The sequence below is a fragment of the Corvus kubaryi genome, unplaced genomic scaffold (genome assembly GCF_017639235.1).
Source record: "Corvus kubaryi isolate FWS band 111438036 unplaced genomic scaffold, C.kubaryi_AGA036_p1.0 66, whole genome shotgun sequence".
In the NCBI taxonomy this organism is placed as follows: domain Eukaryota; kingdom Metazoa; phylum Chordata; class Aves; order Passeriformes; family Corvidae; genus Corvus; species Corvus kubaryi.
The window spans coordinates 21197183-21326324 of NW_024582054.1; the positions used below are offsets into that span (position 1 = coordinate 21197183).

The following is a 129142-nucleotide window of genomic DNA, read 5'->3' on the forward strand; positions in this document are numbered from 1 at the left end:
AAGCAGCGACTCTCTGCCCTATTGTATCAACTCCCAGTGTTAGTGTAAACCCAAAGCTCTTTTATCTGAATAGTTGTTGGCTGTGGTACTGTAGCTATTAAGCAAATAATACTGTTTCTATAAAGATTTTATTTATAAAAAGCTCAAGAAATAGGCACAAAATGTACTGAATCTGTAGGAAAATAAGACAGTTGCCTAGTGTCTTTTACTGTGTCTTTTAGTCTTTTAAATGTGTCTTGTATAAACATGGTGCTGCATGGAATGGACTAAGATACTTTTCTTTCTGACTGCCATAGCTTGCTAGTGCTTCTAGTTCAAACATGTAAAATCATCCTCTGTGGATTATTTTTCCTTCAGAATTTGTCACATCTCTGGAATTATAGCTGCAGAAGTTTGATAATACTACATAATTTGCTTGGCAATAGACAGCTTATTCTGAGAGCATTTCAATTTGTTTAGCTTTGTTTAACCTTATTTCCTTTAATTTAGGAGAAAATCATTGGATTCTCAGCATTTTCACTGGCAGTTCTTGGACCAGCTGGATGTTTCCTGTGCCACCTTTCAAGCTATAAAAAGAAATAGAAAAAAAATCCCTTTAAAATTAAGATCTGAAGGCTGCAATAAACTATAATACTCCCAACTTGGACTCTCTTGGAAGTCCCAGTTCACACTCTATCACCCATCCCATGGGCCAGGTCCCAGAAAGCTTTTGCAGATACTGTAGAATTGGACCCAGAGATACAATGGTGTAACAATACCAAATGGTGTCAGGCCTTGTCCGCCATCACCTGCTGCATTGGAGCAGCCTGAATCTGTCATCAGGTACTGCAAGAAATGGAAGATTGATGAGGAGGACTGTAAACACGCTCAAGTGACTTGCAGTTTGGCTGTTGAAAAACACATGTATCATACTAATTGTTGTTTGACCTTGTGTTTTAGACAAGTAGAGCATCTGTGTCTAGGAAACATAGGCCCATGGTAGCCTTAGAGGCACCCTATCTAACATGCTTGAGAATTCTGCCCTCCTGTGGGCAAGATTAAAGCACAGTGGTAAATTGTACTTGTGTGAATCCTTGAAATAGGAAAAAATAGCAGGTTTGCTGATCCTCCACCATGGGCCAAGCTTTGCAGTGCCTATGTTCCCACTTGTGTGCCTCTTCTGTCTGCTGCTTTGGTGATCCCTGGTTGTTGAGGTAACAAAAATGAGTTTACTCTTTGTGTTTCATCCATGGTTTTGTCATTGTTCCTGTGTCCTGTCTGCTCCATCTCATACAGGTACCATCAAAACTTTGAAGCAAATAAATGGGAAAAAAATACAGAAAAAAAAAATTCTAGCCATCTCAGACTAAAACTCTGAGAATTTAAGACAATTTTCTTGAGAGTGTCTCTTTAATCTTTACATGTGTTCTTTTGGTGTGTTCCCCCACCCAATTTACTCTTCCAGCAGAATAAATGCTTTTCTGCAGGTCATGATTGTAAGATACTTCAATTTATTTTCAATTTTTAGATTAAGATTTTTGACCTTTGAGAGATTTTTGCATGATTGCTATTTGCAATTAATATGATAAAAACTTTGAAGTCTAGACTAATTTTGAGAAAAGTACTATAAATAATATTTTTATGCCATATAACATGTGATAAAGGAATGTCTTCTAATGATTTCATGTCTGTCTTGCAGAAAAACCCAGAATATGAAGCTTTTGTGATGTTAAAGGATCAGTTGTGATGCTTAAGTATTAGCAGAATATAATTTATAATTCCATTAAGTCATTTGTAATATCTAATATCAAACAGATTCTGAAAGTAGGGCTGTGAATATGTGAAAGTATATAATCTTGCTGTACGTCTCAAGTATGATTTACAAATAAATTGTCATGAGTTCCCTTCAGCCTTGGAACCATGACTGAAGTTTTCAGAGTGAGAGTGGAGACATTCATGCTGAGTGTTCAAAGAAACTCATACTTCTTTATTTTTTTCCAAGAAATGATAGCTTTGTCCCTTAGTTGAAGAGTCTGATGTGAAAGCCCAGTTGTGTATGTGGAAAGTTTCCCACAGATTTGGATGAGTGTTGGATATGTGCCTGCAGTCCTGGTATCCAGAGAAAAAACAATACCAGTAACTGAAAGGCACTTGGACAAGCAATCTGAAGCTTTGCTCCTGCGCACTGTGAGTGCATCCTTTGGAATCATAAGGCTATTTTGCAGAATTTGTTGTAAAAATCAGGTTTGAACATTTCAGTGTATCTGCTTGTCCTGTATCTGATTTCATCATCCTTCTCTCACCTAGTAATGTTTAAATAAATCAGTAAGATATTACATTTCAGTTGTTGTACTTGTCCTCTTAAATTATGGCAATGAGCAATAAGATTGCCTGGTTATAATACATACTCGGGGGATGTGAGTGAAGCACTGAGAATTGCGTTGGATGAAATGTGGTAGAAAAGTCACTTGGTGTCTAATATCTGGGACTACAGATATATAGTGATGTTTATATTGAAGCAGTGATAATTTTTAGAAACTATTTACCTGAAGAGCTACTTAAAATTTAAGTGTTTTTCGCAAATACTTTTTTTTTCAGATTTCCAATCCACTTCAAGCATTTTTTTCCTAGAAGTACTATTGATTACATTTTATGGGCATTTTAAAATGCTCCAGTCTTCATGTAGCCCTCTTTACTGATTGCAAATGGATCTTTAACCCTGAGATTGGAAGCTCTGGAGAATGTGGCACATAGAAAACCAATATGAAAAGGAGAGAAGCCAGGTCATTGCAGGCACCTTTATTGCTGTTAGTGTGGTATTGAGTGAGTTTATACATTTCACTAAGTGCAAGGGTGTTTATTTATTACTCTAAACCAGCCACAGTTCAGCCAGAACTGGGCTGATAAATGCAGCCAGTAGTGCCCAGGGCTCTAGCTCCAACAGCTGTTTTTCCTCAGGCTTCCTACAGCTCCCCAAGGTGTTTGGTCAAAATGGTCATTGTGTGTTTCATTTCAGCAGCAATGACCCTACCTGCAGCCTGACTGGTACCACTCGGGGCTGCCTGAGTGATGCTGAGTTTTTTGTGTGGGCATCAGTGGAGTCCCTTGCAAAGAAAGGCAAGAGACTCCCTCCTGTAATTCTGCAGATGGGGAGCCCCAAACATGAAATGCTTGCCCAAGATAAGGCAGCAGGGTAGCAGGAGGTGGAAACAGAGAGTTGGAGGATGTTTCCCTGCCGTTCTTCTCATGGTATATTTACATCAATGGTTTTCATTTCTTGCTGATGGATCAAAGCTGGCTTTAAGCTGACTGTAGGTAGTAGCACAGGTAACACATATATTGCTAAGGGTAAGTGGCTGAAGCCTGTTCTTTCATGTGAACACAAGTAGCAGCCATTCCAGATAAGACAGAAGATCTTTTATTGAGCTAAACTTTGTAATATTTACATGCTTTGTGATTATAGTTATGTGCTGCAGTGTACAATTAAGCTAAAATACTCATAGTTCTGAGTAAGTAGAAGTGTCTTTCAGCCACTCTGTTGTCTCTTCTTAAGAATGGATGCTCTAGATAAGCTTACACTTAAATTAAGAGGCCCAATAGTATTCAGCTTATAGTCCATAAACACTCTGGGTCTGCAAAAAATAGTTGGGGAATACTATGCAATTGTCAGTCGGCCTGAATTTGCAATAGATAGGACAATTTGTAAGGATCTGCAGAAGAGAAAAATACATTCCCATGTAAAGTGCAGCAGCTTTCCTACAGGCTGTGTTAAGAGTGTCCCAGTTCCATCAATTTTGTTCACTTTCTGTTTCCAAGGTTCCAGTCTCTGGTAGTCCACCCTTCATTTCATCTTATGTAGCTCCTGGATTCCTATGTGGAGCAAACCAGTTTGGAGGAGAGACTACACAGCTCGCTGGCTTCTAAGGAGGCAGCCTTCAAATGCAGGAGCAAGGTCAGCCAGTTTTAATTGTTACTGAGCCAGGTCTTGACCCTGCCATGGGTGGCCAACATGGTACAGGTGTGGTACAACACCAAGGACCTCAGCAGCATTGAGCGTCGCATGCCTTCTCCTCACTTCCTTGTGGAAATTCTCATGCCTTCTTTTGCTCTCTGTTTTTGCCCAGCAGAGATATTTTACAAATGTTTTTACTTGAGTGTAGAAATACTAAAGCAAACTAAATATCTGCTTTTCTTGATTTCTCTGTTCATTTCTTTGCCTTTAGGCCATGATACTGTGATAAGTTTAAGAAGGCAGTATTTTGACACTTGTCATTCTGATTCCTAAAGCATTACTACCACTACAATGTGCTTTTATTTTAGCCATGTAGGTAGGTGGTATAGTCAATTCTGCACAAGTCTGATATTAAAGGTAAGAAAAAACCCAGCCTTTTGCGGGGGAGATATAATTCAGCCAGGGTGGTGCTGATTTTCACAAAATTGGCATGATAGCTGTCACAAAGACTGTGCCTCTTAGAGCAGTATATCCAATCTCTGATTTTATAATAGTCCTAGTATATGCTTATCAAATTTGTGCTAATTCTTTATGCAGGTCACCATGTATTTCTCAAACTCCACTGCTATGGCAACAAATTAAGTATTTTGTTCACTTAGAGGCTAATGACATTACTTTAGAAGAGAAATTGAGGGCATTTATCAGAGATTTTTACAGTGACAGATACTGACAAATGTAATAATAAAGCAAACATCCACAGACTGAGTTGACGTAATTATCAGAATAAGAGGAAAATTACAGTTTTGTAAGTACAATCAAATAACCGCTGTATTTCTTAAAGACATTTTTTTCCCCCTGAAGTCTTAATTATTCTAAATTGGGGAAAGAAAGAACAAATATCAACATCACAAGCTGGGTACCCTGTTGGAAACACAGTACTAGCAATGAGCCACAGAGCCCTTTAGTGCTCCATCTCTCACTTTAAAGCAGCCCAAGCCAGAGATGACTGAAATGAATTTGTCACATGCCAGATGGCATAACTGATATGGGTCGGTGGCTTCAGCCAAGCTTGTGGTCACATCACGATCACTTCTGCCATTACTGCCAACTTGTTCTCTATTCTATTCTAATTCTCTACCCTGTCCAAATTTCTCTCCTACTATACCCCACACTTTCCTTCTCAGAATAGTTACTTTCCTGCCCTCCCACAGGAGAAAGGTCTGGTTGATATTTTTTTTCTGTACACAGTGCTGTGTGATAGTGCCACTAAAGGAAGTTTTCCTTGCATTTTTAAGTCTCAGCACAGAGGCCAAGATTGCATATCTTCACCACAGAAGAAATTATTTCCCTGCACAAGACTATAAAGCTGTCAGTAGTATTGTATTACTTTTGTGCAGACATGATTTTCTGTGGGCAAGAAGAGGTGCTTTCCCTGTTCCCTGTCTCTTGGCTCATGCTGGTTAATCCAGGTGTCAGAGCCCAAAGGAACTGCTCTAGAAATCATCCTGTGTCAACCAGGATACATGCTGTAGACTATCTGAGTTAAGTCTAAGTGTTCAGTTTAATCCCAGATAGACTTTTTCCTCAAGTGATTATATATTTTACATTCATTCATGAGGATTAATGCTTACCTAGAGCAAAGATTTAGAGACTAATTTAATATGGTATAACTATTGCTGTCAAATACACTCATCTGAGCCTGAGGGACTCCATCTGCTGTTTGAATCTGACAGAGAGGAGGTTGGTCCCTATGCAGGAGCTGTTCAGGGGCTCCAGTTCCATACCAAGACCCTTTCATTGGCATTAGTTTAGCCTTGTAAGTATCCAGAAAGCACCATGTGGATTGAAAAATCCTGAGGGCCAGAGAAACTTGCCTTCTCTTGATCGAGTTCACTCTATGTTTGGCTTTTCTTATTGGAATTACCATTGGCTCATCAAGCAGATTCTGCTCTCCCTTGCCTCCTTCCATGAAACAGCCTTCAATTCAGATAGGCTTGTAGTGATTAGAGCAAGAATTTGAGACATTTCAAACATGTTCCGACCTCTACTGCAGTTTTTAATATCCCTATCACAATGCAGTTATTGATAATCTTTTGCCAAAAATGGTGAGGAAGTTTCAAAAAATTGAGGCATTGGCTTAAAAGAAATGAAATCGAAAGTTAGATGGTTTTGGTTTGTGTTTTGATAAAACTTACAGAGCACTTAGGTCCTTGCCTCTCATTTAGGCATTGAAATCCTAATTTGTTTCAATCATTGTTTATATTGCATTGGAGTCTTTGAATATGTTGGGCAAGAACAAACTTTTATTTAAAATTCAAATAAAGACCCCTGTAATTACATGACTCTGGAAGCTGCGCCTTTAAGGAAAACACCATGAGAATGTTTTGAGATTTGGTAACAGTGCACGTCTGGATACCAATGTGCAGATATATATCCCTGTAAACTGATACATTGATTTATTTTTATCCATGTATACATTCACTTCAATTTATAAACAGTTTAATAAATTTTCTGTACATGATTCAAGGTAGGAGGGCTTAGGATTTGTATTTTTCAGAAAGGATTACCTTTCTAAAAGTAGATTTGTTAATGCTTGGAGATTAAAAAAAAGGGGCAATACTAGATTTTGTCTTTTTGGAGCTGAATACTTGAAAATGTAATTCAAAGTGGCAACAATCACATATATAGTGACTTCTGTGCTTGATGACTTCTTTTCTCCTTAGAGGATATTTCATTAATTTATTCTTGAATTATGTTGTAACTACAATGCACATTCTTAGGCAGGCAAAATTTAGTTAAAAACCAGCACAATGCACAGAAACAATATGCTCCACATCCCTTCCAAACCTTATCTATCTTATCCTGCAAAAGCCACATTTCGAAACAACCAGAAATACACAAGTCCATGGGACATGACAGGATGCATACACAAGTGCTGAGGGAGTTGTCCAATGACACTTTAAGACTGATTTTTATTATCTTTAAAAAGGCCAAAGCAACTGGAAGAGTCCTGAGAAGCAGACGAAAGCAAATGTCACTCCTATTTTCAAGGCGGTATCCAGGAAATTATAGGTCATTTATCTTCACCTTGATCCATGGGAAGATGATGGAGCAAATCATCCTCTAAACAACTTTCAAATACATTAAGGACAGGAAGATTATTTGGAGGAGTTACTGTGCATTTATGAAGGGAAAATTATGCCTGACCAACCTGATAGCCTTCTGCAACAAAATTACTGACTCCGTGTATGAGGAGAAAGCAGTGAAAGTTTATCTTTAGCAAGACTTTCATCAGTGCCTCCCATAACACTGGCAAAGACAAACTGATGAAATATGAACTAGGCAAGGTGACAATGATGTGAATTGAAAAGTGGCCAGACAAACTGCCAGGCTCAAAGGGTTGTGATCAGGGGCAAAAAGTCCTGCTGGAAGCCAGTTGCCAGTGCTGCACTGCAGGGGTCAACCGTGGGCCAGTGCTGTTTCATGTCTGTGCCAGTAACCCAGATGATAGGACACCCTCTGCAGATGATACAAAACTTGGGGCAGCAGTTGATACACCAGAAGCTGATGGTTTTGCTGCCTTTCAAACGTGTCTTGAGAGCTTGGAGACATGGGCCAACAGGAGTCTCCTGAAGTTCAACAGGTGAAAATCCAAGTCATGCACATCCGAGGGAATAACTAAGCACCAGTACAGGCTGGGGCTGAGCAGCTGACAAGCAGCTCTGCAAAGAGTGACATGGGGGTCCTGGTAGACACCAAGCTGACCGTGAGCCAGCAATGAGCCTTCATGGCAAGAAGGCCAACAGGATCCTGGGCTGCAGTAGGAAGAGCATGGCCAGCTGGTCAAGGGAGGTGTTTATACTCCTCTATTTGGCACTGGTTAGACCCAACTGGAGTGCTGTGTCTGGTTCTGGACTCACCAGTACAAGAAAGACATGAATATACTAGAGTAAGTCAAGGGAAAGGCTAAGTGATGAGGAGACTGGAGCACCTGTCATATAACAGATGCTGAGAGAACTGGGACTGTTTAGCCCCAAAGTCAAAAGGTTTGGGGTGGGGAGTGGATCTTGTCAATGTGTACAAATACCTTAAGACAGGGACTAAGGAGATGGAACCAGACTTTTCTCAGTGGAGCTCAGTGATAGGACCACAGGCAATTGGCACAAACTGAAATACAAGATTTTCCACTTAAACATAAGAAAAAACTTTCTGCTGTGAGGATGGCCAAACTGTTGAACAGGTTGGTTAGAGAATTCGTGGGGTCTTCATCCTTGCAGATATTTGAAACCTGACTGCACATGGCCCTGAGCAATTTGCTCTAGCTCACCTTGCTTGGAGCAGGGAAGTTAGAGTAGACAAGCTCCAGATATTCTTTCCACCCTTGAAAATCATGGAGATTCCATGATTCTGTGAAATTTCCACTCATAAACTCAGAAAGTAGCATTTATTCTTTTGGTTTGCATCAGTTGGTATGTAAATTTTTCACTCCCTATTCATTTAATGTTAAAAACATGTTCTTTCATTAATGATTTGTGGGCTTTAAGATGCATGCAGCTTTTCTGTGTTCTCTTAACTGAGTGTGTGCAGAGGCAAAAAACATATGGACATAAACCTTAGCTGCTTAAAAAGGTTTCCTATGGAGCATTGTACCCATTTTATTAGGCACATTCATGAGGATCTTGCTGAGAGATTATGCCTTTGATTCAGCCCAGAGACTTGAGAAATTAATTCCCAGAGTACCACATTCCTATATTTGCTCCTTAATGACATTTGTTCACAATTTAAAGTGTGAGTCTTTATACTTGAATTAACAAACTAGGCAACTATTAAATTGTTTGACTGAACAACAGATGACTTGTATGGAATTTATTTAGAGCTTAGACATTGTTTAGACAATGCAGAAGGAGTCATAAGCAATAAATTGTTTACCATGTACCTGAACTACATGCTGATCTGTGCAGGACCTTGTTCAGTGAATGCAGACATAGTTGCAATTTTCAGGCACTTAAACTAAAGAAGAAATTTTACATGAAAAATGGAATTAATATTTTCTCAGTGTACTCCTGCTTTATCAACTTGAGCGTTTTTAATAAGCTCACCAGTCTGGTATGTGAACACTTGGTGTATTTTAAAGATACTTATGGAAGCTCAGTTCCCCTCAGTGCAGAGAGTTCCCTATTGTTCTGAAATGAGCAATAAAGCAGTTCAGATTGATTTGTTGCATCAACAGACAGAAATTCAAAGATGAAACCTGTCTTCAATATCTTATTTCAATGAAGTCTGAAAGCCATTTGTCTGTATTTTCATCACTTATGCTCCATGTTGTGAGACATAGGGTTGGGTGAAGTAGGGTTTGTAGCACCACATGACCTCTCTGGGCACTTTACTAAATAAAGCTTCTAATAAGAGAAAAAACTCAAATGTTTACTCTCAAATATTTGAATGTAAAAGAGAAAACAGTGGTATAAGTTGGCTTCGCTCTCTCTTTGGGGCTCACAAGCAGCAGGGAGTGTGGAAAGAACTATGGCTTCCAGTAAGAGCTCTGTTTTGTACCTAATTAAGTGTTGAAGAAACATTGCCCGTGCAGTATTTTTAGAAAATTGCTTTCAGAAAAAAAGCCAACCAGTTAAATGCCAGTGAACAGCATCTGCCCCTTCACCACAGTTCCTGGCACCAAATATGCTTTGTCCTCAAACCAGGGCAGCAGTAATTTGGAGGCACTGCCTTGTATGATGAATAACAAAACATACCTATTTTCCTCCATCTCCATAGCACAGTTCTCTTTGACTGGTACAGGCCTACTCATCTTACACAGCCCAGAATTTTGAGGAGAGTGTGTTGCAATGGACTTTTTTTGTGTGTAAACATCAAGACTCCCATGCCCTGGCTGATGAAATATTGCTCCTTCCACATAGCTTTTTCAGAGGTGTGAGGATCTAAAAAACTGGTTTGGAAAGTTTTGGAGAAGAAACTCCTAGCTTTCCTCGGGAAAGGCACGGCGGTTCCGAGGTGCTTGGTGCACTATAGAAACAGGTGGGGAAACCCGGGCAGAGGCACCTGACTTGCCCGCCCGCCCGCCTGGGGCACACAGCTGGAGCCCAGGGGTTGAGGGGAGAAGTACTCAAGGGAACAACCGTCCTGTTCCATGCCAAGGATCACACGGAGAACACAGCACAACCCCTGGCAGTGCCACCACCGCTGTCTTCGCTCAGTGCACTCCCGCGGGGCCGGGCGAGGGCACCGCCAGCTCCTCCGCAGCCCCGGCCACCCTAGCGGTCCCGGGAGTACCGCCGAAGCTTATCAAGATTTTCCGGCTCGGCAGCTCTCAACTCGACGCTGTGACAAGCTCGGCGGGGCCACAGCCCCACTGGCGTGGGTGTCTCAGGACCGCCCCGGGGCCAGCCGGCCTCCCCCTCCCCATGCCATCCCATAGCATCCCATGGCGTCCCATGTTCCCCGTCCCACCTCTCACCCCGTCCCTCCCGAGGATGCTGTTTGCCGCGGCCGCCAGGCGCGCTGCTCCTTTAAGCGCGCTCCCGCCCGGTCCCGCCCGCCCGCCGCTCCCCGGCCCGCAGCCCTGCGGCACCGGCAGCGGCAGCGACACCGGCACCGGCAGCGACACCGCGGCCGGGGGCCGGCGCTCCGCGGCGCCGAGGGGCAGAGAGGGGCGGCAGCATGTCCACCAAGGCGGAGCAGTGTGAGTGGGGGCCGGGCGGGCGCCGGGCCGGGGTCTGTCCGAGGGGAGGGGAGGGGAGCGGGGCCGGGGCGCCGTCCCGCCGATGGCGCTGCCCCTCCGCCGCCCGCCCGCCGCCCCGGCGGGGCCGCGCTGCCCGGGCTCCTGCCGCGCTCTGCGGCGGCCGCGAGCAGGCGGTGCAGGGGGAGGGGGCTGCCGGCGTTCTGGCTCTTTCTGTCGGAGCCGCCGCCGGTGCTGGGTGGCCGCAGCCCCCGGACCCCCTCGCTGGCCGGGCGACCCGCTCGGGGCGGCGGCGTGTTTGTGCAAAGGCAGAGCCGGGGACCCGACCGGGGAAACGAGGGATCGGGGATGAGAGTTAATATTGAGACCTCCGGCTTGGCCCCCCGCCCCACGGCGGGAGCGGTCCAGCCTGCCCCGTCTGCCAGCGCTGCGTCCTGTCCCAAAGGATGCAGCCACCTGCGAGAGCAGGGGTGACGCACGCGTTGCCACCTTGCAGGTGGTCTTGCAGTGAGATAGAGCGACAAGAGTCGTGCTGTCGTTCGTGCCCGTGCCGCTCACCTTTAGGGTGAATGTAGGCTGGGTGTTAGTGTCTTGCCCACAGGCTGCTTGCCACAGTGGCCAGTGTCCCAGCAGGATTCCCCCAGGTGCTGGCATCCGCCTGCCCGCGGCCAGCGTGCCTCTGCTTGGTCACGGGTGTTCTAACCACCATGTTGGCTAGATCTGATTAGAGCATGATTAGATGACATGGTGGTTGGGATACCTGCATCTGGGCCATGGAAGTGCTCCCCAGTGTTGTTGCTCATGACACCTTGGTGTGTCTGCAAGAGCCCCGATGGGAGGCTGAAAAGAAAATACTCAGGGTAGTCAAGCTCGTCACCCATGTCAAAGCTACTTTCTAGCTTGATACAGTGTCATGGTTATGAACAGGCAGTCTGTGACCAGGGGGTAGGATTGATGTTTGTCATGATGACGTGATATGATTTGACACTTCACATGCTGAGACTTCCTCTTTTCTTCCTCCGGGTCACTGAGGAGGATCCTTGTGTTTGTAGATGTCTATGCTGAACTGGTCTAACAAAAAGAATACCTGTATTTTTTTACTTTACGGTTTACTGCTTATTTATAATGATGGATGATCTTGCTTTAAAAATATTATGCAGATGTTAATTTATTGCTGTAGAGGTGCAGTTCTAGCCTCATAAATAGAGACACAATGTTCTGACTGTGCAGAAGCCCTGAATTGTGCAGTGTTTGGATCTGTAGTGTTCTGTTGTTGCTACCTTCCTCACCTTCCACTTGGGTTCTGTAACTGTTTCTTCTTTCATGTGATACTTATGCATTAATTACACTTCCTTCACACTGCCATGTGGAAGGATTTGTGCTGCTTTTTTCCCCAGCCCTGGCTATGGCATTATCTTCCTCTTCTATTCTGCTTTCTCTGTTCCTCCATTCCTAATGCTTTTGGTCTGTTGTTTGAGCTTCTCTTTCGTATTTTATCCTTGGCTGCTTTTTCTTTTCATCCATTTGTACTTTTCAAGACACTGCATCTAGGCCTGCCATGTCTCTGTTGCTATTTTAAGATTTACTTGGGGTCCAGATTTCAGATCTTTCTGCCTCCTAATGTTCCTTTTCATGATACTCCAGGAAGAGTATTTGGTTAATGGCCATATCCTTTGCATTCTAACCTGCTGAATGTATTTTGTTTATCAAGGCTATATCCCTGACTAGTTCTTACGGCATTACCAAATGTTTTTACATAACTTCAAGATTCCCTCACCTGCAATTTTTGAGCAATGGACTCTGACAAGGATGTGTTGGTGTGCATACATCACTACCAGTCAAACCCCAGCTGTCGCTGTTGTTGCTTCTGCCCTCACTGAGTGACAGGCAAGAACCAGAATGTCTTGAGAAGGACTCAAGTCATAATGAATCTCAGTTTATCAGTGAAACACTACGACTGAGGAATCACGCTGAACAGAACAGAAGATGTGCTGGTCTAAACATGAATACCACAGCTCTTGGGCAGGTTGTATGAACAACAGGTAAAATGGTGTCAGTCTGGGAAGTCGACTGGAGAAGCTTCCCTTTTTTGTAACCACACACATCTTGTATCCCATGCTAGACGTATCAACAGTGGCTTTCATCATTTGACTCTTTGCAGCATGCCTCACATGTTCTGTTGTATTCAAAGAAAATGAATTCTTTTTCACCTTAAGTAGCAGTAATTGGTATTTAGTTGTGGTAAGTAATGTCCTGGGAATGTCTGATGCCTGCTCTATTCCCCTCCAGAACAGTGGAGCAGCCAAAGCCAAAGCTTTGAGGACTCCTAATGGTTTCACTCTTGGTTCAGTCAATGCTTACACAAGGGCTGAGGAGTTTAGTGAAGTCTGTGTAGATCCTAGAGAGATACCTATTTGTTTTTTAGGATGACCCTGTGACAGTGGCCAAGTACTTCCACAGGGTGACATCACTTTTTGAAGTGTGTCTTCAGGTACTCAGAAACTCAGAAAATTGGGTCATTCACACACTTCCTGTAACTCAAAAGCTGGGAAAGTTTTTGCTCTAGGGCTTTCCTTCAGAATTTTCTTTGTGTTCTGGGAGTCTGTGCTGAAATGGATAGAATTTTGGGAAGCAGAACTGAGAAGTGAGGCTGAAAACTTTAGCCTAGAGCTAGTGTTAATATTTAGGCTTTATAAATAAGTTTTCTCTTTTGATATTTTGCCTGATACAATTGCACAATGGCAATTAATAGAAATAAATGGATTTCCATCTTTAAAATAAAGTGATTATAAGTGATTCTAGATAGCCCTATGCTCTGTATTGAAAGTTAGTAACTGTAGGGAAGCACACAGCTCTCTGAAATACATCTAGGTCTGAATTCTGTAATCGTCTTTGGCATTTTGTTCATCCATTTAATTTACAGATATCTGACAGTAAACCATGGCAGCCACAGTAATCTGTGCACCTTGCTGCGAATTGTTCTTAGTTGGGTACTGTGACACATAGTCTGTGTCCTTTACAAGTATACTTGGTTTCATTTTTTTTTCACCTGACAAGAGAAAGTAACATCACAAAATACGTTTAGGAAGTCATTGCTTTCTTAATCTAGAAATTAAACCAAATTAGCTTTTTTGACAGTTAAAGCAAATGCCTACCTTTTAAATAATCTGATGAGATGGCCTGCAAATCTGGGACTAAAACTGAGATTAGTGGGCAGAAAGAATGAAGTGTGAGATGGGAAGGGGAAAGCAGTCTTGGGCAGTGCAAGTCAACCTCTGTAATGTGGAGTGAAACACATCCTGCCCAGATGTTACTACCCCAGTGGTTTGGGGGCTGTATAGGAAGCTGGTTATGGCTGCTCTCACATGGGATAACCTCCTGAAAAGCATAGTTTATGTGCCACAGGCCTATGTGGTGGCCTGAAAGGCTCTGATCTTGCTCCCAGCTATCCTGAGGCAATCTGAGTCTGAGTGATGAAATTTGTCTTTTCAGTTGTTTGAGGGGGAGGGGAAAAAGTAATGTGATTGATTTTTAATTATTCATTAATGTGACCTTAGAATAAATTTGTGAGGTAAAAGACTTAAAGATGAGGAAAAATAACTAAAGATGCTTATGCATTTTTATTGTATTACTTTTGCATATGCATTATGGCAGTGTCCCTGGTTGCATTTTTGCTTGCTGTTTTCATATAAGCCCCAGCCCTTCAGCCACATGATGGGCTTTCTCCTTGTGATGAAGCCAGGTAATATCACGAGGGAGACTTCTGTCTGTAGAAGCTTCACTTGCTGCAGGAACTGGGGAGTGCAGTCCTTACAGCACGAAATGAGTTAAAGAATGACCTTGATTGGGTGCTGCAAGGCTGGATATCTTGTCATGCATTCAAGAAAACAGTATTCTTCATTTGATGATTTTTTGGGAGTTCCTCATTTTATGGATAATTGACTGATAATTGATGGATAACCTCATTTGTTGTGTGGCTAACTACTCACTGAATCTTTTGTTTCCTGGATATGAAAGTCCAGTGTGTACTGTTACCTATACTGGCAAAATGGCTTTCAGTATCTTAAGCTGAGCCTCCAACAGTATTTGCAGACATTTTGCTCTTGGTGTCTGTCCATCAGTCTTTTTCTCTAATATGGATACAATGTCACCCCATCTCATTCAACTTGCCAGTGGCACAGGAGAAAATCAGAATGTTCATGAACTGTTCAGATATCTCAGCAGTGAGAGGCATAGTGATGTCTCTCAGGCAGTTAGTACCTTTGTTCAGTGGAGGATTTAATGGTATTCATACCTTAATAAATGCCACTTGACTATGAGAATCAAACAAAGTGTTGACTAATTGATTGTTTAGGAAGCATGGTTTATCTTCCACACTGAAGGAGCCCTGTAGGGGAGCAAGGTGTATCTTGGTGTAGTGAAACACTGTTTTAATCCGTATGCTTAAGGGCTGAAAGAATTCAGAAGCATCTCCCCTTTTAACTGCCTGTTACAGTCTTGGTGCACTTTTACCATGATGAAGAGTTCCCAGGCAGCTGTGCTTTCATGAGGCTGTGTCTTCAGTCCAGTGCAGCTGAGCAGCCCTCTGTCACAGCCAATGCACTCTGTCTCTCAGCAGAGTTGATTAATCTGAGTGGAGCACAGAGTGTTGGGTGTGTGTAGGTGTCTCTACATGAGACTGTCTTGTGCTGTATAGGCAATGTAAGGCAATGCAACTAGGGTGGGTGATCACTTTTTTCCCAATACTGAACAGGGATCCCATTAGAAAGTAAACCCACTGTTACTTGTAATACAACAAAAAATGGTTTGAGTGAAGGTGTACACCTGCTACTGCTCTTTGAAATCCCCTCATCTGGTTGATCACACTTCCTAAGACAAATAAACAGCAGACATATTGCTCCTTTCATGTCTTTAGTTCATTGCATAAAGTAAATGTATGGCCTACAGTAAATCAAACCAGGTCTCTCTGTCTTAGCTGATATCTCTGCTTTGGCTGTAGAAACACTTATCTGTCTCACATGAACCTCCTGTGATCCAATGACTCATTCATTATAAATGAATCTTGAGATGCTTGGAGACATGGAAGAAGTACAGAGTGGTAATATATATTTTTTAATTTGCTAGCACTGTTTGCCTAATACAGATGCAGAAATTCACTTCCATGTGTTCTCCCTGGTACTCTTACAATTTATTCAGTCAGAACAGAAAGAACAGAGAGATTTTTCTGTTTGTTGAGTTTAACACTTAAATTAAAAAAAAAAAAAAAGGAAAAGGAAGAAACAGACATGACTCTGTCAAAGTCTGCAAAAAACCTAAATGAAAGTTTCTGTGTTTGTCTTTTTGTCTTTTATGTAGTTGCTTCCAAAATCCGTTACCTTCAAGAGTACCACAACCGGGTTCTCCACAACATATACCCTGTGCCCTCTGGAACTGACATTGCAAATACTCTGAAATACTTTTCTCAGACGTTATTGAGGTAAGTTTTGACTAATGCTCTTGAAGAAAAAAGAGCTAAAGAATTGTAGGAGATATTGATTGGCTTTGTATTGGTTTCCAGATTTAATGGGTCAATGGTCAGCCAAAAAGAGTCAGAGCATAATTTAAGAAAAAGATGGTATGAACAAATCTCTTCAGTGGCTGTTGCCCAATTTGCCCAGTTAAGCCCCTTATTGAGTGGCTGATTCTAGAATAAACTTGGTTGATTATGCATTTGCTTGGCCCTCCTAAGACTTAGCTGAACGCACAGACATGCTGAACTTGTGAAGAAAGGAGTTTCTGACCTGTAGAGTTTTAGATGTGTATAATCATGACCTCCTTGACAGTCCTGGTGCCTCAGAATCCCAGAGTGATGAGCCAGACAAGCAGAACTGGATTCTTACTGTGCCGTAGTTCAGCTGTTTTGGGTTCTGGTTCAGTCCCTTAGAACAATAGGAGTAGACACAAAGTTTGTATACAGATCTGGATTTTCATGGCAACACCACATCAGGATTGTTCTGACTCAAGGTTTTTGACTTAGTCTAATATTAGTAATAATATATAATACTAAATACCACGTGAATGCAAAATACATTATGAACAGGAAATACTACCTCTTGTCTTGCTAAAAAAGATAGGAAAAAATGTGAGACTTTATTAGGAATAATGTACATTCCACAGTGCTGCCTAGTGGATTCATATTTCCAAATTGTTTTTAAAATGGCTTTTGGCCGCGAAGAGGGGATTTCTATCTGCTGGTTTTGGCTGGCACTAGTTTTCACATCCAGAAGAATGCAGTTAAAATTGCATTTTTGTGCATAGCTTCCTGATTTATACCTGGAAAGATTGTCCTTGCTGTCAGAAGGTAGTTTGGAAATAACGCTGTTTGCCTTATTTGAGGAGGAAACATTAACAAAATACAATTTACTCATATATTTGTACATATACTCCTATGATATATACAAGTTGAGAAGCAAGAATTTAAACTTGAGAGAATGAGAACAGTTCATTCTAACAGTCAAAGAGCCTGAGATGCATCAAAATTTTCTTGACCCTGTTTATAAGAAGGAGAGACACATAGACAGAAATAATTTTTAGTGGAACGCCTGTTCACAGCAAACTTGAAAACCTCCTGCTTGCTTTTGAAAATTTCAAGAGCAGATCTGTTTCCCTCCTCATTTACACTGTTGAAGAAAATTACAGCAGCCAGTAGGACTTCTTGTTTGAAGATTAATAAATGAAATTTGGTCTCATTGTATTGAGCAGTGGGAAAATATGTTCAAAGAGTCACTACAGATACCTCTGAAATGTGTCTCTGTTCCCACATCAGGCTGTTATGATGGATTATTTGTGCAACACTTAAATTGCATTTAAGTAAGATTATTTATGACAAGACAGCTTTTGCTTAAGTACTGTGAACCTTTAAGCTGTTAAAGCAAGAAAGTTGGACTTGATCTGAATATTTTCTCTTTCAGCTGTAACTACCAAGTGCTGTAATGAGATATGTTTCTTTTTGATCAGAAGTTCACTTGGTCAGGATAGATTTAGAATGTGCTGTTTAAAGAAAGCATCTTTATAGCACTCCATGGTCTTCATGTTTCTAAACAGTACAGCTGACATGTCCTGTGTGATAAATTCTTCACACTCAGGAGCAGTGATGTTCCTGGGCTTACTGAAAAAGCTTTATACTTAGCAACTATGAGAGCAGATCAGAAATCAGGGCAGCAATTGCACAATCGAGCAACTCCCTTTCTTTTATTTCATGTTCAGAGTGGGACTGAACCAAAATCCTCTTGTTGATAATGCTGAACCTCATGGGGCAGAAGTGATACTCATATCTGATACACAGACCTATACAAATGGCTTTGTCCTTCATGATCTGGGATCTGATCAGCTTCAGAACTAAAAGGGTATGAGAAATTAATGCCTGGACTTGATCTAAATTTAAGTGGAAAGAGTTCTGATACTCATCAAGGTCAAATTCACATTCTAAACCCCTGTAACTGGGGAGTTTAAACTGTGGGTCAAAGACTGAGTGCTATTGTTGAACCAGTATAAGTTTATATGCTTGCTGATACTAAGAAAGAAGATGGATAAAAAAGCAAAACAACACACCCTGTATTTAGTGTGGCAGATGGAAAGAAGGAAACTCCCACCCACTGTGTGCAGATCTCTGCAAGATTTATCCTAAAACTAAACAGACTGGTTAAAAACCTTTCTGAAGAGCGTGTTCAAAAATTTCTTTGAATATTTTGCATGCTGAGTCTCCTTTCTGCCTCCTACACTGAGACTCCATTGTACAAGGTTTAACATCAATCACAGAAGTACATGGTGGAGAATAATCTTTCTAGCTTAACACAGAGCATATGCAATGAATTTGGGCTGCTAAGAGAATGCTGATACAACCGTGACAAAAATGCCCGTTGATTTCTGGAGCTTTTAGGTTGGTTGTCACCATCTACTATTTTAAAATAACTTCAAAAATACTTCCCAGTTTGTCTGCTCTCCTTGCAGCTGAATTTTTTAGGACAAACAATTCTTGATGAACATGTATAGTAGTAGAAATAATGGAGGAATAGTCAAAGAAATTCCACATGATGATTGGGTTTTACAGAAGTAGATTTTACTGTTTATTACACTTTTACCTTTCCATGTTAAGGACACATTGACTGTGTTCTTTTCAGTGGGAAGTGCCCACTGTTTAGAATCACATTCATATGTGGTATCATTTTGCTGACTAAAGATGGATTGCACAAGAGATTAATTTGCTCCTTTGCTCTGTACGCAGCCTCTATAAATTGCAAGCTCAGGGGTGGGGGGAACAGATGTGGAATGGCTGAAAAAAAAAAATTCCTTATTTCTATAACAAACATCACATAAAATCACCATACACAATGCATAGCACATTGACTCATTTAGTTCTTCTTTAATTTTCTCTTTGGGAAAAGCATTTCTTTACATTACAGCATGAATTTGTTTCATGCCCTACTCATTTTCAGTGATTTCTCCCTCATTTGAGGAATGATCTAAGGCTCAATAAACATCTCACAAAAAAGCTTATTCTTTCACATTTTCCTGAAGAAAATTCTCCATATGTATTTCTAAGCAAAATACTTTATGTGAGGCATAGTTTTAAAGGCCTTGGTGGCTAATTAATGGTCAGGCTTCTTTTGCTGCCTTGGTGAGATGTAACTCACTTGTACCCATTTTAGGAAACCTTTCCAGGAAGGCAGTAATTTTGGGATAGATTTGCAGCAAAGATATACACATCTTGAAACAAGCCTTGGTAGCTTTGCCCCTTATTGCAGAGCAAGTTCAGTATGGAGTAAGTTCAGTATGGAGTTATGATTTGCAGATACTCCAAATTCTCAGCACTTGGTTTGAATTGAAACAGAAGCAAATTGCAGTCATTGTATCTTGGTCTTAAGGGACTTCCTAGCTTTTCAGTTTTGCCTCTTCTGTTTATTGCTTTTAAAAAATGTGTCAGGCAAAAGCCTGGACATGAATTTTTTTTTTTTTTGTTTTGTTTTTTAATAAATTTGGTGTGGTTACAGCTGGAATTTAGATCTAGTCTTATTACTGGTAAACAGAAGGATGCCCTGATCAAGATACAATAGGTGTGCTTTGGCATCTAATCCAGAGATGGGCCCATAGCTCAGTGTAAAAAGAAAGGATTAATATCCTTTCTGGAAATAAGCGCACTTGAAGTGATGTTTTGGCAAATAAAGGGATGCATAATTGGTATTATCTGTTGGTAGACAAGAAAGGAGTATAGTCATATCTCTAAAGATAAGCTGAAAAATATGGCAAATGAACATCAAGCAAATTAAAAGGAATCAGCACTCTGATAATTTTTTTTTAAAGTCATACTAGATATTAGGTGATCTTCTGATACAATTTCATAAACACCACTGTGCTAGTGATCACGTTTCTTTTACTGGACATTGGGTAACAGAAACCAAAATAATCTGCCAAATATGTGAGGCACAATAAAAAAAACCAATAACCAAAAAAATAGTTTCTTAAGACAGGCTTTGTCTGTCATCTCTGACTGCAAGGTGATGTGATAGTAGCCATGTAGCCATGTGATAGTAGCCACTTGGCAAAGAACTGTTTTTATAAAAGTGTTTTGTATATATGGCAAATGAATGATACCTTGTCTTATAAGCACCTTAGCAAGAGTTTGGCTTACTTGTGTAAACTGTTGAATTGACTTGGAGGTAAGATTTGCTGAGGTGATTATATGATAGGGATTTCTGTACTGTTAAAGAAAAGAGAGGTTTCCAGAAGTGCTCTCTCTTGACATAATTCTGCTCTTCACGAGTCAGTGGAAGTCTTAGTGCTACTGACTTGTCTTTTATAACCTTTAACACTGACTTTGGGAACAGAGTTAAACCAACAGGAATTGCTTTTGGAAATCCCAATGACTGAGAGGTGCAAAAATGTGCTGTAAAAAGGAAAAAAAAACATTGTGTGTGGGTTAATATATTTAAAAGGTGTATTATATTTTATAGGCACATATGGAGATTATGAACTAACCCTATAATTGCTTGATAACTAAAATATAACACTGCTTAAGTGACAATTTATTTCTATTTAAAATAGTGGGGTTTATTTTTTTTAATAAATTAGATTACCATGTTTACAACCATGTTTACAACCATGTTTGCAACATTCTTAAAACTACATAACAAGCTGGTTGACGTATAGCCTCTATTTTGATTCCCACTAAATTCTTTTTATTTTTTGAAATTATCTCTCCTTTAGTTTATAGTGAGTTTTGTTGAATAATAACGTAAGTAACAGCAGGAGTGTATGGTAACATACTGTCTGATCTGCAGTTACATAATTGGTCTTGCTTGCTTAGCCCTTAGATTTTTGAAGGTAACTATTTACACAAGGAGTGTTTGTATTCATAAAGCAAAATGTTTCCTCCCTAAACATGGGCAAAATTAAAAACACACATAAACAACCATTATCATTAGCTCACAAACATATGCTAAAGACCATCTACTATATATTATTTTATGACTTTTCCAAACGTAGTTTAGTTAACATTTTAGAAATATTATATTATTTCTAAATCCATGTGCCTGTTTAAACTTCATTATCTCAAATGATACTGAGTGAGTGGTCATGAAACAGTATCATAAAATACATACAGACATTATTTTAATGCAATAAACATGTGATTTTTAAGACTATCTTAACAAACACACATGTTTATTCTTTGCTAAAACATGTTTCTGCAAGTGCCACACCTATATTTTGCATGTTTTCACTCAGTTGGCTCAAAAGATTATAGGGGGGAAAAAATAAATCTCTCAAAATCCTCAGAATCTCAGAGCAAAATACCAGCCTATTTTGACACAGCTAAACACTTCTAATTCTCAGAATTTTTCTTAACTGTGAAACATGGGTAGGGCACTGAAACATGCATTTTTATATTTTTGCTCCTTATGAACCAGATAACACATGAGATGCAATGAAATTTTCCTAGATGTCAATTTTTAATTCTCCTACCTTGAAGCATGAAAGTAAATGGTTGCTAGATTTGTAGACATGCTGGTTTTGGTAGTGATTGCATCTTATGTGGGATGTATCTGGTCTTTTATTATTTGTTTTATAGTGTCATTTCAATGTAATGTGCTGTTCTTTGTGTCTTTGTTGTCTCTTTTTTTTCTTTGTCCCCCCAACAGCATTTTGTCCCGCACAGGGAAGAAGGAGAATCAAGATGCCTCCAATTTGACAGTGCCCATGACCATGTGTCTTTTTCCTGTGCCATTCCCACTCACCCCATCTCTAAGACCACAGGTCAGTTCCATCAACCCTACTGTTACTCGCTCCCTCCTTTACAGCGTCCTGCGAGATGCTCCATCTGAACGTGGCCAGCAAAGTCGTGATGCTCAGTTATCAGACTACCCATCTTTGGACTATCAAGGACTTTACGTGACACTGGTGACACTGCTGGATCTAGTTCCCTTGCTACAACATGGGCAACATGGTAAGCAGGCCCTTGAATGATTCCAGTGCTGTGAATCCATGAGTGGTGCATATATGCAGTAGAAGAGATGGGCCTAAACTGACCTGGATCTGGATTTCAAATCTCCTGGGATGCATTTATATCCAAGTGTTTGGTTTGACTTTCTTAAATAAAGGACTTTTTTTTGCTAAATGTGGATTTGAATTCTGAGGTTGTCTGATTTTTAGTGATGTGCTGGTGGTATGTAACGAAAACAAAATGGTATGTAACAAAAATTGCACGGCTGTAAAACTACCCAGATTTTTAACTTGAATCTGCTGGAATAACTTCAGACTGTCTTTTTGGGGTGGGTCTCTTAAAAATGCACAGAGCTTGCAAATGTGTATCTGGCCTATCAAAAATACACAGATTGAGTGTTCTGGTGAAGGTCCATCTCTACACAGAATATAGTATATATCTAATTGAAGAAAAAAACATGGTAATTGTGCTTTGAGATGGTTTTAAAGTACTCCTGTGTAAAAATGGTAGCAGCATCTCTGTCTGACTCAGAGAAAAATGATATTGTCTTATGTTTTAAATTAGCTGCAAGCTTTCTTTTGTGACTGTGCTGTATTTGTGTTGTTTTCCCTCGAGTTCTGCTCTGCATCTGTCTGGCTTGTTAATCTGTTACGCTTTCCATACTGGGATCCAGTAGCCCAGTATTCTCTCTATGTATTAGCCAAATATTAATTTCCATTGTGGTATTATGATGTATTACTTACATAATTCAGTATAGGAAGGTGGTTGTCTATCTGATAATGCTGTTGAAATTCTTCAGGAGGAAAGTTGTTTCTGTTAAGTGATGAATTCCATTTGAGCTGGCAGCAGTGTGTTTGAATCAAAGGCTGCTGCACTAGGAAATGGTATGATCTTGCAAAAGCAGGGCCCATAGCACATTATAGACTTGTTGACTTCAATTCTTAGAAATGGAGGAGTTAATTATCAAAACAGTCTTTTCCTAAATAGATAACATGGTGATAATTAACAATCAATGAAGACCTGTAAAGAACAAATAACATTGGACAAACATAATTTTTTCTTATGGCAACAAACAGTGGCTCTCCTTGCATGGTTTTCCTGTCCCTAGTCACATTTTTGTTGCTGTGTCATTTTACATCCTAATAGGCAACCTGGGACATGGTCCCCACCTGAGGAAAACACTCTAGGAGTGGCTTGGCAGCTGGAAGCATATACCAATGGGAAATCTTACAGGAGTCTGTGCTGGGTCTAGTGTTATTAAATATTTTAATTTTTTACTTAGCTGATAGAGTTGAGAAAGCACTTGGATTTGTAGGTATTATCAAGATGGTTACTGGCATGTGCTTTGTGTGAAAGATACGTGATTCAAGTAATTGTGGCAAGTTGCATTCTGTTTTGAAATGTGTCCAAAGGAGAAATGTAAAATACTATGCTTAAGTGAGAAAATCAAAGGAGAAGGAGGTAATACTGGCTTGTGCTGCAGAGAGCTCTGAGTGTTAACAGTGGATCAGAGAAGACCATAAGTCACTAATATATAAATATTATTCTAGCAATGTGGTAAACATTTTTTTTTTGTGTATGAGACACCCAAAGCATTGTGTTTATTATTCTAACAGCCCTAGCAAGGCCTCAGCTGGAGTAAAATTTTCAGATTTGTCCATCTAGGTTCAGAAAAAACACGTACTATTTGTGAAGAGTCCAGGTAAAAAACAAGAATGATGTGAGGTCTAGAAAATGTGAACAGTGAGAGAAAACCCCAAAAAATTTCGTTTATCTAGCTTAGAGAAAAATGGGAGATGTGATTATCATATGAAAATGTGGTTGCTGTGAGGAGAAATAAACTAAACCAATCTATTTGTGGTTGTAGTTGATCAGGATAAGAAGTTATACACTTAAATGGCAGCAATGGAAATTTTTTTTTATAAAGAAGATCTTTGTATGATAAAGACTTTTAAGCATTAGGATGAATTGACAGGACAACGAGTGAACTGTCTTGCAGGTTTTTAAGAACATTTTAGATAAATATGTGCCAGGAATAATTTTGTTGACTCATGCTTGGGGCAAGGAGAGATCACTTGCTATTTTGTATGGTTTTGTGTGTGGAGAATTAAATTTTGCTGCAAAACTTGTTACTTATTTCTTCCTCAGCTTAGTAATTGACTAAAAGAAATATGTATTTTTTTATCAGAACAATCAGTTTTGTTTGGGTAAGTACAACTGTTGTGCTAGGCAATCCTGAGCTTAGGCCCAATCAGGTTATAAAAGACAGTGTTTAACTGATAAATATGTATTGCAAGAGAGAAGCACTCTGTAGCATTGAGGGTCTGGTCAGACCCTTGCATAGAAAGCTGGCCAGAACCACTGAAATGGAGCGCTGATTTTAGTTTTTGGTATGACCCAGGATGTTTACAGCTACAGATCTCTCTGGCTTTCCAGAGACGGTTTTAAATCACACCAGTTGTACAGGTGAGACTGAAGGCCTGTGTAACATACTTAAGGCTGGGGAATAATTAACAAAAGTAATGCCTCTCATGCAGGAGAAAGGCCTTCTGATGTCTTTGGATCATCATTCAGGTTCAAACTTGGGGTTCCTTGAGTGCTGTAACCTTTGTCAGAGGGTTATGGGCACCAGCTCAATTCCTCATTTGGGAGAGAGTATAAAGATTCCACAGTGCCCAGATACGCAATAAACTATCCCTTCTCTTTGGATCTTAAAATGTTGCACTGTTATTAAGTATCCTTTCCAAAGAGTTACAACGTGATTAATTAGAAAAAGTATAGAAAATCTTGATAAATATTCTTTTCCTTTAAACTCTGGCCACTTTTGGCCTCAAAGGTTTCCCAGGAAATCAAGATCTGTCGTTTAATCACATGTGGTTTGAAAGATAGCGATGCTTCCTGTAGTCAGTATATGTGAGGTACTTTGTAGAACTCTTGAGGGTTATTAAAATAAAGCTCTTATTTTAACATGAATGATAAAGACTAGAATGCTTTTTGCAAAATCTGGCCTTCCATACAATGTGCATTTCAAATTCTGATTCTCGTAGCATCTCTGTTTAAATTCAAGCCATCATACATTAATCCCTTTATGATTAAAATCAACATTGACTTTAACCAATTATTTTATTGGCTGTAGTATTCATATTCCCTTCAAACTCTTCTGAGTAGTGTTCAACAACTGTTTCTCTCTATTTAGGAGGGTCTTAAAAATGGGTGAAGTCACTTGTCTGCAATGATTATCTTCCCCAGTTACTTTGAGAGGAAAGCTTGAATTTAAATAGAACTTTTTTTTTTTAGTTTTGTAAACAAAAAAGTACATAGTCATAACTACTTTTTCACTGTAATGATTTTATATTTCTTTCATTTTATTCAACAGATCTTGGGCAATCAATTTTTTACACTACTACATGCTTACTTCCTTTTCTCAGTGATGATATTTTGAGTACTTTACCCTATACAATGATTTCAACATTAGCTACCTTTCCTCCATTTCTGCACAAGGATATTATAGAGTATCTCAGCACATCTTTTCTGCCTATGGCTATATGTAAGTAGAACTCATTCTAGTATTGTTTTGTCTTGGCACATAATAGTATCAGACTGTACGAATCAAAATTTGATCTGTTATGGAATAGTGATGGAACACCAGTCTACTTACATACATAAAATAATTTCGTGTGACTGATTTTCCAAGGGAAATAGTTCTATAATTTTTATTTATTTGTTATGCTGTGTTTTTGTGTGAATTCTTCCTTCATTTAAAGTGTGAAGTTTATTTAAGAAATCACTGTTTTCAGACTCAAAGAGCTTTCAGTGCCAGCAGTGGGAGTATTGAATGCAGAATCAATGGTCAAACTGCTGCTGAAGTAATAGCAATAGCAACAAGCGTGATTTTTGCATCTGGACTATATCTGGATGTACAAGTATGATTTTTCTCAGTGTAATGATGTTGTGATGAATTTCTGATTTTTCTCCCTCTGTCTACTCAGCTCTTTCTCTCTAAGTTCTGTACTAAATAGCTGTGCCTGTAATTTCTCCTATCCATAAGTGTTAGGACTGAATCTGAGGGTCCCTGCCTTTTTTCCCATTCTTTCTTTTACTTCCCCTCCCTGAGGATGTCACGTGATTACTTAATTTCATAGTCCCTGCACATTGTGGGTCTTGGGGTGTGTTCTGAATGCTTGTCTATGTACCTGACAAAAAGCTTGTTAGGACTTCAGTAGTAATGAGAAATGTAACCATTTTCTGCAGACAGAATCATTAGGGTCAATATTAGGTCAGTTTTAGCCAACAAGCCTCTTACTGTGTGTGACCAAACACTGGAACAGTTTGCCAGAGCAGTTGCAGATTCTCCATCCTAGCAGATGCTCAAAACACAATTTCCCCTGGGTACCTGCTCTAGTTGCCTTTCTTTGAGCAGAGGGACTGGGCAAGATGGTCACCAGAGGTCCCTTTTAACATTAACCATTCTGTGATTTTGTGAGACTGTCTTCTCCTTACTGCTATATTCCTGACCTTTATGGAAAAACATGAACAGCTTCTGTACAGAGATCAAGAGTGATGTCATTTAAGTGTGCAGAAAATGCTGAAAGAAGCATGGTCCAGTGTTTTAAGATTAATATTTAATGCACATTTATCACCTGTATTTTCTAATTTGACCAGTCAATGATTTTGGAAAACTCCCCTAACTCTCCTGTACCTCAGTTTTCCCATGTAAAATAGTCCTTTTTAATACATTGTAATGAGGTTTTCTCTTATTAACTTTGACAGGTCTAATGACAGTATGCAAATGAAAATTACTAAGATCTATTTCATACATATGTGCAATACGTCCTCTTTGTGTTAAGAACAGAATGTTGCATTAAACAACTTCTTTTCCTGCTGCTGTTACCTGATAGAGAACAGCTGAAGGTGGTGACATATCCTGTCTGTCCTCAGATCTGTAGAACTATACCTCAGAATAACTGGTTGAGTCAAATCCTTGGTTTACTTAAATAGATTCCCCAACTTAAATAGTTCCCCAACTGCCCTTGACAGAGATTGCATCTTTGCATTTGCATTTGTCATGCTGCCTTTCTTCTCTATCAGTTTTGGTGAGATTTCTGTATGAAACCAGTCTGCTGCTTTTTAAATTTACTAATCTAGTACTGTCCTACTTTTTTGCTGATGACCATGTTTAATTGCCCAGTTAGAGCTGCCAAGTATTTTTCAATTTAAATCCATACAAATACACTTTTCTGTAATAATTTGGGGGCTCTTATTTGTGTGGATAAGATTAAAAAATAAATGAATGAAGTGCAATGAAGAGAGCCATAGTAACGTTGGGTCATGTGGAGAATAGACAGGGAGAAATTCTCCATTTTCTCTTCCCTCCTTCGTTTCTATTTGAGTGTTCTTTTAATTAGTGTCCTTGTCTTTCCCTGCTGGGAATTATATGCTCCTTTGCAAGGCAAGTGCAGAACCTTTCCTTCCCTTAGTGTTTAATTCTGATTCAAACTGAAAGGGAGGATGCAAGAGATTGCCTAAGCAGTTGGAGAGCCAGATGGGAGGGATGAAAACAGCTCACTGAGCTGGTAGCTACAGTTCTGTGCTTCTATCCCAAATGCTTGGTATTTGGGTCCTGGCAGCCAGGCTTGGGAGAGGGCTGTGAGGATGGAAAGATACATGTGATATCTCTGTGTAGGAGCTTGCCTTCAAAGCCATGTTGCCATGTAAAAGTTCTGCAGGGTTTTTCCAAGTATACCATTTAACAGTAACCCACTTCATAGGAAACCAGGAGGAGCTCCAGCCACATTCTGTGTGAGGTAAAAGGTACACTTCAGTGCTGCTCTTCATCACTATCTCAGCACAGTTCACATAATGATGGGACTATGTTTCTGGTATGTCGCTGTAACTTGAGCTCTTACCAGATGCTCCCTGAAAAGTAATCTGTGCCATACACCAGCAGCTATCACCAGCCCCAGCCCTTCCTCAGTACACCTCAACAGCAGGCTTTCCATTTGTTCTTGGTTCCTCACTCTCCAGCTCCTCTTTACCCCTCCTACAATCCAAGGCCTAGGTGCACTTGGTATACAAGTGATGTTATTTTGTCCTGTCTGTGGGTTCTGAAGGAGAGGGCCTGAGAAGGCAACTGGTTAATGCAGTTTTGGGGATGATCTGGAAAACCAGGTGCATGCTCTGTGAATCAATACCTAGCCATCTTTCTCTTCCACCAGAAAAGGTGTTTCACCCCCCAATACAGTGTGTTTCTAGTTTTTTAGGGTTTTTTTTCTTTCTTTTTGATTTTTGTTTTCATGACATGGTACCTTAGGAACTTTATCTGCAAGAGTTGGAATCAGTTACATGCTATTCTCACCTGATTTTCCTATTACAATAGAAAATTTATTTGTTTTTTCCTTTCTTTTAAGTGGGATCTTCAAAACGAGAAGGTGTTCCAGCACATGTCAATCTGTCTGCATCATCAATGCTGATGATTGCAATGCAGTACACATCAAACCCAGGTATGTGTAAACATGAAACATAGTATCATTTTTTTCTGAAATGATCAGTCTGGAAGTATTGTCCAGTGCAATCAGAAAAGTTTTGATGATGGGAAAAATCTGTGTCATTATCCAGAACAGGATGTAAAATGAGTTATTTTAGTCAAAACTTGGGTTTCTGAACATCATGCTGGAAGTAATCATTATGTAGGTAAGAGATCACTTTGTGATGAAGAAAGAGGATTTGGCCCAGGATTGGAGACTCTGATCTACTCATGTTTGAGATCAGAATGTAATGTTATATCTAACATCAGTGTTGGAGAGAAATACCGCTTACCTTGACTACAGAAATTCATAGTAACTGTGTTATACGATGATTCAAGTATCACCAAATTCACAACTGGTACTACCTTTCTAAAGAAGACAAGTAATGCTGGCTGCAGGCTTAATGGAACTATAAAGAAGTTAAATGTAATTATGAGTATCTAAACAAAAGTGACGCAGTCCCTGTTAAACCACTGGGATCACATAACCAAATCAAAACAATATTTAACCCCAGTGAGCTGTTACATTGCATGATGGCCGACTGTCACCTGTCTCTGGTCTTATGTGGATGGGTAGATGGTGTGTGCGTGGAGGAACCCCACACTGCATCGTGTGCATCAGGAGTGTCACATCATGCTAATGTGCTTCACACAGGTAGATAAAAGCAGAACACCATTTTTAAAAGCTGCTTGCAGAAGTCAGTTTTTTTCATTAAATGTTCTGTTTTTGTTTTTGTGATTTCTGTGTTCAAAACATCAGAGAAAAATGTTGCCCTGGGGTTTTTGGGAAGTCAGACAGGTAAAGTAGTTCACTTGGCTCTCATGTTTGTTTGATGCAGAGTGGCTCCTACAGCCTTTGGTATATGTGGGAATAATATATTGTTACATATGATTTCCATTGCTGCCTCAAGATGAATGACAAGATACCCACTTACGTTGTGGCAGAAGGACAAAGTTTTAGTGATTCAGCAGATATTCTTAAACTAGATGTGTTTGAAAAAGATCTCCACGGCTGTGCAAAAAGCTCTTACCCTCATGGTAATAATCTTCCTGCATTTCTTGACAGAAACAAGTTACTAATATTAGGTTTTCTTACATTTTGTGATGACTCTCAGGGCAATGATTCTTTAGCAAGCCCTTTAAAATGAAAAATATTTGAATGAGGCGTAGAGTTTTAGATGGACAAAGCAAAGCCAATCATCTGATTCCATCACTTCTTTAACCTCAGTTTCCATTTCTGTATTAAGTCTATACTCTTTTCTCTCTCAGTGTATCACTGCCAGTTATTGGAATGCCTCATGAAATATAAGCAAGAAGTATGGAAAGTAAGTTTATGATCATATACTTTGTGGAAATGACTGTGGTTGGGTAGTAACAAAAACCAGATGGCTTGAAAATTGAACCAACTGTATGCCAAGAAGTTGTAAATGATCTTTATATCCAATCCTCCCTCTGGATTATGGAGAGGAAGGTCCCTCTAATTTTTAGTTTACAGAGGCTGTTCCATGCTTTGTAGAACAGAGCTCTGTTTCCTAAGTGCTATGTGGTTGTGGCTCCAATTAGTGGCAATTTTAATAATGAGCAGGCTTCTCAGTTCCTGTGGGACTGAAGTTTTGTGAGAACTATTTGTGAGTATTGTTGTCTGAATGTGCTCTGAATCTGGTTGTTTATCCGTATCTCACCTCTTTGCTCCGCAGCTAGACAGAGAATTCAATTTGCTCTGTTAGTGCACTGTGGGGTGGTGGGTGGTTGCTATTGCATGCTCTGATCAAACTCAGAAGCATTGAAGTTGGTCATCTAATCTAAGAGCATAAAAAGGAAGTTTGTTAGGGCATGAAATGTATTAGTTTTGTGTGTTCAGCTATCTTTTGAACGGCAGTACAATATATTGAATTGTGGTTTGTTACCTTGTAAAAATAACTGTTTTGTACATGTCTTTCCTTAGGATTTGCTATATGTGATAGCCTATGGACCATCTCAAGTTAAACCTCCAGCGGTACAAATGTTATTTCACTATTGGCCCAATTTAAAACCCCCTGGGGCAATCAGTGAGTACAGAGGACTGCAGTACACAGGTCAGTGCAGCTGGTTTTGTATAGCCCAAAATAAATGAATTATGAGAAGTGTTAAAGTCATGTTTTTACAGTTCTATGATGTATTTTGACCTTTTTTTGTTTGATAAATTGTACTTTGATAACTACATGCAATATCCGTTTATCTGCATTTTCAGAAGATGTTATGAAAAATAAAAACTCAGATCGTGGCTAGTAAATATGTTGTCTTACTCCCAATAATAACTAAACCAGAACAGGAGACGAAATAAATATTGTGTTTGTAACAAATGGTCTGTGAAACTGCTGCCTGGGCCTCACAACAGTTCTGGTTTATGTTCCTTTCAATTATTGCTTTGGTTGCCTTTGTTGTGCCAGCTGCTAACACTGCTGCTGTTCCTAAGACTTCTTATCTGGCTGTTACTATTAAAAAAAGTCAGGTGATGTCAGGTGCGGTTAGTATAATGGATAAATTCTCAAGGTTGATTATAGGATGAAAATGCGAGACAAAGTCAGGAATGCAGCTGGAGTAGGTAGATGGTACAAAGTCCTCTGTCTGCCAGACTCCCCAGAGATACTGATGGGATAGTGCTGCCACAGGGATGACTGTCTAGCAACAACTCATGACTTGCTTGTCCTGCTTGTCTGTCTCAACCTGTTTCAAGTAATATCTGTCATATGGCATATGTTTTGATCATTTTTAAAATTTCTAGACCAGAATATGACATTTTAAATTGTAAAAACGAAGGGTTGGAAGAAATCTTAGAGGACCCCTAGACCAACTCAAGTGCAACCTGAATGTTCCCGATAGAAGTTTGTCTGATCTGTTCTAAAGCCTTCCATTGAAGGGTTGATACATTTTCTTGACTTTTTAGAAAAAAAATAAAATTCTTCATATACTGTTCTGCATCACTTCTTCCATGCAAGCAGGTCTGTAAACTAAGCAGGATAGTATTCTTTCTTAACTGTTACTAGCACTGGATAGACTGGGGTTTTGTTCTTATATAGAAGTTTTTTGTTAATATATCCCAGAATGGGATGAGTATTATCTGCAGTTGCATGGCATTTTGACCTGGGGGCATCCCGCAGAGCATCCAGGTGATGCCATTTGAGCACCCCTTTGTTGTTTACTTCTTGTCATTACACAACTAAGGCTCATTCTGTCTCTGGACTCATTTTCCGGTGTCATAGCTGAGTTTTCATTTTGCCTGGGAATATAACTGAATTTACTCAGCTACTCCTACCATCTTGCTCATGGAGTGGAAGGATAGTTAATTATTTCAGGATGTTGGTGAGATCAAGAAGGGTCTGCAACAGGAATGTCTGTGTCTTACTTTTTCCATTTTCTTGCTGAATCCATGGTTCGTTTATATTGTAAATAAGTCAGGAGGCCTGTATGTTCAAGGTTGTTTATTATAATTATTAAACTTCTTGAGGAATTGCTTTTTGTATTATACTCATTTTTGTATACTACTTAGTACAAGAGGATCTTGTTCTCAATTGAGACTGCTAGGCACACAGAATATAAATATCTCTTCTCATTTATTAATCAGCCGTGTTTTGGTTTTGCAGCCTGGAATCCTATTCACTGCCAGCACATTGAATGCCATAATGCGATTAACAAACCAGCTGTGAAGGTACTGCTGTTACTTCAGGGGCTAAACCCAGCTGTCTGGGGTGGGGGAGGTTGCACTTTGACCCCAGTCCTATGCTGTGGTTGTGTGCAGGTGACCAAAAGCAGGTGCTAAGGGAACAGCAAAGCCTGTTGAGACCAAGGGGACCAGGCCTTTGTGAATATGTTCTTCGGCTGCCTAAAGCAAGATGAGGTTTTCCTGTAACTACTGCGGGACAAATCTTGAAATTAAACATGGTGATGGTTGTAGAGCACTTTATAAAATTCTAATCTGGCTCCTGGCCAATCCATGTAAATGTTTTCCTGAACACATATATGTGTATAAATATGTGCACAAATATTACTGTATACAGGAAACATTATTTTAGTTATGTAGGTACATGTTCACCTTGGTATCCTGATTGAGCTCATACAATGCACCTACTCTGGTTATGATCCTTTGCTTGGAATGTGTCCTAAAGCAAATAGCAATAAAGCTTTACTTACCTTTCCTGCAGCCCTTTTTGAGGGAGGTAAATAGTATCTTTACTGTTCACACATGTAGTGAAAATGAAAAGGATTTGACCAGGCTCACAGAACAATTTGATAGCAGAAGCAAGAACAGCAGCCCAAGTCCAGAGCATGGTACAGTTAGGTGTACTTGATTAATTGATTTGTATCTAGTTAAATATGAAGGTACCACCAATTTTCCTGGCATCAATTCGAATACTAATATAATTTCTTTAGTCAAACAGTTCTTCAGTGAGCCTTTTCCAGAGGCTGTGATAGGACATAATGATGACACTTGTCTCAAAAGTCCTGCAAGGGACCACCTTCCTGCACACTCCAATCATTCTCAATTATCCCTCTCTCACAGGAGAAGTGCTGAAAGGTGTTCCTTCATGTTGTAGTGATCACCAGATTCAGGCTAATAACACAATAGAGCAAAATATAAAAAAGTGCAGTTCCAAGCTTTGCAGCTTAAATACCTGAATATTTTTGAATGATCTGTTAGCCTAATTTTGACAGAAGCAGCTTTGATCAGTCATCACTCAGAAAAATGCAGCCCATTTTGTCTTGAATAGAAGAGTTGGTTAACAAAGATGAGAAACATTCAAAGAGGTATTTGCCTTTATTTATAAAGTCTTGCACTTGAATGGAGTAAGAAACGTTTTGATCATAGTGGTTAACATACAGTGTATGCATACTACTGTTAAGTGTTTCCTTAGTAGTACAAAACACTTGAACAAATGTGTGTGGAACTGGCTGTTAACTGTAACTGTTTTCTGTAATTGACTTATGTGAAAGGATAAAAGCTAATGCAAGACAAAGTCTGGACCTATGTTGCCAAGGGAACTGTGAGTCTTTGATCTGTCACTGCAGTTGTGCTCTATACTTAAAAGCAGCGATGACTGAAAATTAGATTTTGCTGGAAGAGGCATTGTTGGGAAAGAAAAATCTAGACCTTTACATTAGCTTGTCCTAAGCCATGGATCCTCTAAGTGCTGTCTCTTTGGGGAAAAAAAGTGGAAGTGTACAGTGAATAAATGATGTCAGTGTATAACAAAATGTACTTGTCTTTCAGAAAATGATAATACTGGTACTGAAGTATGTCCTATTTTTTATAGGCTCTCATTTTCACTTACATCCCTATCTTTGTTAGAAATAGTTTGAGATCTTGTATGCCACATGCTGAGTATTTTCTTTCAGAATACTAAATGCTGTTAACGCATACCAAAGCTGTGTTCTGTTTTATGTCCTAGCATTAACATGTTGAACTTTTTCAGCCAGCTTCAGTGAACAGAAGTGTTAATCCTTTTCCTTCTCCACGTTTCAGATGTGCATTGACCCGTCCCTGTCTGTGGCTTTGGGTGATAAGCCACCTCCCCTATATCTTTGTGAAGAATGCAGCCAAAGAATTGCAGGGTAGGTAAACCAAGAGCTGGAAAATGATAAATATTGTCAAACTCCAGAGTTCAGAACTCTGGAGTTTTGCTTTATTGCAGTATGATTAGCATATAATTTATATAGGTGAACCTGTTGAGGTATATGGAGCACACCGCCGCTCAATATGAATAAGGGTTACGGATATTTACCCCACATGATCAGCATTTGCACCTAGCTTAAAGAGTTTTTAATTTGAGATCTCTGAAAGAATGGATACTGTGGGTTGCATTGACTATGATAGGGAAACCTCATTAATGTACAGGCTTTTGCTTAAGAAACATATTTAGTCCTCATCCTTTAGTTTTCATTAAAAGCAGAACATTACAGTGAAAGCTCTTTTACAGAGGTTTTGATACTTTTTTGTAACAGGTATTTCAGATTAGTCTCTAAGATGTACTGTGGAACAGCAGAGATCAAATAAATTGATCCAGGATTGACCAGTACTTCGAAGGAATATACCCTGAGATAAAATAACCTCATTTTGTTTTCATTTTTGGTTGTCTTTTTTACCTTTAAATTGCTATTTTGGTTTGCATTAGCATGCAAAATCCGACGGTAATATGTAATACTTAAATTCAGTGCCAGTCATTACTTCAAATGGACAAGGTTACAGGTAGTTCAGAACCTAAAGGAGTGTTTTTCTCCTCAGTTTAAGACAACTTTAAATCACACCAGCTGTGGGAAAAGCAATTACATCTCACCTTAGGTTTTCAAGTCATCATTGATTTAAAGCTGCAGGAAAAGTAATTGAATTTGGTAGAAGCATAGCTTCTAAGGACACTCACAAGAAACAGTACTGGTACTTTGGTTTTTTTCTACGTTCATCTGTTATTTTTCACTATCATTTCTTAGCTGTCAGACTTTCAGAGTGCACTCTCTTTTAATTTGATAAATTTAGGTCTCAAAAGTAATTTTTGAAAGCCTTGAACATGGTGACAAACATCAGCAAAGTGATAATTTACAGTAAGACAGCACAACAAAGAGACGTAATGTAAACCAATCTGCAGTTTATAAAACTACATTTGAAAAAAGCAGCACTCCTACCACATTGATTTATCTAAATTTCCTCTGTGCAAAAATAAATCCATATATATATATATACATGTAAAGATTTTGTTATGTTTATTATATAATTTAAATTAATGTTTACAGGGATCACAGTGAATGGTTGATTGATGTTCTTCTGCCACAAGGTAAGAGGTATTTTAAGGGTAGGTACAAACTAGTCATAGTTGTACAAAGCTATGCTTCTGATATTTCTCCATACTGTTTTACTTGAACTGCTGCATTCTGTTCAAAAGTGTTGGAATTTTTTTTTAATTTTAAAGCAGTTTGTACTTAATGCTGCTTAATGTCCTGAAAATAGTATGAAGAATTGACTAATCCTTTATCTGAAATACTATATAACTCTTTATGTGTGAGGAAACAGAGACAATTTAACAGATTTTCAGATCTTGAAGCATTCATGATTGGAGCCAAGTTTTTAAAAAGTATTTATGTCCCAGAGCAGTGTCCAAAAACTGGGGCTAGTTCTTCCAGTAACCCAAGTCTGATTCGAAAGCTCTTAAAGCTGCTGAAAGTCTATAACATGAGACTGCAAAGGAAATCAGAAAAGGACATAAAATATTTTTTGATGGTCCAGTCATTGATCCAATCATTGCCCTTTGATCAGTGAGAAAACCTGATATTTTATTATCTACTAGAATGTAGACAAAGTGTGTTGACAGGCTAATCAGCATATTATCTAAAATAACCCTCCCAGGGATAGAAGGAAGACACTGCCTGTCTCTTTGCTTTGAAAACTGAAAATTCTTAAGCAATTGAGATTTTTTGGCTGTCTGCTTTTAGTTGAAATTTTATCCAGATTAAGAATGTTTTATTTACTTAAGGGAAACACTTCTGTTTAATCAGCCACTTAAACTTACTGATTCATATGTTGCCAGGGCAACAGATCAAATAGCTACTGCTTACAGGTTGAATCTGCAAACATTTCACTCTGAAATGATGGGCCACAGACATAGTGGCTGCTTCTACATTGTTCATCCATATTCACTACTCTTTTATGCTGAGAGCTTTCACAAGCCATGTAGGCCCATCAGAGCAGTGTCTCCTAGAGCCTGCCGCAGTAGTGTGTACAAGGTGTGCTTTTAAAAGTCTGTCTGTGAGGCAGAAGCATAAGCAGAAGGTGGAGGAGTTGCAGAGCACGTCACACTTGATGCACCAAGGCTGTTCCTGCATTTAAATGTAGAAATAGCCATAGGCCTAAATGTGCAGTGTCCTAACTTATGCAGGCTTAGGGGTTTCAGTAGTATCTGGAAACACAAGTTTAGCCCAGAGACTTCCATCCAGGATGTCCATTTTCCCATGGCTGCCATAGTAAATCAGGAAGATGGTCATTTTGTGTTCATGTTTTGTATGCCTTCCCCTTACAGCGGAAATTTCTGCTATATGTCAGAAGAAGGTAAGATTCAGCCATTTGTGTGATGGGGCATGATTTGATGTTGTGTCTAGTGTCATTCCATTCCTGTCTAGTGCGTTCTTCTTTGTACCATTCCAAAATTTCACAATTTATCCATGAATGCATTTATTGGTGGATGGAAATGATTCAGCAGCAGCAGGTTTCTTTTTGTTAAAACTCATGATGTTGATTTGAGTTGTAGATTTTAGCTGAAGTGGCAATTAGTAAAGCAGTTCAATTATGCTGTTGAGCTCTGTTTTTATTCTATAACTCTGCTTATGAAGAGGATAGAACAAGAGCTGAAATTTATATCTAAGTGTTTATATATCTTCTCATCTCCTTGAAGTCTTGGATTAATCCTAAATTGGACAAAAATCATACTGTAAAACGTGCATTTTTAAAAATAAATGGACTGAAAATCTTCAGTGCTTGGCTCTGAAAAGATTGCTGACAAAAAGAATCTGCTTGCAGTACATACCAGCTAATGTGTTTTAATAAGAATTTAATAGCAAGGAATACAGTGTATAACATATTCTAGTTCTCATGTGGTAAAGAAAGCTTTTCTGTTGGGCTGGATTACCAGGTGGCAGAAATTTGAGGTCCATATTTCAGAGGCTCATACAGTTTCCTGTGATAAGCAGGTCCTTACATAGCATAAACTGTGGCATGGTGGCACCATGGTTTTGCACTCCTAAGGATCTACCTGTTGCTACCTGTAACATAAAAAGGCCTTCTGAAGCATAAGCAGGAGTTAAGAGAACTACTCTAAAATTTAGAGACTGCTCCAAGTCAGGAGATTGAGGCTGATGACTTAAGTGTCAGTTTGGAGTGTTGCAGAAGAAGAGCAACTGTGACATTTAAGTCCAGGCTCAGCTTATCTTTCTGGAAGGTCAGTGATGTTTGGCATCAGGAGTTTGCACACAGCTGTGCTTCTACAGAGTGATTTTGGAAATTGCCAGCACTTGAGCCAGCTCCCTCGTGCTGACTCTCATCCATGTTTTTGGTTCCATTGCCTGATACTTGTGGCCTGATAAACTCCTTTTTATTTTCCAGAACTGTAGCTCCCACGTCAGAAGAGCAGTCGTCACGTGCTTCTCGGCGGGCTGCTGCGGCCGCCATGGCAACAGGCCCGTGCGCTACTGCAAAAGGTGCCACTCCAACCACCACAGCAGCGAGGTCGGGGCGGCCGCTGAAACCCACCTGTACCAGACCTCCCCGCCCCCCATCAACACCCGCGAGTGCGGGGCAGAGGAGCTCGTGTGCACCGTGGAAGCTGTGATCAGGTAATCCGGCAGCTGGCGAGCCACCAGTACGTAAAGCAGGATCAGGCTTTCATGTAGATATTGCCTGCAAATCTTGTGCAGGTGAATTTTAGTTTCACCGGGATAATTTAAGAGCAGAGACAGTTCCTCTGCTTTAGCAGAGAATGGATCAGCTGTGAGTGTTGTCCTGATGAGGCAGTCAGCCTGGAATCCTAGAATTTGATGTTATTTTGTTCAGGAAAGTGATGACATCATATGGCTTAACATCTAGTTACTCTTGGTTAGATACCTGTATCCACTGCAGGAAAGCTGCATTCACTGACCACAAGCTTGTTTTATAGCTTGCTGAAAGAAGCAGAGTTTCATGCTGAGCAGAGGGAGCATGAACTCAACCGAAGGAGACAGATGGGCCTCTCTTCTTCCCATCATTCCCTGGACAACACAGACTTTGATAATAAAGATGATGACAAGCATGACCAACGCCTCCTGAGCCAGTTTGGAATATGGTTTTTGGTAAGAAATTCTTGCTTTCTTCTCTCACTCTTCTTGATTCCCACATCTTTACTTTCTGAAGTCTCAGTTTTACCTCTTTTTATTTATTTTCCTCACTTCGTGGCTTCAGTTGGAGAGTTGTTCCGATTTGTAAGCAAAAAACTTGTCCTGTGAAGCTGTCAGACTTGGAGATTTCATAACTAGTTTGGGTGGAGCTGCTGACTTCCTCTGAGTCCTCTATAAAGTGTGTAACAGAGCTATTCACTCTCAGTTTTTAATTGAATTTCTGTTTGCCATCAGCTTCTGTTCAGAAGTACCCTCTGCTGAGTGCCATTATTTTAGGTTTAAAAGGCAATCCCCTAAAAATCAATTTTTCACCTTCCAGCTTTCAACATCACTTTCTGGAAGCAGAGCTCTCTCTCTTACCTCTGATTAGGCTGTCGGATTCTTAGTGGGATGCTGTTCCTTCCTGCAGTTAGCTTGATCAAGCTGTGTCAGCCAGTGTACTCCATTCACCTGGTGTGGGTTGAGAGAATGAAGCTCTGCTGGTTCTACCCCACACAGTAGCTACCAGAGATTATTCCAAAACAGCAGGACTGCTGCTGGCTATTCATTAGTAGGCCAGGCTGCAGTCTGATGGATCCTCAGAAACTGCACTCTGCAATTCTCCTTAAGGAGAATTCTCCTTCTCAGGCTCTTTCCAATTCACCTTTCTTCTCAGGCTTTGTCTCCTGTCCCCAGAGGATACCAAGAGCTCAAACAACAGGTAATTAAGGACCTAGCAGTGTGCTGGCCTGTGAGTTGGGGTAGAAACTTGATCTCAGATTTGTGACAGCTTTACAGTCCAGGTATCATTTTAGAAAGTTTGGAGAAAGGGAGAAGAATGTTGATTATTATGTGAGAGTTTCTGAAGACTTAAAACTCATATTCACGCCCCAAATGAGGACAAAAATTCAAGATTGGAATATTTTTACTTAGTACATTAAGTAGGTATCTTCTTTCAGAATTTTTGAAGTTCTTGATTTGACTTATCTTTTTATCTTGTACATTTTATATATATGTGTGTATGTATATCAGAAATTTTACTAGGTATTACAGTACCTTCTGAAATTAAAAGTATTAAAGTTTAAACCAAAAACTTTGTCAAAGCACTTTATACTGATTTTTTTCAGTGTTGAAAGTAAACAAAAAAATTCAGTGCCTATTTTCTTTTCCCTTTTATTGTTTTTTTTCTGGTTATGAAATGTTTTTTCTATTGTCCTGTACCAACCTCTACTTAAAACTGATCATCTCATTTGTCTCCTATGTAGTCTGCATCCTCATAACTCTGAGAATATGGAAAATATAGTAGACAAAAAGTTTCCCACCTTTAATTCTAGAAATGAAAGTTGGTTTGTGTTTCACTCTTCCAGGTGAGCCTTTGCACTCCCAGTGAGAATACACCCACAGAGAGTTTAGCACGGCTGGTTAGTATGGTGTTCCAGTGGTTTCACTCTACAGCTTACATGATGGATGATGAAGTTGGTAGCCTGGTTGAAAAGCTGAAGCCCCAGTTTGTTACTAAGTGGTTGAAGACTGTTTGTGATGTCCGGTTTGATGTCATGGTTATGTGCCTCCTTCCTAAGCCAATGGAGTTTGCCAGGGTAAGAATGATTTATCTGAAGGCTCCCTTATTTGCCACAGAGATTAAGGTCTTAGGTAAAAACGCCTTTTCTTTCCCAGCTCCAACAAGACAAAGAAATCTCAGAGGTAGAGGGAGCAGTGGAATTTTGGAATTTTTCCTCTTAATGGAATTTTTAGTTTTACTGTCTTAGAAAGTAGGCATTATTTATTTTATTATTTTTTTAAAAATTATTATTTTATTTAGGCATTATTATAATGTGAAGACAGTTTGAAAGAATATTATAGGTATTTAAAGATACTGCACATTTTTGATAGCTGCACATTTTCATTATGCTGCTGAAGTACCCAAACTTGTCTTTGCTAAAAGGTGTCATTTGCCTACTCCCAGATATAAGCCTGTCCTTTAGTGATGTTTCTTTGCTCTTTGCATACTTCATCTCTGCAGGTGTGAATTAAGGTTTATGAAATCACACAGTTGTAACCGAAGGGAATTCTGGGAATACCAATGCCCAGTAACTTCAGACCCAATTTGAGTGACTCAGTTAAGAGACCAGTCTGACATCATTTGCTTTGTTGCTGATGGAGAGAGAGACTTACCTGGAAGGTTGTCCAGGGTGCCGAAGTGTAACCATTGGTGCAACCTCTTCTAGAAGGAGTCATTCTTTCTGTCCGTTAGTTATGAAGCAGAACTCACCACTTAATCATGCTTTTGTAAGACATTCTTTTTCTGAGCCTCTCATGTAAAATGTCCAGAGGACATGTTGGGCTTGTTTCCTAAAATTAAGTGGCTAGACTTGGAAAGGCCGTCAAGACTTCATGTGATGTATTACATCATCAGGCATGAACTGTGCGTCTGTGGATTTTTCATGACCTAATGTATGGGATTTGCTGTTCATATGCAGACCAGCATGGATGTGTGTTTTACTCTGAACCATTGCTGTAAGATACACCTGGCTGTGGGAGGATTGAAGGTCAGCTGAGGCACTTTGAGAGCTGGATGGGTGCTTTGAATGTTAGAAGCTTAGCAAAAGAGACCATGGCTTAGAGGTTAAGGGGAAAAGAAAGGATTGAACCTCATGCTGTAATCTCTTACAGATTTTTTTCTTGGATCCAGCCTCTCTTTTGAGTTTTGTTACCCCCTACTGCAATACTTAAGACTAGACCAAAAACTTGCCAGATTTGCAAGGCTTCACAAGAACATGAAGACAAATAGCCATGAAATTAGCTGTGGTGAATGAAGGAAAAATAGTTTGTTGGCTGAGATTACCATTAATTGCTGCCAAAACAGCAGGCATCTCTAGAGCCATTAGTCAAGAACAGAAGATGTGAGCTGAGGTCAGTTAGAATAATTAATTTCTGTATGCCAATTACTTATGTACTTAGAAGCATATTTTTTTGCTTCTGTCATGTAGAACCTTTCTTCAAAAAAACCCTAAACAAACACCAATGAAAGAACACCTTATACAGACCAAGTTTTTCAAAATACAGACCCAGCAAGGTAACAAGTTGCCTGGAGCAAAAAATTGATGGTGAAGGTTTGACCAAATAAATCTGTGCCTTTTTGAGAACTGTAAATAATAATACACTGATTCATGGCGTGGAAGTAAGCAAACTTCATTTAAGTCTTGGACAATGCTTTTGTGTACTGTTAGTCAAATGGAAGAGGAAAAAACAATGCAGCTCCATGGCTGAATTCTAAATTCTGCCTTGAAGGTATTAATGATCACCTCCTAAAATTTCCTTGCTGCAACACACTGAGCAAATTTGTGATGCTGAGCAAGTTACAGGGACTAGAAATGTCATTCATCAGTGTAATCCTTGGAAATACCCACAGGTTGGTGGATACTGGGACAAATCATGTAGTGCTGTAACCCAATTAAAAGAAGGGCTGAATCGAATCCTTTGCTTGATTCCATACAATGTAATAAACCAGTCGGTGTGGGAATGTATCATGCCGGAGTGGTTGGAAGCTATAAGGACGGAAGTGCCTGATAACCAACTGAAAGAGTTCCGGGAAGTGCTGAGGTATGTAGGCATATGGTGGAGTCATTCTGGTTTTGCATATGTTTGTTGAGGGTTTTAGCATGGTAAGATGGAGGCAACTAATAAAAATGCCTATGTGTGCAATAGGCAGTAGTGAGTGAATGCTTCAGATTTGTTTTTATAACTTACATTTAGACTAAAGGATTTAATCTTTGGGAAAGTTTTCTTTTATTGCTCCGGATATCTTTGTATCAAGAGCCAACTACATGGATGCTTCTTTGGTGTGAGCAAGGCACATTTTTAGTGGCTTCCTGTAGCATGTTGGAAGGACCATCTTTCTCCTCCTGTCCAGTTGATGAGAAATGGTGGGGATTAGTAGAGCTGGCATTGATTTGGTATTTGTTTAGCTAATATCTTCCCCTATTGAGCAAAGGAAACACCAGAATAAGAATGGTGGCAGAATCGTAATTTTATGTCTGGTGTATGACTTTGTCAGTAAAACTTCTCATTGCCTTTTAACTGATGACAGGGCTCTGAAACTGACTGTAAGTTCATATTTGTAGGTATTGCTGTAAATTTTTTAGTGCAAACATGGAATAATGGACTAGTGAGATGAGTAATTTTCTGATTTTTGCATTGGATGTTGGAAAAGATTTTGCTATCAAATGAAACTGGACATATGGGATGTCAATTCTTAAGGTACATCACCAAATTCAGACATGACCTTATATAGTTAGGACAGGTGGTATCAGCAGCCTAACTCAGCTCTCGTGGAGGGTGAGGCTGCGAGTAGGATTAGCTTTCTACCAGTTTTCTGTTCTATCTCACACAGTGTATGCCATGCTAATTCAGTGATGCTACATTTTTTTCTGTTTTTCAGCAAAATGTTTGACACTGAGCTTTGTCCTCTCCCTTTCTCCTTGGAGGAGATGTTTGGCTTTATTAGCTGTAGATTCACAGGGTATCCATCTTCTGTGCAAGAGCAGGCATTGCTCTGGCTGCATGTAAGTGTCCTCGCTTGACAAGTCATGCTGAAACAGCTGATAATTTTGAAAAAGAATCTGCTTTTGCAAGGTTGATGCACACCTTCTGCCCTTTGCTCCAATATAAGGGTGGTTGGTAGACAGACCTTGAGTGTAGCTAACCCCTCATGAGCAATAACCTAGTTTACAAGGTGGGAATCAGTCAAAGGCTGCACTCAGTAATCTTGGGGATCTTTTCCAACCTAAATGATTTTGTGATTCTTTAATGAAATGGAAGCCTGGGAATTTCTTTTACCTATGTCAGTTGAGTCTTTAGGGCCATTCAGTTGGCTTTCTTACAGCACTATGTTTTAGTCTCCACAGAAGTTGGTCTGTAGATTTCAAAATTAATTTGAGACTCCAGAAACAGCTGTAGTTGTTCCTGCATATGAGGAGCTGGATTAGACTAGCTCTGTGCCTGCCAAGCTTTCTGCTGATCTGGCCCTTTTGTGCTATATTTGCCCACAAAATTGACATTCACCCAATGTTCTTATCAAAAGCTCCAGGGATAATCATGTCACCTGAGGGCAATGAGTTCAAAAAGGGTATAAAATTTTCCACAGCACCTCAGAATAATACCTGTACTTTTCATTATTGCTTTTTCTTCTGCTGAGGGTTATTTTAATTAAGGTCTCTGCAAAGACCAATTTACCTGACTGTAATTTCAATTTTTAGGTATACAGAGTTTTCAAGTAAAGCATGATTTTTTTAGATTTTTCTTGAATTAATAACACTTAATGACAAGTACAAATGAGCTTATATTTGTCTGAGTGTTGGTGGCGTAGTAGATTGTGAATATTCTCTAAGTGATGTGCAATTAACAATCCTGTCACTATGTTGACACCTGTAGGCTACTATTCTGACCAGGTTCTTAGAGTGAAAAAAGGAATTCAGTTTTAAGTAATAATAAATAAGTAGTTATTCATTCAAGTATTGGTAATACTTCTGCTTTACAGAAATATTTTTGTGGAATAACCTCACATCCCTGGGTGTTTGTGCATGAAACTGATCTCAAGGTGCACCAAGTGGATGCCAACAAATATTTTGAAAGAACCTGTTTTATTTTGCCCTGATTCTAACAGAAATCTGTGCTTGCACCTCACCTCACTGAATTCCAAAATTAAATTCACAGAGCTTGCTGAACTGAGGATCATGTTATAAAAATGCATATAAAGTAGCTAGTGTTTGTGATCCAACTTGAAACTCATGCTTTCTTATTTGTTGTATTTCCTCAGGTGTTGTCTGAACTAGACATTGTTGTTCCTCTTCAGTTACTAATCAGCATGTTTTCTGATGGAGTTAATTCTGTAAAAGAATTGGCAAATCAGAGAAAATCAAGAGTCAGTGAACTGGCGGGAAATCTTGCAGCTCGGAGGGTAACTGTTACTTATCCTGCTTATTTTTTTTGCTTGTAACAGTCTTCCTAATAGAGTCCACGTGAAGAATTAAAAATCATCTTTCAATATGGCAGTGTTTGATTGGAAACACTATAAATTTTGAAAATGAGAGAAAATTGGCATGACTTCAGTTAATATCGCTCTATCATATAAAAGTGTAAAGATAATACAGGTAGGAACTTGGTATATTTTCCAACCTTTTTTATTCTTTGCACCTTTTATTAATAACCATCAGCAACAAGTTGTTGTGGACAACTGGTCATCCAGAATGACCTTTTGTATTCTGGTATGAATTTGGTGGGCCTGGGTAAGTTTTGAAAGGGTGAGAGAGCAGAATTTATTTCTGGTTCCCTGTATTTTTTGTCCCACACAAAAGAGATGAAGAATTTGATCTAAAGTTGTCTATCAAAAGCTTATGGTCTGGAAGAAAACATGTACAAATCTGTAGGCACTACATATACTTGGTCTGATGTGACTTAACTTCTCAGTAGTTTGGATGAAGTGCTTGAAGGACACCAGAACAAGGTTGTTTGAAAGCCCCGATTGTTTAGATTTAAGGAACTACAGCATCTAGGCAGTTGATGATTCCTTGCATGTGGTGTACCAGTCTTCTGATGTAGCTCTGCAGAGAGCACTGCCACACCTAGCCCATGATCACTTCTAAACTAAGCAGAAAAAATGGACAAACTTACTGTCTGGTCTTTCAGACTGTAGCTGGCCTGAAAACAGACCTTGTGTGTCATCTAAGTGTGTATCTCCCTGCAATGCCTAGATGTTCTCAGGGTGTTTTAGATGGCCTGCTGTGGTGTGGGCATAGATCAGTGCACACATACACAGCTTATTGCCATTTTGACTAGTGCATTTCCAGCTACCTGTATCCTTGGTAGAGCCTTAGTGAGCAAAGCTCTCTTGAGATGGGCTCCTTTATTAGCCTGCTGCTATTAAAATCAGTGTCCATGGATTATGGAGCAGATCTTTGTAACCTGATGGCTGCTTTACTGCTTGCACCAATTTTCAGTTTGGTTTATGATGTTGAAATTCTCCTTAGTAGGAATAACATAATAGATGTCAGCTGCTTAGCTTGAGAGAATGTACACATCTGGGCAGAATATTGTTCCTGTACTTCTATCATATCTTATTCAGTGGCGTTAAGGGACACCTGTGTATTTTGCAAAAGAGCTACAGAAGGGAATGGCAAGGCTGCCAGAGTTCTTGCTATTTTTGGCATTTTCGTATAGAATGAGATTGCTTAAATGTCTAACAGTCATTTGTACATGTTGATGTTTTTATGTTTTCAGGTAAGCGTTGCTTCTGACCCTGGGCGCAGAGTTCAGCACAACATGCTCAGTCCTTTCCCAAGCCCCTTCCAGAGCCCATTTCGGAGCCCAATACGTAGTCCTTTCCACAGCCCTTTCAAGAATTTTGGACACCCTAGTGGAAAAACTATTGATTTTGAGTGTGAAGATGAAGAAATGAATCTTAATTGCTTCATTCTGATGTTTGATCTAATTCTGAAGCAGGTACTTGCAGAAGAAGAATATCCACATGGCAGGAACACTGAAGTTCTGTAGTCACTTTCGGCTCTCCTGTATTGATTCTCTTTCTGCTAAGGGCCTGGCATTGATTCTTTTGATCCTATATTGATTCTCTATCTGCTAAGGGCCTGGCATGAAGTGTAAGGCATTTAAATCCCAGTACAGCTGTCATCTGTCTTTATAGAAATTATAGATTTGTGTTCAATGAAGTTATATACTTCCACATTCAGGTTAGATACTAACCTCACACTAGTGAAAGGAATTTTTCATTGGAGATTTGTTTATTTTTACAGACTAGAGGCAGGGACATGTTGATAAGCTTAGGTTAGTTAGGTTAATTTTTGGATAGTTAGGTTTGTACATTGTGAATCCAAGGATAAGTGTTTTGGATTACAGTCTCCAGGTAAAATTAATGGATTCTGTGCTTGAAATTGTCTATTTACTCTAGCTGTTTGGGCTTGAGCATCAACACCCTTGACAAGTTAAATTCTGAGCTACAGTTTATCTCAAATTCTTTCCAGTACTGTAATATAAAAGTAGTAGAAATGTAGGAAGAAGCAGAAAGTCAGTGCTGTGCCTTTTAAATGAATAATAAATCCTTAATCTTTTCACTTTCTTTCAGATGGAACTCCAGGATGATGGTGTCACTTTGGGCTTAGAGAACAGCATCTCAAAAGATATAATAGCCATCATAAACAATGTGTTCCAGGCACCCTGGGGTGGTTCTCACACCTGTCAGAAAGATGAAAAAGCTGTTGAATGTGGTCTGTGCCAGTCCAGCATTCTGTGTTACCAGCTGGGTTTTGAGCTGCTGGAACAGCTTGCTCCAAAGGAAGAAATCAGGCTTGTGGTAAGCAGAGCAGGAAAGGATCTGTATTATTGGTGTGCTAAAAAACTCCTTCACTATTCTCATTCCATTGTGCTCAAGGGAGCAAAGCTGCACTGACTTTTGGCATGAAGGATTCAGGAGTTTAAAGCAAAATGCCATTGAACTCTAAAATTTCCTAAGTTCAAATTGATTCAAAGAACCCAGGGAAGATGGCAATATTCATCCACTATGAACTCTTCCCCCATGAACATTGACGTGCTATTTCACTTTGGAAGTGCATCACTCCAATCATACTGTGTCTCGAATAAAATATGAAATGTTAATACTTAGCTTTTGTTAAAAGCAAAGAGTGGATGCTTTAAAATTATTAATGATTTTGAATGAATCAGTTGTCAAGTGAGCAAGCCTTAGTTGGAGCTTGACCATTTAAAATGCTGAGTGCTGTGGGAAAACTGAATGTACTTCAGGTTGAGTATCCAACTTTATCAGATACAGATACTCTCAAGTTGCTAGTCACCATTAAAGTCCTCTGTAGCTTTGCAGAAGAATTGGAGTATTTCCTGTGGTGGTGGTGGTGTGGTGAATTTATTTTGAGCTGTATGTCTATTATACATAACTTTTCTGTCTGATAGTTGAGAAGAAAGCATCATTCTGTTTATTCTGATGCTCATTTGCTGTGGCATTTAGTAGCAGATTTTTATTAGTTTATTTCTTCAGTGGAGGGAATAATGATGCCTTTTTATGTGTCAAATTTTCAGAATTTAATTTGATGTGTATGCTAGAAGTAGTTATTTTGCATTTGATAGTCAATAACTTGTGCTAGAAAAATCATCTCATGCCCCTCCAGTACAGATTCTCATCTCAACCGAAAAATAGCGAGTAGTGCAGTCTTTTGGGTGCTGGGGCACTCCCAGAATTCACACTGCAATTTACAACATAAATGTCACAATGGGAACCTTTAATGCTGAGCTCCTGGCCACAGGCAGAAGTAACTCCAGCCTGGAGTTTACATTTTTCAATGTAAAAGTAGTTGAGGTATGTCCTGCCCCAAAGCTGGTAACTCAACAGTAGTGCAGGAAACACCCTGCTCCTGTCTGTTACTCCTTTCAGGCAAGGATGACAGACTTGGTGAGGTATTGGCCCTTTGATTGAATCCCCCTCAGCTCTGATATGGATATACAGTTTCTGTTAAATCCATGTCTGGAACACAGTCTTTTTGTCAGTATGCATTTGCTGATGCAAAATATTAGATATGCAGGTTATTTGAGTGCACAAATGTACATGGACCTAAACAAAGTCTGCCTTATTTGAGCTCAGTTTGTCACACCAGTTGTAGCTTAGAGAGCAGGATATGGCCTCATGTATGTAGAGAGCATCAAGAAATGAATTTAACTAATTATATTCTTAAAGGAGCCCACAGATAACCTCGAGGATAGTCTTCTGTATACTAGACCTGAGTTTATTATAGGAACTGAAGGAGAAGAGGAAGACAAATCAGCACCAAAGCATGGAGAAAACCCAGGAAATCACACAGAGACCACAGAAAATGCTGGTAGGTAGAGGCTGAAAAGGTTATTTCAGTAAGGCTATAAAGAAGTGCTTATACTCGTATACAATACAAGTTTCTGGAGCAGTCTTTCAAGTCAAACAGTGCACAGTCACTTTTTTTATCATGCATTTAATTCTTTCAACGTATTAAATAACTAGGCTGTAAATAAGTTGATAGCAAGTGTGACTGTCTCCCAAAAAAATGTTAAAAGAAATCTTGGCTTTTTGAACATATAAAGTAGCAAAAATATTACATGCTAAATTCCATGCTGTGCTAATTTTACTGACTGCATGCTTAATGTGCCTAGAATTAATTTAACTCTCACCACCTTAACATTCTTTAGTTTCATTTTGAATCCACAGATAAAAGAATTTTAACATTGACTGTAACTTACATTTTTAACAGCGATAAAGAATGACACAGAAAGGAAGTTTTGTTATCAGCAACTTCCAGTTACCTTGAAGCTCATATACACTATATTGCAGGTAACATGGATTACTTGTCAGTTTGGTTTGTATTGTTGGTGAAGTGGTGTCACTGTGCTGAGAGAACATCTGTTTACACAGGAAATGTCAAGGTTTGAAGAACCAGACATTCTTTTTAACATGCTGAATTGTTTGAAGATCCTGTGTCTTCATGGTGAATGCCTGTATATAGCAAGAAAAGACCATCCACAATTTCTTGCCTATATTCAAGATCACATGCTGATTTCAAGGTGGGTTTTTATATCACATTTTTTCTTCATACTTAATTGGTTCTCCAGCTATAAGTTTGTTGTTAGTGTCAAAGAATTTGCAAGTTTACAATGGAAAATTGACAAGAGTGGTAGGGATGTCTGGAAAGATCAAGAAACCTGTATAAGAGTTCATTGCACAGGCCAATTAAGATGTAAATGAAATCAAGGTACCCTTCATTGTCCATCATGGCTACCCCATCGTGAACCACCTCTTTTGCAATGAGTCAGAGTCTCTCATATTCAATAATACCATTACCTGAGACTGATGTATCTTCCTGGACTCTACAAAATAAAATAAAGGATGTTGTGGAGGCAGGCATGCAGTTTATAGCATTAATGCCTTAGCATTAAAGCTGAGAGAACAATAGTATTTCACCTTATTTTTATAAGGGAAAGGAATTTTGTTCACTTGGAGTCAGAGTGAATTGGATTGAAATCTATGCATTTTAAGATTCTCTTTGGAGAAAGGGACTTCTGCAGAAAAGTAGCTGAATAAACATCAGCATATGATCTTCTGAAATAGAGTGTGTTTGTCAGCACTTAACAGCTGCTCTATATCAATTTCGCTGAAGATCTTCCAAGACTTGGGGTTTTAGCAGCCTAGAAAATCTGTCCTGAATCTAAATACCAGCAAATTGTGAATATCCAACTTCTTAGTTACTCGTGGATGCACATGATTTGTGGTGCCAAGACACTTCATGTGGCTTATGTGGTGTAGCTGGTCATGCTGAAACTCCTAATTCATAGCATAGATTGTGTTCCATGGCAGTTATCTTGAATTAGGCAAACTCTTTCAAAATCTGAAGTATTTCAAAGTGAGGAATATTTGAGCCTGGATTTTTCAAGAAAAAACCTGCTGTAGTTGAAGATTTGCAAGTAGCTCTGTTTTCCTACTCTGTTTTTACTACAGTCCACTCGACAGTATTCACATAAATGCCCAGGATGGCTCATAAATATTTTCATGAAAAGTTCTTTACATTTAGAAGAAAGGATATCAAGGGAGTGTCTTTATAAGCAGGCTTGCTCTCTTTTGTCTTGCCAGCTTGTGGGGAGTTGTGAAGTCTGAGTTCTCTCAGCTTTCTTCCCTGGCAGTCCCACTTCTTCTTCATGCACTTTCGCTTCCCCATGGAGCTGACATTTTCTGGACAATCATAAACAGCAATTTCAACAGTAAAGACTGGAAGATGAGATTTGAAGCAGGTGGGCCTGAGAAATGTACTCTATTTTCTCTTTGTTTCTTCTCTGAAGAGGTAGAGCTTTCTCTGCTATAACTGAGGAGACCTATAATAGATGATGATCATTTTGCTGCTTTGGAGATAGTTTGGTGCAAAACTATGGCACACAGTGCAGTAAAATAGAGGAGAAGGTGAGACATTTTGGAAAATAAAAATCAAAATTACAACTCCTTCCAGCTATCTTTTTGTTGTTACTTTCTCAGCTTTGTATATTTCTAGGAAATTTATATTAATCAGTACATAAACCATTGCCTAAATGAATATGCCTCTTTTCTTGTCTGGGTGCATGACTACTACAGTGGAGAAAGTGGCTGTGTTGTGCAGATTTTTGGATATTCACTCTGTGACAAAAAACCACCTACTGAAGTACTCTTTGGCTCATGCATTCTGCTGTTTCCTGACTGCTGTGGAAGATGTCAACCCAGCAGTGGCTACAAGAGCTGGCCTATTACTTGACACCATAAAGAGGCCAGCTTTACAGGTGGGTGAGTTACATGGGAAAAAATACATTCCAATGGGAAACGGGCTTTTCACCTGGAGTTCAGATGAAAAGCATCACAGTCACTGCTAATACCTCTTTAGGCAGGCATTATTGGTCTTGGTGCTTGACATATGCCCAGAATAGCCAAGGGAAATGATGCTGCCCTACTGCCAACTTAGAGTAATGGAACTGTTTACGTTGGAAAAAATAATTCTTAGGATCGAGTCCAACCATAAATACTTTGATGACTGCAGAGGATTACTATTGTGTTTGAGCTGCTGTTGTAGAAAACTGTAATTTTTTTTATTATTTGAAAGTAATCTGATATTTTTCAATTAAAAAAAATGCAATTCTAAGTTTTATGACACCCTGCTGAGCTCACTGTGAGAAAATATGTTTGAGCAAAACCAAACATGGTCTTGATCTTTACAAGATTTACTTAGGCATGTATCTTCAAGCATGTGAGAGAGGCTGCCAGTCAGGATTCACATGATTAAGTCTAAGCAGATATGGAAGCGAGAAAAGCAAGATAAAAAAAAAAAAAAATCTCATAGAACAATTCAGTTCTAGTTCTCTGGAGAATAGAATGAGTGTGTCAAGAGTTCGGGGTTACTGCCTACGAAAAGCTGTTAATATTTGCTAGATTAATTCCATTTGGTACCTTTTCAAAATAGTTTCCAGAGACCTTGAGTTCAGTGACACAGTTACTGAACTTGGGTTTAATGAGACCAGTATACTGCACTTTTATATTTAATGTGTGGGCTTTCTTCTCAACCTTAAGTTTTAACACTACAGACAAAATTCTGGTGCAAATAATGTGCAGAAGAATTTTGAGGCAAAGTGCCTCTGATACACTTCACAGTGTAATCTTTCTTCCTCTGTTTAGGCTTGGTGATTCATTCTTTTTGTAATTACAGGCTTGATTCAGTTACCTAAATGTAAGGTTTTTCTCAGACGGGGAGTGTGAGTGAAGTACTTTAATATTGTGTGCCAAATATGCGGTAGGACAGAACTTTGCTGGTACCTTTGTATTGCTCAAAATCTTAGAAAATTCTACATTCAAAATATGATGCTTATTTATCTCTTTATTTACCTTAATTTCCACTGATATCAGTAGCATTAGTTCTGATTTAAAGGACTTGGTAGAAAAAAGGAGCTAAACCTTGATCCTGTACTAACTGACAGGAGGAGTTACAAGCTTTGACCTCCCTTTGCTTTAAAAAAATCCTTAAAAGATCTCATATCTCAGTTATGTGTTATTTTTTTTGTTTCCCTCTATAGGGTCTCTGCCTCTGCCTTGATTTCCAGTTTGACACAGTTGTCAAGGATAGGCCCACAATTCTTAGTAAGCTTTTGCTACTTCATTTTCTAAAAGCAGATATCCCAGCTTTGAGCTGGGAGTTCTTTGTGAATCGCTTTGAGACCCTGTCTTTGGAGGCGCAGCTTCATCTGGACTGCAACAAAGAGTTCCCTTTCCCAACAAGTAAGCAGAATTGAAATCAATCTGATCACTTTTTGTCATCTTCTGGAATTTTAGCTGCCTGCAAGAGTCTGAGAGAGTTGCAGGTCTCGTGTGTATAAATTCTCTGAAATTAACTAATCTTTCAGGCCAAAATGAAATAAATTGAAGTGAGCATTTTTTACTTCCTGAATACGGGTTAGGCTGTATTCTGTTGTGCCTTTGGGTGCTGTGTTTTGCTCTCATTTGGATGTGTTTGCAGCCTTGGTTGGATTGTGGTCTGGTTCTATGATCGCCTGCAACCCGCATTAACCCACTTGTTCTACTGTAGATATTCTAATACTGTCATGTTTGCTATTCTCCAAGTCCCAGATCGTGCCAACCCTGTCCCGTGGTGGTCTGTACAAAGTCAGCCCTAGGAGCGCTGTTTGACCCTCAAAAAAGCCCTAGTGTATGGGGCACAGCATAAGAGATACATGGACTCTTAGAGCCAGTGCTCAGTTAACTATTATTGCAGTGACAAAAGATTTTAAATGTTTGTCCTGTTCATACTTGGTTTCTTGATGAGAAAACAAATCTCTTTCCTTTCACTAGGGAGGGACTAAAAATTACTTCATGCATAATTATTTAGAATGCTAAATAATTGAAAACTTCCTAACCCAAGTGGTGGCCCATGAGTCAGATCTATTTCCATCAGATTTTCCTGAAGGAGATGGGAACAGCTGTTTGAACAATGTATGTTCCCTCAGCAGTCTAACACTTCCTTCTACTTTTGCATGGAGCCCAGTGCCTAAAAAAGCCCAGGTGGTGCTACTGCTGCACAGGAGAGGGGTGGAACTGCAAAGGTATTTTCTTCCCCATGTGTGAGTAGCTTGACCCAATGCTGGGAACTGCTGCTGTGGTCTGAGGATGGAATCTTGGCAATAGTTTCTAACACCTCTGACTGCAAATGTAGGGCAATATCTTTAAATAGGAATGCTTTAGAGTGATTTAAAATAAGAAGGAGATAATTTTCAGATTTCTTTTTAACCTTTCTCTTTGCCATTTCAAGGACACAGGTGATGCAAAGAATGGGCTCACTGACTTCAGTCACTCAGATGATTAAACTCAAAGGGTTTCAGTGCACTATAGGTATGAGTATGGAAAAGTATTGGTGATCCCATTAAGACATGCAGTGATACTGCTGGTAACACCACTATAACTCAATAATAACACTCACAGGTTTTTTGAGTTCGAATTCAGGATGGTAAGAGTAGGCATAACAGGAGGTTAGTAAGGCAGAACTAGAGGCCGTGGTTGGGTATGAGTGCACTAAATGTGATCCATACTTGTGAGAATTCTGCCCTTTTAAAATATATATACCTTCTCTTAGCCTGAAATTCAGATCTGGGTTTCAAGAATCTGTTTTTGTCAAGTAACAGCATAATTTTTTAACAGAGTTATGCCTTTTGGGGTTTTATGGATTTCAGAATGAGAGCATGTAGATGAGTGCCTTGCAGATGGACCCCTTGGGCCCATATGAAACTTTTCTTGGCTTGAGTGGGACCTGGGGCCCAGTTGCATTTGGCACTTGGCAGCAGTAGGGCCCCCCCATGCTGTGGAATGAATCCTAACTTGGTCCCTTGCATTTGCAAAGCTATCACTGCTGTCCGGACAAATGTGGCCAACCTCAGTGATGCGGCAATGTGGAAGATCAAGAGGGCTCGTTTCGCACGCAACCGTCAGAAGAGCGTGCGCTCCCTGAGGGACAGCGTGAAGGGACCTGCCGAGTCCAAGAGAGCGCTCTCCCTTCCAGAAACCTTAACCACCAAAATTCGTTGAGTATCTATGTTTTTGTGACACACCCGTATCTCCTCCCTTAGGTTCCTATCCCGTTGATGGGTACACATTGGATTTGTCAATATTTATCCAGTTGGGATGGCAAATTTAGGTTTCTGACTGCTTTGGGCATTACTCAGATAGTGACAAGTTAGTGAGTTTGACAAAGAACATAGACATTGTGTCTAGATGTGTCTGTTTAAAATGCCAGAATAAAATGCTCCAAGACTAGTTTGTCTTTTCTAGATCTTAAATTTTGTTTGTGGCTAATATGCAGTAGTTTTGTCTTAAATAGATACAGTGTTTACAGAAAAATTCCTCTATTACTGATTTATTTATTAATTATAATTATTAATCAGTGCATGCAGCATATGTTAGACATCTTAAAAACAACTATTAATGTCTCAAATGAGTTTTTGAATATATTCAGAATTCCGTTGTTAAGCAAACAATGTCCGTGCAACACATCCTTCCTGCTGGCTTCTACAGGAGGACCTAGGTGCTGGAAAGCCATAGGATTGTGTGGAGTGCCATGCAGATACCTTTTCAAGCAGAAATAAAGCTTGGCCCTTCTCATTTAGAGAGTTTTGCAAACACAGATCAGTCCTTATATTCAAATTGGACCTCTCACATTGCTCTTACCCATGCAATAGGAACTGATAAAACTTTCGAACTTGGGTGCTAGTGATCTATTAACTTAAAAAGTAATTTTCTTTCCAACACTGCAATATATATTCTTTCCAAGACCCCCCCCAAATATTTTGGGATTCTTAGGTAATCCTTCATGACCGATTACTGATGCTGCACTGGGACTCCTGTGTGATGACTCTTGTACCAGCAAAATTGAATGATGGAGAAAATTAGAGTTACAGAACATGGTGCACAAAGTCTGTAGGGCACACAAGTGACATGTTCCAAGCAGATACACTCACTGCCTGACAGCAGTGCATGAGTAAATGAACATAAATGTGCTAACACCGAATATATGCTAAGTGTAAGATGTCAGTGCTGCCTTATTAAACAGAGTTGCTCTTGTTTTCTCTTAAAGCTGTGAGCTTGACCAGACATGAGCAGTCTGCACCAGCTCTTGGAGGAACACCAGAGCAAACACCAGGTGGGTTTGACAAGGGAGGTGTGTTTTGATGGAACAGGAAAAGGAAGGCTCTAACTCTGACTTTCTTGCTGATCGTGAGATAAACTTACATGAGATGGAAGTTGTCTAAATGGCAGAGTGAATCACATCTCAGCATGGTTCCAAAAAGTGTAGATTGAAGCTTTGCTCTCAATCTGTACTGAAAGCTGCCTCCAGTTGTACATAAGACTTTGGAGTTGGGAAGAGGTTATTCAGTCAGTCAGCTGTGCCAGCAGTGCCTCACCCTCCTGTGTTTCATTGCCCACAAGTAAATATTTGCTAGACTTGCCCCATGGGTCACCTGTTTTGAGTCTGATCTTTGTCCTTCAGGTTTTAAAGACTGCAGACAGAATACTTTTGCCTGTTCGTACTGTATATTACACGTCTCCTCTGCATGCTTATAGATGTCTCAAGTCCCTTATTTTGTATTTACTGACATTTTGTGAAGATGTTGCCCTTCTGTCAGGTGTCTGTAGAATAGGCAGCACAGCAGGGTCCAAGTAATCTCTCAATAATTGTGGCTACTGACAGTTATTGCTCTGAGTGCTGTGTAGACTGATGATTTGGAAGTGAAGAGATGTCAGATTCAGATCTTTTCATGTTCCATCTTTAAGACTTGGAATACTTCCAACAGATGCAAATTCATAATCAAAACATATCAACTTATTTGATGATCAGCTGGAAGGAAGATACCTTGTTACTGTGGGAGCTGACTAAGCTGTGAAATGAAATAGGGGAGTTTCTGAGTTAGCAGGATATAGCCTGCTGTGCTAGCCCAGTGAGAGCTGGAAATCAACCAGTTCCTTACAGAACATATGTGTGGGTTGTCACAGGCTCACAGAGGGAACAAGTGATGTAATGATGCAATAAACAGGTATGTCAGTGGATGATTGTTCTTCATTTAATGGCTCTAACCACCTGCTATATACTGGGCTTAAAGGAATTTTTTTGCATAAGAAGTGTCAGTCTCACAGTAGGCATTGTTAGACATTGTGGTTTTATTAGCTGTATTTTGGTATTTCTACACTTTACTTTCCAGGCTCAGGTAGTTCATCACCTAAGGTTAAAACAAAGTTTCCACTAAAAATGTGTATATAAAATGTTTCATGTAGTTAGTAACTACTGATCTCAAGAAAACTCTAATAATATGATTCAGAATACGACAGATGATTTGGGAACTAGAAGACTGATTACTGCCCCTTTTCTCCTACCCAGTATTTATTATTCCTTCCTAAAAGCTTAAGTGTTTGTAAAAAGAAATTTTTGAGTTTTGTTTCAGTTTTTAGCACTGCATTGGGAGTACTGAGCATATCTGATTTGGCTAAGGAGCTGACTGACTCCTAAGCAGAGGATGTACATCTGTAGTAGAAAAACATGCATTTTATACATGGCACTTGAATGAACCAGTTTCATGCTCATCTGTCCTTTCTAGATCTAAAATGGGCATCCTTGCACAGTCCAAATGCAAGCTGAATTCAGTGTGCATTCTGTATGGGTTAAACAGCAGGATCATGTATTTGTTCCTGTATCCTCTGCAGTATCCTGGACAGTCACTGAGAGAGTTTCATTGGTAGGGATCACAGCTGGGATGATGAAGCATGGTGTAATTGTGATCTGATGTTTTATGTTACATTGTGATAAACCTTAGAGTAATTTGAAGGTAAAGGGATCTGAAATAGGGGGCACATGAATAAAGAGATGAATCTTCGGAGGTAAGGCTAGACTGAATTCAGGCATGGAGGCTGTATATTAACTATGTCTGTGAGTTTGGTGATGTGAGAAGATTTTGATGAGGGTTGGGGAGGATATGTGTGTGTATCTAATGTACCTTATATAGGCATATACAAATGCACACAAATTTCAAGGGATAAAAGTTACCTTAGCCACTGTAGAGATAGAGCTGTCTTGGTTTTGCATTCTTAGCTTGGATTTAAACAGCCTCATGTGATAACAGGATACCCTGTATCTTGTGTTGATGAAATGAATGTTTAGTTCAGGCTTCATATAACTTAAGACTCATTCCAGACAGCAGTAGTTTTCCACACTCTGAAGATCTATTGACTAAACTGGATTGTAGAGTTTTTGCAGTTTTAAACAAGTAGTTCTCCATTGCTGGTTTTTTGCAGGTTCCTACATCAGAAATAATAATGGTGTGACTGACATTCCATAAACTTGATCTTTAGTAGAGCTATGACAAACAAATCAGGGTAAAGCTCTGTTTACTCTTTCCTGCTGTATAGTTTTGCATGAGGGTAAAGTATGAGAAATCTTTAATGCATCAGAAAGGGTAGTAATATTTCTGGAAGAGTAAAATGTCAGGAAAAGTCCTGGGAAGTATCTGTTAGCTAGAGTTAGAATTATGAAACACTGTCAAAATTGAACATTTTATCGCTGAGCTTCTAAATTATATTGCTCAGCAAGTGAAAATAAAATGGTTTAATCTTTTCAGATTAATTCCTCTTTGAATTCTATTTGGAGAACCAGGAATTATTTAGAGCCCAATGATCCTTTGACTCATTTCATCTTATCGCCTTCTTTGGTTTATTGAAAATCTCACAACATGTTATAGAGATGAAAATAAATAGGGCTGGATAGAACAGTCAAATATCATCCTTACAAAAATTGTGTCTTTGTGATATAATTCCATGGAAAATTTTAATCTGTGTGTAATATTATATAAGAATATAAGATTATTTCTCAGTTTATGTCCATGAAGCTAAGATTATTTTCTGTGTACATTTTTAATGTGCTTCTGAAAATAGTTTTTGCTTTATTTCTGATCCTAATTATTTCAGAATTCATTGTTTTCTTTTTCCATCTGCAAATCTTGATCCAGCAAAAGCCTGGGTAGAGAATTTTAATCGTGAGGGAGATTTTTAAGTAAAAAATCCCAGTGAAAACTGTCTGGAACAAAAAAATATTGTATAACATGGAGTTCGTTATTTCTTCTTACCCAGATAAGACCAGTAAGGGAAAGTTACTCTTAATAGAAGTGGGTCTGAAAATTCCTGCCCCCCACATATTTTAGTTTTCATCTGTCATAGAAATGAAAACCGTCTCCCATGCTTTGCAAAACAGCCAAACAAACCTTTGTTCACCCACCAATAAAAATCCAACATACTTCGAAATTATTTAAAAAAACTTTACAGACATTGCAGTTTTTTCTTGTGAAGAACCTAAGAGAGATGCAGTTGTACCAGCAAAGGAGTGCCTTGTCAGAATAGCATATCACATTGAGAATATGGGTAAATTAGAATATTAAAATAATACTATTTATTTGCAAGTTATTTGTAATAATACAAGTTATTTAAGAGAAATACAGATTCGTGCTAATAGGGGAAGTCTTCATTCTTTGTTTAGTCATTATTTGGTACAGTTTTTCGTATTTCCTACCTTTGCCATTTTGTACATTTTCCATCAATACTGGCAAAGACTGATACCCATTAATGTTTACTGAAGAAAGACTGATAACCATACCAGATGAGAATCTGGTGGCAGTGGGATTTGATCGATGTGGAAGAATAATAGTGTTCAATTCGGCAGAAATGCACTGGGATGGGAAATAAGATGCTCCACTAATTGTGGGAAAGCTGAGAAATGGAGTTGGGTGTACACAGTAGGTGTTCCTGTGCTGTTGGGCCTGAGACAACAGAGGAGCAATGTCCTCAGAAATGCCTGCCTGTCTCCTGCAACTTCACTGTGTGTATTTGGGCAGAAATGGAGCAGTGAACTCTGGAAAAAAATTCTTGTGTATTTTGTACCCTGTTTTTGGATTTACAGAGTTTACACAGTGTTCTCCAGTGTCTGATACCAATGTCTCTTGTACCCATAGGACAACCTTCCCCAGAGAATGATAATACAATAAAAGACCTGCTGCCAGAGGATGCTGGGATTGACCACCAGACTGTCCACCAGCTCATTACAGTGCTCATGAAGTTCATGGCCAAGGATGAGAGCAGCGCAGAGTCGGACATCAGCAGCGCTAAAGCTTTCAACACAGTCAAGCGCCATCTGTACGTCCTGCTTGGCTACGATCAGCAGGAAGGATGCTTCATGATTGCACCCCAAAAAATGCGTGTTTCCACCTGCTTTAATGCCTTTATTGCTGGAATAGCACAAGTAGGTGAAGGCACTTAGTATTTTTTGCTGCTATTTATTATTGCCTGTTGTTGAAATGTTGGTAGCACAACCTTCTTTGTAGCAAAATAATGGTTGAATGAGGTACTCCTATTTAAAACTTCATCTCTTCAGCTGGTCAAAAATTTCTTTCTGCTGGTAGTCTAAAGTTGCTGCATCACTGGCAAAGAGATGATGGTTTTGTTTGCACGGAGGCATGCAAATACTACCACTGTAAGAAAAATTAGAGACTGCTTCTAACCTCTGCCATCTTGCACTAGCCTTTGAATGCCTTACTTTCCCCAGGAGTAGTTCCTCCTTCCTTCTTTGGGAAGACCTGGGACCCATGTATTCTTATTTTGTTTCCCTATATGAATGGTCTGTGAAATCTTCAACACTCTTCACTTTGCAGGAGGCTCATTTTTCTTCCTTACAGTGCACCAGAACTTCCTGTTCTTCCTTTCTTAGGGAGTGGTATTGCCATCATGAACTTTTGCATATATTGATATGATAAGTGACCAAGCACATCCTTGCTTTGTGCCTTCTTTCTCCATCTTGTAAAGAGGACCATAATTTTCCACCTCATGAGGCTCTTCTAAGGCTCAGTTAATTTCCACCGATAGAGTAGTGGGTGATACGGGCCTGAAAAATATTTCTCACTTGCAGAGTATTCCTATTTGCAATGGAGCATCATCATCACTTCAGTGCTTTTTTATCACAGTCTCTCATAAAGGAGTACCTTAGGAGAAGAAGAGGGCTGTGATTCAGATGTCTGCTGTAACCTTCAAACATTTCTCAAAGCTATCCTTGTCTCTTCTGTATCTGCAATTCTTACCAGGATTTTCTGATTCACATGTTGGAATCAGTGATTTTTTTTTAAAGATAAATGTGGTGTTGATAGTTGGATAAATTTTCACAGCTGTGGCAATGTCAGGTATCCATATTTCAGGAAGCAAAATAGATGGTGTTAATGCAAACTGGGTAGCTGGAAATGCATCGTGTTCCATTGTCCCAGAGCCTTATGGCTCTGTGTCAATCACCTTTCATTTGTACAGTTTTAAGCTAAAGAGTGTAAAAGGAGATTCAGATCTGCTACTGTTGTACTGAGAGTCTGGAAGTGGCAGTTCAGATCACAGTGCAGCCTCTTCCGCATTTTTCCATGTGTTTTCCAAGTTTGGAAGCCCAAATTTCAGTGATCTTAATTAGCCTGATTTTCAGAAGTACTCCTTACTGCAATTGTAAATATCAGCCCCTGCCTTTCTCTTTCACCTTTAAAATGTCTTGTGAGAGCTAAATTCACCATTTGTGTTTAAAAGCTTTTTAACTGAATCCTGGTTCCTCTGACATAAAAAGGAGTTTGAGAACTTCAGTAGGCCAGGGTTTTTCTCTGTGCAGCAGACATCAAAACTTTAATTTGTAATTTGGGAGAATTGTTTCCTTATCTGTAGGGCTGGTTTGCGTTTGGAATCACCTTTGCTGCAAGAGAAATGCCATTTGCAATCCGAAGATGTGTTTAGAGAGTGAAAGTTTAGTACTGAGCCCTTCAGAGATATATTTCAGTTACTCTTCCTTCCTTCCCAAGCCATCAATACTTGCTTTCCCCTGCCAGTTCCACAAAGATTGGGATTGTGTTGGCTTGCTGGTTCGTTGATTTTGATTCCAAGCTTGGTTCGAATGGACAGTTCAATAAATAAAAAGTCCAATGTTTGTCAGTATTTTTCACCAGAAAGTCGAAGTGTTTTGGACAGCCCGGGTTTCTCTGCAGTGGCGGTGCTTGCCCGCGCGGTGGCGATGTTGCGCAGCGCGTTGGCCTGGCGCGGGCTCCGCTCCGCCTATTCCGCGGCCTTTATTCCTTTATTCCTTTATTCCTTTATTCCTTTATTCCTCTATCCATTTATTCCTCTATCCATTTATTCCTTTATTCATTTATTCCTTTATTCCATTATTCATTATTTTCCTGCAGCCGCTTGAAAAATGGCTCTGCTCAGTGCCAGGCATGTTTGCGTTACAATATGTGCTCTGTTAGGCAGCGCTCGCTCTGCTTTGTATGGATGAGTTATTCCTAACCATGCTTATCGCTCCCTGAGGGAACCCAGCATTGCAGGGTAGGACCAAATTTGGTGATTATAAACCATATATTCGACTGGCTCACCCTACATGGGTAGATATGGGATTCTTCTATTTAGCTCTACACATGCAACACAAATATTTGAGACAGCTGCACATCAAGCTGGAGAATTTTGCAGGGAAGGACTTCTAGTCAGCTTGTTCAGAAGAGAACTTGAGACATGAGTTTAGTGTTTGTAAATTAGGCTCATCTACTTGTTCTAATAAAAACAAAGCAAAAGAAGTACAGGCTGTCTGTTTAGATGTAGAGAGCTGCTGATAAAATCCACTAAGTCCATTGAAACTGCAGGGGCATGTTGGATTTTGGGGGTTGTGCTGGAGTTGGCTTGGCCTGCTGTCACACCTTCCCAGGTGCCAACCAGTGTAGGGCAGCATCAGACACGAGGGCTTTGTGGAGCCTTCTTATGATCTAGTTTAACTGCTGATTTCAGCGTGTGTGATTTTAAAAATAGCTCATGTTGGAAGACTGATAGGAAGATTATGGAAAATAGCATTGCAGTTTCAATCGAAAACACAGTTGTGCCAGGGTAGTGGGAATATATGGCCTTACTGCACTTTTGAATCACTTCTAGGATTCAAAGCACTAGGACTGGCCCCAAATAGCATGATGTTCTTCAAAGGTCAGGATGGGGGAAAGGCATATGACTAACAGTAATCACAGCAACCTGTCTGCAGCAACACCACTACTTAACATTGATGAGCGTTTTATTTAGAGCAAGATATTTTTCATTTGCTTTATTCTTGGATCCTTTAGGATTTGTGTGCTTAAACTTCCTGCATAACATAGCAGACACTCTTACCTTTGGTAAAGAGGAGAGTGGGAACAGAGCATCATTACCTGATCCCAGAACTTGGGGCTTAAAAAACCCCAATGCCTAATGTTGCAAGCCTATTGAGAGAAAAAAAGAAAACTGCCAGTACAATGTTAAAATGTTCATACAAAGCCCCTAAATAACAAAAATACACAACCCTCAAAACTCACAGCTGCATTCTGTCTGTTAAACATGGGATATACATGATATACATATGTTTTTGTGTATTGAAGCATGATCAACTTGTGCTATAATACAAGGCTATTTCAGCATAATATATTTTATGAACTTGCCAGTGTATCTTAAAATTTAAACTGTACTGGATGAAAGGCTTTCAGAACACGTTTTCTTTTGTTTCATTCTGCCTATCTGGCTAAAATGAGAAGGTGGTAAGCTGGTAGAAAGCTTCTAAATGGTAGTGAGACTTCCTTAAAACCATTGATTTCTCTTCACTTAACTAATACCTCAACTGTATTAATTATTTTGCTTTTCAACATCAGTGGATTTGGTATGGTGAAGTAACTCCTGTGTTCTTTTCAGGTGATGGACTATAACATCAACCTGGGAAAACACCTTCTTCCCTTGGTGGTGCAGGTGTTGAAATATTGCACTTGTCCTCAGCTAAGGCATTACTTTCAGCAGCCTCCTCGCTGCTCCCTGTGGTCCCTCAAACCTCACATTCGGCAGATGTGGTTAAAGGCTTTGCTCGTTATTCTCTATAAGGTGAGTGGTCTTAATCAGACACTGTCCACAGAAAAATTTACACTTCAATTTGAAATTTATTTCAGGGAACACCTAAATGTATGGCAAGTGAAAAGAACTGTAAAGGACACTTTTCTCTGATATACTTACTCACTGCCTTTAATTTCAATGTCTGAAATAGTTGGGATTTAGTCTGTTCAACTGACTTCCTCTGTGCTTCTGCAGTCTATATTGTCTTTCAAGTGTTTACCTGAGAAAAGGAAAATATGGATTTGAAAATAGGAAAATTATGTTTGAAATTCCGGTGAGGAGTATTTTGAGTAACTTAGAATTAGTTTTAAAAAAACAGTAGTGACTTTAAAGGGAGGAATGTGTCAATTTAGCAGTTTCTGTTCTTTAGCTGAGTGATAAAAAGTGAGCTTTTTAGGAATTGCTGTTAAAATGTAATGCATTTGTGCACTGAAATGGAGCTGTGAATACTTTTGATATGCTTAACAAATTTCTAGCAGATCTATAGGGCATACAAGGAAGTGCAGACACTAAATGTTACTAATATGGACTTTTAATATTTTATTAAAATAATTCTGTGTACAAAGCTCTCAACAGTCCTGCTTCTCTTGATGTATTTGGAAATGTATAATCAAGGGAAGGCAAAGGGCATCCAGCTGACAATATTATTGTAATTTTTCTGTTTTGCTGCCTGAATGTTTATCCAAGGAGAAAAGTTAGTTTTTAAGCTGAAGTTTCTCTTTTGCTGAACAGTACCCCTACAGAGACTGTGAAATCAGCAAGATTGTACTTCACCTAATCCACATCACAGTCAATACCCTCAACGCTCAGTATCACAGCTGCAAGCCCCATGCAACTGCTGGTCCTTTGTATAGTGACAACAGTAACATAAGCCGATACAGTGAAAAGGAGAAAGGTACTTTTAACACTCTAATTTGCATGATAGCCATTGATTTAATTCATGAATCTTGCAGATGTTGCAGAAATGGGTGAATATGGTCTGAACTTTAGAACATAATACTTGGAATTGAGTCTGAAGTCTGACTTATCTGACCAATATGGCCATGTATAGTAAAAGACATTCTCAGCTGCTCCATAGCCTGAGTTAGCACAGTGGTCTCACATCTCTCAGGGGAGTGGATCTTAGACTTAATGGCTCAGGCACCATGTCTGGATAGTCCTTGGCCTTTTCTATGGCAGTGCTAGCTGATCATGATAATGCACAAGGTATACAACCAGCCTGACACCACGTTCTGATTTTACTTTGTAATAACATGAAATAGTAGCAAATATTTGATACTGAAAAGATAAAACTATGATTTCAGTCTATAGTTTTTCTATTTAAAGGGGCTGAAGTTGGAAAGGTTAATGCAAACATCTATGTGGATGTTTAAAGGCAAAAGAATGTAAGGTTCAACTCTTAAACTCTGTCATTGTTAGCTCTGTATGTGCTTCCTAAGTTGTAGCAGAGGTACTGTGGTGATGTGAACTGGTGTAAGCTTGGGGCTTCTAGTACCATGGTGTCACTGAGTGTAATTCCTTAGGTTTGTGAGGTTAGTTATATAATGAGTGTTAATGATAAAAGTTTAACAGGTTCTTTTGAAATTCTGTAGCCTACTTCCAGCTATTTTGCCTTTTAGCTGCTTATTTGCTGTTTACATCTTCCTTCTCAAATAGTCTTTGTAGTATGCAGCAAACTCTTCTGAAGAAAAATCCAAGAAACTCTTATGTTTTCATGTCAGAACCTTTTCCTCTTTTGCTGCTTGCTGCTCGTGGAAAGATATCCCGCAAAACAAGAGCACAGAGTTTTGTTTACCTGAACACCCTATTACTCTGCTCTAGCAAATTAAAGCAACCTCAACGTGAATTTAAACTATATATTGCATATCCTCACTCTGTTGGACATTTTGTATTGCTAGTGGAGGGCTAAGAGGGTTAAGATAACTGTGGCCTTACTACAAATTTGTCTTTGAGACAGTGACTTAGTTCATAATGACTTAATAACGCATTTATGAAGTGCATTAACTTTCTGGATTGATTCTGAGATGTTTTAAAGACAAAGTGAGGTGCCCAAGTACCCAGCTTGTCCAATACTGGTTCCCTGGGTGGCCTTGTGTCTTACTTCAGCATTGTTTCCTTATGTTTACAGTAAGGAGAATAATATTTACTTGCTTTCCAAAGCTGTTCTGATGGGCTTTGGGCTGCACAGAGGTAAAAGACCATAAATGGGCAAATTTTACTCTGTAAATACTGACTTAGTCATAGGCTTGTTCTCCTCCTTTGTGGAAGGGCTGCAGAAAAAGGAGGATGTAGAAAAGTTTCCTTTCACCTGCAAAAAGCAGCCAATGTAATTCCATAGAGATTTGGAGCGTTGAAGCCTTTGCCACCTTTTCTAAAGAGACTTGTTTAATCACTGGTCAGGTGGTGTGCGTGTATGTTGCTGTCATCATCAGAGGTGGTATTTAGATAGTGAGCAGATGAGGATTTTGTTGTCAGGCAGCAAGAATTCCTATGCTAAAGATGGATTTCCCCACTATTGAACTTTTTTCCTATTTTTCTGCTGAACTTTGCTGTGGGGATCATGAGTGTTGTGGGGATCAAGTGTACTGACTGCTGTAGAACTGATGCTAAATATTCTGACAAGAAACATTTGCTGCTATGGGGAAGAAGAAGTTACACATAGGACATGACATTAAAAGTGATCTTCTAACTTATTAAAGCCAGTTCTTGTGGAAATTCTTACTGTCAACTTTGATTGATTTTTCTGGATTCATCATTTCAATTAGGTATCTTGTCCCGGATGCCCTGGTGGCAGTTTCCTATCTTCACATATACTAGCAACTTTCCAGCAATTTCAAAGCTAAAGATATTTATGTCTCATTTAAGTCCTCAATTTTTGTCCATTCTAGATCTTTGACTTACTTGCCCCTTCACTCCCAGACACCAACTGCATTTCCTCTTCATATTTGCTTGCTAGAATAAACAAGGCAAACTTTGTTTGAGTGCTCTGTTTTCTTCATTGTCCCGGTAGTGTTTCTTATTTCCTTGGAGATGAATTACTGGACATAGAATTACAGAATGATTCCACATGATAGATATGGATTTTTTCTTTTTTTATTTCTGTTTTTTTTTAATAGCCATTTCACATAGATGGTAGGGCATTTTTTTGGATGGATAAATAGATTTGGATCTTTCTTTCTCTTTGCCATTTTCATCTGGCTGGTCTCAAATCAGAACATAAGGTTTTACTATTACTACTTAGATCAATAATTTCATAATTCATACTCTTAGGTCTTATTCTGTTACTGTTACCATTATCAGATTCCCAAGATTATCCATTTCTTCCTTCTTCACTTTCTTATTTTGCTGGTTTATTACTTACCTTGCAATTCTTGTACTAATTTCCATCTTCTTCAATTTACCATTTCTCTCTGAGCACTACAGAAATTGTTTACTCAAGTCAGTGTCCCAATCTAGTGTATTTCTTCCATCTAAAGAATCTGTATTATTATCAGTAGAGAAGATCAACTTAGAATGGTAGAAGCTTTGTTATGTTTTTGTTGCACTGTAACCCATTTTTCATTTGTCTCTGACATTAACTCAAGATGGAACAAGAATGACAAAGTTAAACCTGGGATACAAATTTTCTTGCAAAACTCATTTTTCAATTCAAGTTTAATTGACACTAGCTGAGGTTTTGTTACGTAGACAGCTTTTCATTCAAGAAATTGCACTCTCTTAAGAGTAATAAAGTTTTTTTTTTCTCCAGCAGAGGAAGACAGTGTTTTTGATGAATCTGATATTCATGATACACCAACTGGACCTTGCAATAAAGAGTCTCAAACTTTCTTTGCAAGACTGAAAAGAATTGGTGGCAGCAAAATGGTGAAATATCAACCAGTTGAGATGAATGCTCAGAGAAGTATGAATTGTTTTGTTGGTATAAACTCATGCAGAAATACAATTTCCTACTCTTAGTTTCAAGCTACCACCTTTCTTTGTAGAGTTTGTTGCACTGCCTAATTTTAATATAACTACTCTGTCTGACTCTTAAGAGCACTCATTTCCCTGAATGAATTACCTTTTAGGAATCTCAAAGTAGGCCCTCCAGAGTAAAAATATCTAAAATTAGAAGTTGTTTTCTGAAACATTAAGCTCTTCTGAATTAAAAAATATTAAGAGGACTTTTTAAAATTTTCTTCAACTGTTGGGCTGAAGAGTTTTTACTCAAATTATTTTCTTCCAGAAATTGATTTTGTTGATAAGGTGGACTCTATGGTAAGCAAATTTGTTGTTGCTGCTGCAAATATTATGGTTTCCCACTGGCAAAAATGTTCATTTGGGGTTTTCAAAAAGTGATAACTATTTTGATTTCAAATTTAGGTGTCTGGAATGGGTAGACTAAAAAAAATTTGAAGAGATTTCCACTACCACCCACCTGCTTTTCTTTCAGGTTTTTGCACAGGGAGGGGGAGTGATTCTGACTAGAGTGAACACTTAAACTTTTATCACTGTTTTTTTCTTTGTGGTGATTCATATGTGGAGTATTTTGAAATATGGGAATATTAATGATTAGGAATATCCCTTTTTATGTGAAAATACATAATTCATAATAATAATAATAACAACGATAATAATCTTTTAAAATGTTCTCAATGAGCGTGTTCACACAGCAGAATACCAGTGCAGTGGCAGTGCCAGCAGGGGCAGCTGTGCTCACTGCCCTCTTCCCTAGGACAAGGAGGCAGGACTGAGTGCTGTGGTAGCTGCTGGGCTCTGCTGGGTTCTAAGATCACCAGGGAAAAATTCTCTGATCTCAGGCTTGTGCTACAATATCCTCACTGCCAATACTACCCTTGCTTCTTGAATCAGAAGCATCCATCTTAAGCCTGTTCTGCTGCAGTAAATAGCACATAGGTGTACTACATGCAGCCATCCCAAGTATCTGTGGAAATTACATGCCTTCGCCACCGTCTTTCAATGCACAAGGTTAAACATTCTATCTTCAAGGTACGTCTGTGCAGGATGAATAGAGTTTGGACAGTATTTAGATAAACTCTACTATCCAAATAGCAGGTTTTTGTTACTGTTTGTTGTAAAAATCCATGTAATTTCATTCTGAGGTTAAAACAAAATATGGGCAATTTTGACTAATACTGGGTTTGTATTTAAAATGTCACTCATGTCGAATTGTGATATAAAGATGAAGGTATCTGCCAAAAGTCTCCATCTGAGGTAGTATTAGCTTTTTCTGTTTTGATCAGGTGAAATAGAGCTGGCTGAATATAGAGAGACGGGGGCCTTACAAGACAGCATTCTACGCTGTGTGAGAGAAGAAAGCATTCAGAAAAAAAAACTGCGCTCTCTAAAACAAAAATCTCTTGATATAGGGAATGCAGACTCCCTGTTGTTCTCATTAGACGAACATCGCAGGAAGTCCTGCATAGACCGGTGTGACTTAGAAAAGCCTCCTGTCCCTGCTGCTTACGCCACACACAGGCAGAGCGATTATGGGCGGTCTCGGCAGAACTCTTCTACTAAAGCTGAAAATATAGACACACAAGAAGGTCTTCCTCATGCAGAGAGTTTCCAGGAAACAAAAAGACCTGTCATACCAGAGGTTAGGCTAAACTGCATGGAAACCTATGAAGTGAAAGTGGACTCCCCAGTTAAAACTGCTGGTCCCAAGGAAGATTTAGATCTGATAGATTTGTCCTCCGATTCAACATCGGGTCCTGAAAAACATTCAGTGCTCTCCACTTCAGACAGTGACTCTTTAGTCTTTGAACCACTTCCTCCCCTTAGAATAGTGGAGAGTGATGAAGAAGAAGAAACGACAAACCCACTGAATGATGAGGTCTCTGGCAAAACTGCTGTTTCATCTCCTTCAACTCCTATCAATGTATCTGCACTCAGCCTCAGCACAACTCCGCTGGTACAGTTCAGCGTTGAAGATTGCTCCAAAGACTTTAGTTCTAAGGATACAAGTGACAAGGCTTCAGCAGTAATAGAGGAGGTCATTTCCACTTCTCCCAAAGATCAGAAGGACTCTTCAGAGTTAGTTAAGTCAGAAGAATTTCAGGACGTGTCCTCTGGAAACTCACTAACACTGAAACAGAAAAGGGACTTGCTGCAGAAATCATCTGCCCTTCCAGAAATGTCCCTTGATGATAACTCTGAGCTCAGTGTGGAGGAAATTAAACCTAGTGGAACAATTCCAAGCCCAAATGTAAAGACAGTCCTTATTAAAGTCCCCGAAGATTCTGAAAAGCAAACAGAAAGTGATAAACCTGATACCAATACAGAGTCTGACACCGAACAAAACACAGAGCAGAAACAAGAAGAAGAGACTGAGGAGTCAGAATTTAAGATTCAGATTGTTCCTCGCCAGAGGAAGCAGAGGAAGATTGCTGTGAGTGCTATTCAGAGAGAATACCTGGACATTTCCTTTAACATCCTTGACAAGCTGGGAGAGCAGAAGGAGGCAGGTGAGCTCACTCACCCGATCAAAAGGTTTATTTTTGTGTGAAGGTTTTAGTAACAGACCGGTGTAAGGAGATGTGTTTATTTATAGAGAGACATGGGTATTTATAGCATCTGATGTGCTAGCTGAGTGCTTTCAGGTGTTCGTTCCTCACAAGGAATGTGCTAACCAGTCAGGTATGATGAATGTGTAAAGAGCCCATTTGAAAAGGAAGTGGAATTCTGTGACAAAAATATTCATTCTGATATCCAAGTTAGGGAATGAAACTCCCTGTCCTCTTTATGCTGGGAGTCAGAAAAAGGGTCACTTTGGTGCCTTTTATCCTGCTAATCTAGTCCATGCTACACTGATTCTCTTTTGGTGTAGTGATTTTTGGCCCTTATTTCTTTTGCCCGCATAAGGCAGTGGAAAGCAGAATGGATCACAAAGTGCACGGCTGAGCAGGCTGTAGACTTCAGAAGTGAGAGCACTTGGAATTAACCAAAGTTTGCATTTAGACATAGACATACATAGATATTTTGGCTTTTATACACTAAAATCTGTTTTTAGCCTTCTTTGTACTGGGTATCCACAAAGTTTTCCTTGCTTGTGTTTGTTAAAGATTTGAAATTCAAAGATGGGCAATCCTCTGTGTAACCTAAGTTTTTTCAGGTGATTTCAGTGCAAAGTTTTGTTACTAAGATTTTCGGGTGGAGATAAAGTGAGTTTTAGCTATTCCTCAGATTCCAATTGGATCTATCAGTTTGAAAAACTGTATGCTGCTGCCTTTTTAATTTCTTGGCTGGTTTTTTTTCCCTAGGATATTTTAGTTATTAGAATTTTAACAGGTTTTATAACAAATTAATAAAAAAGGACAGAATCCTTCAGGCATCAGTTCTTTGTTGCTGTTGAAGTGAGGGGGAATATTTATGCATTCCTGACCTGACTTTTTTCTTAATTACTTCAGAGAGAGCCAAAGTATAATTTCTTCTGAGGATATTCCACATTTACAAGGTGAAATTGTTCTGTGTAATCATAGTTACACTGTTCCCTTTATGTTTCAGGCCTGTTGTCCCATTTATGGTTCTAATAAACTGAAGAACTACTGGAGCTTTATAAAAATTAGAGCTGAGTGCTTTTGAACCTTTCATATAGAGAAGCGTGGTCTTGAAAGAATTGTGCAATTAGACTCAGTGCTTTTTTGACCATTAATAAGGGCCAGTTTTCATGCAGTAATGAACACTGTCATCCTTGAAACTGCTTGGAAGGGCTGTCCCAGTTCTGAAACACAATGTGGAACCTTTTTAATGCAGAATTTTAAACTGTGAATCTTCAGAATTAAATGCTAGGTCAACAGCCTCTTGAATAAAAACTGATGACATATTGGACTTAAGGCTTTTAAAAGATACTAAGCTGTCACTTAAACTAGCTTTACATGAGTGGTCTCTCTCTTATTTCCATGTTGGTGGTTCCAAAAATCACTTGAGTGGGATCAATATCAAACTCTCTGTGCATTTATTAGTCACAAGCTCTAAAGACTGTAGGCAGAAGTCTCCTTTAAAAAGTGATTTTAAGAAATAGATCCCTGTGCCCCAATAAAAATTCTTATGACACACATACTGAATCCTTTTAAAACTACTGGGAATGCCAGATGGTGAATGGATGACTGAAATGATGTGAAAAGGGCATCCAGGGAGAAGGAAGATGAAAAACCGTGTTGATTTTAAATGCTGAGAGTTTTAAGCACAATTTTCACATGCAGATCCTGCTGCCAAAGGACTTTCAACACTGGAAATGCCAAGAGAGTCATCATCTGCACCAACTCTTGAAGCAGGTGTCCCAGAGACAAGTAGTCACTCTTCCATATCAAGTAAGTTTATCTCTGGTTTGAGGATTAAATCAAAGTTACTGTATTTGTGCATCAGATGCATATCATATATGGTAAATTCCTTCCTCTGAGTTCCCTTGATTCTTGGAAGTACAGTTGTTTTGGATATCATTAGAACTGTTAAATCTCTGATGGTCAGCAGCATTTTAACAGTTAGTAGCTAAAGGTTTTCTCTTGTGACGTGGCAAGTTTGACAGATGTGGCTTTCTTGAATTAAAGTAGGTAGCAACTAAAAGCAGTAATTCACTAAAGCTGAACATTTATTTTCCCCTGTGAGAAAGCATTGTCAACTGTCAGTGCACAGAAGCAGAAGATGAGAGTCCACAGGGCTGTTACTATGGCCTTTGGTACATTTTTTGCTGTACCTTAGGAAAACAAATCTCTTGCAATTTTTGTAAAATGCCTTGAATGCCACTTCCTCAGCTGCTCGCTGAAATGTGGTAGCTCTTTGTCTGGGACTCCCATAACCATTTCAATTGAAAGTGAACTATGTTGTTTAAAGTAGACATGACACATGGTTTAACAGAGCACACAAAGATAAGATGTTAAGGTGGAGGTACCTTAGAACACTTAACAAAATTCAGAATGATGTGTTCATCTAGGTGACACATCTGAAAGCCAGTGGGGCAGAACTCTGGCTAATAAAAAAGGGAGGCGAAATGACTTCCTTTGATACTAATGAGCTGCTAGATCAGCTCAACTGTCTTGCTGAACTTCAGTTTCAGATTGGTGTAGGAATGTTAAATTTTAGTTTCTGAAATTTGTCATCTGCTGATTTGATTGGAAGGGGTGTCTGGCTTATTAAAGAACGTTATTTTAGACATGCTAGTTGAGTACCTCCCCAGTTTTCCCACAAGCATCTCAGGTCATGTGCATCTTGTAGAGAACATTTGTTGGCCACCTAATGATGCAGATGTCACTTACTAAAGCGCTGAAGAGGTGCCAGTTAAGACCTATCTCTCTGGGGTTTAGTTGAGTGCTAGCAGTTCCTGTAAATTCCAATATGTGAAACTGGGAATAGTACCTGTATGATATTGAGCCCATTCCTATGTAAATATTTCTTTCCTCTTTCTGTGTGCCTCAGTTTCCAACTGCAAAAAGGAGTATGAATGCTTCCATTGTGTCTCTTGTACATTTAGACTGAAATGGTTTTTATCTTCTACTATGTACCTTTATAGTGCTTTGCATAATAAACCCTAATCAGGACTGTGAGCACAAGGCACTTCTGTAAAAGAAGTAGGTAACATTACTTGTGCAGCCAGTGCCTGGCCACACAAAGCATGCATCATTGACTACGACAGGAAGATTTTGCCTTTGGACTTCTATTTTTGAATAGAGAATTCCACAGGAACGGGAGGACTGATCAGATCTGTAGATAACAAATGAAAGACTGTCACTGCCAGCCACTGTTATGAAGGTTACTGATCTTCTAATGTGCTTGTTAGGTTGCTTGTAGAAAATGTGATAGAGGAAAACTTCCCTCCTGTCATGGTCTAACCCCAGCCAGCATCCGAGCTGCAGGCAGCTGCTTGCTCACTCCCCCACCAGCAGGATAGAGGAGAGAACAGGAAGGGTAAAACCTGGAAAACTCACAGGTTGAGATAAAGACAATTTATTAGGGAAAGTAAAAGCCATGCATGCAAACAGAGCAAAACAAGGAATTAATTCACTGCTTCCCATGGGCAGGCAGGTGTTCAGCCATCTCCAGGAGACCAGAGCCCCATTACAGGTAATGGTTACTTGGGAAGATAAAATCCATCACTCCAAATGTATCCCCCCCCCTTCCTCCTTCTTTCACCTGCTTTATATACCGAGTATGATGCCACATGGTCTGGAATATCCCTTTGGTCAGTTTGGGTCACCTGTCCTGGCTGTGTCTCCTCCCAGCCTCTCATGCACCCCCAGTCTCCTCACCAGTGCAGCAGCATGGAAAGCAGAAAAGGCCTTGGCTCTGTGTAAGCCCTGCTCAGCAATAACTAAAACATCTCTTTGTTATCAACCCTGTCTTCAGCACAAATCCAAAACACAGCCACGGTGAAGAAAATTAACTCTACCCCAGCTGAAACCAGCACACCTCCCTGTGCCACTAGTCAGTCACAGGCATGAAAAGTCACACGCTGGTCCACAGCAGTCAGCCTGGATCCAACACTGTTCAAAGGCTGGAAACTCTGATATTTTTTGGGTTTTCAATTTTTTTGGTAGCTCTCTGGTGGTTTGGATTTTGTTTTGTTTTGGTTTTTTTCCTTAACTTATCAATATTTGAAATTATTGCTGTTATTGAGAAATCAGATAAATAATCCTGGATATCCAAACCTTCTCAACAATAGCCTGATTATGTGAAATATTCATGAAACTTTTTTAATTACAATCGCAAAAAAGCTGCTAAGAAAATTCAGAGAGATAATTTTCTCTATTTTGACAGTCATCTGCACTCCAAGCAGTCCTGTCAGTTCTAACATTAATTGCTGTTCTTTTATCAGGAAATTCTATGCTTGATAAAGTGATAAAGCATCTATTTAAAAGCATTGCCCTGGAAACGATGGAAATTCTATTTTTCTCTTAATTTGCTGTGAAAGGCAGCAGCAATATAATTTTTAAAAGTGAAACAAAGAATGGTTTCTTGGTCTGGTTCAATTCTACAATTCAGTTATACCAGGAATTCTTTGCAGAAATGCTGTACTTGGGCCAAAAATTGAGTTTAAATGCACTTCAAAAGGATGGAACTGAAAAGGATGTAATGAAGAAAAACTTAAATACTTCATCTAAGAAAATAATTTCAGTGCAGACTTTCACTGAACTATTCATTTTGTTTATTATTACTCAAGGCCTGTATTTGTTTTGTTTTGTTTTGTTTTGTTTTTGTGGAAGTGCTCTGCTTTGAATTTTAAACTCTCTGATGGAAAATGAGTAGAGCAAGTTTAGGAGAAGACGCTCAACCCTTCAGAGCTTTCTGAAAGTCACGGTTTATCCCTTATCTGTACTTCTTTATTACAGTTAATAATGTGGAATGCTGTGTTAATTTCACAGCTTAGATGGTTACTGTTCGGAATTTTAGAGTGAAACTACCTGATAGCTAGTGGTCTTTTTTATGATGTTGAATGTAGTAGCAGATGAAAATGATCATTCAGAGAAGATTTTACTTTGTTGCCCTTTCTCTAAGGGCCTGTTGAGGAAAACACTTAAACCTATACCTAAGGTAACATTTTAAAAACTTTCCTGGATACTTGTGTCAGCAGTTTCACAGGCCCTGTTCGAGCAGGGCCTTAAAACCCTGTCCCCATACAGTGAACAGTGATTTTAGTTTCAGTGGTGGAAGCATATTGCTCAGGCTCAATTGCCCAAGTGAATGTATTATGCTTGTTCAATTTGAAATTTTTTATGAATTGAGAAAGAAGTAAGAAAGGAGTTGAGTATGATCTCTTTCTTCCTCAATTTAAGCAGAGAAAGTATGTAGAATCATTTAGGTTGGAAATGAGCTTTAAGATCCTTGAGTCCAACCTAACACTGCTGAGTCCATCACTAAGTCATGTTCCTAAGCACCACATCGATATGAACCAAAAGTCTTAAGTCTCCTTTATGATTTTACTTTGAGCATTATCCAGTGTCACATATCTCATAAATCAATCATTTTGAAGAAGCAAATAGCTGGACAAATAAAAATTGAATGCTTGTTACAGAGAGCTTGATAGCTCTCTATAAGAAAAATGGGAGTGAAGTTACAGAAGGGTCTCATCTTCAAAGGCTGCTGGCTTCACACTTCAGCAGAATGTGCAGGTGTTGTGCCTGAGGGGTGGGTATGTCGGAGGCAAGGTCAGGTTGTGCCACCCATGAAGGATGCTGGTGGTACATAGTGTCAGTAGATTTGTTTTCCTGGGGTCAGCATGGACACAGCAGTCCTCCATACTTTGCTGGGAGGAGACTGAGTTTCCTTCCTTGGTACACTGTGTGAGTGAGACTCAAGTGTACATTTATTGCCTCTCAGAATGGGAGTTTTAGGGTAGTATCTTAACACTCACAAATCTTTTGATGAGCTTTCATAATATTTGGAGGCAAAAAGGCACTGACAGTTGACACAGTGAATCCAAGTCATTTCTGACTGATGGCACTGGGGCCAGAATTGTACCCTGTGTAGTTGTATGAAAGGTGCATATTGACTTGAGCAAGATCCTCAGAGCAAGCCATCATTGTCCTTTCAGTATTTATATCATGCTGGCTTGTAAGATCAGGAAATGAGAGTAGTTTTAAATGTCTGAGCTCCTGAAATCCTTTTGCATTTCTGACTTGCAGCTCAGTTCAGACAAATGAAAAGAGGCTCTTTGGGAGCTCTGACAATGAACCAGCTAATGAAGAGGCAGCTGGAACACCAGTCTAGTGCTCCCCACAATATCAGCACTTGGGATACTGGTGAGCTGCATTTATTGTTCTTTATTTCTATTTCCTAAACCAATTACTGTGTAACAAACCACTTTTAAAAAAGGAGAGTATTTCTATTCTACCATTGCAGATAAGTGATCAGTATCAAGTCTAAAGTGAATTTTTATAGCGAGTACGAGATTATTACCTCGTAAGAGTTGTAATAGTTACATATTTGGGAGGTAGACCCTCTGGTACAGTGTTGTCCCTATAATTGTACATATTACTCAGATTATTTCCTGGTCTTATTGAAAGAAATAGAAGTATCACTGCTGAATTCATCAGATATAGGATTTAATCCCTGGTGCATGGAATCATTTATTTGTGTGTGTGTTTACTATGGTGTTGGTACACCACAGAGTTGTGCCTTATACCAGCCAGTTTTGTTTCTCTTAAAAGAAGTTTCTACCAAGTCATGCTGAACACCTGAAATTTCTGTTCACTCACTGCTTTTTCTCCTTTTAAGATGAATGCAAAGCAATGAAAACTGAATTAAGCATGTAATTCACTCATTACTCATTTTATTTTTTTTTTCTTCTGTAAAACACTTTCAGTTATGCCAAATTCATAGCAGATGTCCCTAAACAATAAATTCATTCTGGTTTGTCAAAAATGCTAGATATTTTAGTGCCCATTTTGATGTTAGTGACATTACAAAACTGTGGTTCTCCGAAATTTATCAACAGATCTAGATGCGTCTAGAGAAAGGAACGCTTAAAATGTTATATGGAACATAGCATGCTGAATGAATGTCTTACCACCAGCCCTGGACAGCTGAGTTGAAATTTTTGCTTAATTTAGTCTTCAGCATAAAGTTCCGTCAAACTAAATTGTGTAGCTGAAGACTGGCACTAGATATGGTGCATAGTTCAGGATTATCCTTTCTATTCCAGTCTGCTGAATAGCATCCTCAGCATGAGACCCTTAAATCATAAAGGTCAGAATTTGCCAGTGGTGACAATGGGGGTTTTGTTGTATCAGCAGGTAAGTTTATTTATTGAAGAGACTTAGCTGGATCACCTAGTCTCTCAGGCAGGGTTTTGGAGATTTAAAAGTTACTCCCTTTGTTCTGCAAGAAGTACTTAGCATGTATTCAAAATGAACAGGTCAATACTCAAAACTGTTTAGGAACTCTGTCTAGTAATCCTGTTCCAAATCTAGTAGCTTTCTTCACAACATCTGTGACTTTTCCCTGCAATATTAATTTCATCTAAAGGCCTTCAAGCATGGAGAGGCAGAATGAATTGTTCTTTTCTGGAAAGCTTTGCATCTCTCAATCTCTTGTTCAAACACTAGCATCAAAGTAAAATTTTTATTTGGACAGTGGTTTTTTTTCCAGGACAAATGCTCTGTGTGACCGTTTGTCATTTCATTGTCACACCGCAATTTTAAGACTCATTATACTCATGCATACCAGCTAGGAAGTAGTCTCATCCCACATAAGTGTATGATGTGTTTGGTCCACACATCCTTTATTAATTTATGTTTTATTACCTAAGTATGTGTCACGAGTCTCTTCCATTCTTACTTCAAACCACTCTTTTCCCGAGCTTGCTGTCTGTAAAATAAAATAATTTTGTGCCTGGCTTCTGTTAATACAAAGTATATCTGACTTCTAGTGTCTTGGTATTTCTAAACACTTGTTTCTTTCTCTTTTTGTGGCTCATATATTCCATATCTTGTTGAATCGTTATGGCTAGCACTTCCTTTCCTGTTTAATGACTCTAGTCTAAAATGCCTTCTTTATTATTAGGTTATGTGTCCTTTCTCCTGTACAGACTTCTTTAATCCTCCCCCCCCTTCCTTTCTATGCTTAAAAAATTAACTCTTTTTGTTTTTGCTTTTCTATAGCAGTTGTATTTGTCTTTCTCTTTTTTTAACTGTTTGAGACTTGTGGTGCTGGTGACTGGTGACAGATGCTGGATTTGTGGTTCTGGAGACTGAAGTTTTTTCTTTATTCACAGAGCAGATACAGCATGGAAAGAGGCTGTGCAATGTCCCTGTTTGCCTAAACCCAGATTTGGAAGGACCACCACTGAGAATCAGAGGTCAGTTCAGTGTCTGTTTGACCTGGTCCTCTGCCAAGACTGCCAGGAAGATTTCCTGGTTAATACGAAATGGTGCTGAATTTTGTGTTCTATTCAGCTATTAAAGCCCTCAACTGTCCTGCAGAAAGTGTGCAGTGAGTGGTGAAATCTCATTTCTGTATAAGCTTTCCTCCCTCAGAGCTGAAATACATCCAGACTTCCTTACCACCCTGCAATGGGGCAGTGACCTTCTTTGCCTAAATCGTGTTTTTTTCCTACCGTTCACTGCACAAGAGAGGACATTTTTGAGCAGTTAAGTCTTGTTCCAACATTGTAAGTTGCATTATGACTGCTTTTAGCATTTGTATTCTGCAATGGGACTTATATCTAGAGAATATGACAGTGAAACTTCCAAAGTCATGGCAGAGGGATCTTTATGCACCTGAGAGGGGAAGAAAAACCTGGCTACAAAATCTATACCTATCCCCTGCATTCTGGATGTCGTTCTACATTACTGCAGTATCCTAGCCTTCCTGAAGTGTCTGCTCATATCCAGTAAAACCTTAGGGAGCAACTACAAAGTCCTGAACTGTGGATATAAAAGTAATGTTTCCTTCCATGCTTAGTAAAATGGGTTGTTTAAAACCTACCTTATTCTTGTTTCACTCCACTTATTTTGAGTTCAGAAATTGTGGGAGCTTCCTAGCTTATTTTGCCTGAGAGCTGATGTTAAATTTGCTTTTCCTGCAGTAACCAGGATTATGTCATAGTAAATTCCATCTAAATCTTACACAGAGCAGCTTCCTCCTGTTTCTGCAGTTAAATGTTATCAGAACAGGCTAATGTTAACATTAAATCTGAATTGACAGATTGAAGCAACCAGAGAGAAAATTTGCAATGGATTTCTTAAACTGTAATTTGGGAAAGCAGAACTTGGAGAAGCCAAAAGTTTGGATCTTCCATAATACATAACTTCTCCTACTGAAGTAAGCATCTATCAGAAATTTGGGTGCACAAAAAGTGCCAAGGGCAAAGGGAGCCCCATATGTTGGCATGATCACAGTGTGCTCTCAGCTGAAAAACTCAGCTTTGAAGAATAAAGATACTTTTGAGGACTTCCAGTGGAAAGCATTTCTAATGATCAGCCCTCCAATGTTCTGAATTCCTTATGAATTATTTCTTCTCTCTGTCCTTTACTGATTTCTCTCCTGTGGCTCTGTTAGGGACAGTATGAATAGATTGATGATCTGGTGTTGAGACATACAAACTTAATTCCTTCTTCGTATCACTGAGAACTATGGGAAGTTAATTCCCAAAATGTATGGGGGAATATTGCAAATCTTCTGATGTCCAATCTCATAGCAACTGTAGAATCATCCTCTCTCCCTGATAGATACAATTGCATCAAATTTCCTGGAATTTTTAGTTTATGTTATCTTTTTTCCCCTAGGATTTATCTATTTTTAATTGATAGTCCTAGGTAATTGGAATAATCTGGCAGAAGCAAGGAATGTGCTTATATGTCTTTTTATAGATACAATTTATTCCTTATTTCTAGGCACAGTAAAGCCATTATGGCTATTCTTTAGAAGTCTGCTCATCAAGCATTTTGGATTTCTGTTTGATGATTCTTTCCTTTTTAATTTTTTTTTTCCCTACTTGCCTTAAGGTGCTACAAAATCTAGTTTGCTGTCAGCACCCAGTATAGTCAGTATGTTTGTACCTGCACCAGAAGAATTTGCTGATGACCAGCCCATTCTGATGACTGACAAGTAAGTGGTTTTCTTTCTCTCCTTTCAAAGAACTAGTTGAACTTCAAATATATCAAGTAAAGTATAGACATACTTTTTGCAAATACAGAGTCCATTCTATCATTTATCTCTATGTCAAGTTTTTTAATTCTTTTTTTTTTTTTTTTACCCCAAGGTAAATATTTTTTAAATACTGCTAGCAAGATGTGTTTTCAATTCAGTAGGGCCTGGATGATTGTGCACAGGTGAAATGATGACTCAGGCTATTGTGTGTGCACAGAGGGCAGGGGAAGCACTTTCCATCTTATTTTAAATCAGGGGTTCCTTGTGATCCATCAGAAACCTCTTTTGTCTTAGGGGGAAAAAAAGTTCTACTTAAAAATTCCTTTGGGTTTCTGTTGAAATCAGTAGCTGTTGATGTGTCATGTGTAATCTACATAGCATTTTTAATCCTGATACTCACTGATCCTCAAAGCTTTTGCAAACCTGTACTGTTTGGTTAAAATGCCTGTAAAGGGAGTGTTAAACAGAAGAGTACTCATTTAATAGAGAAGTAAAGCAGTCAGCAGGGAGCCATGCCTTGGTTTGTTCAAAACTTAGGATGAGAAACCACAAGTTCCTGTGTGTGCTCAGTCCAGTAGACAGACATGCAAGGATGACCACTGGAGAAAGACAGGGCCATTGTGCAGGCTGTCACTGCTAGTGGACCTTATTGTGTTACAAAGTGAAGCATCCCAGAAGTTAGTCTGGTCTGTGGCACTTCCCTTGGCCATTTCACCAAAGCTCAAGCACTGCCTATTAACATACAGACCAGCTGAGCTTGACTTCCATGACTTTGTTGGCATATTTTCTTTATGTTCAGTAAAAAAGGCAAGAAAATTGCCTGCTCAATTCCATTCAGTTAAAATCTCACAATCTGCTGGAGTCATTAGCAGCTGATTGATTAAATTAAGCAAGCCTTCCTACTAGGCTGAGATAAGCCAATTTCCCACATTGGTTTGCCTTTTTCATAGGTTGTGAAAGCCTGTCTCATCTCTCCCAAATCTGACATCCCCTTTATATTAGACATTTTGGAGCCCTTTCAGACCTTCATCAGTTGTCTTTGAGCATTTCAGGAAGGATAAGTGACTCAGCAGCAAATCTGCCCTGGGAAGGGAGACTTTTCTGAAATCTAAGGTTCTGAGAGGTCTTTTCATTTATTTCTTAATGGCTGTAGCTGCTGTGGGAACCAATCAGATCACTGTTTTCTAATTGTATAATTTGTTATTCATAATTCATGACTGACAGGAAGGGCAATGTGAAATTGTTCCATCTCTTTAAGATCATCTGTGAGTGTCATTGTTTGTGTCTATGGTGCTAAATAGAAGAGTGCTGGGACTCAGCCCAAGCTGCATAAATTGGCATGTGCTCACACTGCTGAGGGCCAGTCTTCACTGCTGCAGACTTCTCTTGGATAGTGCAAACTGAAGCACTCCAATACAGTGAGGGAGCTGGAATACAATTACCAATGAAGGACTCAAAACAAGTCATGCCCTGTGGCCCTCTTTCATTTGTCACTAAAGAAACAGCCAGTGTAGCCAGTGAGAAGTTTTATTAATGTTTGAAAGCTATGGGCTGTTACTAATTATAGAAAGATCACAATTATATTATCTTTCTACATAAATGTGGAATAGAATGAAGTAAGTAATAATACTTTTAAAAGACATAATTATACACAGATCTATGTATGGTAATGCTCTGTTTTATATCTGTTAACATCAGGTTTAAAAACTGTTCCTTGCAGGTGCCATGACTGTGGGGCTGTTCTTGAAGAATATGATGAAGAAACACTAGGCCTGGCCATAGTTGTGCTCTCAACCTTCATTCACCTCAGTCCAGACTTGGCTGCTCCTCTGCTGTTGGACATCATGCAGTCTGTAGGAAGGTAAATTCAGGACTTCCTTTTCTCCAATGAAATTGAAAGAATTTTGTGCCTGGAGTTGGGTTTATATAAACTTCAGTATACAAAGGTGTGTATTTTAGAACTCTTAAGTGAATAACATCTGGTTCTGTCTTGCGTCTTTGTTACTCATCGTTTTATGAATTTCTTATGTAACTTCTTCCACTGTCAGTTCAATTTTTGGCAGCTCCTTTGATGTTCTCCCCTTTTACTCTCCAAAGGGAAATTCCAGCTCAGGAATCTCCTCAGCTTGTCCCACTGTAAGCAGTGATGTAAAGAGTAAATTCAGATTTTCTACAGTACCCTTTTTATTTACTACCCAGTTTATTATCTGAACAGCAATTGGTGCAGCAATTGGTGTGCTTCTTCATCTTTTTTTATGTGAAGAAAAAATTTCTGTTAGTTTTTATTCCTCCTGATAGTTGCTCCTTGAACTGGTGTTTTTTGGCCTGCCTTCATGTGTTTTTTGCATACTATTTGTCAGAATTTATGCTCTTTTCTACTTTTCATTTGAGACAGGACCTCACCTTTTTGAAAGAAGCCTTCTTTTTTTTAATAACCTCCCTCACTTTATTTTCTTCTGCTCTCTTGAAGTCTTTTTTTCTTAACAACTGGAGTACTTTGGCCCTGTGTTTCCAGTGTAATGCTCTTAAACAGCTTCTGTGCCTCTTACAAAAATTGAATTCTCTTGGCTTCCCCTTGTTGCTGCTTTGACAGAATTTTTCACTTTTATGTGGTTCCTGCTATAGAAGTTGTGCACAAATGTGGTCAGCTGTTCTGAACTTTGCTCCTGGAGGACTGTTGACTCCTAGATATGATCATTCATTAGCATACCTGAGGCTCTTCAGGCTTTTCAACCATATTTTGCATGCTAGGTAAAAATTTACATCGCCTTATGAGGGCTTCCAAACCAGCTGTTTGGAATTGTCTCTGAGAAAGTCTTGAACATTTGGTGTCCGTTATTTTTCTCTTGTTACTTTTACCCAGTGTGCATGGGATAATTAAAGTGTATCATTACTACGGAATTACGTGTGGTTGCTGTCTTGGCCACTTCCCGAACTTCTTGCCTCAGAGGTGGGATGGATGTGATGGGGTGTTCCAGAATAAGTTTCTGAGCAGCTCTAGACATGCAGAAACGATGTCCAGCTCTCCTCCTCCACATTCTTTTTGGTGACTGAAGTTCAAATTGCTTGACTGTGGCTTCTGCAGGGGCATGGCTCTCCACAGCCCTCTTTCTCCACTACCTCCCAATTCCATTTAAACACAGCAGCTCTTCAAGTCCTCCATTTCCATTAATTGCAAGGCTGCAGTTCCCTGCTGGGACTGCTAATTAACTCTGATGGAGGCAAAATTTCTGATCTAGACGGCTGCTGGCCATTCTGTGTGACTCTTGTAAATACAGCAGTACTACAGCCACAGAAAGTGAATCATTTGGAAAATGAATTATCAAAGGATAAGTGGGCTACCTTTTTCTGTGTTTTGAGGGGGAAATGCTGCATCTTTAGAGTGAGACAGCTGATTGTTTTAGAGCAACAGGTAACAGTGCAACGTGGGGTATTCCTGGTAAATGTCCTGTCTTGTTCCTGCTGGTTGCAATTTCTGGCGAATTCTAGGTCCAGTTCTGGGCTCCCCACAAAGGAACTACTTTGAAAATATGCAAAATAAGTAGTATATATAAGCAGAGAGGCAGTCAGGTGCCTCATATATATACCTTGCTCTGTCTTTCATCACGCAGTGCCATATCACTACCTCCAATTACCCATCTAACAGCAGAAGTGAAAATCAGTTAGACTTCTTGCTTTTTTGTTCTTACAGAAAGAGCTACTACTTTCTTTCATCCATAGAATAAGAAATAAGGAGTTAGGAAGTCCAAGGTCTTTCAGAATACCTAAAAAACACACAGAAATATTTTCAAAAGTTATTTGGGTACCCACAGGCACAGATAAGCACCTATTGTGATTTTCAGAAGGGAAAAAAATTCTGGATTCAAGTTACTGACAATTAAAGATTGAACCGTTTCGAAGACTCTGACATGCATTTAAGTTTATGATCTGGTTCCTGAATCAAGATTTTTGACTTGCTGATTCTTATTTAACTGATTTCCAGTGAGATTTAGCTTTCCAAGCATTAAAGCTGTGTTTGAAAGTTAGATTTAGACTTGAGTTAGTGAGGAGCTGTGAAAAGCTTAACTTCTGTTCCTAACGTGTACAGATTTGAACACATCCATTTCCTGTTCTGCTTTGTGGTCTGCAAAGTGGAGGTGATGATGAGGATTCATGGCATTTGTGTAATAAAATATTTAGGGTAGTAATGATAAATATATACAAACTGCACATTTCAGGAAGTTTCAGATGTTCCCAAGTGTTTACTGTAGTTCATGTCTTGTGAAGTTTTTCCAAAGTTAGAAACCTAGTGTTTTGTTTGTCACAAAAGCCATGCTTGCATTATCACATTCAAAAGGAGAGAAAAACATTAGACTTTGATTTCTTTTAGAAAAAAGATTTTACGTTGTTGTGTTTCTGTACTTCAACAGATTTTTGAAAACAGGTATCAAGTCCATTGAGCATGTGATTGGTCTCGTGTTCTGCAGAAATCCTTGCATGCCTTAATGTAAGGTGATGCTACAGTTATTCCAGAATAAAGGTCTGTATTGCTTGATGGTAGCTTCAGACCTTTCTCACCCAGAATTAGCTTTGCACACCAGAAATAATATGTTGTATTTTAGTGTGGATTCCTCTTAATAGTGGAGTTGGGAACTCTTAATGTGTTTTTCTGATTTATGCTAGAACAACTGAGAATAACATGATCTTTAATCCCCTGCACCATCAAGTTTGAGATTATTGCATTGTTGGAAGTATGCTGTGTTCCCAGTTTCTCATGCATAATTCATTAAAATCATTGTAATTTTGGTTCATGCTGTTGCGTTTGACTGAGCTGCCTTAGGGTCCTTTTTGGATTTTATGGTGTTGATTAAACTGTCTTCAGAGCAGGGGGTGACCAAGGATGAGCAACAGGATAAAAGGATCATGAATCAAAGAAAAGCATTGAAGATTAGATATAAAATAGCGTAGCTCTATGAAATTTTCACTTAGATTTATCAATTTATAACATCTGAAATATTGATTTGCAGCAAATTAAAGTAAAAATTTGGTGGTATTTTGTATATTAGAAAGAGATGCCTCCAGTGTCCATCCTTATAATGGCTTTACAGTGTACAGCTTTTTGGTGGCTTTTGGTATTAAGGATGTTTTGCTTTGATATTCTAAGCCCTGATTCTATTCATTTACATGTCCTGCATATTGAAGTACCATGATTTTACTTTAAGATTGTGTTCAGTATTTTCACCATGAGTGCTCGTATTTGGCTTTAAAGTCTATATTTAGGTACTAAAATAAATGACCTAATTTTTGAGAACACACCATTTCCCATTTGACTTTGGAAGAGCTAGTAGGTAATTAGTGTTTTTGAAATTAGGCTAGTTATTTAGGTGCCAAAATCTGGAACTAGAAGCCTCACTTTAGACTGCCAAGCAAAGAATTTTTGCTTAGTCTGTGTTGCTGCGTTAATCAGAAACAATTCAGTCTGTAGGCAGCTTCTGGCAAACTTTTTTTCCCTCTAAAAAAACTTAGTTATCCATGATGTGCTGTAGGGCAAAAACATTACTTCATTATCTTTGTGCTACTAGAGGGAGGCAAGATTTGTCTTTAGAGCAGTTGAGCATTAGTGAGACTGCAAGAGTTTAGAATAGAGTGAGAATAGAGTTTACGTCATGCAAACATGGTTTTTCTGAATTTAGGTGCTCTTCAGAAGATCCTTATGATAACATTTTAAATGTTCTCTAAAATTGTTGTTTATTATTTGTTTAAAATGGTACTTTATTGGCTTACTTAAAAAGTGAAACACACAGAAAAAAGCATATGAGCTTCAATTTCTTTTTAATTTTTATTCCAGGTTGGCATCAAGTACCAGTTTTTCTAATCAAGCAGAAAGGTATGGTAGCAAAGGATACCTTGATAAAAAAAGAAACAATCAATCTAAACCATCATCTTCCCTGACCCTGTAATCAAATAAATTTAAGTTTTTAAAAATGTTATTTAAAATTTCTGAGTAAAAGAAAAAACCTGCCTTTTCCGCTTATTTCAAATATCCTGTGTTTTCTGGAGATGAACAGGAGCCCATATTCATATATGTTAAACCTGGAAAAAATTGGATTCACATGCTGTCTTGCCTTTGCAATTTCAGTGCAGCTTTTTCTAACTGATTCTGTGTTCAGTATTTGTCTTGATAAACTATCTCCAATCAAGTGAATCATCCTTGGCCATGGAGAATCCCTGGTAGTGTTGCCTCATTATGTAAATCAGATGCTGAATAGGATAAATTCATTTTGAGAAGCTGTAAAGCACGTTAAGATGTGCAGTTTATGAGTAAATAGATAATACTTAGGCTTTTAAAATGAAAGCATTCATTTATGAGTGATTAGGGAGTACTTCATCTCTTGAAGGAAACTGCAAGAGGCAAATGGATATTGTAATGTTTTTGTTTACCTGTTGTTCATGTGTTTTATGATAAAGCCAAGAACCTTATTCTGTGTCACTGGAATACACAAGGTGTGAGCAGGATTATATTTCAAATTCAGATGATTCACAAATAAAAATACGTGGAGAATCAGAAAAAATACAACTATTTATTGGGGCAAATACTTTAAGTATGTGTATGTAACTTTTTTATCTCTTCATAGTTGAGCTGAAGTCATAAAATCAACAAACTTTTTTTCAGGATCAGGACAGTTCTGTTTTTGACTATCTCACTCATAACTGAACACTTCCATAATTAAAAAGAATAGCATCATCTTTATTTTCTCCGTGTAGTCAGCTTTGACAAGTGTTTCATCTGCAGTGCAATTTTTTTTCTTCTCTTCTTTTCCCTTCATTTCAGCATGATGATCCCTGGAAATGCTGCAGGTGTGGCCAAGCAGTTCCTCCGTTGTGTGTTCCATCAGCTGGCTCCCAATGGCATCTTCCCTCAGCTCTTCCAGAGCATTATTAAAGGTAATGTGCAATACCTGAATTCATTTTTGACCCTTGGTTTCCTCTGTATGAACAGCCAGTGCAAAAATGTCATTCAAATTTCAGATGGAAGCTTTTTACGGACTTTAGCCATGTCTCTGATGGACTTCAGTGAGCTGAGTTCCATCGCTGCTCTGAGCCAGCTGTTAGAGGTATGTTGACAATTGACTATGTTAATGATGCTAATTTTATTAGCATTATCAGGATCATTTTTCCTCATTTGAGTTCAAACTTGTTTCATCAAAAACACTGTGAATTTTTGTTTTGTGCTCCTTGGAAATAATTAGGCTGTCCTCACCACAAGTAGTGTGTCCCATTCCTTTCTATTTTTTGTTTTCAGGAACATTTCTGCTTATACATCTCAGTTCCCCCTCTTCATTTTATCTGATGACAGTTTCTCTTAAGTATTCCAAAACTCTATTGCCTGCCTTTGACTGCCTTCTATGCAGTTGGCTTATTTCTACTGTACCATTTTTCCTCCTGCTAGAACTAGTCACTTGCATGTATCCTGCTTTTCCAAGAACATGGCAATTGCTTCATACAAGATGTTGACATCACTTTAAAACTGCTCATGTCTTTTCAGGCCTCACTCTAGGACAGAAGCCACGAAAGCACACACGGTCTACTGAACATTAGTGAACATATCTTTAAAACTGTCTAAAAGAAAACATGAGCAATCTGCTGCTGAATACTTTGAGTTTTGCTTTTTCTACTTCCATGCCAGTCTAAGCAGATTATGAGTTAGGACCCTGCTTATATAACATTTTGGCTCAAAATCTTTTGGTCAGTACTTTAGGAACTGCTGGACTAACTATCACATACTCAGTTCAGCTTCCCAGCACAACACTATCATTAGCATCATAGAGAAAATACGCAGTATTTCCTCTCAACAAATTAACTTCAGCACTTTCAAATACTGTGTAAGGGACCACTTCTGCACGGGTGTGATTGTTCACAGTTATCGCTTTGTTTCCCAGGGTTTAAACAACAAAAAGAATTTGCCAGCAGGGGGTGCAATGCTACGCTGTTTGGAAAACATTGCTACCTTCATGGAAGCCTTGCCAATGGATTCGCCCAGCAACCTCTGGACCACAATTAGTAATCAGTTTCAGACCTTCCTTACTAAACTCCCATGTGTTTTGCCTCTTAAGGTATGATGTATGGACATCTGAAGCAAGCTATATTGCCATTGGTCAGGATGTATTGAAACAGTGGGAAAATTGTGGATAACCAATCAGAGTGGGTTCGTGTGAATTATTCTTGTGATTTATTGTATCTCTGATCCATCCTATTAATTATGTTTTCCTTGGATAACAACAGCAACTCTGAAAGGGGTACTTGTCACTTCTTTCTTGGCATTTTTCCTATCTGCTTTCTACGCCCTGTCAGATTAGAATACTGCGTTTGAGAGAGTCAGTATTTAAACCATGAAAATCTATCTAAATTTAGTTTTAACTGTTAAAACTAAATAAAACTCTCAAGAAGAGCAGCACCACCTAATTAATTTGCTAAAAGTACACAGTAGTCAGACAGGCAGAAACAACTGAGACTACTGGGAATTGGGCCTAGCCTGTTTGGCTGACCAGGTTGTAGTCCTTATTGTAATAGAATATTGTAAAGGAAACTGAATCCAGAAGCTTTGGGCTCTGATTTCTGAGAGCTCGGAGGAGATACAGCAGGATCTTATCTCCTGGTGTGTATATTTCCAGATATCGTTTCAGCAAACATAATAAAAACTTTTGAGTCTTTCCAGTAAACATGGAGTTCTGATGCCCTTACTCTATTTCCTATGGTGTGAATAAGCCCAGTGGTAATTTCTTCTATACAAAGCAGTGTTGTTCAGTATGGGCTGAGGGATCCAAAATCTAAATCTGTGACTGATAAAATTGTCTTTTAAATTGGGTGTCACTACCCAGCTACATGAACAATACTAAATTCCTTGGCTCTATTATGCAGTAGTCAGATCTTGAAACCTCTTCAGATTTTGGTAAATTGTGACATTATCCTTCAGCACTTACTAAGTCAAACAGGCAATAACCATTCCCTCTGTGCACTAGTCACCCCAACCTGCTGCATCTTGTATAACTGAAATAAATAAAAAGAAATTAATTGGATCTTAGTGATTCCAACTGCATATCCGCCATTCACGGAACCTTTAGGTGGAGTGTTTACTCTGATTTGCCTTTTATTCATGGGAGGAATTATTAGTGATACAAGAAAAGCAATTGCTTGCTCCTGAGCTTTCAATCTCCTGTTCTCTTCTTTAGGGTCATAGGGGACACTTTCATATTCTAGATGTTTACAGCAGGGGTGAGGCAAGACAGTGGACTGATCCTGAAAAGTCCATTCAGTGCTGTAACCTGTATGATTTATTCGAAATAAAGATTACATCATAAGGAACAGCTTAAGGAATCTGAAACAGCTGCTGCCAGGGCATATTCCAATGTTAGATGTTGTGAGTTGTCTTGAGATGTGAGGGAAAATATCAGAGACCAGGACAAGCACAGAAATACAAAATTAGGTAGATGATGCGTACCTATGCTGTGTATGTTACCCCTGAAGGGGTGTGATTGGGTATGATTGTGTTCAAGAATAAGCCAGTTTAGAGAAAGTAATTAAAAATCAATCATCATTTTTTCAGACTTCTCCTATAACTTATTCATAGCTGCTACCACTATAAGCAAGATGTGTGCACAGAAAGATACTAACTTATTTCCTTTTTCTTTTCTGCTTTCAAATATGTTCAGTGTTCTTTAGACTCCAGTTTAAGAATCATGATTTGCTTGTTGAAGATACCTACCACTAGTGCCACCAGGGTAAGTTCCAAGAAGACAAAATTCTGTTGCCTCGGATTTAGCCAGCCTGTGCTACTGTATGAATGTGTTCTTATCCCCTGGCTAGGAAAGTGTTATATATAAGCATAAAATTGTGCAGTCCAATACTGTTTGGAGAATGATAAGAGCTTTGGAATCTAGGTTACAGTAAAGTGGGGGTAGAATTACATTCTTGTGTGGGTGTGAATGTATGTCTTCTTAAAGATTTGATGTTCTCCTTTTTTTTTTCTCTCATCTTTTTTTTTCTTTTTTAAAAAAGGGTAATGAGCTTCCTTAGATGTTTTTCAGTACAATTCCACTGAAGTCAGTGAGGTTTTCCTGCATAAACTATGCAGAATCTCTTATAAACACCATGTCATAAGTGAAACTATTTTCTACCTTTTTGTTTCTAATTTCTGACAGAAGCATGAAGGCATATGATACAGCTGTTTGACCAAAACAGTGTAAATCCCAGGCAGATAGCCTCTGAGCCAAAAATAATGCTGTTCCATTCAGGTTTTCAGAGTTGGAATGCTTCTTTGCTTTTTTGGGCAACGAGTTATTGATTTCTGTAACACATGTCATTGCAGAGTCTTCTGGAACCTTTTTCAAAATTACTGAGTTTTGTGATTCAGAATGCTGTCTTCACTCTGGCCTACCTGGTGGAACTGTGTGGTTTGTGCTACCGAGCCTTCACAAAGGTAACAATGACACTGTATCTTCCTTTAGGGACAAGTGAAAACAGGACAAAGTTGTGCTTCCCACAAGTAGTTTGGAAGTAAAGATGAAATCAGTGTCAAGTTTCAGGCATATCAACAGTTTTAATGTAGTTTGGTTAATCAAGTAGTGATCACGATTCAGTACCTTTTAATAATGCTGAGTTTTACATTCACAATAAAGACACAGATTATGGGAACCTGCTGCAAGTGTTGCTCAGAAAAGTATTTTGATGTGATTTTGGGACTTGGACATTTTTTTCTCATGTTGAGAAGATACCTGGTATTGATGCATCACTTAAAACGTCTGTACAGTCATATCTTTCCTAGTGCACAAGTTTAGACACATAACTTATGAGTAAAATCTTAAATATTCCTGGTAGTGCCTTTTGAGAGCATGGCTGTGAGGGGAGGCAGTAGACAACTAAGATGGAAAACTCCAAGTTAGGAGCTTTCCATCTAAGATACTGTTCATTCTGTATTAGGTATTTTCCTTTGGCATGTGTGGCTGTAGCTGTGTAGAAAAGAGAACAGTATGTGTACACTTTTTAAAAGTTTGTAAGATTCCGGGATGAAAGCCATGGTGTACAAATAACAGTCTAGTTATTACTCAGGTTCATTGTTGTAGCTATCAGTGAGAAGCTGAACAACAAAAAAGCAATTGAACCTAAGGTCATATATACTCCATTATGTAGATTGTCAAAGTACTGAGCGAAAATATTGCCTTATCCACTAAGTGCACACTTTTCCATGCTTGATACATTTGTCAGAACAGTAATTAATCCTCAGGGAATGTTCTATCATAAGCAGCTACATGGTTTTCTGTTTTGATAATGTACAACTGGAACATGCGTTGTTTGAGTCTTAACAAGGCTTAAAATATCACTGGACAAACAATGAAGAAGAAATGATAAAACCAATGACACTCACAGAAAAACTGCACCACAGGAAAATAAGAAACATTTTTACCAAATATAATGGTTTGAAGCATTAAATAGAAATTAACAGTATGTTTAATGACAGCAAGCAAGTTCTAGCATTTTGTCTTGTTTGAAAGAGAAGAGTTTATGAAATGGAATAATCCTGAATATAGAAGATATTGCCTAGCTTTTAGAAGTATTTTGAGTTAGAGCTATAGTTAAGGGTTTGGACAAGGCAAAGTGAGAAAAATGTTAACTTGAAGTCCAATAGTGGTTTTTTTCATTGAAACAGAAAAGCCTCATTTAAAACTGAAGCAAAGATACTGCTCTTGCATTTGTGGTCTTACCAGTGTGTTTTGTATATCTGCTAAAGCAAATTGTGACTACAGGAAATTTTTCACTTTCCTCAGGCCCTGCAGTTTCACAAAAATGTAATAAAACCACATTATTAGAAAACCCACACGTGTCTCTTGCATGCTTGCTGGTTGGTTGCTCTATGAATATAGTGAGTACTTAATTGCACACAGGAACCTTGGATTACAGTGCTTGGTAAAATCATCTTGATTTAGTTTAATGCAACCCGATGACCCAGAAATTGGAAGCATTAGTGAATGTTCTGCATTGTATAGCCACAAAATCGTTAATTTAGTGGAACTCCACACTACATTATCTTTGTTATTTCTGAAAGCTTACCATAGTTTTGCCTTAGAAGTGTCAAATTAGTGACTGCTGTTAGAAAAAAACACCAAATCGGTTATGATGTCTGTGTTTTTTCTCTACAGTGGAAGTCACTGTAGGTAAATAGGAGTGTTGTGACAGAGTACCACATAGAAGTGAATTTCAGAATGAATATAATTTGTGGGCATTGAAACTATTCAAATGTAATTGCTTGTTTTGCAATGTTGAGTGTGGTGACTGGAACAAAACACTAACTTTCAGCTAAGCTGTGGAGGATTCTTGTCTTTTCAAAGAGCAAGCTACTCTGACATGCACTTTGTAGAAGTCAGTGCTGTACAACCACTCCAAATCTTTCTTTACTGCAACATTTTCCTGATATCCTGTGGTAGGAATATCTGAGTTTCTCGTCTTGGAGCCTGAAGACTCAGGTCAATCTGATATTTCTGTTGTCTGAGTTTCTGTTCCAGGTCAGCAATTTGTTTTTTTCAGCACCTTTGGAACTCTCAGTTGAGAGTAGCATCTTTTCTGTGGGTAGTAATCTTATCTTTAGTTTTCCTTTCAAGTGTCTTAAGGTCCTAAATGGACACTTTTTGGCTTTCTTATCTCTTATAGCTGCAGAAGCTTGAAGCTAAGCTTAACCTTTTGCTAGTATTCTGTTGTCCCTTACCAAGTGAATGCAGAATGCCACATGATTTTGCTACTGAATTTTTTGAAGAATATTATGTGGCAGATCTTCAGTATTTTTAATTACTGTAGTAGCAGCGGTGATAAAGATTTTTGCTTTATACTAGCTTACTTAGAGGATAGCGTAACACTCCATTAAAGGTCCAAATTTACTCTTACTACTAAGTTTGGACCCTGAGGTACTACTAGAACTTCAGGAGTTTCATGTTCTACATACTGACATGTGGTAAGTCACAACTTGAAGGTTGCAAAGCAGTTTTCTATAGGGATGCATAGACATTTGAGAGTTAATTTGGCTGAACAGAGGCTGAAGTAGTTAGTGTATTCTTGATACTTCGGGTACCAAATTTCTATATGTGACTCCCCTGGGTGTTACTTTTATGGAACAGTGGCCCTGTGGCAGAGTATAAAGTTCTAAAAGTATGTATAAACTAGGTTTATACATATTTACCACCAGCAGGATGATAGGAATAAGTAGGCTTGGATAGGAAGGATACTCTGGGCCATTGACTTACCTGTCATTGCTCCTGATTTACAGTGCAGGAAGCAACAAGTCAGATGTCAAAAAACCATTTTGCCTGATTTTGCTCAATCTCTCTGCATTGCATGTGCTTAACAAACATTGAGTTTAGACTGTGAGATAGGAGACTTCTTTGAGAAAGAGGTAGTCAACTGCTGTATTATCCCTAAAGCCAAGAAAAGCTGGGATTCATGAAGCCTATGCATCCTTTCCAGTGTTCTGGCAAAGCAATTTATTGTGGCCCAATATCCTGTATAGCATAGATGTTGGTATGTAAAATAGTTGAATGCTTTTGAAAGAATTATGTCTTCCTTCTTTTTCAGTGTGTGTAGGCTACTGTACTGGGTTACTGATCAGAACTTCTGTCCACTCTTTGGGGGGATGTAATTGTCATCTGACTTGAGCGTGGCACTGCATCGTGTCTGTGTCTCAAGACTGGGAAGGCATATGGTGGTGGGAAGGGGCACTCTTCCTGGGGAATTCTAACAAGCAATCAGGATCTTTTTATGCTTTGAGTGTTGTGCGCTGTTCTGGTTCTCCATTCCCACTCAGAATGTTGTAGTATCAGAGAAAGTTCAGGTAATGATCTCAAGAATGATCAAATAGTTAGGTGAGTTCCACATACAGAGTCAGAGCTCCTCAATCTGAAAGTGCAACAACTGGTGAGAATGTGAGAGAGGTCTGCAAGGTCACAAGTGATCCAGACAGGGATGGGTAATTCATTCCTTCCCAGTGGAAAGAACATACTAAGTTTGTAGGAACTAATCAAAGCAAGTAAAGGGAAGTGATTCTTCAACAGTTTGTGACTCCTTACCAAGTACCATTTGTGCTAAAGGTTGACATGAGTCCCAGAGGTCAATGGACAGTTACATGGAAGAGAAATATATTGAGAGTCATGAATTATACAGAAACCATGCTGAGCTCAGAAGTTCCCTGAGCTGAAAATAGTTGGTAAAATTACACATGCTTGCCTTGTTCTTATTCTTCCTTTTGCTTCTGCTTATGGCCTTGTTGGAGATAAGTTACTGAAGATATTTGTTCTCATCTGACCTCTCCTGGATATTATTATATTGAGTAATTTTTATCAGAGCACCACTCATGCGTGTGGAATGTGTAACTTTTGAATATTTGTCCCCTCAAGCTGATTTTGGAGTGTTAGCTTCCTGCGAGTTTAGCTGCCTAGACTGCAGCAATGTAGTCAGACAAGGACAAGGACTGCAGTTTGGGACCTGTTCCATCATCTGAATATGTTATCTGTCTGCACACTCCATGTAATTGAAGGGGAAACTAGGAACTTGAAGTACGGTCTCTTGATTCACAGACTGGCATCTAACATCCGTGAAAGACATACCATTCTGTTGTTTTGGCACCTTGTCCCAGATCAAGGCCTGATATTTAAGATCTGTTTTCTTTCAAAGATATATGGGTGCTGTGGCAGACATGCACTGCTGCTGCACGCATTGTTTGACAGTATGCCACACAGGTGGTGTGGTGACCTCAGCTCTCTTAAGAGGAACCCTGGCGACTGCTTGGTCTGCTGCAACCAAAGGTCACTCTTACTTCCAGCTATTCATCTTCTCCTGTGTGCAGCTGGAGGTGGCCTTCAAGTTGTCTCTCACTAACCTCAAAAAACTTCTCTGAGGAAGAGACAAATGGTCACATTTTACAGATTTTTGTGGAGAAACTGAGGCCCTGACTGAGTAAAAATTTTCATACATTTAACTTAAGTGAACGGGCAAATGTATGAGATTTACAAGACGGAGGATACTAGGTTTTAGATCTTAAGCACACTTTAGATATGCTCTTCTTATTAGACAATTTATTTCGTCTCTAGTGGTTGTCTGAAATAGAGCATGGTGCTCTTGCTGATCAAAATTCTTGAGTTGCTGTGGTCAGTAGCAGGTTCTATGTTTTTATCTTATTGTCTGAAGTCAGAGAATGACAAAGTAAGATGTATAACAAGCCCCTCTTATCTCTTGTACCTCCTTGCTGACTCAGCCCTACAACTCTATTCTTAGACTTCTGCGTGCTAATCTCCACTGGCTGATTTTCCCCTATGTTTTAAAGTGTTTCTGTTGTAGCAGCTGTAGCCAAGACTGTTTTTATTGTGGAAGTGGAAAAGTACTGCCAGTCTAATGAGTGGAAATAGATAGTCCAAGCAGCTGTAGTGCAGGCACTCATTTTTTAAACGGGAAAAACAACAGAAAAAGAATATGGTGAAATGTAGACTGTTTTTGGCAGGTTCAGTGAAAGAATAATGCTAAATACCACACCAGTTTTATTCTCCTGTGTCATTTCTTACTGCTTTCCCCTTTTCTCTTTGTATGGGACTACTTAATAAAAGCTATGTTTGCATGCCTGGACTTTATAACTATTTTATAAAATCTATCTGTATCTCATGTGTGAAATATTAAATCTCAGATATAATTTCTGATAAAACATGAAAGGAAGATTACCTTCATTGATGTCTGTTTGGTTAAGTCTGTAGAATTATATAAATGATGGGTGGTGATATCTTTTTCTTAAGACAGGAGAAACCAGTACACTTTTGTAACTTTGTTATTCTTAGATAAAATGTATCTTTATCGTTTAGTAGTGGCTGTCAGTGAATTTCAGGACATTGACAATTCTGTATTTTTTGTTGTAGGAAAGGGACAAATTCTACTTGACGCGCTGTGTTATACTGGAGTTACTGCAAGCACTCAAGTTAAAGTCACCCTTACCAGACATGAATCTGCTGCTGTTGGTGCAGGTACAGGAGATTCTGATGTAATTTTCATACTGGTCCTATCTTGGCCCAACTTCAGGAGTGGGGCAGAGCAGAAGAACGAAGTCCAGCATGGTTACAGAAAGTACTAGCAATGTCGGTGAAAGAAGAACTTTTTGAATCCAAATCCAATTGCATTTGTATGCATTGGTGCATACATTTAGGCTCCTACATTAAAATTTAAAGTTGGAGTCCAAATTTCTCATAATGATAATGACCTGTGCATCACTGCTGATGTATTGAAGATCACAGAATATATCTTGAGTTGGAAGGGACCCATAAGGGTTGAGTCCATTGAGTTTTATACCATGTTCTTATGGGGCAGCTGCCCCAGGTGCTGCCTTGTCTTCATATCCTAGCCTCAAACCCTGTCACCAGTTTGTGTGGGAAGGGGTGCTGATCATGGGCCACAACTCAGTTTCTGGCAGTAAGCTTGTCTGCAGTTCCTGAAGGCCATTTTCTTTTAACCTGTAGTTTTCCAGTAAAGAATACATTGACAATATTTCTGCTGCTTTCATTCTGTGGAGTCAAGCTAGCTTTTTCATTGGAAAATATGAGAAAATAAGATACAGACTTGTGAAAACTTCTGCCTCCAAGAAGGCAAGTGTGGCACAGTTTGGCACCACAAGCCTGTCCCATGAACACAATTTCTTGAAGTCCATCAAATGTCATCACAGGTAGTGGGCTCTCATTGTTTACAATGAGCTAACAATGATATGTTAGGAACCTAAATTTACAGACTTAAAATTATAGGGGACCAGCATAACAGCACTCCATAAGGTTCAGGTGAGGTGTTTATTACATAGATCCCTCATAATGCTCCCAGCATCACAGCTCCATTCACTCTTTCCCATCCCGTTATGGGTCAAAGCTTCATATAGCTTACTATGGACTCATTTTCTTTTGAGTACTGGTACATTGCTCATAGTAAGTAAGTCATTGCCAGTTGACACAGAAATAATACTGACTAATAAAATTATATAGAAGTTAGGATAACTCTGAAAACAATTATTATGCCATCAGTGTTAGGGAGAGAAGTTGGGAAGGGAAGAATAACAGATGAGTTTTTTTCTTTTGATGGTAAGGTGTTATTTTTTAAAATCCATTTTAAGTTAAAAAGCACAAGTTTGCCTTTTTTTTTTTTTTAATTATTGTTAAACCCAAACTTCTTTTTTTCAGTCCCAGTCACTACCATCAAATAACAACCACCAGCCTCTTTCTCTCTTACGGCTGCAGTGATGCACCTTGATACCATGTGCAATGGTTTTTGTTGACTTGAACTGACTTTTCCTGTATTACAGAATAAAGCAATTATTCTGCATCAGTCCTGTAATTCAGTCCTGTGGCTACCCCAACAGTGACAATCCCCTAGTCTAGTCATGCTTGAATTTCTCATTTGAGAATGCAAACAGGCCATGTCAGTTTTGGCAGTGGGATTTAACTGATTAACACTTGTCCTTCATATTGGGTCAATTGCCTGAGAGACCCAGTAAGCAAAACTCTCTCTTACATTACCTTTATCTCATAAAGATAAAATGGTAATTGCCTGTGTTTTCCTCCTAGCACTGTTCCCATATGCTGTATTCACTTTGGGATGTATTCATACCTTACACAACAGCATCTAATGTGGATGTAAATGTCTTTTATGATGTCTCTCTTTCAGAAGCTGATGAAGTGATTCATATTTCCTGCAATCCAAAGCAGCCAGCTTCTGTTTCTATGTAGTCAGTGGTGGAGAATAGGGGTTGTATTCAGACCATCTGCCGTAGATGCCTACTGGAGGCATGATGACAACTTCTCCCATTGACTGTGCAAATTGGCAGCTCTCAGTAGTATGTGGTCTGAATCATTCAACAGCCTCTGGAATTGCAGTACCATAGTAACCACTAAGCCCATCTCCAGCACCACTGTAATTTAAGAAATCTACCAGTAGCATATGTGTCTTACTTTTTAAATTTTCTCTGGTGCCATTAACAGAATGAAAGAATTGGTTCACCTCTTTACTACACAAAGCTGCTACAATATTAATTCAGGTTGTATGCTTTTGAAAGAATAAAGCCATACAGAGTTAACACAGCACCAAACGGAAGTGGTTTTAATTTCCAACAGTCATGTCTCCATGGACATGTTAGCCTGTATGCAAGATTCTATACAGACACTGCACACAGAATACAGAGATTCTGTCAAAATGTTCCAGATAACAAAGGAGCTAGGAGCACTTTAATTTAATGATAGATCAGTTGTGGGCTGACTAACAAAGGCGTTCCTAGAAAGGTACATTTGACACCCACGTTTATCCAGATTACATAGTGCCATCAGTGTCACTGGTGACATAAGACTAAGATGAGAGTTAACTTTATCCCACTTCACAAAGAATGAGAATTTTAACCAGATCACTCCAATCTTTGCATAGGTGTCCTAGATGATAAAGGGTATTGAAAGACTGTCTCCTTGATTTGTCCTAGCAAATGAAAGCCATCATGTACATGCTGCTGTTCCATGGGTTTCCATAGGAACTGCTTCTTCACACAGCATTTTGTTTCCCAGTACTTTTCTCTGCTCACATTTCATCAGCACACGTCTCCAGGATTTCCATTGACTTCAAATTATACTGATGTCTCTTTAGAATTTGCTTGTTCAGTCAGGCTCTAAGATTCAGTGTACCTGATCTGTTTTGTTGTAAAGCTTGTGGAAATGCAAGAGTGAATTCTAGGGCTGTAAAGGATATTTTGAAATATTTTCATGAAGTGCAGTCAGTCATTGAGAGTACTGCTAACATATATATGCATTAGACAACCATAAAATATGGTAGTCAATATCTGTCTCAGTTTGTGAAAGTACCATGGTATCAATTAATTTTTAATAAGAAGGGAGATTAATGCTGAGACCTTAGTTGACAGTTATTTTCTGTCTGCTCCTTCTTAGAAAGTTACATTGCATCACTATGGACAAAAATTGCTCAAGTGCAAGTACAATGTTAGGACAAGAAGTTGTAGGAACAAGCAAATCATCTGCAGGGTGTCCAATGCATGATTGAAGTTTATAATGATTAAATAACAGTATTGGCAAGTTTAATGTATGAATGATATGGACTCTGGAGATTTTAGGTCAAGGGATTTGGAAATAAAAAGAAACAAGAAAAAAGGTGAAATAAAAGCATAAGAAAAGCAATGAGAGAGATTCTACTGTAATAAAATGACACTGACCCTCTCTCAGAAACAGCTTGTTTATGTAGTATTGTGGCCTGTATTGTGCAGAAGTTATACCACACCATACTAGTATGTTGTCAGCTTCAAAGCTCTTCATAAAATGCATAATTGTAGAACTTCAGTGAACGTGTTATAATGTCATAGTGAAGAATATGGCATCCTGCCTTACCATTCTCTGTCATGGTTTACTCTATAATGAAAGAGGAACATCTGATATATGGAAGAAATAGCAAATATATATTTTTTTTCATAAAGAAAGTCTGATTTGTTACACAATATTCTTCAAATTACTCCTGCACAGCATATGTGTTAATTAAGCACATTAAAGTCAGATTTTTTTTCATTAAAATTATCTCATTTATAATGGTGAGTTAAGTAGGTTGTTTATAAAGAAAGAGATCTCTGAAGGCAAATTACCATGAATAAAAGCAAGAAGAGATCTGAACTGATTTTAATGAAGTAATGAATAAATTATTAGTGTCTTCAGGTTCCTCAAAAAATAATTTAAAAATAACTTGTCTTTAATTTCTTCTTAGTTTGTTTGTGCAGATGCTGGAACAAAACTAGCTGAGTCAACAATCTTACATAAACAGATGATTGCCTCAATGCCTGGAGTAAGTACTGGACCAAAGTCCATTTCTTAGTTCTGTTGTTCTGATTTTTTAAAAAATACATCTTATTCAGCTTTCTTTGCTTCATTTGAATGTTCTTTCCTTTTATTTCTCCTCTGGTTGGCAAGATATATTACACGCTGGAGGTTGAGGTGCTCCATCCTTTCTATTAATGGTGGAAAAGTTCTGAATTTGATGTTGCTTCCCTTGCTTTCACTGATAACCTTTAGTCATGTAATTGACTTCAGTGGAGCCTGTGCTCAAAAAAAAAAATCGAGAGCTGCAATTCTCAGTGGGGAACAGACCAGCTGAATGCATCAAAAAATGGTAGCAGAATGGAAAGCTACAAGCCATTGCCTCCATTCTCACAAAAGATTCTGATTAAAGAAGGGAGTTAATGGTATTTCTCTGGTAATGTATATAAGTCATTCATTTATATCCTGCTGATGAGTGTAGCTGAATTACAAATACTCCTAATTGCTTGGGCACTGAATATGCACCTGGTGAATATGGGAGGAAGTAGCACAATGGGAGGTCTTGACTTGTGACTGAGTACCCAAGCAGATGGAAGGGGGTTAGCCAAGGTTTGCCTCACAGGCTGAGTGAGGAAAACTTGTTTCCCTATGTGTGTCTCAGCTTTAGGGATGACTTAATAGGATCTTTCCCATGTATCTTCTGAAGTGCGTGATTTTTTAAATGCCAATCTTTAATAATACCTTTCCTCCCAACAGGATATTTTAATTTATACTTGCTTTAAATAGACAGACTAACATTGGTGTTACGAGGTGTGATAGGAACATGATCATTTCAGAAGAAATCACAGAAAATTAGGCTGCCTACTGCTTGCATGAAACAGAATAGGTGGTTGGAGAGAAGTCTTGTGCAACTGAGCATTTATTTTCAGAGACTGGAGTGTAGCATCTTTCATAATTCTGTTATTCAATATTCTAGAAGCCAGGTTGAATCCTTAGTGCACATAAACTGGATGGAGGATATACTGACAGGGTTCCCAATGACCATATTTTACTGTTTTTTACTCCGTCATGAGAACTGACAGGAACAACATTTGAAAATCCAGAAGGTGGCATAGTTCAACACTGTGTAGACTGATACTAACATACAAAAATGGGGAGTGCCCAGGCCAGTTGTTTAAATATAGAATGCTAGAATATGTTTAAATATAGAATGCTTCAAATTTCAGCCACTAAAACTCAACTCTGGCTTAATAATTTTGTGATCGAAACTATATCTAGTTCATTTGTATACTCAGATAGGATAATCAGCTTCTATGCTTCAAAGTGCAGGTAATTAAAAAGAGGTCAAAGAACAGTAGTTTTCTTCTGTAAACTTTACTGCAATGTTTTGCCCTGAGCCTAGGACTTGGGATAAAGTAGATTTTGGTGGCTTCAAAAAGGTATCTAATTTAATAGTATGATCATTTAGCCTCAAAAGTCAAGCATTTCTTTTACTTGGCTCCTAAGAATGAGACATCCATAGTTCCCCTTGAATTCAGCTAGCATTATCTTCACCTCAGACTATTAACACATAAACAGAGGTTTATGTGATACCTAGTGGGTCAGTCGTATCACCTTCGGAAAGCTTCCCTGCAGGGTTCTGTGATCTGTTCAAAGCCCTTATTTAATCTGACAGCTTTGTTCTGTTGACTGCTTTATGCACCTCAGGCGCATCTGCTGAGGGCCAGATTCACATTTGTGACTGTTCTAGGAAAAGGATTATGAAAATTGGTACTGTGCGAATACAGCAAGCACCACATTGAGTCCTTTTGTTTTCCCTTTGAGGTTGTTTTTGCTCTGGCACAGGTGGCTTCTTAATAAGCTTATATCTTTATGATCTAACTGGAGCACTTAATAGCTTAAGTGCCATTAAGATGCTGTATTTTGAATGTTTTTTCTTCAGGAATATACAAGAAATATTCATTAGTTTTTGCAAAAAGGAAAAAACATAATACATTTTAGTGATGTTTACACATAAAATACCTGAAACCAGTTATTTAAACTGTTTTTCCATCGTGATTAATGTGAATGTAAGGGCATCTGTGCCTGTGACTGACTTTTGTTTTCTTTGATAGTAACTGATTGGTTCCAATTGCAGAAATGCTCAGCTGCTTGAAAAACTGAGTTGTTCAATTCTCATTGAGTTTTTAAGACTTTGATTCTGGACTGCTGTAAATTTCAGGATGACATGACAAGAATATTCTTGAAAGTTTCATCAGTTAATCTTTTATTGCTGTGACAGATAAGAGTATTTTATGATGCATGAAGAAGCTACAGCAGCTGGGCTATCTTATGCTATAATCAGATAAGAGGACAATACAGTGAGAAGAAGAACATCAAAGAATACCTATTCCTAATTATTCTAACTAAAAGTAAAATAAAGAACTTGAGACAGACCAATTGTATTCTGGTGAAGCAAAACCTGGTACTTAAACTTACTTCTTTTATGTTTTAGTGCGGAACAGCAGCAATGGAATGCATGAGGCAGTATGTTGGGGAAGTTCTGGATTTCATTGCAGATATGCATACCTTAACCAAATTGAAGGTTGGTTCTGGGCATACATTGATCTAAAGTATATGACTTTTTTTAACAAAAATATGTTTTCTGTAAGGAACCTGCCTGGGAGACACGGTAGGAAGTGTTTGAGGATGACTGACAGGTGTTTTTTCCTTTCTCTTTTAAAAAATTGTTAATACTGTTATAGATTAGAGACTTCTGTGGCAGCAGTAAAAAGTAGCTTATGTGGTGTTGAAATGGAGGCTGATTCAAATATCATCAGCACACAATAAAAATGCGGGCTTGGTTTTTCTGAAATGTTGATCACAAGCAAATGTCATACCAAAGTCACTGTGAGAAGTAGTCGTGTTTAATATAACCCAGGGAAGCATAAAACTCCTTGCCTCTACAAGTAAGTACACTCCTGTGTAGGAAACCTGTGTCTCTTATATACACAGACACTTAAATTAATTGGAAGTTCAGAGGTAATTAAAATGCAGTAATTGGCCTAAAAAAGGGGGGTGTCCTTTTTCTAATGGATGCTGTTGTTTTTACTGTCAGGTTATATTCTGTTGAGGTGGAGAAAAACCAAATAGCTCTTACCTCTGTAGTCCAAACTGCATTTTGGTTTCTTTATATTAGTTGAATGACAAATTGTTAAGAGTAGTGATAGGAAAATACTTCTGTCAACATAAAATACTTTATTTAGGAATGCATTTCATGAAAAGATCCTAGTAATCATTAGCTGATCAAAACCTAGAATTCCTGCTTCATTTATTAAGCAGGATATAAGAACATATTAAATTTCCTACAGAATGGAAATTCTCTAAGATGTTTTGAAAAATAAATAGCCTAGGTTACAGTGCTGCTCTGAATTTTATTTATGAAGCAATGAAATGAGAATTTTTACCCCACTAGTTTCTCACACACTCAGTTGTTCACAGTCCTTCTGGCTCCTCCACCCCACCTTTGCCCCAGAGGGGACACCTTATTGCAGGTTAATAATACTTACCACAAAAAGAAGAAGAATCCCAGCTAAACTGAAACTTGTATCTTGAAACTCACTGTAACTGTATTTTACTGGATAAAATATCCCTTTTCTTAGGTTCTCACCCTCCTGGCCATGAATTTCTTTGAATTAAAAAAAATAGTCTAGGGGAAGCAGCCTGTTATGCTGGAGTAGAAATTTACTTCAAAGCACAAAGTAATTAATCATTTTAAGTTGAATTGGATTGCCTTCCCACTCTATCCTCTTAAGTTATTCACCTATTTTTCTTAAAGTTCAGAACTGCTTTCAGAATAGGTAGGCAAATGAATCATAAATGAGGCAAGAGATATATCTGGTTTGCTAGTTCCACAGGAAAAAAAAATGAACTTATCTGGAACCAGGAATGGGGAAAATTTGTTTATAAATACTTGCAGGTATCCTCACTCCTGTGTAAAATGTTTCTGTAGAAAACTTTCTGTCATTGGACTTTTTTCCTTCTGCCCTTCTTTCCTTGAGCTGTAGTCTGAGTTTTAGAGTTGTTCTTACAGAGCTGAAGTCTGATGATTACTTCTTATGCTCAGTGGGACTATTTATTTTTAAAAAATTCATGAATTGATATAGGTAGAACATGAGCTAAAACTTTGCCCATTTTTTCACTTTCATGTTTTGAAATTCGACAAGAAGCTTCCCAAGTAAGTCATCTGCCCATTTAAAACTATGTCAGAAATTGCATGTTGTTTTGATTTAGCCATGTAGTACAGGAATCTGAGGACAAAATTAGCATAATAGGAGAGTCAAATATGACCATAATTTTATGTATTGTAAAGAATAAACTTTTCTGTCTTACAAAATTAAAAGGCAGTTTTTATTTACCCAGAAATTATTTAACCACTTACTCTGTGGCTTCAACGTATTTGAGAAAATATTTGTAAGCATTTCTAAGTTTACAAATAGTCAGAACTTCAAACAAATTCACAGCATTTAGATTCAAATTCTTGCAAGCTCATTTAATATATTTCCTTACATTGCTTGGGTTTTATTAACAGCAGTGTTACTCACTAGAAAATGAGTCCTAAGTTCATCCAGTTGTACGATTTCTTATGACAAGTGTGTATTATCAACAGCATCTGGGGTTGATAGCTAGCAAAGAATGCTATATGATTTATATGACCAGTAACAATCCCAACAGCAGAAGTTTAATGTTGGTTTCCAAATTTGGAAATTTCTACTCTCTGTAGGAATTCAGTGAACAGAAATAGTTAAAGTTGTTTATTTATACCTAATGTCATCTTTTGTGTGTCCAATAATAATGTCTGTGAAAGAGGCTAAATATTTTCAGTCCTTTGTGTTAGCAACTACTGCATTATAAAAAAGGTATAAATGTTAATTCTCAAAATAATCACATTTCAGTGTACTGTTTCTGTTCAGTTTATTATGATTTTTTTTCTCTTTGCAATAACATTTTAATTGGTAAAGTTTGGTAGGATTTTATTTAGAAAATTCCACCATTTTTGAAGGTTTATAATGTATTTACCTGCAAAACTGTCTATCCTTTTTACTTGTCTATATAACAAAGTCATTAGATATTCATGCTGGTACATAGGGGTTTTTTCTCTTGAAAGAGACTTTAAGTAAGTGCAATTTGAGAGTGTAAGTTTCTGGGGTCAGATACTTATCTGTTACAGAAATACTATTGGTTCACTGATTTTTATCCTGTTATAATAATTGAATAACTGATGACCTGATTTTCTTGTGCGAAGCATATGGCTCTCCTTTTAAGCAAGCAACTGCAGTCAGCCTGTGTTCTGTTATAGTCTAATACCAGAAGGTAATGCAAAGTTAGCTTAATAGAAATGCAGAAGTACCTCAAGAAGCACCAATGAAACATCCCTCAAAGCTGGCAAAGCAGGATAATTAATTGTATTTAGAGGCATAAATATTTGCGTGTTTCTTGGTAAGAGGTTTGACCCTTTTTATCACCAGAGCTTAAAGGCATTTGTAACTGAAAGGTGCAATATAGCTGAATAGTGCTGGTGAATAAGTGAGAGCTTCTTTCTGAACGTGTAAATAGAGTATTGCACATAGCATCTGGGCAGGTAATGCCTTCCATCTTGTTAAATGGTTAGGTTCTTTTGTTTTCACCTAAGCTCTCTGGATGTGCAAGCATTAGTTTGTATTTATGAGCTGTTGTACAGCTGCCTGTACATTTTGCCCAATTTATATTTTGTATGGCCTCTTGAAATTGTGGGTGGGGAAAGATCTGCATCATACAGGTGTTACTCATATAGGGACTGGAGAATTTTTTAAAATCTATTTCTCAGTTTTGTTTTGTAGACACAGTTAGAGATCCTGAGAAGGAATTGAAGGGGAGTGAAATAGAATATGCTGTTTTTTGGAAGAACTTAGTTCAAGCAAAATACTCTTTTTGGGTAGGAAATCAGATCTTTGCCTTCCAGAGTCACATGAAGACTTGTTCTCAGCCACTGCATGAAGACACATTTGGTGGACATCTGAAAGTTGGTTTAGCTCAGATTGCTGCCATGGAAATCACCCGGGGAAACCACAGGGACAACAAAGCTGTGATCCGATATTTGCCTTGGCTTTACCATCCTCCTTCAGCAATGCAACAAGGGTGAGAACGCTTTTCCACAAAAAGGAATACTAAAATGAGTTAGAAATTGTCACAAAATTATGTTTTTATTGCCAGATTCCATAGATAAGATCCACAGTAGGGAATGGTGGCAGTGGGACATTGAAACAGCTACTCAGCAGTTCCGGGATCCTTAACTGAGGAATTTGTCAATGTAATATTTAAAGTACATGCCAAAGGGACAGTGAAGGTAACTCCAGGGGCTTGACTGGAGTAACACTGGAATTTAACTTGATTCTTGGTCTAGATGCAGACAGTGAAAAGCACAGAGGGACTTGATCAGTCCTAGAATTACAGATAATACTCTACGAATTGTAGACAATACAATGGGAAATGGCCTTTGAAATTATGGAGCACAAATGAGTGAGAACTTTAAGTGTAGGCCTACTGATGTGATAATAAAGTTAGATGAGAGAAATCCTGCTCAAGACATGTTTTCTGTCCCTTTTCACTGTGAGAGATCCCTTGTGTTACAGTGACAACAAATGAGATGTTTTGAGTGTAGGCAATTGGACTATGTTTCAACAAACCTGTATTCTTGCCCCAGCTTTGTCCCAGACTGCCTATCTAGGATTTTGGGCACTATGCTGCTTAGGCTCCAGTCCTTTAGATACATCTGCATATGCACTCATGTGGAGCATATCTGCTTTTGGAAATATGGAGTGCTTATCTCCTTGCACTTTAGTTTCTTACATGTTAAAAAAGGAATACATGCTCTGAATTTAAGGTAATGAATTACTTTAAGATCCTATAGGGACTTGTGGAAGAGCATTTTGACAGAGTTTATTAAAAATCAAAAATTAGTGGCATGCTTCTTGTGTAATATGAGTCTTTGACAATGATGTCAAATTAGAAACTAGAAACAGCAGTGAGAGTAGCCTAGTAAATAGTGATTTATTGATGGAAAAAAAATTACTTTTTTCCCGTGCCTCTGAATTCAAATGAGTATTTACTCAGAGCTTAGAAGCGGAAAAGGGACAGACAAGATGTCACCAGTAAAGGGCTCTTCCTTTTCAGATTATATAAGCGCACTGCTTTGCAATTAGACATTGCAGTAGATGGTGGACAAATACTTAAGTGTCACAACAAAGCATAGTCCCTGCCCTCAAAAACACAATCTAAATGTGCAAAGAGAGGCTCAAGAACACAGAAATTAACTCTGCTTTACCAATGGAGAAGTGGAACACAGTGGAGGTAAGGCTGCTGAGTGGTGTCCAGGGGAGCTGAGAGGAGCGTTTCCACTTGGGCAGTCCTTCCCATCTGATGATATCTGTGTAAAAAAATCATTATATATGGAAGCAATGAAGCTGTGAATGCTTTAACCTTTTATAGAGACTGTTTCTTAGACCCACCAAATATGTTCTATTGGACTTGTATATGGTACGCCAAGGCCACTAAGTTCTGTGTGGTTGGGATCTTCCCAAAGCTGTACCAATGATCTGTGTCTCCAGCACCCTGAGACTGCATCTGCCTAATGTGCATAAGGAGACTCCATATTTTGGGGAAAGCCAGAAAACTTAGTATCATTGTAAAATTTGCTCTTTCTTGACAGGCCCAAAGAGTTCATAGAATGTGTCTCACACATTCGTTTGCTGTCCTGGCTACTTCTGGGGTCTCTGACACACAATGTTGTCTGTCCAAATTCTCCATCATCTTGCATGCCTATTCCACTGGATGCAGGTTCACAAATTGCTGACCACCTTATTGTTATTCTGATTGGGTTTCCAGAGCAATCAAAGGTAAGGGATTATGTGTTTTAAGTAGAGATGTGTTATGTACTGGCCTTATTGCAAACATTTATTTTTAGTAAGAAAAAAAGGAGGGGTAAAACCTTAATAAAATCCAGGGCCTAGGGAAAGAAATCTCTGTACAGTTTTTCTTAAATGCATAGAAAACTGATGAAATCAGTACAGTTAATGAGGTTTGGCTATTTCAAAATGTCTGAACACAGGAGTGAGGAAAGAAAAATTGAGTTCCAAATTGAACCTTTAGCAATGGCAGTCTCAGTAGCAAATCTTTCAGAAAGTTATTTATTCTAGTTGTATATTTGCACTGGATAGCATGTAAATAATTTTATGATCAAAATCATTACAAACAGTGATGATTCAAGCACAACTTTTTTCTTAAGGTGTTCAGGACCAGAAGAGTTATTACAGATTATAAGACATTTGTGACAGTAGTTTAACACAAATATAGCAGCAGTCTTTGACACCAACCAGGGTTTTATTAGTGACAGAAGCAGAATGATCACACATCTTATACATAAAATCCTCCTTTCTTTCCCTTCACCAGCACACTGGTGCTTTCCATTCATTTCTTTGGCCTTTTTTTGCTCTTTCAAATACTTCTTTTCAGTTACCAAGCAACCATTGCAATGTTTGGTGCAGTCATACTGCCACAGAGCATGAATCCCTCTTGCACTTGCAAACTGAGAAAACATTTCTGACCAGAAGCATCTTTCTTGTAATGAAGTAGTTAATGTCCAGCAGTCCTGGAGGCTCAGACACTGTGGTATATTACAAGGATTAGCAAAGAACCATGCATGAGTATGCAAAATGAATTCTCGTTCCTTGACCATTTCCTTGTGACTATGAGCAGTCCCAGCAAAGCAGAAATGGATGACAGATTAACAGAACAGATGTAGTAAGATCATGCATTTTGTATGATAGCTGTCCTTTTGGTGATCAGAATCTGAATGACTTACCCCAACAGCATTTCTGAAGTGGAGTCACATGCGCCAGAGCCTCCATACCTTCCACAGATTGCTGTGGAGATTTCCATTAAGAAAGTTTCAGAAATAGTCCTGAATTTTCAGAAATAGTCCTGTTTTGCAAAACTAACCTTCTTTTAAAGGGACTGACCTTAGTGCCATGCACTTAGATGGCACGGGAGCATGTTTGCAAATGCAGTTTTTGGTCTGTAAATATAAACCCATTTTTTAAACATGGAGAAGATGTTATCAAGTGTACTTGACTTACTAGTTCCTAATGGGTGGGAAATACGGGAAAAACTGCACGGTGGGACACATGACAGGGGATGAAAGCCTCTGCACTATATCCCAATACACTTATTTAAATAAACATTTCCTTTTATTTTCTGTTTCTACAGACATCTGTTCTGCACATGTGTTCCCTGTTCCATGCATTTATATTTGCTCAGCTCTGGACAGTGTATTGTGAGCAAACAGCAGTAGCTCCGACAGTCCAGAATCAGAACGAATTTAGCTTTACAGCAATCCTCACAGCCCTGGAGTTCTGGAGCCGAGTGACACCGAGCATCCTCCAGCTAATGGCACATAACAAAGTGGTGAGTCAGGTGCTGCAGACAGATTTAGTACAGATTAAACTCAGAGGAGGCTTGGCTCTGTTTCAGTGGAATACAACAGACTATGAATAACATCATAAAGCGACTTTGATGCTTTTGAGCAATTAAAGGGATAGCTAATTAGTAGTGGTTTAACCTCACAGTGGGCCTGAAACTGGATCTAGCCAGAATCTGCCTGAAACAGCATTAAGAGCTTGAGTTGCTGCTTGTTGGATTAAGAGCTCTTTGCATCACGTCCCATTTTATGTATATTCCTGCTCTTAACTGTGGTCTGTTGTTTTATCTGACTCTGCCTTACAGCAGAAATGAACTGTTCTAGGATAATTCTGTGAATATCCATTTGATTATTTTTTACCATGTGATGGTGAAAAATTACACAACTGCTGACAATTGGCCACCCATAATTCACTGGTTACTTATCAGAAATAAGCGACATAAATATCTCTTGAAACATTTTTGAGTAATGAATGACCAGGAGGAGGCATGTCTAGAAATAAGATTTAAGAGGGAAATGTTCACTCTGTCCACAAATTGTCCATATCATTTGTTTGGAAATAACCTTTAAACATTTGTTTATCCCAACTACTCTCTTCTGTTGGAGCAACTTTGTACAATAAGAACTGAGGGGTTCCAGCAGCCCTCTCATAGCTGCTCTTTGCTTACCGTTGACTGCTGATTCTCTGCACCTGCAAGCTTAGGGTTAAGAGCTTGTTTCTGATGGGCAAGACCTACTGTGTTTCCCACATCCGAGATAGTCACGACAGCTCAAAACTTTTGAACTGAGGTGTTCACTAGTAGCTCTGGCTCTGGAGAGCCTGATGTTAGCTTTGAGTGGGAAACATTTTTATATATGGCCCATTACTCTTAAGTCAGGTGCTCTTAAGGTCTGGGTTTTTACGGTTTGATGCTTTCAAGCTTTTCACTTTTGGTTTGTTTGGGTTTTCTTTTTTCTTTTTTAAATGTAGACCTGTTATGTGTATGGAAATTGTTTTATATAGTTCCCCTTTCCCCATGTGAAACATTTCCATCCTAGGCAGGTATGGACCTTGCCCTTTTAATTGTAATTGCATGGGCTACACTTGAAAGTCTCAACCAGTTACTGTTTCCTGTGTCTTGTCCATATCAAGCAAGGACCACCTATAGCTGTCTTTAGATGATATTTTAGCAGGGTGACATCTAGCAGGGTTCCCAAGCCACAGTGGTTCACAAGCCATTGTTGGGAGCAGTAGTTCAGGGAGCTCCATTTGAAGGAACAGGAAGTGTGCATAGCATTCCAAACCAGCCCCTTGTTTAGTCAGACACAAAAGCCTCTTGTCAAGCCTTAGGACAAGAATATGACTGGGAAGTCCCAAGTTCCAATCCTTTTTCTGAAAGTATATCATTATGTAGCTTTAGTGCCACAGTTGTTAAGCTCTCTGCCTCAGCTCTTGCTCTGTGAAATGTAGATAATAATACTTGCCTGTCTCACAGGGGTGTTGTGAGGTTAATTAGTTAGTGTTTGTGAAGCACTTTGAAGATGAAAAGCACAACATAAAAGCTAAGTTTATTATTATCAAGGGGAATTTACATGTAGTTTAGACAGGCACTGTAAATACTCACTGCTGGCTCAGGGTGTTTGTCTTGTACCTGTGAATTTACACAATATAAAACATAAAAAGCTGTCTGCTACCAAATAACTGATATTTGCATCTGTCATAAATTATGATACAAAATGGAAGAATTACAGACTAGCTGTCAGTTAGAAACAATAAATTGTCTTTTGATGGGGGATAAAAAGATGGGTTTTGTGAGTATGTTGATTTTCAAAGATTCAATAAATAAGGATACCAATTTTTGACACACAGATTGATGAGAATTACACAGCAAAGATATAAAAAACAATTTATGATGTCTGAAAAGAACAAAGCCAAAGGCAACTTGTTTTGACATGTGACAAGTATTAAAATATATCAAGGATTGAAATACTTAACCAATAGATGTTACCACATTGGGGTAAAACTAAATAAAGAAAAATATCCCATATGTGCTCATGTAATATTTAATCTTGTGTGTCAGTGGTTGATAAATGCACACCTAGTGATTCAGTATCCTATCTGGATACTGAATGACCTATCCTAGGTCCTTTGCCTAGCAAATACAGGAAGATTCTTCTTAGAGACTATTGGCTTAGTTTATGATATTGTTATGCTGGACATTAATTTGGTTTTACGCTTGATTTTTCTTTTCCAAGATGGTGGAAATGGTGTGCCTGCATGTGATCAGTTTAATGGAGGCTTTGCAGGAATGCAACTCCACTATCTTTGTAAAGGTAGGCATACCATACCATGACTATTTAGTTAATGAGATTGCCTGACTGTTCTGATTTCTGAAAGTACTGTCCTCTGCTTCCCCTCCCACTCAAAAAAAGGAAAGTAGAAGAAACTGAAGTTAAATGTTAATGCCATGATACAACCTAGCAGAACATACTGAAAAATAAAATCTCTGGTAAGGAGACCAGACCACAGTCTCAAATTCAAGTTCTCCTGATTTTTTTTTTTAATGGACATCTACTTCCTCTTTCCACTGTCACTAATGTCAATAATGATCTTATTTCTCTAATAGACACAACTAATGTCACTGACTTTGAGAGCCTCTAGCTATTGCCTGAATTTTCAGCCATTCTGTATCTTTTAATCATCATAGGTCCTTTGCAGATCTCCTCTGTGTTCTGAGCCTCACATTCTTTTAGGTGGATAACAAAATCTTTTTGCCACAGTGTTTTTCTTGTTATTATATGCATATGTGTTGTTTCTTTGGAAATCCATATTCAGTCTTCCATGGGTTATCATAGTGTTTGCAGAAGGACTGAGGTAGTCTCACAAGCATAAATCAGTATTACTAGCCTTTTCTATGTTTTCCCAGTGCAAGAGAGTTTCCGCAGAAGTAGTTAAGGTTAATATAGTTCTTCTGTTGCTATAAAGGAAATTTCTGACTGTTGCTTTACTCCAGTCTTTTGCGATCAAGCAAGAATTGAAAGTAAAGTAGCTAAAATTGAAGGTCTTTATGTCAACTGACATGAAAGCATTCACACTCATTGTGAAAATACAGATTTGTAATGTCTTGATTCACTACAGAAATTCTGTCACTAAGGGATGTTAAAGTGATTATGGCTGTGCCTGAAAGATGTATGGACTTCACTTTTAGCCAGTCCAGGATGTTCAGAATTTGACAAAGATGAAGAGTGGCTTTAAAGCTGTGAAAAGAGAGGCCTTTGGGGCCAAATCCCTGTCACAAATCAAATGAATGCTTTCAGAGGGTTATATTTGAGAGTATATATCAATATAATTCTAAGTCAGGTTAAAAGAACATTGTTGTTACCATAAAATCAAGCTCATAAAACTGTGGAACTCTGAGTTAAGGTGCTAAGCTTTCATGTTTAGTGGATAGGAGATGGAAGAGAAGAATCTGGGTGACCAAATCCCCTTTACTCAGCCCCAAAGTGAAATCCTGCATGAACAATATATCTACATAACAGTACTATAGGATTCATAGTTCCAGGTTACTATTTTTTTTCAGAACTAACTAATTGTAAAAATATTTATTGTAGATCTGAAAAATAAGCGCCATGATTTAGGGAAAGGCTTACTGTGTGTTTGAAGTCCTTCAAAGACACAGGGGTGCAAAGCTTATTCACACAGGAACCAGTGAGTGGCTTCTCTAATTTAAAAAATCAAATTTGAGACTGTCTCTTCTTCAGTGACTGTGACGTAGATCTGAACTTTGTTACTCCTACTTTGTAAGTCTGAATGATGACCATTCTTTGAAAAAGAGTTTACCAGACAGGTTTTAGGTAGCTTGTTTTATTCTAGACAATTTTATCTTGTGTTTTAAAGCACTTCTTTTCTCTTTTATTTAGATATAATTCTTTCAAACAAGGTTTAGTTTTCACTGAAGGAAAGGACAAAGTGTAGTGAGTTCAGGCTTTTTTTATACAGAACATTCTTATCACTCAGAGATTTATTCGGCAAAATTAATAATTCCCAATGAATTTCTCTTGGAATTGAGCACAGTAGCATTGATAAATACTGACCATATATCATTCTTATAATGATATTTACTGCAGTGTGTTTTATTCCATCTGAGGATTCAGGTGGTGCAAAAACTTACTTGTTAATGAAGTCACTGCATGATTAAACACACACATGTCTCTAATACACCAAAATGAGAAGGTGGTGCACGTGACATGATGCCAAGTGGTTTATGGATAGCTATCCTAGGTGGCCATTTTATGTATGGTAAGTGAGGGGAAAAAAGAGAAGACATGAACAGTGCATCTCTCCTTCACTGAGACAAGAGTTTTCTTTATACCTGAGATAAGCACTCCTTCATCTCCTCCCGGTGTTGGTGCTGTGAGGTTTCCTCCTCCCAGTACTGTTGGCCTTTGCTATTAAATTAAACTCACACTGAAAGCATTGAGATGTGTTGATTACTTCCCATAGTATTTGAGCCATTTCATATATTCACAGAGGATATTTTTTGGATCTGATGTTAGACAGTCTTTACCAATCTGGTGTGAAAAACAAAGTTGCTTTCCTATGAAAACATTTCAGCCATTATGCATTTAATTTTTTTTGCTAAGTTTTAGCAAGATATATGCATACACACACACACACACAGATGCATATATATACACGTATGTATTGAATTCATTATATATTCCTCTGAAGGAAAGCATTCTGCTTTAGAAGGGCTTAAATGAAAGTGTTCAACTTTTCTCTTGCTTTTCTATGTCAAAGGAACTGGGAAAGTGGCCATACCAGGATAGGCATTGGTGATGGAGACCAGCTCCTTGCTGATCACATCTTTGACCATCAAATGTATCTCTGAGGAACCTGGGAGCCTATAGTAAAGGCAGGAACAACTCAAGGCCTTTTGCAGAGACCCAAGGGTTTTATGCAGCTCCAGCAGCTGCTGTCTAGCTGTTCTACAGCCTGGTTTCCCTTTAAAAATTGGACTGGAATCAGTATAATTTTGTTGAAAATATAAACTCAAAAAATTTGACAGTGTCTGACAGCACTCTGTTCTTTCAGCTCTTCTTTCTAACTAGAGTTTTGTATTCTTCCTTTGTGAAGAAAAGGCTGGCTGAGGATTAGTTAACAAAACTCAAGTGCTTCCATAAAAATGTCTTCTTGTGTGACTTATCTATCTGGCAGCTGTAGCACTAGAGGGCTTGCTTGCTTGTGCCTGCAGCAGAGTGTTTTATTTCTCTAAATATGTCCAGACCCTGGAAGACAGAACTGGTGCTGGAGGACAAAGATCTGTGTCTGACCTTAGACTTGTCTAGAAGAGATATCGATAAAAGCTAGTTTCCATAAGCGCCCTTTACAGTCAGTGGAGATACAGTATTTTTGGACATGATTCATCTTGATCTATTTTAGATACTTTCTTTGGGACAAGATGAACTAAATGTGAAGTGCTTGATTCTCTCAGCTGACTGTAAAAGTTGTCCAGTGAATTGGTTCAGATGCAGAGTACCCTAAGTTTTCTACCTGGCTTCCCTTCTTGCTTGATGTACTTCTGACACCAGTCCTGCCACCACTGGCTAACTCCATAGGAACTTCTTCAGTGTCAGATGAAGTTGTCAGTGATATTTTGTTGATGGCAGTGGGGTGTGGAGCATGGCCTCTCAGACCTGTTCCTTCCTCACCAAAAACACACCTTGGGATTGTGGTCACTGCATCTTATTAAGCACTTCATTAGTGTGAGAGCCCACGGAAGGGTGTACAGAGCCCACATGTCTGCATCTGGCTGCGTTCCAGCTGTTTGGGCATTCATCTGTCTGTAAATGCTGAGGTTTGACTATGGTTCTTCATGTGGTAGACTAAGTAATGAGTCCTGACAGAGCTGCATATGATTCTCCAGCACAAGAGCACTGAAATTGAAACAATTATTGTTCCTTGCACAAGGGAAACAGCACTTTATCTAATGTTGTCAATAGTGATTAGGTTTAACTTGCAGCTCCCTGTAGCATAATTGGCAAATTGCAAATTTTAATGCCATATTTTAGAACAGTAACCTCAGTGGATAAATTAATATTGAAAAACATGAATACTTTTGCTAGAAGTGCCTCTCTGGCTTTCATAAGGTTGTCATGTTACACTTCCTCAGAAGTAAAAGTTCCCTGAAGAGCAGGAGTCTGAAATACATATCGCTCCAGTCCAATCACAGCTGACAGATTTGCAGACCTCCTCACCTTGTCATTCTGGATAGCTTTTACCTGTGCTCCCTGGCCTACAGAATATCTCACATTCTGCAGTGCAGCACTGATGTGACTAGTGGCTTATAAAATGTTGATTACTATTTAGATATATGACCTGTTATTAAGAACTACTGCTGCATGGTTTTTTTTCATTTTTTGATGTATACCTCACCATGCAAAATGTTTACTCTATTTACTCCAATATTGCTCACCTGCACATACAAAACACCCTCACAAGGAAAATAAGAATTCACTTCCTATACTTCCTATAGCAAGTTTAATTCTGTATTCTCATCATTGCCTTAAACAGGATATCAGTAATTGGTGCTCATGATCCATCAAGCTACTGACAAGGGAAACTGGCTTCTTTACATCCGAGAGCTACCTTCTCCAAATACTTTAAATAACCACATTTTCAGATTTGTGGTTCAGACCATGCCAATTCAAATGGCTAAATGCATTAGAGATATCTTTCTCTGTCTCACAGTAACTGTAGCATGTTTACAGTCACTTGTATAACAACAAAATGCACTTCTTCTTGCAGCTTATACCAATGTGGTTGCCAATGATACAGTCAAACCTAAAGGTAAGTTGTTTCTAGTACCTTATCATTTTATTCTTAGAACTGTACATTCCTGTAAATTCTGGAAATAAGATATGATCTGCAAACTCTCTGAAAATAGGTAATTGTAGCATATGCAGATGAGATGTAGGTCTGAAGTGTGAGCATACATAGAGAATCATTGGCTGAGATACTTGCCCTGTAGTCAGTACTGCTCTACTTTTCCCTTCTGGAACACTTTCCTCTAACCAGGGTCTATGTTGGGGCCTTTCCTCTCTATTTACTGAGATCGGTTGTTCCCTGAGCTGTGGTTTACTTAATGTCTTAGGCTTGAGAGTTCCCTGACAAGTCAGGGTTGGGACTCTTGACTCAGGAGATAGATTTGAGTTCTAAAGATGATATTGTGGGCCTGTTTGCTTGGGTAAAACTGTGCCAGCTGGCCATCTTTGTAAGGGAGAGCAAGGTGGATCAGTGTGGTTTGTGAGTCAAGAGAATTTTGGTGAAGAGAAGAAAAGTTTTGGAGTTGGTCTCAGTATGGAGTTGTGTCTGTAAGCACATATGCCTTCCATGGCAACACCACAGTGCAGGATGTGGAAGATAGAAATTTGACACTGGGGCAGTGTAAGAAACTCCCTGGCCAACAACCTATACCATTCAAGTTGTTATATGAATGTATGTGTTAAAGGTAAAAAACTACATGTTTTGCATCATTTCAACAGCATTTATCTGCTGGACTTCAGCTCCGCCTCCAAGCCATCCAGAGCAATGTCAACCATCACAGCCTGAGGATGTTACAGGGGTCAGGACAAATGAACAACAGCTCATCTGTGCTCCGCAAGTGGCTACAGTGTACCCAGTTTAAAATGGCTCAAGTAGAAATTCAGTCATCAGAAGCTGCATCTCAGTTCTATCCTTTATGATTCATGTAATTTGTTCCAAAATATTAGTTTTTTAGCCTAGCAATAACAGGGTTAGAGCTGTAAAAGACTTTTTTGTATAAATCAGTATACAGAGTACATACTGTAGCTACACTTTTTAGCCTAGGACAGATTGTGAAAAAGCTTATAATGGGTGAAGCTAAGGGCCTGCTCCTGCCAGTTTATAATTACACTCAGGATCAACAGGTTCTAAGTCTGCATTCATGAACATGGATTGGACTCAAATCTATCGTATTGTACATATCTCTCTGATCATTGAAATAACTTGTTCTTAAATGTTTCTTTACATTATTTTTGAAGCTAAAACAAAAATCACTTTTCTTTAACTTCTATTTTTTTTAAAAATAGAATTGTGGGTATTCACAAACATGGAAGTGCTATGTTGCTATTTTTTGACAATTACAAAAGAAAATAGGGTTTTTAGGAACCTTTATATGAGTTTTTAGGGGGGACGTCTTTTTTTTTTTAGAATCACAGCTGGCAATGCAATAAAATCTGTCACTATAAACCAGTGATGTTCTAATGAAGCTTTTTGTCATCATCTTCTGGGAAAACAGCAGCTTGTAAGGAGAGTTGTTATGAAGTGCACTTAGAAATTAGGTTGTTAAACTGTGCCAATTAATTTGTCTTTTTTTTCAGTCCATTTTCCAGAACTGCAAGTCTGACTTATTATTTTTTGAAATACTGCTTTTACTTAATTGATTCTCTGCTGCTGTTCTTTGTAGGTTTCATAGAAACCTCTTTAATTTTGTGACTACTGTATTGTATTCTTCTGTCTATACTTGTATACAGTACAATTAAAAAGATATCCCAAATCTATTCTTATTGATGTCTACAGAATATATGTTGCAGACTTCAAGAGGAGCATGATTGGACTTGAACTTTTGCATAATGATATTTACAAATCCCACTATTTGCATACTGTTGTATTAAACATGATATTTAATAACAGATGGATTTTAATATCATTAGGGGACTCAGCCAAAGCCCATTGGAATCTAAGGAGAATCAATTAACTCAGTGAATTTTACATAAAGTCTTGAAAGCATCATGATTTACCACCTCTTGTAATAAATACTTAAATCTGTGCAATCCCAGTTGTATATTCTGTGTTTATTCTGTAATGCACTGATTAGAAAAATAACAAACATTAAGTTGTATATTAGAAGGCTATTAAATTCCTGGTCTTTATTACCACTCTCAGGATCTGTCTGAGTGCATTTCAGGTTTTGTGAAGGGTCAGTCTTTCCTCACTGCATTTACTAAAATAAAAATGGAAATGTTTGCAGATATGCCATTAAAGTACCATTATGCATTACAAAAACAACAAAAATAAAACCAACCAATGAAACAAAGAAAAGACAGGAAGGCATGTGCTAGCTTGCTTAAAATATGCCTCTTTATGTGTTTCCAGTGGAGAGAAGTTGATTTAGCTAATCTAAAATGGAAAGCAACCTAAAATGATCTACGTGGAGGCTGGGGATGAAAAACGGTAAGTAAGGATAAAAAGGAATGAGAGAGATCCTCCCATTGAGTCAAGATACAGCGTGGACTCCCCTTGCCAAAGTCAGCCCCAGACCTGACCAACTGGTTTTGGGCCTAAAGGTTTTAACAGCACTTAATTGATAACCTAATTTAAGCAATTTAACAAAATATTCTATAAACACACCCACTTAGAGGCCTATCTTACTTACACACTTAACATACTTTAGAATCCAAGAGGGAGCACTCACAGTACACTTACTACAGCACATTCACACTCCCATGCACACAAAACCAGTATGAGTATGTAGAAGGTACCTGTGAAAAATTCCCCTCGAGTTCAATGAAGTATTAGCTTTGGATGCCTTTGCATCTTCTCAACAAGTGATGGTGAAAGTGGGGGTATCAGCCCCATCAGCAGCATCTGCTCAGAGGGAGGTGGCCTAACGAGCCTTTCTGAGATCATAGTGTGGTCTGACGAGGAGCAGGGAGGGGGATGCACCACCACGGGCATGCTCTTGAGCTTGGAGTAGGTTATTCTCAAATATTAACCATCTTTCTTGCATCCTTCTTTCATCCAGGGTCATAACTCTTGGGACTCTTAGATCTCTCATGGCGTGTTTATTCCCCTGACTGTGTGCATTAATGTACAGGTACTTCAGAGAGGTGCCCGGCATGCTGATTTCCTGAAGGGGTTTTGGGATTTTCTCCATAATGATTCCCTGTAGGCACTTTCTAGCTCATCTGCAGAATGCTGGTGGTTGAGCTGTGTTTTGTTGATTTTGGATCCCATCCTGTCACATCACCCCAAGCTCCATCACTCCCTCATGGGGGTACAGTACCAAGCTAAGTGGTAGGCAGTTGGAACTTTGCCTTCGGGCAAAAAGGAGCTGTGGTCTGTGTTTTCAGTGGGACTCACTCCTTCCATTCCTCAGCCGTGTCTTCTTCAGTCTTGTGCCTGCAGCACAGGTGACACCTTTGCTGAGTAACCACATTAATAGCGGGCCCAGGTTCACTATTGTAGGGGCTGGGGTCTCTCTACTGAAATGGAAGTGCTATTGGGCCCCTGAAAGTGGGATGTGTAGGAGAGAGATTTTTTGTATTTTGATATGCTGTGATCTGGTGAAAGACAACTGAAAGACAAGGAGAGGGAGGGAATATGAGGCCCTTGGGTGTGAGGTGGGTGAGCTCAGATGGGTGCAATGGGAATTGTGGAAACCTAAAGGATGAAGAGAGATGATTTGCAGGAGAAGAGTAGAGCCTGAGAGAGCTTGTTGTTAAAACTCACTTCTGGAAAGGAGAATCTGTGATCAGGCGTCTCACTCAGTGGATAATGCATGGAAGCAACATGGTGAAAGCTCTTTCCCTACCTAGAAAAATCTGATTCAAAGCATCTATGTTCAGACTGGCAAAACTCAAAAAGAATGCAAATACAGTGGTGGGGAGTTATTAAAATTGAACAGAAGCCAAAAACAGACCTGCTGAATCCAGGTCTGTAAACAGTTTAATACTGTGAGAATTGAGATGTGGTTTCAGCTCTGGGTTTAGAGATAAGAGCTGGTCACGGAAACTACTCCCATGTTTCAACATAGGATTCAGTATGTATCTGTCACTGATTATAATTAATACGGTTCTCATGGAGCTGTTATGCCTAGGCAGATTAGGACTGCAAGTATGTATTAAGAAGCTGCTTAAGCATAGGGGATACAGCCTGGAAGATGGTATAACCAGTATAGGGGTGTTCGACTAATAACAACAAATAACATGGGGCTTGACCAGATATGTGTGGTTTAAGACTTCAGGAGAATCTTTGAAGTGCACTCTAGGGATCTTCAGAAGTACAGAAATCTGCATTAGTAGTTTTTTAAAGCACTGTAAAATATATCTTTACAGTGCCTGAGGTCAATATACATCTCAAGTCACTCACATTATCTCTCTGAAATAGCCCTGAGCAGCAATTCTTTATATTCTGTAGGAAGATTAGGAAATAAATAACACTTGGTGTTCCCTGAAAATGCTGCCAAATAGCAGTGGCAAATCTTTCTGCTCCGCCATGCTCCCAGCACAGCTGTGTCTCTGGGTGTGTGTCACCAGGAGCAGAATCCATCCTCTGTAGGATCATAGAGAGCTGCCACTTAGGAACAGTGTTTAGTCTTCTGCTGCAATAAGCTGCTTAAATCAACCCTTGTTACCAGGATGGGCCTAGTAAAAGAATTAATTTAGTGTATGCTGAACTGTGAAATTGCCAACAACAAGGGGCACTGTGGATGAAGCGATGGTTAAAACCCCACTGCTGCTGGGTTATGTAACCCGTGTCCTGAGCGTGAGGTTAATGTCTGCATGGGCATCTCAGGGGGTTTCCTCTGCCTCTGGAGAAAACCATGGCCTGAGCTGCATGCAGGGTCACACAAACAAAGGCTTTTACAGCACATCAGTTAGTACCTACATACGTGCCTTATCTTATACGTAATGTTTCTGCAACGTGTCATTAGAGCCGTGGCAGTTCAAAGGCCCTAAAAGCACAGTTGGTTTTCTGGCTTTGCTTTCCATGCTCTGACAGCAGTCAATGTGCTCTAGGACTGATGAACATTCTGAGATGGAAGATCTCTCTGAACTCTTGCCTGCAAAGCTTCCTTTCAAGCTGGATGAAGATTACCAGAGCCCAGGGCTGTTTGTCTTTGCTAGCGTGTCCTGGAAAAGAGTTCTGCAGCCAAGAATCCTGTGCTACTCCCCCAGCTGCATGCAGCTCTGGGAGAGTTCTAGCCACAGTTTTTCTCGTTGCCTCTTAATGTGACTCTTTGACAAAGCAGAAGTCTATTTTTTTTCAACAGGATCTGAGTCTTGATTGCACAAGAGCTGCTTAATCAATGATGTGGGTCTTCAGCCAAGCAGTCTGCCTGAAGCCAGGCAGAGGCAACAGCACTACAGTTTATTGGGCTTGATGCAAATTTGAAAGGCAGGGCTCTGCATTTTTCACTTGGTTTCTAACTCTGAATTACTCTATCCACTTCTGCCTCTCCCTGCTGAGCACAATTTCAGCTGAAGTCTGAGCATCAAGGGACAGCAGTGAGAACAGTCCTCAGAGGGGAAGATGTCCTGATGCTCCCCAGCTGCAAAGTGATCAGGAAGAGAACCTGAATCCACCCTTAGCATTGGCCTTCCCAGGGTTTGCTGATGGGGAGTCAGTGGCTACCATTGGAAATGCCTCAGGTCAAAGAACAGAAGGCCACATGACAAAGAGTCCTGGCCTGCTGGTGACCTGCTATGCCTAAGTCGTCCAGCTATGAACAGGGGGGTTTTCTGCTATCACTGTTGTGGTTTGTGAATTTTAATGTGTACAGGGAACAGGAGGTTGTGAAGAGCTGGCAGAGCTTGGGAAGAGTGGCTTGTTTCTCATTCATAGCTACAAAGCATTAACATGGAAAAGTGGAACGCATGACTCAGTCACTGGAAGTCTACACTGTGAATTGTTTTCCAGTATTTTGCTGGATTTGAAAGATACCACACAGCTTTCAGCCAATGGCTGGGCAGCCTTTAGTGCACTGCCCCAGGTAACCTACTCTGACACTGCGTTTAACCAGCTCCCCATCAAACTGACAAGCCATGACTGTGAGCGGGGAGGCTCTCAGTTTGATAGACACCACGTAATGCTAGGTCAGTAGTACATAACTGTTATGGCTGTTCTGCAACTTTAAATCCTTTCAGAAAGGCACATCAGCACACCTGTGAAGTTTGACACACACAATAAAAATTTTATAGGTAATAGATTTTTTAGACAGGTTAGCTTTTCTGGCAGCTCCACTACTTCTGGATGAAGTCAAATTGATTGCAGTGAAGAACTTTACTACACCTGTGGATCCTTGCCATGTAGGAAAGTGTCAGTACAACAGAATATAAAGGACTATCACTAAAAGAAATAAATTATTTATTAAAACTGTTACCTACTTTGCACTGCTAATGAAATCCTGTGTACACAGTGTTGATTTGTGATATCCAAAGCAAATACAAAGTGCAGTTGTACCAAAGCCTACAGACAGGCAAAATTTGCTCCTGTTAGGGTTCAAAGCCCTATGTATAGCTGAGAAGGAGCAAGGATTGATATGGTGAAGTGACCACAGCAATACGTGTTCCAGGTGCTTGTGGATTCCAGGGAGATGTCACATTAAACTCCTAAACTGATGCAGCCATGATCTGATCTTCTTCCTCCAGACACATTTATTCAACACCAGGTGTTGCCATCATTGTGCAGTCAAGCCAACAATGGAGGTTTTCTTCTTAGTAAAGTACATGTGTGTGCGGCAAATTAGTTCCCCTGTTGTTGTCTCTTTGTTTACTCTGATCATACACAGCTCAGAATCTTCCTAAATCATCTTAGTGCTCCAAGAGCTGCAGCTCCAAGAACTTTTGCTCAGGAGATCCTATTAACTGTACCTGACCAAAGCATTTTCCAAGCCTTTCAATAATAAAATCATGCTATTGGCATTTTCTTCCCCATGATCACCACCCTGAAGACACCGATCTGGTTCAAATGTCAGATGTTTATCAGCTCTAAGCGTGTGTCACTGAATAACAGTAGCCCAGACATGTTTCTAAGCTTTCCTAGGAAGAGTGTTAGAGGACCAAATTATTTGACCAACTAATTTTCCTAGGCCAGCTTCTAAATTTAAAATAGTTTATTTCCTTTTCCTTGCACCAGACCCTCTATCAGTCCCAACAGCTATGCCTGGATCCCAGTCAGAACTTTCTCAGCCCATCTCTAATGATTATTTAAGATCCATTAAGGGTTGGCAGGGTAATAAAGGCTGAACAAGCCAGGAAGAAGATCTGCTTTCTACTGATTATATGAAATTCAACCTATGTATCCCCAGCATTTACAGATAAAAATTTTCACGTTGGAACCTTCTCTGCAGTAATATTTATGTTTCATTATAACTACTTTAGTATTTTTTAACATTTCTGTCAAAAGGAATTGCAGCTGATTTACCTAATGTGTACTAATTTGCAAATTAATTCTATTAACCAAATTAGGCTTAACTGATCTGCATTGTCCAACTATTCATCTGACTCACCCATCCACACACAGAGAGTAGCCTCAACAGGTTATTGTTCTATTCCTTTTGAATCACAAGCCAGCTGCTAGTTTTCCCCAGCTGTGAGGCTGAGATCAAGCACTAGGGCTGCTGAAGATGCTTCACTCCAAATGAGAGTATTAGATGCAGGGAATTTAATGCTGCCTCGAGCGTCACAAGGCAGTGCAGAATGACATGGCTTGGAAACCACAGCAGCATTTCAAGGCTCTGTTCGGTCCCAGCTTGAGAGTGTTTTCCTGTGTACTGTGACATCTGTCCTGGCCTTCACAGTGAGTGTACAGTGGTACTTGGAATGTGTAAAGGACAGCAGGACAAAGAACCAGGCCCCCTTATGGCCTCCATTGATGGAGCAGCCCCAAGTATGACATAATGCTACTCCCTCACAATTCAAAACAAGAAGGGATTTGGTGAGATTTTGGTTTCCCTTACCTCTTCATGAATGCACAGAGCATGGCCTGTAGGGACCCGAAGACCTAAGGAGGAGCTGTTCCTGCCCTGTTCCAGGTGTGAGAAGGAAAGGTCACACTAAGACCAGGTGCAGGTGGATCTGTGCCAGTCTGAGGCTTCCCTGACCAACTTTTCCAGCTGAGAAACCTGGATCTTAAATTTTAGCCAGAAATTAGTTTTCAGGTAAGTGATAGTATCTTGGGGTATTTAAAATGCAACTCTAGTAAAGGACAATTCCAGAGATTACGAAATGAATCTTTGATGTTGGGACCTTTACATCCCTTGCAAATACTTTTCCTCTTTGCCATGGGAGAGCTTTCTTGGGTGGTACCTTGAGCAAACACAGCAGGCACCTCAAATACATCTGTATAGTTTGAGTTGAGGTTAGAGCTAAATCTAAGAGGCTAAGAGGCTTTTGTCATTATTCCAGTGCAAAAGGAACAGCTGATCTGAGTCACAGACAATGTGAAGGATCCTGGCATCGTCAAATAAAAACCCAAAATATGATTTAACTTAGCTTCTCTAAGCCAAGAGCATCTTACTTGAGCTGTCACATGATGCTGAAGTGGGTCCAAATCTTACATGCCCTCCTAAGTCCACCCTTTGTAAGCTCAGTAAAATATTAATTTTCAATGCTGCTGTCATATGAAAAGCTGAAAGTATCAGTCAAGTGTATTGATTTCTAAAAGTGAAAATTGAGTCTCAAGGGACTCTGGCTAGCTCAGAGGGTTGCATAATGCACTGATGAACCTGACAGCCATTTCTGTCTCCAGAAGAGAATGGTGGCTCATGGCTGTAGAATGTTGCTCACTTTTGGCACACTCTCAGGGACTAAAAGCCTTGACCTGTACAGTTTTCTGGGCATTCATCTCAAAGGGAGAAGGCACTTGAAAATCGTTGCAATTCTGGGCTAAACATCTTCAGTTCTTGATACTTAAATCTTTTTTTTGTTTTAGAGGGTGTTCTGTTGCTGAAAATCTCTCTTTAAGAGCCTTAATAGAGATGGATAGCAATTTAAGAACCACATAAAGGAAAATATATTTTCATCATTGAGAGGACTGATTTACAATTCTTGAGATAAAAAAACGTATTTCAAATTCAATGATTGCTTCTCTTCCTTAGTATGTTTAAGCAGCATCAACGTAGCTCAGAAAAAGTGCAGGAGTGATTCCCAAAGTGTCTTTGAAAATACCATCCTTTTTGTGCTCTGAATACTGCAGAAGCTTCTCAGAACAACTTTTTAATTAAAGCAAAAAATGTGCTACTCACCACAGAAGTGAAGTGGCCTCCTCTTTGCCTTCTAAATAGGAATTATGATTTCAGCTCCTTCATCACCACTTCTACTAAGCAAGAATCAAAAGCAATCAAGTCTGAAGGACCATAGAAATCTCAGATTAATACAATCAGCCTGACAGTAGGGAGACTTCTTCTTTTTTTGGTATCAAAATAGCAAATAATAATGCCAAGTAGGTTTTTTTTTAATTTTTTTTTTTATTGCCACTTGCTTCACACCATTAAATGCTTTGGAAGAAAGGTACAGTAACTGCAGCTATTATGGTTAAACTTTAGATGAATGTACTTGTCAGAATATAAATGAAATCCTATATCACTTTGCTCATTTTGTTTTGTTTTCCCCATCCTAAATGAAATTACAGGGAATTAAATTTTTGAAGCATGACCATTGCACAGAGAATCATTCAGCTAAGAGCTGGCCACCTGCAAGAGGTTCTCTTCTCCCTCCCCTTAAGCTTGTTATTTATTGTCTCTGTTACTAATTAGGTTTCCTGACTTAAACTTAGTTTGCAGATGATGGATTTTAAAGAATATTGTAAGGGACAGGACATCAAGGTCAATATTTGAAATTGGCAGAGAAGTAACCTTCAGAGGGCTCATGCTCTGTGATAGCTCAGGAGAGGGAGAGGCTGTGAGCTGAGTGGACAGTCTTGTTAGTGGGTTTTGTAGGTTTTTTGAGGTTTTTTTTGAGTTTTCTGGGTTTTTTGGTGGGTTTTTTTTCACCCTTAAACCACAGCATGCAGCAAATAGCACTGCTGGTAGCGACACCATGGTTATGAAAGTTAAAAGCCTGACTCAGTAAAAGCAGCACCTGGTATGTGAAGGGCTTCCCCAGGCATCTGGGAAATGCCTCAGGGTGGAAAAACAATATATTTTCTTGCAATCTAAGGGTAAACTGACAAGGAGCACAAGGGAGAGGGAAGCACTATAAGCATTTTAGATAAACATTGACTGCTTTGTTGCTGACTGAGAATTCAGACAGGAGCTTTGCAGGGCTGAACCAAGAAGAGTCATAATTGGATCCATGGCTAATTCTGCAGCAGTGAGGTGCAGTAGCAGCTTATCTTTCATATGTACAAAATGGAAAATTCCACTTCAGTCCAGTTCTGGTGCTAGATCTACTTTAAATAACTATTTTCTCCTCCATTAGACCTAATGACTTCATTACAGTCTCTTGTGATAGAAGGCACTGCTTGGAGCAAATAGGGTGATTGGAGTATGGTTCTCCACTGGTTTCATGGTTCAGGGCACCCTCTCAGGAGCAGAGTTTCACCATTTGGCCTATGGGGGCTAAGAGGAGTATTGTCTGAGTAAGAGCCCAGGGTGAAAGGGCAACAATTATTTTAGACTACATGTACTTTTTGGTGCAGTTTCTCCTTCTGAGAGATCTGAGCTATTTGTTCAAAGAAATTGGACAGTTTCCTTCCCTGACTGATGTGGTGGTGCCAGAATTTTTCTTCTTTGACTTCTACAATACTTTTCCTTTTGACATGACAAACTGAGGCTCTAACCTGTGATCAGCCCAGAAGTGCTCAGGTAGTTGGAATAGATTGATCATTGTAGGCCCCTTCCAACAGAAATAATATATAGTATAGTATAGTATAGTATAGTATAGTATAGTATAGTACTCCTATGCTATTCTATTCTACTCTGTTCTAAATCCAGGGTGCCATGTCCAGGGCTGGGAATCTGTGATGATTGTTACTCGAGGCTCTTTTTTCAGCATCAGCTGTGATCACAAAGATACACAAACTCTTGGCTAGATCTTCGAAGACTCATGTAAGACTTCTTCCTATGCAGTGCAGGTGGCTGGGGCTCGAGCCTTGAGAATCTTCCCTAAAAAACCAAGCAAGTTGTAATTGTTATGACTCATTCATATACAAAGCTATAGCCAGGATGACAATCTGAAACAAACTTGGAATCACCCTTCAGCTGGTTTACAGAATATTCCAGTAAATCATGCAGTACTGATGGAACAACCCAGGTATTTCAGGTGGTTTTTGCTCCATACTTTCTTGTGATATCTTGGTATTTATATATGCAAAGTCTCTATTTTTCACACTGGGATTAAGTGGAGGGAATCACTCATTTCAATCACTCTTACATTAGTAATAATTCAGCTCTCCCCAGCAGGTTGATTAGGTACACTGGGCAAGACAGCTGTAGGATCTGCTGTGACAGGAGGGAGTGACTGTTTGCTGAAACACTGCTGTCCACGGAGGTTCATTTGGGAAATGTCAGCAGTGGGTGAGATGGAAAGGATGTGTTTGAGAGCTTAGAAGCTAATGATGGGACACGCTTCTTGCTACAAGAGGAAGCAGAGGACTTGGAGTAATTATTTCTGTTTTTATTCCAAGTCACTGCTCTTTATTGGATTAGCCAAGCTAAAATCCCCTCTAAATTAATGCTCAGGAACAAAACATTTGTAATAAAAGAAATAATATTTACGTAATTAAATTTATTTGTCCTCAAATTATCTGATCTCCTTTGCCATCACAGAGAGTCATATTTTAAAATTTGTATACTTTGATACTACATTCAATTCCAGCATATACAGCTTTAAGTTGTCACTGAAGTACTGAAACAACCATTTTATGCTTTTGTGAGGTAAACTGAATAAGGGACTTGTATAGATCTACTCTGTAATATACAAATAGGGAAAAAAATTGTTTAATCTGTGGTATTCGTTGAGATACAGTGATTACATTGACTCTAGTAATTGTCAGCAGCCAAATGACCTTCATGGGAATGCCCTGGGATAGGACATGGAGAAGAGAGGTCTGACTTCCATCTTCTTGGTCCCAGACTAGCACCAGTCTTAGACAAAGCATCTGTGTCTCAATTCCTTCATCCTTGTGCAAGGGAGGTGAGACTAACCTCCCTCAGAGCAATTTCATAAAGATGAGGTTTATATTTGTAAAGCCCTCTGAGAACTGTCAAAGGAACTTGCCCACCCCCTTGTCTCTGTGTAAAGATCTGTGCACAAAAGATGGTTCAAAAGGAATTCGAAGGGCCCAAGAGGTGGAGGTCTGAGGTAGCTATGGGGTCTCAATGGGTTAGTGGAGGAACTTCCATATGGACCAGTAACCAAAACAAATGAAGCCATTTTCACAGTTTTTAGTAGATTCCAGTACTGCTAGAGAGGAGATCACCTACTCAACAAACAGATAAACTTTTTCTGGATGTCTTACCTGACTTGGAGGGCATATCAAATGAAATGAAAAAGTAGATTAACTCACATACTACATGGGGCAGAAGGAATTTAATTTATTGAAACTTTACAGATTGCATCATGTTTTGAAATTCAGAAGTGAGCTTACAGTCCAGATTGAATCTGACTGTACTTCATGCCAAAAAGACTGATTATAGCCTAAGAAGGCAACTTGATATGTTTTCATAACAGTATTTTGTTAGCGTTAACAGGCAGCCAAATGCCAAACAGAAGATTAATTGAAGCAACAGTCAGGGAAGAGCTGAAGTTTGGTTGGGAAGTCCTTAATGAGCGTAATACAAATTGTGCATCACTGTCAGTGACCCATAAACATTTTTGGGATAAAATATTTCTTCCTGTTAAGAACCAAAGAGATGTTCTTAAATTTAAACAGAGGGGGAAACAGGGAAAGGGAGGTCTTAGTAAAAAAAAGGCAGAAGAAGGAAGCATGACAGACTGTGGGAGTAGCTTGCATTTTCTCTAGAGGGATGGCTCTTAGTTTTCTGAACATCTGATGCTTTCAGTGTTTCGTAACACTAAAGTTCTGGACCCTGAGCTGCCAGTGGTCATTCATGACATGGTACATCTGATCCCTTTAGGGTAGTTTGTATGCCTGAAGTAGCTCCTTGGTATATGTAGGACACCCGCCTGTGATGCAGGAGGGGAACATTAAGTTGCTGCTTCTTCACAAGGGAGCTGTAGCCCATCTTCCTCCTGAGGAAGGGACTGTGTGCAGTCCCTGTTGTGGGGCAGGATTTCCTGACTGGGGAAACTTCTGCTAAAAATCCAAACTTCTTCCCTCCTTCAAAGGTTTGAAATATAGTTACTGGCCACCCCAAAAAACCAAAAAAAGGGGAATTTCCAAATGCCAGAACAAAATCCAGAGCTATTGTTTTACAATCATCATCAGTGATAACTCAGCTTTGGGTTGG

At 38.9% G+C, this 129142-nt stretch overlaps 1 protein-coding gene and 1 long non-coding RNA gene across 15 annotated transcripts in view; both read left to right on the top strand.

Annotated features, from left to right (window-relative positions):
- LOC121673869 overlaps window positions 1-2319 on the top strand; it is a 3376-nt gene extending 1057 nt beyond the window's left edge. The window contains exon 2 of the long non-coding RNA XR_006019343.1: window positions 490-2319. This is a non-coding gene — a long non-coding RNA (uncharacterized LOC121673869). The remainder of the gene's footprint in view (window positions 1-489) is intronic.
- An 8187-nt stretch (window positions 2320-10506) lies between these two features.
- Window positions 10507-117884, top strand: UNC79 (unc-79 homolog, NALCN channel complex subunit). 14 transcript variants are annotated; one of them, XM_042047455.1, is made up of 52 exons: window positions 10507-10628; window positions 15981-16101; window positions 21800-22104; window positions 25478-25648; window positions 28509-28601; window positions 29894-29949; window positions 30570-30699; window positions 32248-32312; window positions 34125-34213; window positions 35387-35427; window positions 36667-36695; window positions 37746-37975; window positions 38296-38467; window positions 39859-40089; window positions 41904-42094; window positions 42933-43056; window positions 44310-44450; window positions 45770-45991; window positions 46629-46856; window positions 48246-48387; window positions 48790-48869; window positions 48951-49099; window positions 50163-50320; window positions 50655-50836; window positions 52118-52319; window positions 53932-54111; window positions 55162-55227; window positions 59078-59364; window positions 62841-63023; window positions 63765-63927; window positions 66781-66933; window positions 68276-69499; window positions 71237-71344; window positions 75650-75766; window positions 77740-77823; window positions 79472-79574; window positions 81337-81477; window positions 85444-85482; window positions 86428-86540; window positions 86625-86710; window positions 87536-87709; window positions 89306-89374; window positions 89962-90072; window positions 95537-95641; window positions 99402-99479; window positions 101946-102035; window positions 105432-105607; window positions 107178-107364; window positions 108734-108931; window positions 111180-111257; window positions 115732-115773; window positions 116469-117884. In XM_042047455.1, exons 1-52 carry the CDS (start codon window positions 10607-10609, stop codon window positions 116667-116669), a joined length of 8130 nt encoding a protein of 2709 aa, XP_041903389.1. In that variant the 5' UTR covers window positions 10507-10606; the 3' UTR covers window positions 116670-117884. The 14 variants fall into 14 exon arrangements, with proteins under 14 accessions (XP_041903389.1, XP_041903390.1, XP_041903400.1 ...); XM_042047456.1 differs by having other exon boundaries at window positions 66784-66933; XM_042047462.1 differs by lacking the exon at window positions 10507-10628 and adding an exon at window positions 10854-12667.
- Window positions 117885-129142: the final 11258 nt, after the last annotated feature.

Coding starts and splice junctions, on each gene's coding strand:
- UNC79 (XM_042047453.1), top strand. CDS start 15,911: ATGACTCTGTCAAAGTCTGCAAAAAACCTAAATGAAAGTTTCTGTGTT. Junction 48,870..48,950: donor TCATATACACTATATTGCAG/GTAACATGGATT, acceptor CTGTTTACACAG/GAAATGTCAAGGTTTGAAGA. Junction 108,932..111,179: donor TAATGGCACATAACAAAGTG/GTGAGTCAGGTG, acceptor TTCTTTTCCAAG/ATGGTGGAAATGGTGTGCCT.